General features: G+C 33.6%; 2 protein-coding genes and 1 long non-coding RNA gene across 3 annotated transcripts; 1 reads left to right on the top strand and 2 right to left on the bottom strand.

Moving 5' to 3' along the window:
- The first annotated feature begins 2,080 nt into the window (after window positions 1–2,080).
- LOC142615258 (uncharacterized) lies at window positions 2,081–5,251 on the top strand. Its single transcript, XR_012840708.1, has 3 exons — window positions 2,081–2,114; window positions 2,891–2,992; window positions 5,058–5,251. It is a non-coding gene; the product is annotated as an uncharacterized LOC142615258 (long non-coding RNA).
- Window positions 5,252–20,828: 15,577 nt separating this feature from the next.
- Window positions 20,829–52,756, bottom strand: LOC142617128 (uncharacterized). The gene is made up of 5 exons (XM_075789836.1): window positions 52,612–52,756; window positions 48,638–48,736; window positions 39,147–39,194; window positions 33,851–34,281; window positions 20,829–21,389 (listed from the first exon to the last, which is right to left on the bottom strand). Exons 1-5 carry the CDS (start codon window positions 52,670–52,672, stop codon window positions 20,829–20,831), a joined length of 1,200 nt encoding a protein of 399 aa, XP_075645951.1. The 5' UTR covers window positions 52,673–52,756.
- A 103-nt stretch (window positions 52,757–52,859) lies between these two features.
- On the bottom strand, window positions 52,860–65,018 carry LOC142616464 (uncharacterized). The gene is made up of 4 exons (XM_075789317.1): window positions 64,601–65,018; window positions 64,455–64,507; window positions 55,979–56,029; window positions 52,860–53,377 (listed from the first exon to the last, which is right to left on the bottom strand). The coding sequence occupies exons 1-4, from the start codon at window positions 64,921–64,923 to the stop codon at window positions 52,860–52,862; spliced, it is 945 nt and encodes a 314-aa protein (XP_075645432.1). The 5' UTR covers window positions 64,924–65,018.
- Between the last annotated feature and the right edge of the window lie 43,309 nt (window positions 65,019–108,327).

Raw genomic sequence — 108,327 nt, 5'->3', positions numbered from 1 at the left:
GTTAGATTACATTATCTTCATATATTTTTCTTGCTTACAAAATTTAAAGGCGATCAAAGATTAATAGGCATGTCATCAATCAATTGTCTAAATTTAAGTTTTTGTAGTTTAAAATAATGCATAAAAGATGAGTTTGTAGATCAAATGGCAAATTACACCCGATTGGTATGAAAATTAGCATGCATGTTAAGAACATATAGAACATGTAATCCAACGGTTGGATTTTTAAAATATGAATTCTATATTAAGTTATTGGGTGGTATAATATTTTTTAGAATTGCATTAGGTGTATCTTGAACCTAGCCCTATATTTCTTAATTCAATGTGAATTTTGACAAATCTACCGTTAGATTACATTATCTTCATATGTTTTTCTTGCTTACAAAATTTAAAGGCGATCAAAGATTAATAGGCATGTCATCAATCAATTGTCTAAATTCAAGTTTTTGTAGTTTAAAATAACGCATAAAAGATGAGTTTATAGATCAAATGGAAAATTACACCCGATTGGTATGAAAATTAGCACGCATGTTAAGAACATATAAAATATGTAATCCAACGGTTGGATTTTTAAAATATGAATTCTATATTAAGTTATTGGGTGGTATAACATTTTTTAGAATTGCATTAGGTGTATCTCGAACCTAGCCCTATATTTCTTAATTCAATGTGAATTTTGACAAATCTACCGTTAGATTACATTATCTTCATATGTTTTTCTTGCTTACAAAATTTAAAGGTGATCAAAGATTAATAGGCATGTCATCAATCAATTGTCTAAATTCAAGTTTTTGTAGTTTAAAATAACACATAAAAGATGAGTTTATAGATCAAATGGCAAATTACACCCGATTGGTATGAAAATTAGCATGCATGTTAAGAACATATAGAACATGTAATCCAACAGTTGAATTTTTAAAATATGAATTCTATATTAAGTTATTGGGTGGTATAACATTTTTTAGAATTGCATTAGGTGTATCTTGAACCTAGCCCTATATTTCTTAATTCAATGTGAATTTTGACAAGTCTACCGTTAGATTACATTATCTTCATATGTTTTTCATGCTTACAAAATTTAAATGTGATCAAATATTAATAGGCATGTCATCAATCAATTGTCTAAATTCAAGTTTTTGTTATTTCAAATAACGCATAAAAGATGAGTTCAAAGATCAGATGTTAAATTACACTTGATTGGCATGAAAATTGGCATGCATATTAAGAACATATAAAACATGTAATCCAACGGCTGGATTTTCAAAATATGAATTCAATAATAAGTTATTAGGTGGTGTCACATTTTTTAGAGTTACATCAGATGTAATTTGAACTCAGCCCTATATTTCTTAATTCGATGTGGAATTTGAAAAGTCTTCTGTTAGATTATATTATCTTCATATATTTTTCATGCTTACAAAATTTCAAGGTGATCAAAGATTAATGGGCATGTCATCAATCAATTATCTAAATTCAAGTTTTTGTAGTTTACAATAATGCATAAAAGATGTGTTTAAATTGATTAACTTAATTAATTAAAACTACTATTTTTTTTTTCTAATCATAATTATCATAAGAAGAATAAAAACACTAAATCCAGTGAATATCAAAGCTAAATCATAATTATCAAGTAGTGGTTATATATATATATATATATATATATATATAATAATGTTTTTGAGAAGTTGTACATAGTAAAATGTACACTTAACCAACAAAAAAAAAAAAAGTATTATAACGCACAGTGTTGCAACTTGCAAGTAAAACAAAAACTAAAGGCTTAAAATAATATTAAACTTGTGTGGCTCCTATTCATTCTATATTAAAAACTAAAAAACAAAGGTATGACTCTCATTGACTATTCATGTATACAAATAGCACTGCTGCACTTGCAGACTAGCAAAACAGTGAAGTGCCTACTAAAATTTTTGAAAAGACAGAAAAAAAGTGCGGTACTGAATTTTTTTGATTTCTTTTTGCACGGTGCCAAATTTTTGGCGCGTACTAAATTTTTTTTAGAACCCAAATTTTTTTCCATTATTTTTTATTTGTGTAAAACAAAACCCTATTACTTTCCCTCTTTCTCCTCTTCTCTCAGCCTCCCACAAAGACCGGTATGCTCTCTCTCTCTCTCTCTCTCTCTCTCTCTCTCTCATGAAAATTGATCAAGGGGATCTTGTGGTGTTAACTATAACTCAAGAGTTTGAATCGTTGTACAAGACGTTTGGTTACTTTGAATTCTCTATAGAGTTTGAATCGTTGAAATTTTATTGCCTATTGTGAAAAAAAGTTGTTTCTTTTGTTGAGTTTTGGGTGTAATAAATGTGAAGTTTTGATTTTGGTTGAGCTTCACCATATGGGTATTTGTGTTTTGTGTTTAATTGTTGAAAATTTGTTATCTTCTTATGTTTTTATGGGGTTTGGGCAACTGGGTTTGCTAAATTTGATTGCATGCTATGGCCTTAGAATTTTAGAAGTGGTCAGTAATTTGGTTCAGTTTTTTCCAAAAGGCTTTATGTGGTTTTTGTTTGAAGGGGTAAAGTTGTTGAATTGCTTTTTTTTTTTTTTTTTTCTGTAGGGGTTTAGCCTCTTGGATAACTTGAATATATAATCATGAAGTTATTTGATTAAGTTTCAACAAAATGGGTGTTCTTGGTATCAAAATTTAAAAATTTAATGTTAAAATAAGGAGTTTATCAGACAAGGCTTGTGACTGCATTCTTATGTATACCCTCTACAGCTAATTTAGTGAAACAAAACCCCTTATAAATCAGCCAAAGACCTGTAACATTACATTTGTGCAATGTTTTCACTTCTGTATAATAAGCACTGTAATTTCGTATTTTTATCTTATTTTTTTTTATACATACATTCTATGCGATTTATGTAGATTAAAATAGGAGATGTATGGGTTTCGGCAAGCACATCACTCCATCTAGTCAGAAAGGACTGGTCTTTAGTAATTCGAATGCATGTGTTTAAAATGTTGCAGGTTTGTGTGCATATACCATTACTCTTTGCTTACTGGAGAAGTTTATTTATGCTATTTATTATATTATCTGTTGATCCAACCCATGTGTTTTAGAGAGAACACCTTTTTTTTTAAACCAACATGGCTAATGGCGTATCTATAGGAATGCTATGGGTTATGTGTTGTGGGGAATGAGATTATGAAGAAAAGGTTGGGTTTGGGTTTGAATTCCAAGATCAGTCCCCTAACCTTGAAGCAGATTAAAAGGTATGGGAATGAGAACAGAACAAAACAACAATAAATTGTCTATGGCGGTTAGTGAGAATTTTGTTTTGGTGTTTTTTAATTGGTTGAGGGCATGTTTAGATGTCATGTTATGAAATTAAGAGGATCAATTGTGTTTTATCTAGAAATATATATATATATATATATATATATATATATATATATATATAGAGGGTTGAAAATTTATTTTGGAAGTGTTATAGATTTTAATCGGGTCTATGTTCCTTTATCTTCAAACACACTGCCAAAAAATGAAGTTAAAAATTTCATATAGTTTGATGTCAATCTGTTGGGATTTTGGAGTAGAAACTAAAAAAAAAAAAATTGTGATGCTCTCCTCCTTTTGGGTGTAGTTGCCAAGTATTGATTAAATCTTTAAAGATTTTTTTTTTAATTACCCAAATCCAAATCCAAAAGCCCTAATCATATCATTCAAATCCACCTTTGGTCTTGGTCCCAGTAGATTGTCTTTCATTTTGAGTGTTATATATTCTAAGGCAGGCGGGGAAGATAAATGAGCTCCAAGATACAAACTTAAGGTAGGGGAAGAAGATTGATGAGCTCATGGATGCAAACATAAGGTAGGAGGAGAAATTAGACTCGCAAAATGCTCAAATAGCTGGCATCAAAAAATTTTGTGGAGCAAGGGTTTCAATGACATTTGTTGTAGTGGGAGGAGCTCATCTACTAATTAGAGCACACCTTGGTTAGTGTTTTATTTTTTTGCCTAATAAGCAAGGTTTATTAACCTCTTATTGTCTTGGATATTTGTGGAATTTTGAGGCCTTACAGACATTTTTGGTTGCAAATGGTTTAGGTACTCATGGATATTCTCTTGATTTTCTTTATTTGGACTATTGACTTACCATATTTCTTTGTCTCTATCTCTATTTGATTCTAGTTGTTTGGGTCATATAGTAACTTCTTATATGTATGAGGGTACCATGGTACAATTGTGTTTTTTGTTTAATGGTGGTGGTGGGTTTTTTGTCTGTGATGGTGGTTGGATTTTTTGTTTAATGGTGGTGGCTGTATTTTTTGTTTGTTGTGTGGTTGGGTTTTTGCGTATGGTGGTGGTTGAGTTTTTTGTTTAATGTTGGTGGTGGCTAAGTTTTTTGATTATGGTGGTGGCTGAGTTTTTTGTTTATTGTGGTGGTTGGGTTTTTTGTTTAATGGTGATGGTGGGTTTTTGTTTATGGTGGTGGTTGAGTTTTTTGTTTATTGTGATGGCTGGGTTTTTTGTTTATGGTAGTGACTGGGTTTTTGTGTTAATGGTGGTGGCTGTAGTTTTTGTTTAATGGTGGTGGTGGGTTTTTGTTTATGGTGGTGGCTGTGGTTTTTGTTTAATGGTGGTGGTGGGTTTTTGTTTATGGTGGTGGCTGGTTTTGTGTAAGTGGTGGTGGTGGCTAGTTTTTTTTTGGATAGTGTTGGCTGGATTTTTTATTCGTTGTGGTAATTGGGTTTGTGTTTATGATGGTGGTTGGGTTTTTGTTTTGGATTTCACTTTATTTTTATTGTTTTAAATTGAGATTTTTCTGCATTCTTTATGATTTCTCTGTGGTTTGTAATGTGGGTTTGGTTTTTATTTGATGAGAATGTTGTAGGTCTTCTTTCTCTGATAGTTTGGCTTCATATGATGTTACATTATGATTATTTTGTTTAGGTTTTTATTGGGTATTTCGAAGACATTTTCTTCATTGTTTTACTAATAATAATCTTTATTTTTTGTAGTACATCTTATCAGGGATATAGGTTTGTAGTATAGTTTGTTATTGATGTATTTTCCTTTATACTTGTGCAGATATGGGATTGGTAGCTAAAAGATAGCTTTTGTGGGACAACTTGAATTCAAATAATTTTCTGTAAAGTTTGGAAGCTAAGACATCATTTGTATATAAATGGTTGTAATTACTTTGTGAACATTTTTATTGCAATTTTAGATTGTATGGATTTGGTTAGAAATGAACAGATTTATGTAATGACAAGTAAATGTAAAGAATATTAATAAAAAAATAAAATTGGTGATGATAATTTTTGTCGCCATATCTGACTATAGTAGAAATTAACTCGTCACCTAATCTATTGAAATTAAAAAAAAAAAAAAAATTTGGTGAAACAAAACTTCATCACGTAATCTATTGAAATTGGAAAAAAAAAATACATTTGGTGACGAAATATTCTGTCACTGAAAATAAGGTTTAGTGACGAAAATATTAGGTGACGAAAAACTTTCGTCACCTATCATTTTTTATTGGTGACGAAAAAATTTCGTCACCTATCATTTTTTTTATTGGTGATGAAATATTTTCGTCACCAATACATTTTGTGATGAAGCTTAGGTGACGAATGTTGTTTCGTCACCAAATGTATTCGGTGACGAAATAAGGACATATTGTGACGAAATGTTTTGTCACCGTAGTTCACTTTTGTTGTAGTGGGAACACGTCTACGACACCTTTGACGAGGCCCTCAAAAAAAAGGGGACGGTGGCGCTGTCCTCGATGTCACGTCACTCACCGTTGTTGAAGTGGAGATCGAGAGTCAAAAAGAGACAGAGAGGCATAGAGAAAGAGAAAGAGAGAGGAAAGCAGTGGAGAAAGGCACAACACAAGAGAGAGTGAGAGAGAGAAAAAGAAAAAGAATAATAATAAACTCTAGCAACTTACTACAGTAGGGTGTCAAATATGACACTCTGCTGTAGCAAAGATGTCAAAAATTTTAAGAATAACATGCTTGATGCGAATGATATTTTAAGGAGATGAGAGCTAAAATTATGATATAGCATTTTTCACATATTTGATGTGAATGCTTTTAAAATTTTAGAGAATGAAACTCAACCTGTAAATTTTTTTAAAAAAATAATAGCAACACTCTTCCCTTTTATTTATATTAGTAATGAAATATTTTAAATTTTTATAAAATCATCTTTACTAAAGTTTAACCATAGTTAATAAAAACATAACTGATAAATTTAGAATAAAAATGAAAAATTTGTCCAACTCCAAAAGACTTAAAAGTTGAAACGTCATTTCTCTCCATAATCCTGTGAAAAAAAAAAAAAAAAAAAGTCATACTTAATAATTTAAAATACTTTTTTTAACTTTAGAGACCTGCCCTTTAGCAAAGAGCATATTAATACACAACATTTTTAATATTAATTTAACAAAGTTCAATCAAATGGATGTCAAGGGGGAAAATAAAAAATATTTTTTCCTCAAGGTTGGAGTGAAATATGACATTCCACCGAACCTCAAGAAAAATAATGTAATTACACTTTTTTTTTTCTTTGAATAATTCGATAGTTATAAACTTAAAGGGTATGTAAATCTTGAATGCAAAGGTTTCTTTTTCTTTTTCTTTGCTATAAGCCACTTTCCATATCAATTGTACAGAAAAGTGCTCGTTTTTTCCCATATGCTAAGAACAAAACACATTCCATGCAATGTAGCCAAAAAAAAAAAATCTTAAATTGGATGTAAGATTTGGTATATCCCTAGAATTATTCCGTTCTACAAAAAGTCCAAACAAATACTATTCAAAAGTCAAAAGTTCCATTTTTAAAATTTTTATTATTATAAAAAAAATAACATAACAAAATTAAAAATTAAAAAAAAAAAAAAAGAGGGACAAAACTTCTGTCCATTCCCTGCTACCACTATTCTTTTCAAAATTGAAATTAGATTAGCATTAGCTTCTGCTGTGCTAAAAAAAAAAAAAAAACTTTTTGATTTTTAACACACCAAAAAATTATTTTATTTGTATACTACTTTATAATGCACCTTGCATCATATTTTTTATTTTAACATATTAACAATTAAATAATCTAAAATAACACTCACAATCTATTAAAAAAAAAAAAAAGTAATAAAGAGAGAGAAGAGAGGAGAGAGATATATGAAAGAGGAGAGAGAGTTAGTAGAGAAGAGAGAAATTATTTAAAAAGTTAACACATAGCTAAATACACTTATACTAGTAGAAGTGTACTGTGACATGCATGTGTTAAAATAATTGACATATAACACATATGATGTGGTTTGATTTTTGATATTTAGTGTACCAAATGCTAAAAATTTAGCATTTGGCACACTTGATACTCGTGCTCTTATGTCTTCACATTTCTTAAGGCCACAACACTTAAAAAGTCATTTTTCTTTCTTATACAATCACACACTTTAATGTAATTTCTTCTCTTTATTTATTTATATAGTTAATTTTTTTTTTAAAGAAAGAAATAAGTTATATCTTATAAGGTTTATATATATAGTGAAGAGTCGAGGGATTTGACCTCTAAATATTTCTTTTTGAAATACCAAGAGGTATCACTTGAGTCACAAGCAAGGTAGTTGATTTCGTAGGCCAATATTACTGATATTTTCCTTATCAACATGCAATATGGTACAGAAACAGCCCTAAATCGTACTATGTTGAGTGCTGATCAAAACTGGGGTGTTTCAGCCATATCAAGAAATATATCGTGTTTCTACCAAGAGGCAATGCGCATACATACATTTAAGGCCTACCAAGAGGCAATGTTCATACATGCACCGAGAGACAATATCAAGAATCATACACCAGGAGCCTACCAAGAGGCGATATCTAGAATCATACATCCGGGTCTACCAAGAGTGTCAACATTTCAAAGAGAGGATCCTTCCCAAAGCATTGAATCTAGAATTCAACGAATCAAGGAACCTAAAGAGCCCACAATGGGGCAATCCTTCCATTCTCTTGAGCATGGTTGGAGTCTCAATGATCCAACACAACCAACAAACACTTTCGCCTTTAGGTAGTCTTCGGACTCATTTCTCTCGTTGAAACATATACACCTTCGGGTAGTCTTTGGATGCATTTCTTTCGTTGAAACACCTTTCACCTTCGGGAGTCTTTGGACTCGTTTCTCTCGTTGAAACACATTCACCTTCAAGTATCCTTCAGATGCGTTTCTTTCGTTGAAACACCTTTCACCTTCGGGTAGTCTTTGGACTTGTTTCTATTGTTGAAACACCTTTCACATTTGAGTAGTCTTCGGACTCATTTTTTTCTTTGAAACACATTTAGCTCTAATTAGCCCCCAGAGGTTCTCTTTCAAAACTTCTCCATGCTTCCACGACGTAGGAATCCTTTATGGTACTCAATTCAGCCAACCAGCTTGGTACAACCTTCCACACTTCCACGATGTAGGAACTTCTCCACGCTTCCAAGGTGCAGGAATCCTCTTATGATACCCGATGCAGCCAACTAGCTCGATACAACCTTCCACACTCACGGCGTAGGAATCCTTTTATGATACTTAATGCAGCCAACCAGCTCGGTACAACCTTTCACAATTCCATGGTGTAGGAACTTTTTCGCGCTTCCACAGCGTAGGAATCTTTTATGGTACTCGATGAAACCAACCAACTTAGTACAACCCTTCGCGCTTCCACAGCGTAGGAACCCTTTCCAAACTTCCAAGGTGTAGGAACTGCTCCACGCTTCCATGGCATAAGAATCTTTAATGGTACTCGATGTAGCCAATTTATGGTACTCGATGCAACCAACCAACTCAGTACAACCTTCCACACTCACGGCGTAGGAATCCTTTTATGGTACTTGATGCAGCCAACCAACTTGATACAACCTTCCACACTTCCAAGGTGCAGGAAATTCTCCGCACTTCCACGGTGTAGGAATCTTTTATGGTACTCGATGCATCCAACCAGCTTAGTACAACCGTCCGCGCTTCCACGGCGTAGGAATCTCTTATAGTACTTAATGCAGCCAACCAGCTCAATACAACCCCTTTGCACTTCCACGGCATAGGAACCCTTTCCACAATTCCACGGTGTAGGAACTGCTCCACGCTTCCATGGCATAGGAATCTTTTATGGTACTCGATGCAACCAACCAACTCGATACGACCCTCCGCGCTTCCATGGCATAGAAACCTTTATGGTACTCGATGCAGCCAACTAGCTTGATACAACCCTCTATGCTTCCATGGCGTAAGAATCCTTTCCACACTTTCATGGTATAGGAACTACTCCACGCTTCCACGACATAAGAATCTTTTATGGTACTCAATGCAGCCAACCAGCTCGGTACAACCCTTTGCACTTCCATGGCATAGGAACCTTTTATGGTACTCGATGTAGCCAACTAGCTCGGTACAACCCTCCGTGCTTCCACAGCATAGGAACCCTTTCCACACTTTCATGGTGTAGGAATTGCTCCATGCTTCCATGGCGTAGGAATCTTTTATGGTACTCGATGTAGCCAACTAGCTCTGTACAACACTCCACGCTTTCATGGCGTAGGAACCTTTTAATTTTCACTCGATGCAGCCAACCAACTCGGTACAACGCTCTGTGCTTCCATGGCATAGGAACCCTTTCCACACTTTCATAGTGTAGGAACAGCTCCACACTTTCACAGCGTAGGAATCTTTTATGGTATTCGATGCAGCCAACTAGCTCAATACAATCCTCCGCACTTCCATGGCGTAGGATTCTTTTATGGTACTTGATGTGGCCAACTAGCTCGGTAAAACCCTTACAACCCTCTGTGCTTCCACAGCACAAGAACCCTTTCCACACTTCCACAGTGTAGGAACTGCTCCATGCTTCCACGGCGTAGGAATCTGTTAGGTTCTAAGTACTTAGGAACTAATGTATTAAAACTCTAATATGTATTGTTGGCAAACCATGATCAAAATAGGTGTCTAGTTGCGTTTTAGACTTGTTCAAAGTATGTGATTTATGTAAAGTTCGAATCGAGTTAACTGCAGAAGTTACTGTGCATTTCTACCTGACTCGATCGATTAAGAATTAGACTTGACTGATCGAAAGTCGTGCAGATTATTTTTCTACAGATTTTCCAACTCAGCCCTAAGCCCATATAACGTGTAGGGTTTTATGTTTTGTCCTAGGTATAAAAGGCAAACCCTAGCCACGTTTTTGAGGTTGCTCATATTGCTGTTTGTGTAAATCTCTTGTGAGATCTGAGAGGTGCTTGCCTTCACACAAGCTTAGGATTATCAAGAAGGAAATTTCTTCGAGAGCTTGATGATCATTTAGTTGTTGCCATAAAAGTTTAAAGATATACAAGTGGGGGTGCTTGTACTTGCTGGAGAATCCAAGAAAGAAGGAGTCCATGGTCTTGGAGCTTGCACGTGGTCGTGTCAATAAGTTCTACTAGTGCGTAGCAATAGGATGTTAGTGGTCTAAGTCGCTATTGTACAATTTCAATTCTTTCATAGTGGATTCAGGTTTACCTTGAGGATAGCTAGGTTAAATCCTCCTCAGGTTTTTTACCGGTTTGGTTTTCCTAGGTTATCATATCTTTGTATTTTTATATTCCGCACTTTACATTGATATGATTATATGATTGTGATAACCTAGATCTGGAATTTGGACTAAGTAATAACTTGGCTTATTAACTAGGTTAATCCAATTGTGGTTTAAGGGGTCTAAACAATCTTAACAAGTGGTATCAGAGCGGGTAGCTCTTTTGTTTTAGATCTTTTGATCTAACAGCTGATCCTTGATCCCTATTATCATGGATAATTTGAAGTGTCTTTCTGCTCATGTTTTTTATGATTTGAATAAAAAGGACAATATTGTTTCTTTTGATCTTTTTGATGTTTGTGAAACTCTTTGTATGGAATTATCTAAATCTTTGAAAATTGCTAAGAAATTCAAGCAAGAATTAAAATTGGCTAATCTTGAAAAAGAGGAATTGATTGTTAGATTAGATGAATTTAATAAAAAGAATGAATTTTTGAGAAATCAAATTTCCTCTCAAAATGAGAAGATGAAAAGCTTGGAACAAGATTTAGTTGAATCTAAGGCTAAAATTGAAAATTTGACTAGTACCAAACTTGCTGTTGATAACAGAAGTGTTTCTCTTAAGCCTAAAACTGAGAAAGTTTATATCCCTCCTTTTATGAGGAAAAATAAAGAAAAGGATTTTGTTAGGTTAGACAAAGGTAAAAATTCTGATGTAGACGCTGAAGTTTCTACACCTAAGTCTAAACCTACTGTTAGAGAGCATAATAAATCTGTTTTTGTCCCTACCTATCACCTTTGTGGTGTTGTTGGTCATATTAGACCAAATTGTTCTTTGTTGAGGAAAAAACCGAAATCTGAGATTAGATTTGTTGTTAGGAATACTGATGTTCCTAAATTTGTTCATGTTTATCACTTTTGTGGTGTCTCCGGTCACATTTGTCCTAATTGTTATAAATTGAAATTTAAATATTCTGTATTTCAATCTAGGATATGTGATGATATTTCTCCTGCCATAAGTCCATATAAATTGTTTCATATACTTTTGAAAAATTTAAGCTTGTTGGCTTGTGAAAGGAAATTGCAGGATTTTAGTCTTTCTTAGAAGATTGGTGTAATTCCTCAAATACACTCTGCTTCTCATGGATTTTCACCTACAAAGCCGAAGACTCGTGCTATATGGGTGAGAAAAGATTCTCTAAGGTGAGTGTTGTTTACTTGTCCTTGATTTAATTCTTTCAATTAATTGTGGACATGTTTTCTTTTAGTTTTTGGTTGTTTTATTTTCTTAAGTTGTTTTGATTATTCAAAAATCCAAAAACATTGAAAAATTTCAAAAAGACAAAAATATTTTATTTTGAGTCTTGTTTTATTTTTCTTGAGGATTACATGAGTTATAATATCTCTCTAATGATTTAATACATACTTGACATTGTGGAGAAACTTGAATAGTATGTGTTATATAAGTTTTAAGCTATTTCTGATTTTGTGTGAGTATGTACCAGTTTGTACATGTACTCATGGATTAATTAAGAAATTGAAATTTCTTGTTTGTGTACCCTCTATAGCTTAGTTAAGCACTGTCATGCATTGCATTTGCATTATTCATTTAGCATAATGTATGCTTTTAGTTTTGGTCATAAATTTTTTTAAACCAAAAAGATTTTTACTTCTTTTGTATTACACATCATGGATATGTAATTGAGGTTAGCCATATTATCTTTGCATAACATGTTTATGTACCTTGTTTAGCTTGGATGAGCTTACTTTCTTGCACTTTACTAGCTTGAGTTTTGTAGTGCATGTTGTGTGAGAAGATGTTTATATCTTTTGATCACATGTTCTTGATCTTGAAATCACATGCCTTTGATTGTCGGACTTGATCTTAATGAGAAATGCATAAATAATCATCTCACCACTGTTTACTAGCCAATCATGAACACCTTAGTGCATATTATAAGATTTTGTGCTCGAGAAAGTGTAGCACATGCACAAAAAGAACATAAGGTGTAGCCTCGATTTAAATGCTTAAAATTAGTGTGTACACTATTGAACTTAATGCTAAATCAAATAAATAAAATTGGTGTGTACATTATCCCGGCTATTTTTAATAAGTTTCTGAACAATTAAAATTTGTGTGTATATTATGAGGCAAATCAAGAAACTTACATGATTGCAAGCTTGTTTTCTAGGAGATGTGAGAGTTATATGATGTAACTCTTTAAGGGATAGTCTCTTTCAAATTTATGTGATGGATTTTGTAGAAATTGTGATTGATTACTATTTACATATCACCTCACACGTATCTCAAGTTTTTGCTAGTTGCACACACTACACAAGTTACTCTTTGCTAAACTTGGTATATGTTATTGTGTGTGATCTTGTTGTGGCCATCCAAGATTAATTTTTCTATGGTGTTGATACAAAATATGTTCATTGATTGTTTTTTTTAGACAAAAAGTGTGAAAATTTTGTTTTTGGAAAATCTGGGTTGAATACAGGTATTTTTGAAAAACTTTTGATCTCATACTCATTCATTTCATTCATAAAATACAATGCTTTGAGGAGTTTCTGCATAACATTGCTCTGTTTTTCAAAAATTTAAGTTTTCTAGATTTTCAGTCGATCGAAGCTGTTTTTCGACCGATCGAAATTGCGATAAAAATTTTGGTTTGAATCTGTCTGGCTCGATTGATATTCGATCAATGCTCGACCGATCGAAACTGAAAAATTTTCAATTTTTAAGTTTTTAACCAAATTGTTTTCATACATCATTTGTGTTTAGGATTCACATGCATTGCATTGATTTTTGTATCCATCTTGCAGTTTTGCAGTCATATCTCTTATTGTTTTCACACATAACATGCATACACTTTGCTAAATTGGGTACTTAACTTGATTTAAAAATTGATTGATTAATTTTTAAGTCCTTTGTACATTCTAGTATATGCTATTTTTTATGTGTGAACTGTAGAAAATATTTTTCTTAAGAAATATGATGGATAATCAATGGGCAAATATTTTCTCTACTCATGCAACTATTTATGGGTCACATAGTGTCAAGTTTGCATTTATTGAAAGAAAGAATATTTTTCTTCATGTGTATCCTCAACTTAATTTTTAAGTTTGGTTTGTGTTTTTTTCCCCACCTCCTAAATTTTCTCAAAAACTATTTTTCTCAAAACTTGTTTTGTTTTTCCTATTTTTATAGGGGGAGAAAAGTTTTTTTAAAACCTTTGTTGTTCATAGGTGGAGTTGTTGTTCTTCATAGGGGGAGTTGTCTCTATTTTCTATAGAGTTATCTTATTTTGTATTCCCTTAATTCTCTATTTCCTCTTGTTCTCTTTTGAGTTGTTACTCTTTGTTTGAGTTATCTTTGTCAATACGTGACAAAAAAGGGGAGATTTAAATAAAATGTGGGAATATGTATGGAAAATACAAGAATGTTCTGTTTAGGGGGAGTTGAAATTTTTTTTGGTGTATCTAACTTAGGGGGAGAGTTAGTTTGCATATTTGTTGTTTTACTGTTTTTTTGTCACACATACGTTTATGCGATTTGTTTAGTGTTTTAGGAAATATACAGGTTGATTCAATTAAGCTGCTGTCTACACTTGCAACTGATGGATAGTAGTTAGAATTAGATTTGTTTTGATGGGCATATTTTTGTAAAGGGCTTTTCTTTGTAAACTTTGAGCTTTTAGTTGTGTTTTGTCACGGATTGTCAAGGGGGGAGTTTGTTAGGTTCTAAGTACTTAGGAACTAATGTATTAGAACTCTAATATGTATTGTTGGCAAACCATGATCAAAACAGGTGTCTAGTTGTGTTTTAGACTTGCTCAAAGTATGTGATTTATGTAAAGTTGGAATTGAGTTAACTGTAGAAGTTACTATGCATTTCTGCCTGACTCGATCGATCGAGAATTAGACTTGACCAATCAAAAGTCGTGCAGATTATTTTTCTGCAGATTTTCCAACTCAGCCCTAAGCCAATATAACATGTAGGGTTTTATGTTTTGTCTTAGGTATAAAAGGCAAACCCTAGCCACGTTTTTGAGGTTACTCATATTGCTGTTTGTGTGAATCTCTTGTGAGATCTGAGAGGTGCTTGTCTTCACACAAGCTTAGGATTATCAAGAAGGAGATTTCTTCGAGAGCTTGATGATCGTTCAGTTGCTGTCATAAGAGCTTAAAGATATACAAACGGGGGTGCTTATACTTCCTGGAGAATCCAAGAAGGAGTCCGTGGTCTCGAAGCTTGCACGTGGTCGTGTCAGTAAATTCTACTGGTGGGTAGCAATAGGATGTTAGTGGTCTAAGTCGCTATTGTACAACTTCGATTCTTTCATAGTGGATTCAAGTTTACCTTAAGGATAGCTAGGTTAAATCCTCCCCAAGTTTTTTACCGGTTTGGTTTTCTTGGGTCATCATATCTTTGTGTTTTTATATTCCGCACTTTACATTGCTATGATTATATGATTGTGATAACCTAGATCTGGAATTTAGACTAAGTAATAACTTGGCTTATTAACTAGCTTAATCCAATTGTGGTTTAAGGGGTCTAAACAATATTAATAGAATCTATTACAGTACTCGATGCACCCCAACCTGCTTAGTACCACACTTCCACGAGGAAGGACTTACTTCACACTTCCCTAGTGTAAGAATCTTTTATGGCACTCAATGCACTCTAACCTGCTCAATAAAATCTTCCACACTTCCATGGGAAGAAGCTGCTCCACGCTTCCATGGCGTAGGAATCTTTTATGGTACTCGATGCACCTCAACCTACTCAGTACAATCTTCAACACTTCCATGGTGTAGGAACCCCTTTATCAAAATGTCATGATTTTCAAAACACCTCTCTCTCAGGATTCAATTAGACCAGATTCGTTTAATCCTATTTCTTTTTATCTCAAAATGTCATGATTTTCAAAACACCTCTCTCTCAGGATTCAATTAGACCAGATTCGTTTAATCCTATTTCTTTTTATCTCAAAATGTCAAGGTTTTCAAAACACCTCTCTCTCAGGATTCAATTCGACGGTGTTCGTTTAATCCTATCCATCTTTTAGAGATTCAATTTGACAACGTTCGTTTATTCTCACGTGGATTCAATTTGGCCATGACCGTTTAATCCTATCTATCTTTTGAGATTCAATTCGACTATGATCGTTTAATCTCACACGAGTTCAATTCGGCCATGACCATTTAATCCTACCTTTCCCAAAAACTACTCTCCTTTAAAATTGCGTTGTTCCCACATTTTCAAACCTTTCCCAAAATTTCCTTGTTATCATGCATAGTTTCTCATGTTTACCTAGCATTTCTCCTAGTTTTTCATTGTTTTTCTGTGTGTTTTCATAGCATCGAGCATTTGCATGTTCATCTATGTTGCCTAAAAAAAACTAAAAAAAAAAAAACAACAAAAAACCACAAAAATGCCATATCATCTATGACTATGTCCATGAGGTGTTGCAGGTTATGCCAAAGTCAAAGGAAAGGCAAAGAGGAAGCCAATGGGCAAGCTCAAAGCTAACCTGCCATTTGGAAATCCATCTGTATATGCCCAAAGATCCCAAGGCAGGTAAAAGAGGTAACCGAGCATAAATCCATCTGTTGATTCTTTCAAAGCTTGCCTTATTTTTTATGAGAATTGGAATGAGATGTCGGCAAAATACATCATCATTATTCTTTATCCAATACCTCTTATTGCAGTCGAGGTATTAGATATAGAAGGGGCAGCTATAGATACCGTATTTTGTCTGACCTTAATTTGGTTGGGAACCCAAGTTTTAAATCAAGGATCTTAGGGGCTTGTTTTGACATGACATTAAACATACTAGAATTCTCTTCATTTTCATATCCAAAGACAAAAAAAAAAAAAATCAAGCTTGAGTTGATCGAATTGTTGTGAAAGTGAGAAATTTGCCAGTTGCAGGTTTGCCATTAAAATGTGCTTTATTTCTTAAATTGACAATTGTTTCCCCTTTGAGATGCTTTAAAGATCATATTTGACATATTACTAGAGTTTGCAGGATTGCTCTGGTGAGCTGCATTCGGTATAGAAATTAATCTTGGAACATGCTTAGAATTACCATTTGATGTAGGATTTTAGCTGTGTTTAACATGAAATGCTTGTCACTAGTTTTAATTGGGGTTTGACGGTTTCACATTTATATTATTTTGGTCCCATGATGTTTATCTCTTGATAAATTTATCTAACTATCCTAACATTTTATTGAGTGTGTTTAAGGTCCGTTGATTATTGAAGAGTGTCAAAGAATGAATGGTGGATTGATGAGAAATGGCTTGGTTCTAGAGTATTCCCCAAGTAGCCAATTTTGGACATATCTGCTGCCAACTCATGCTTGGCTAGCACGCAATTACAGCTCATACCTTTAGCTACACTCCCACGCATCACTCAATGCTCTATACCCACACACATTCCTCATTACAGAGGAGGACCACAAAAAGGCAGAGCTCACTGATTGCAAAAATCCCTTGGAAACCCACGGGTAGAGAGAGAAAATCTCTCTAGCCCTCCCTCATTCTCTCCTTTTTCCTCCAAAAATCTCAAAGAAAGACTAAAACAAGAGAGAAAAGGGAAGTAGCAAACACAGGACTTCCATGGCATCTACAGAGAACCCATTCACACAACCATGAGATTTCTCTTTCTGTAATCCTTTACTCAATTATTTGTTTTGTTTTGATTTGAATCTTAACCCGTCTCTGTGTTTTCTCTTCAGCTAAACATCAACAAAGATAAGCATATTCAAGGTTATCACAGACACAAAATTAAGCTAGAATCAACAACAAAAAGAACAGCAACCAACAGGCCAAGCAATGAGAAAAGAAGATGCAAGCCCACAAAGGGCAATGTTCAGTAGATTAGAGGCCTAGCCTCCCCGAGTGGTTATGTCCTTCTATCTCCCTCTCTAAGCCTATTCTTTAGAGCATGTATTAGGGTTCCCCCTTTCCTTGTACCCTTTAATTTTCCTGCTCTTTGCTTGGGCCGCGTTCCTTGGGTATGGCAATGTTTGTTTTACATTTCCTATACCTTGCTAAGCCATACCCTTAGAACATTGGCAATGTTATTTACTTTCCTATTCTGTGTGATAGCATTATGCATGATGTATGAATATCTATATCAGCTTATGGGTGATTATGCACTTTGTATGATGGACTCTCGTGGCTATGTGAGTGACCCTCTCTAGTCATGAGAGCTCTTGACCTTGTAGTATGGGTATGTGCTCAAGGTGATTGTCGTAGGTGCATATTCATGCTATATTGTGTGCACGATCATCGCGGTGTGATTGTCTTGATCCATGTCACTAAGTGGCGTTGGTTTTCTCGTGTATGCGGCACGAATCACTGTGTTTGATGCTTTAAAGGGCTTCGGCTCGTCACAGTACAAGCATGTCGATACACGCCATATACATAGATGCAAAACCTTGCCGGTGCTCCATAGTGCACCAAACATGAAACTCTGCTGGATTTTTGCTGTGAAAATAGGGCATCCCTATTGTTGTACTCTCACATTGAAAGCTTGGTGAGAATAGCATTTTGCGTGCTATAACACATCTGAGGTGAAGTACTGCCGGATTTCCACCATGAAAATAAGGCGAAATGCTGCCGGATTTTCACCGTGGAAATTTGGCAACGATTTCAAACACACTTAGAAAGCATCGATCGGGACCACACCCATTTTGAAACCAAACCTCAAAGCCCAATACATTTAAAGCCCTGAAAGCTAATGCCAACAACTTGTTTTCAATTGCCAATGTCTAAAAATTATGATTTTACCAAAACAAAGGACTATCCATTAACAAGCGTTGTGGGGTGCCTAACACCTTTCCCACACGTAATTAGGCTTCCGAACTCAAGAATCAAGACTTTTTGTACATCCATATTAGATTAGGAAAAATGTCATTTTTCTTAACTTGGGGTTGGTAATAAAATCAAATAAAGTCAGGTGACTAATCACATCTTACAAAAACCCAATGATAGGTGGGGACTTCACTTACCCTTGGTAATTTCCTTAAAATTGACTCATATTCCAGTCACACACCCGAGGTATGACACACCTCCACACATAGCGTGTGAGCGTCACTGCGATGGGTGGTCTAGCAGCTGCAAGGTGTCGACATGTATTTTACTTTTACTATCCACATCCACATGTTTTCTCATTTTTAAGTGCAAGTCACATTTGGATATTCTTCTCAAAAATAAAAACAGTCACATTAAGATGTTTGAATTCCAATTAATTTAGCTCATACACATAGACTCAATATTAATTTAGCAACATACATATAGACCTTGAGAAAAAGTGGATTTCAGTATTAGTCAGTTCCATGACACTGGTTCTAATCACACATGTCAGTAGGGTGCATTTTATTTCATGTAAAAGTTTTTACAAATTGCCTTAAAGCTACTTTAAAGAAGTGCATTTTAGAGATTTTTGCTCGAGCAAAAGTGAATCTTGCTCAAGCGATAAAGTTACTTCACTCAATAAGTAAGTGAATCTTGGTCAAGCGAAATAATAAAGGAACTTGAGACTTCACTTATCCTTTGTTCAAGGTTCGTTTGAAAGAGATTGCGGAAACTGTTATCTAACAATGTTTTCTATTTCCGTTTGGGCTAGAAGTTTCACAAGTCTTTTACCTTACTCTGTGTACCTAACCTATAGATAGATGGAAGCCACACATTGAGCTTCAAGAGAAAACCACGTATGACATAACTTCTCTCCTTGTGCTTAACAGAGAAAACCCTTCTTGTAAAATAAAATCCTTTATGGTGTGGCTCACTACAACAAAATCTTTCAAGAGATGCTTTGGAGTGGTAGAGTTTTGGTTTGTGCAAATGAATAGTTCATGGAGAAGATTCACTTAGCTAGATTTTAGATGTTCTAGGGTTACTATGGTAAAAAGGCAAGCGGAGAATTTACAGACTTTGCAATGGAGAGTCTAGCCATACAAAGGTTTTGTAAGTAGATTATTTTAACTACTTTTCCTATAATGAATTTTCTACAAGATTTTGTCCTCAAAGTGGTTCTTCCATTGAAAAATTTCTTTGGTTTTCCATTTTGTTATAAAATCTTGTGCCTTATATTGCTATCATATTTACTACTTTTATGGCCTGTTTGGGAGTTTAGAGAGGGAGGAGAGTAGAGGGGAGTAGAGGGGAGGGGAGTAGTGGGGAGGAGAGTAGATGAGAATGATTACCCTCCACCTTGTTTAAATGTTTTTATAATTAGTAAGGGGGAAGGGAGTAATTAGCCCTTTCCCTTGTTTTTAACATTGTAATTTTATAAATATAATAAGGGTAAATTAGGTAATTTACTTTATCAATAATTTTATGTGCTTTACTCTTCATCCAAATCTCTCAAATTTGGAGGAATTAAAAATGAAGGGGTTGGAGGCAGTTGAAACCCCTTCAAACCCCTCCAAATCCCTCCCCCTCCTTCCTTAAAAAACTTCCAAACAAGGTAATTGAATTACTCCCCTTCCCTCTACTCTACTCCCCCTCCTTTTTTAAACATCCAAACAGGCCATTAGATTTGGTATTGATATATGTGGTTAATTGTTTATCTGTGTGGTTTAATTTATATTGTGTAAGATTTATCACTAATTTCAATAATTTCATTGAACAAATCACATAGGGTCTAAGTTTTTTCACAAATGAACCAAAGCAAACAAATAAGTGAATTTTAGTCACTAAATTAGTAAATGAACAACCAAGAGCTTTGTATCTCAATTGATTAGCACTTTCAGGGTTCAAATTTTTCCTCCCCATTATAAATATCAAATTATCAAAAAATGACCTATAAACAAAAGAGAATTGAGAATTGTAGCATATCAAACTGGACCATATGCAACATATGATATCAAAAACTCCCTTTATATTAATAAATAAAATAGTTATTAAATGACGAACATTAAACTTGTAACCTCTTTGTTTAATTTCCAAGCTAGGTAAAGTCCTAATATTGAGGTTTGAGGGGATAATCTACTAAAATATAAGGTATTATTCTACCCATCCCCAAAGTAACTAAAAGAATAAATATTGAAGAATAGCAACGTCATAGCTGTATGATTTACATGAAAGAGTTGTAATCTATCTACGACGAAAGAATCATAAAGTGTGCAATTGGAGCTAAACATTCAGCAGTTACAATCCAAGAAAAAAAAAATTAGGTTTGCCTGGTGTAAGACAATTATTAACAGAACAGTTGTACATCATATAGCATATTCAATGAATATGTTAAAACCAACGCTCCATTTTCCTATTGAAGATGTGAGGTCGGTAGGTTAAATGGTCATGTCAACAAGAAGGGGAAATTGCATCAATACAAAAAGGGTGACAGGAACACTAGCCAAGCAAATGACAGGAATGAAAATCCATGATTGTTCACGTAGCATAAGAAAAAGAGCAGCAGAAAAGGTTGTCATCATGGCTGCAATAGAGAAGAAAAGGGTAGAAAGGCCTATTATCATTTTTGTAGGCAAGGACTTAAGAAAATCTTCTTCTGCATAACGAGATGTGAGGATTCCCAAAAACATCAAGACTGAAGTTGAGGAAGAAAAGAGTGAGAGAGCATCGGATACTATAAAGACCATAAGTAATTTTTCATTTAAGAAAATTGGGAAGCCTTTATTTTGGTCGTTACCACCTGGAACAGTAAATGCTGCAGCAAACATTATGGTTACAATGAGAGCACCCACCACGGTACAAGAAGATGCTGTGTCCTTCATCCATTTCTCTCCATTGCTCATCATGTCTGCATGGTTCTTTGTAAACAATTGTCGGGGAGTCAAACCCTCTTTGTTTAAAAATCCATGAGACTTGGAAGGGACAATGCTCTCTACCTCCTACATTTGTTAAACAAAGTCTTAAAAGCCAAAATAGCCCAACATTAAAAAAGACAAAAATTTTACCTCATGGTATCGGAAATGTAAATATTAACATTAATATTTAATAGTTCCATAAGTATCATTAACTATAATTCATATCATATATATCTTTATTTTATATTTACTATAAAACCGAATCCTTTGATTTTTGTTGACCTCATAATATGTTGCATGTCAGCTTTGTAACTCTCATAACTTTCCATATCAATATCAATATTTTAATTAATTTTTTAAGGTTTATTTTCAGTAGTCGATTACTCAATACATTTGCTCTGTTTCTTTCTTTGTGTTTGAAAATTGAACACCCTATGGTCTAACACCCCTTCTTTCTCTTCTCATTGTCAAAGCCATTGCCCTATTCTCACTCTCTCTTTCTTCTCTTCTTTTGTCGGTGATGACAAAGATGATGATTCATCCCTTAAAAAAATTACTGTAGAGTTCAACTTATTATTGTAAAACTCAAATTTGAACTTTTAATTTAGCTTAAAAGTAAGGATAAAAATGTAAATTTCACCCTTCAAATTTAACAAAAATTCATTTTATGTCTCTAACTTTATCTTCATTCAATTGAATCTTTTAAATTTCAAATTTATTCGATTAAAATCTTTCCTCCAATTCCAATAAAAATTTCCTTTAAGTTTGCAATTAACTAATGAAAAAAATATTTTTTGATAAAAAATTTCTCACATAAAAAATCTATAAAATATTTTTATTTATTTTATAGATTTTTTTCATGTGTGAAAAATATTTTTTTAATGGAAATTTTTTAACGAAATGGGATGGAAGGCTTGAATTAAATAAATTTGAAACTTAAAAGACTTAATTAAATGAAAGTAAACTTAGAGCAATGAAATAAATTTCATTCAAACTTAGAGAGCACAATTTGCATTTTAGCCCAAATTAATCCGTACATTTAAAATTTGGGGTCTAAATCATTATCTAGGCTAGATTAGGTAAATCTCACTAAGGATTAGCAACAAACTCTTACTCAATCTTTTTGGTTTTTGTTGTTTTAGTATCTAGTTGGTACAACTATTTTTTTTAATTACTTGGTACTACTATTTAAAAGCAGGGCTACAACGGCACAAGTTGAGCTTTGTCGAGTACTGAATGTTCAAGCTTAGCTTGAAAACTAAAAGCTCAAATAGTGTAAAATACTAGAGTTTGTTTAGACCCCCAATTTTAAACTTATGGTTAAATTGCTTTTACTCTAACTTATCTAAGTGCGAAACAAGAGTAAATGATATGGAATAGCCAAAACTACTCTCTAAGCCATAACCACAAGCAAGCAATGATAAATATAAAGTTTAAAAAGTAAGAGAAGAGATATGCAAATACAAGATAATACAGAGACGTATTGTTGAAGAGAAAACCGATGAACTTGGTAAAAAACCTCTCTGTGACTCTCCAAGTCAAAATCGATCCACTAGTAAATAAGTTGGAGTACAAGGATACCCAAAAGACCCTCTAAGCCTAATCTACCCAAAATACTTAAGCTCTCCAAGCTCTAGATACCAACAGACTTCTCGGAGTCTTGTCTTTACTAGTTATCCGGATCTCGCAATACCACATGATTGCATCCGCCAAGCCTTACCAGCTTCTTTTGGCAAATCTCCAATGCTTCCTAAGTTCCAAAACACTATCTACACTCTGAATATGTGTGGGTTGTGTTTGGGTACAAATATTCTCTCAATGTATAACAATGGGAGAGAGAAAAGAGAAGAGACTACAAGGATTTCTCTATTGAGGATGTGTAGCTCTCTCTAACAAGGTAGGTGTATTGTAAAAACCACTCTAGGGTTTTCTATTGAATAGCCTCCTTACAATTTTGTGGGTAATAAGGGTATATATAGTATGAGTGAAGGGTATAAGAGTCACACTAAAAACCTCAATTGTCAGTGCATTTTGCGGGTCATCTTGCGACTTGGCCAACTCACTAGATGAGTTCTGAAACACATTGACTGTTCAGCTTCTAGTATGTGCTCCTCATGTGACTTTCGTGGGTTGCACCACTCGTGAGCTAAGTCGTGAGATCAACTTCTTGAGCAATCTTCACCAACTTAATACTAAACCCATTACAAATAAATCCCACAAAATAGAAGGAAATAAATTAATGCAATTACAACACTTTTTGTCATGGAATAAAGCTAACATAAATTTTATGTGAAAAACCATAACTTAACAAAAACAAATACAAAATGTTCAAGATTAGCTTAGGGATTAGCAACAGACTCTTCCTATTTTTTTTATAAGAAAATTTCTCACTTTTTTTTTTGGTTTTTGTTTTAGTTTCTAGTTGACACTGCTATTTTTTAATTTTTTAATTAGCTGGTACTACTATTTGAAAGTAGGGTTGTAAACACGCAAACTAGGCTTTGTCAAGTAATGAATGTTTAAGTTTAACAAATTCAGCTTGACAACAAATATGAAATATTGAAACTTGGCTTGAACTTGAACCAAGCCTACAAACAATGTTTGAGCTTAAGTACTTGTAGGGACATTGGGCCTAATAATTTATAAAGGATGGCCCAAAAAATCTCTTAGGCTAAAAACCCAATCCGAGGACATCAAATGAGCTAGGGGTACATAAATGTACCTCGTAAAGAAAAAGCTAGGTGAAGATGTGATAACGTGTGGACAAATTATGTCCGAGGAAAGCTTTGTCCTCGGATAGTAAAGCCGAGGTCATAGGAAGAGAGGTTTAATATCCCCAAGGTATGTTATAGAAATTCCTATGGCTACGGGAAGACACGGTACACGTGGAGGACAATAGAAAGAGAGGTGGGATATCTAAGGTAAAACTGCTACCACCGCCCATACATTAAAGACTCTGCAATTGATATACTGACTACATTAATGGAGAAATGAGACCTGAGTATGAGGTTTGGAACTTGGTCCCTGATCCTAAAGGACTTCAGGGAAATTTGATGGGACAAGTATCTAAAACCAGCGTTATAACCATAAGGTGGAAGATGAGAATGGAAGAAAGAGGGAGTATAAATAAGAAAAAAGACCTTCGGAAGAAGGGGGGGCTTTTCTTTGAGAAAGAGAAAGAATAGTATAAACCATTGTAATCGACCTTAAGAAGCAATATTATAAACTATCCTTGGATTGTATCCGAGGAGAAGCTTTCATTCATATTATTACAGATAACTCCTTATTTGTGCCATTGGGCCCAAAGCCTTTTCTTTCTCTGTTGTTTAAACCACCTTTGAAATCTAAATATCAAGCCCACTCTCTACAAATTTATTGTAAAAAGGCATTTCAAGCCATTTCCCTTTTAATTGTGGATCGGGAGTTCGAATTGTGTCCTTACAGTAGTCAAAAAATCCAAAAGCTTAAGTTTAGCTTGTCTTGAATTGATTCATTAATCAAACTGAGCTCGAGCTCAATACTAAGCTCAAACTCAAGCTTTTGAGATCAAGATCCAATACAAGTATATTATCAGGCCCATATTAACTATTAAGCATATCCTCAAGCTCTTTTGACTTGGATGATGGTCTCAACTCACAATCAATTAAAGACTTAGTAAGATATGAGTTAATTAATAATCTCATAAGTAAATATATATACATTTTGGATAAATTTTGGGGGGCTTATTTTTACTTGGAGGCCTTAGACAATTGTCTAAATTGCCTATAGCTTTAGCGGGTTTTATTTTCATGAGATGATAATTGCAGGGGGAGGGGGGTGGGGTGGGTTGTTCACTTGAGAGTTGAGACGAACAAATGTTTTACACTCATATGCAGTCTCAATTAACTCTCAAGTGGCTATCCCCCCCCCCCCTCCCCTCCCCCCAAAGTTATTGTATCATGATGGAGTTATCCTTAAAATTTTCAAAATCACCAAATATGCCCTTAAAAACTTCAAAATTACTGAATTCCTCTAAATTTTCCAAAATTATTAGAATACCCTTTCAAAACCTTCAAAATACCCCAAAAACCTTTAAGATAACCAAAATACCATTAAAGCCACTAAAATAATGGGGGGGGGGGAAATACAGTTTGAAATTCTCTAAAATAAGACCTACTAAACCTATAAAATGACAAAAATACCCCCTAAGATATTTAAAATAACCAAAAATAAATAAATGAAAACATCCACAATAACCAAAGTAACCTACAAAATTACCAAAATAATCTTGAAGCCTCCAAATGACCAAAAAATACCTTCAAAAACCTCTAAAATCACTTAAATGCCCCTACAACCACCCCAAAAACAAATTTCAAGTGTCCTTTCATAGGTTTTAAGTGTTTGTAATTTTGTATGTGAATGTGTAAGTTTATTTGATAATTTTTACTAATTGTTTTAGCATTTCTTTGTTGTTGCAATCTTGTTTTGATTTTTGTTATTAGTGTAATTCCCAATAATTTTATTTTGATCGTGTTTTTTTAAAGTTGATTTTAGTTTTCTTTTATTTTGATCGTGTTTTTTTTTTTAAAGTTTATTTTAGTTTTTTGTGTTAATATATTTAAAGTGGTCAATTAAAATTTGTTATCTAATATTTACATAAAAGTATAGAAATTTTTTGTAATTTTCGGTATGCGTGAAAGTACTAAAACCAAATACCAAAAAATATTAAAAAGGGCCACAGTAACATTTTTTAGTTTTTTTTTTTAAAGAAAAAAACACATTCAAGGCATGGACAAATTCAGGATTTCAAGCTAAATGGCTGGAGTCGAAGTATAAGCAAAAAAAAAATTTACTCCAAATCGGCATCTATATAGTATTAATGAATTATAAATACACAAAATCATTTTTTCTTAATACATTAAAATTCATCATCTACCAATAAAGACAACAAAAAAACACAAAATAATTTTATCTTTTAATACTAGGCTAACTAGGATTTTAAAAAAAAAAAAAAAAAAAAAATTAGAGCATCCATAGTAGTGATGCTAAAAAATTAGCTTTTAGTGCTTAAAAATACTACTTTATCTATTTTACCACCTCATTTTACAATACACCTAATATCATATGTTCTATTTTTTTCCCACTTCATTTAAAATAATATAAACAACTCATTAAAATAATAAAATAAGAGAGTGTTAGGTTCTAAAGATTTAGATTAAATGTTTAGAATCATGGTTGTAATGTGTTGGCAAACCGAGAGCAACACTAGTCTAGTCTAAGTGTTTAGAGTGTGCTTAAATAAGTGTATTTCAAGATTGCATAGTCCAGCTAATTGCAGAAAAGAGAATTCAAGTTCTGTCATTCTAGACCGATCAAGAAATAGACCAGGCCAATTGAAAATCACAGATGGGGTTTTCTACAGAAGGTTATTTAATTCCAATCACAACAAAAACGTTTAGGGTTTCACTTAAACTTCGACACATATAAAAAGAAACCCTAGCTATGTTTTGGAAACTTTTAAAAGACTTATGTGTTATTCTTTGTGAGATTTGAGAGGTTCTGTACCTTCTAACTACACAAGATTCTACCGGAGCTTAAACTACAATCAAGGATTGGTAGAACTAGTTGTTGCATTAAAGATCAACTACTGATGGTGATTTGAAACCTTTGAGTGGAGTCTCAAAGTCACAAGCAAGGGTGTGCTTGTGTTGCTGTTAATCCAAGAAGAGAAGGTGTCTGTGGATTCGGAGCTTGCACATGGTCGTGTCAGTAAGTTACTACATAAGGTAGCATTAGACTTAGGGTTAAATCTTTTGTAAAAACTTCAATTCTTTTATAGTGGATTTGGTTTACCTTAAGGATAGCTAGGTTAAATCCTCCCCAGGTTTTTACCTTGAAACGGGTTAGTTTCATTGGTTTTCTTAGGTAATCATATCGTGGTGTTATTTATTTTTCCACAAACTTTCATGATATGATTTATTTGTTTTAACCTAGATTTGAAAATTAATCTAAGTAATCACTTGGTTAATAAATTAGGTTAAACAATCTGTTTAAGGGGTCTAAACAAACTCTCAATTGGTATCAGAGCAGGTTAGCTCTTGTTTTTAGGTATCTTTACCTAGAGTTGATCATTGAACCCCACTGTCATGGAACACGATCACTCTCTTGTGATCCCCTCACACTCTGATAGAAATAACTATGCTTACTGGAAAGTTAGGATGAAAGCCTTCTTGAAATCAATTGATGAGAGAGTATAGTTGTCTGTTGAGAACAGTTAGGAAAGACCAACTACTGCCATTAGTAAATGGTTTACTGCCCAAAAGGGAGCAGCAAGCTTTAATAGTAAAGCTATGAATGCAATATTCAATGCTGTTTCCACAGAAGAATTTAAGAGAATCTCAAATGTGGAGATTGCTCACACTGCATGGAACATCTTGCAAACTGTAGATGAAGGCACTAAGACAATAAAGATTAATAAACTCCACCAATTGACATCTAGGTTTGAAAGTATTAGAATGTTTGAAGATGAGTCTTTTGATGAATTCTATGCAAAATTGAATGATATTGTTAATTCTGCTTTTAATTTGGGCGAAGTCTATGATCAACTTAAAATTGTTAGGAAAATTCTTAGATCTTTAACTGAAATCTTTAGACTCAAAGTGACTGCCATCATTGAAAGTAAAGATGTTGACTCTATCCCTGTAGATGAACTAGTAGGATCTCTTCAATCATATGAATCTGATTTACCTAAGACTAATAAATCCAAATCTATGGCCTTAAAATTTGTTGATGATGTTGATGATTGTGGATTTGATGATGAACTATCATCTACTGAGATTGCTTATCTTACCAAGAACTTTAGAAACTTTCTGAGAAACAATAATAGGAGGGCAAGAAATAGAAACACTACTGATTCTAGGAATGTTAAGAAGAATGACACTGCTAGGAACAATAATACTGAAAAATCTAAAGAAAGAGTTGGTCAATCTTCAAATAATTCTTTGGAACAACAGTGTTATGATTGTCAGGGTTATGGTCACATGAAATCTGAATGTCCAATCTTCTTGAGGTCAAAAGGTAATGCTATGGCTGTTACTTTGAGTGATGATGAAATTTCTAATCATGATTCTAAAAGTGATCAAGAAGGAAACTTCATGGCTTTCACTGCTATTGCTGTAGTAAGTGAAATTGAGAGTATTGATAAGAACCTTTCTGATGGAAAACTCTCAGAAAATACAGATTTGCTGGAAGCTTATAACAAGCTTTGCAAGATAGCAGCTAAAGATGCTATGAGTGTGGAATTAGGTTTGAAAAAGATAAACACTCTTGAACTGGAAAAGAAAAATTTGTTGCTGAAGTTGTTTGATGCTAATGAACTCCTGAATTCTGTTAAGATTGAGAACATGTCTTTACTTGAAAAAGTTAAGAGTTTAGAATTAGAATTATCAGTTGCTAGAGAACAAATAGATAGAACTTCTACCTCTAAACTAGATAAGATGTTACATGTTCAAAAGTCTGTTTCTGATAAGACTGGTCTAGGGTTTGTTGAGAATGGATCTTCTACTGTTGTGAATCCTCCTAAGTTTGTTCCTGCTACATCATCTTCTTCTGTTCGTCAAACTTCTACTGATGTTAAGGTTCATAAGGTAGTAGCTCATGTTTCTAGAAGAACTAGAATAGATCTTAGTAAGTGTAAGCCCAAAAAATCTAATCAATATGGAAACAAGAAAAACCACAAACCACAGTGGTTTTGTCACTTTTGTGGTAAAGCTAGGCATACAAGACCTAATTGCTTGAAGCTGCAAGCTTTAAAGCAATCTCCCAAACAAAGAGTGCATGTGTCAAAAGCACAATATCCTGTTGCACTTATTTATGAGTTGGTGAAGGTTCTTAACCTTTATACCAATGATGGAGCTAACATAAGGAATAATTCCAACTCCAAGGTTGCATCTAAAAGGGTTTGGATGCAAAAGACTCAATCTCAGCAAGTTAGTCTGACATGGTTCTTGTGTTAATTCTATCTATCTCTTATGGCCAAAAACTATTTTTCTATAGGATTACATTTGCATTACATTCATGCATTGCATTCTAGGTTTGTTTTTGTTTTAAGATTTAAAAAAAAAAATTTGAAAATTGAAAAATAACAAGAAAAAGGTTTTTGTATTATGCATCTTCAAGATGTGTAATTGAGGTTGGCTAATGAAATTTACATTTCATGACTGTGTACCTTGTTTAGCTTTGATGAGCTTATTTTTTTTCTACACTTTGCTAATTTGTGCTATGTAGTGCTTATATTGTGTAAGTTGTTTATGGTTTTTAAACACATGATCTCGATTTTGAGCTCACATTCTTTTGATTGTAAGGACTAAAAAAATCATAGGAGAAAGGCATAAATAACCATCTCACCACTTTACTCGCCAATCATGAATACCTGTGTGCAAATCATAAAAGTCGTGCTTGGTAAGGTGTAGCACTTGTACAACAAAATTCTTAAGGTGTTATTGTACGTTAGTTAAAAGAAGCAAAAAGAAAAATAATGAATAATATGCTTCAAAAGAAAAAGAAAAATTAAAATCAATAAAAAAAAAATGCATGTTTGCAAGCGTGTTTTCTAGGAGAAGTGGAAGTTATATGATGTAACTCTTTAGATGATAGTTACTTTCAAACTTATGTGATGAATAATGTAGAAAGTGTATTTATTTTCTGTTTACATACCACCTTGTGAGTATCTCATGCACTTGCTAGTTGAACACACCACAAGCAAAACTTTGTTAAATTTGGTTCATATGATTGTGTTGTGATGTTTTTGTGGCCTACCAAAGTTAAATTTCTTGAAGTGTTTAATGCATCTTTGGGGTGTGAGAAAAGAAAAGAGTGAGGAGTTTGATAAAGTTGAATTACCTTTTGAAAAATTTGATTTTGAAAATCATTTAAAGTCATGAACATACATGTCATACATAAAATAAAATTTTTTTAAAAAAAATATAGTTTTCAAATGTTTTTGCCAAAAAAGTTTTTCCAAATTTTTTTAAAATTTTTGCTCTTTGAAACTCGACCGATCGAGCTTATTCTTCGATCGATCGAAATGTGAAGGAGAAAAACTGGATTTTCTTTTAAAAGTCTCGGGTTTTCCCGATTCCTACCCGATTCCTCTAAACCGATCGAGCCTATTTTATGTTGTTTTCGATTCCTGTCTGATTCCTCTCAACTGATCGGATTTCGAATTTTTAAAACATATAAGAATCAGATCTGACTTTTTCAAAACATCTTTTTGTCTATCTCTTCGATTCCTCTCTCGATCTCTCATCTAAAATTTTTTTTTGTCATTTTTGTGGTCAAAGCTTCCAAGATTTTCTTCATCTATATTAGGTAAGACCTTTATACCCTTTCTTTTTCATCATATTACATGTTTTCATGCATTTTTCATTGATTTTTTCGCAAAATAGAAAATCTGGGATTTTTTAATGAAAATTTAGTTTTTGTTCAAATCTAAACCATTGGTTTTTCTTCATGCATCATTTAAACATGATTCACATGCTTTAATTTCAAAAAATTTAAATTTTATTGGAAATTTCAAAATTAGGGTTCTAAGTTCTTGAGAATTTGGGGATTTTGTGAAATTGGACAAAATTGTTTGAAATTGGCTAATGTTTTTGATAAATTGAGTAATTATAACCTATTTTATACATGTTGTGTTGTTCAATTGATCAATATAAGGATTTTTGAGAATTAAGTTTTTCAAAATTGGGAATTTTTCTATAATTCTTAAATTTACCTTGTCAGTTTTGCAAATTTCGATGATTTTGGATTGTGTAAGAACATTAGATCATGCATAATGCAAGATTAAATGTCATGCATCATATAATTTTTAAATTTGCATGTTATCTTGTCTCTAATCCTTCTTATGCAGTCTGCCCTTGGTTTTTACACTTAGACATGGCTCCTAAACCTAGTGGGAAATTTAAAACTAGAGCCAAAAGGACCCTTGGTTCTTCCTCTTCATCTAATTCTACTGTAGGTGTTAGGTTTTTGACAAAACAATATGAGGAAACCTATGAGACCTTGAAAAAATATAGGTCAATTTGGGGTGAAAGGGAGATAGTTCTGAGTGAGTTAGATCCTTCCATTCGTAGGACTCTTGTGGCTAGGAACTGGGTTTCTCAATGTGAGTTGTCTAATACTCCTCCTGTTGCCTTGATTAGAGAGTCTTACTCTAATCTTTCTGTTTATTCTGAGGACACCGGTGGTCATTATTTAACTACTTGGATCCATGGTCAAGAGTTTACTATAAGTAAAGAAGTTGTTTCTGATGCTTTAGGAGTACCCATAGTTTGTAAACCAGTTTATCCTTACACTGAGTTTCCTACTGTAGATGATATGGTGTCTCTTCTTTGTGGTTGTCCTGTTTCTTGGGGATCAAAACCAAGAATCAACTCTTGTGAGTTTACTGAGCTTAACTCTTTATACTTACGGATCACTTGTCATAACATCTATCCTATCTCTCATGTTCATACAATACCCATAGAGCGTTGTGCTTTTCTTTATGCTCGTATCACTGATGGTTTTATGTGTTTTCCCTCTATGTTTATTAAGACTATTGTTGATGTCTATCGTAGTAAAAGTGAAGGTCAAAAGCTTTTCTTCCCTTTGTTTATTTTTAGGATTTTGAGATATTTAGAGATGTCTGAGTTCCCTTCCCTAGAGTTAGTACATATTATGGCCCCATAGGAACTACCTATCTTAGACAAAGATAGGCATAGATGAAGAGTGCTGAGCCAAGCACTGGAATGTTTAAGAGACCAAGAGGAGATGCTTCTACTATCTCTAGTGCCATGCCTGCTCCTGAGGAGATTTATGTGGAACCTATTGCAGCTGTGGATCCTGCTGGTCATCCTGAGGATGTTGATCCTTCAAGAGCTCCTCCTTTGTCACTTCGAGCTATGATGCAGTCTATCATGACGACTCAGGCTGCTCAGGGAGAGTTGCTTGATGAGCTCTTGATGAGGTTGCATCCTTGAGAGCTGACTTCTCAGATTATAGGAGTTCTCTTCCACCACCTCCACCCTTTGAGGACTAACATTGCCTTTGGCAATACAAAACAAAAAGGGGGAGTAGATTTATGTATATAATGGGAGTTCACTATGTATTTTGACTAGGAGTACTTTGTTTTTATTGTATTTTGCTTTATTTAGTTTTGATGTATTTATGTTTTTAGTTATTTTCTTTGTTTCACTTAAACATTGATGTGATGAGATTATGATGGTTGATTATTTGAAGGTTATTCATTTTGATGTGTTCACTATCTACTTGTGTGTTTTGGTGTTTTCAAAGTTTAAATTCTGTTTAGAATATTTAACTGTATTTTCCACGCATGCGTTTATGAGTTGTTTTCAGTGTTTCAGGAATTTACAGGTTAAATCTTTCAACAACTGCTGATTATACTAGCAACTAATAGTTAGTAGTTGTGTAAGATATGTATTTGGACAATAACTTGTATTTGAGCTAGTTTTTATTTAGGCATTGCATTGGTATATTTGTTTTGTCATGGATTGACAAAGAGGAAGATTGTTAGGTTCTAAAGATTTAGATTAAATGTTTAGAATCATAGTTGTAATGTGTTGGCAAACCGAGTGCAAAACTAGTCTAGTCTAAGTGTTTAGAGTGTGCTTAAATAAGTGTGTTTCAAGACTGCATAGTCTAGCTGATTGCAGAAAAGAGAATTCAATTTTTGTCATTCTCGACCGATCGAGAAATAGACCCGATTGATCAAAAATTGCAGATAGGGTTTTCTGTAGAAGGTTATTTTAGTCCAATCTCAACAAAAATGTTTAGGGTTTCACTTAAACTTCTACACATATAAAAAAGAAAACCCTAGCTACGTTTTGGAGACTTTTGAAAGACTTGTGTGTTATTCTTTGTGAGATTTGAGAGATTCTGTACCTTCTAACTACATAAGATTTTACTAGAGCTTAAACTACAATCAAGGATTAGTAGAACTAGTTGTTGCATTAAAGATCAACTACTAATGGTGATTTAAAATCTTTGAGTGGAGTTTCAAAGTCACAAACAATGGTATGCTTGTATTGTTGTTAATGCAAGAAGAGAAGGAGTCCGTGGATTCGAAACTTGCACGTGGACGTGTCAGTAAGTTACTACATTAGGTAGCATTAGATTTAGGGTTAAATTTTTTGCAAAAACTCCAATTCTCTTATAGTGAATTTGGTTTACTTTAAGGATAGTTAGGTCAAATCCTCCCCAGGTTTTTACCTTGAAACTTGTTAGTTTCATTGGTTTTCCTAAGTAATCATATTGTGGTGTTATTTACTTTTCCACAACTTTGCATGATATGATTTATTTGTTTTAACCTAGATCTGAAAATTAATCTAAGTAATCACTTGGTTAATAAATTAGGTTAAACAATCTGTTTAAGGGGTCTAACACAAACTCTTAGAGAGAAAATTTAAGTTTTTTAATTGAAGGAAGAGAAATAATCTTAAAACAACTATCGTCTTTGTTAAAAAAATAAGAATAAAAAAAACCAAGAAATTTAAAGTGAGAGAGATAACCTTAAACCACTGTAGTTCTCTTTGCATCTTCAAAGCTGCGCCTGGGATCTGATTAAGTGATGTAGAAGCTGCTGACATCCCTGCCATATGTAATAAGTTATTTTTGTTGGCGAAATCTGGAAAACCTGCCAAACCGTTTTCAATATTAAGACCATGAATAAGGCTAAAGATGTTGGCTCGACGATATTCGACAGCAACCGAAAAAATGTTTCTTGATCTTGCATCATGGCTCCACACAAGTTGTGGATTCACTTTCACCATTTCAAAAACAATCTCAAAAATCCCTTCCTTTGTTGCACGGAGGATGGCATCTTCAACGCGACCAGCCCTTATTTGTTGAATATTTGAAATTGATAACTGGTCCCTCATGCGTCTCAGGAGTTCATTAGATAGGAAGTGGGCCAACTTCATTTCATATAGATGCTTGATACCTTGGTTAATAATCAAAACATTGTCAACTTAAATTATAAAACAAAAATATCACAATTTCTATTGCTCGTAACTATCTAAGCTACCTTAGAGATTAGAGTAGTCCATTTAAGTCTCATTTACTTGTCCCCTTAATTTATTTAGCAAAGAGAAAAGAATTTCTGATCCCATGGACTTAGTTTGATAGTGTTAAGAAGTGAGTAAGCATGTGTGCTTATAATAAGTAACCAAATTACCTAATAAGTTCGGAGTATTATTTTTGAAGTGAGCTTTAAGACTAACATTTGTAAACTCTATCCACTTGTATTCTTCATTTTCATTTGGTGAGAATAAGCAAGTGAAAACATTAAAACTTTAAAAATTGGAGGGAATGTAATAAAGAACCAATTGGAGTCAATGTGATGTTAATATTTTCAAATGGACATGGGAGGAAATGTAAATTTAAAAGAACCAATTGGAGAGAATGTAACTTGAAATTTTCGAATATAAAATTAGATTCAGGTAGAAATATGAAAGTTGAAACTCTAACTTTTGAGTTTTGATTATGAAGGGATGTAACTTTGAAAAAAAAAAAAAAATAGTTATTTTAGGAGCTGTGTGTTCCCATTTTGAACCTTTTTTTTTTTAAACAAAAAATAACCAAACTAAAAACAATAAATAACCAAACTAAAAACAATAAAAATTAGTTATACTGTTCTTAGTTGGTATCATTTTTTTCTCAAAAAAAAAAGGGTGGATTTCAATCCAATTGTCAAACACGCAGAAGAAATCATGTGAAGTCAAACAATTAGAAATTAGTTATATTAAAACCAAATATGAGAGAAAATCTAATTAAATTCTAAATTGGATCTCAATTGAAGTCTAATTTTGAGTCATGTGTCAAACAATTTTCTTAATTTGGTGCATGTATTTTTCACTCATTGCAAAAAAGGGGAGTTTGTTAGTTTTATATTAAAGGTGACACCACTTTTAATACAAATTATTTCTTTTTAAAATATAATAATTCTATAGCAAATTGAAATTTTAGTTTTAAAATTTTCATTTATTTCAAGAAAATTAGAAAACTCCTTTAAAAAAACAATTCTTTTTTAAATATAAGAATTTGATAGGAATTATAATTGAGTAAGATAATTTCAAGATAGATTTTTCCTATAAATATAATTAAAAAACTTAAATTGTAATTATAGTTAACATAAGCGATAATTTATATGAGGACGAAATTAACTTTAAGAATATAATTTGAAAAGAAAATTTGTTAGCCTCTAAAAGTGAACTCTTATTTTTTTTCCAAGGTCCCCACCAAGAATAAATTTTTTTATTAAATTATAATATAACGATCAAAAACATAGTTTATGATATTGACTCTAAAACATAATATAAAGACCAAAGTCATAAAGTAAACATATAAAAAAAAATCTACAACAAAGGTCAAACTATTCTAGTCCAAAAACCAAAAAAAAAAATCAAACAAACAAAATAAAATGTAGATTTTCAAATAAATAAATAATGTAAATTGCAAACTACATTCCTAAAGTTTAAAGGTGTTTGAATTTTATACCATGAAATTTCAAATTTTGGATTTTACCCCCCTGAAGTTCTGTTCTATTTGCATCAATAGCCCTTCATTTATATTTTCCATTAAGTGTCACATAAGCTTGCTACACATGTTTAGTTCATCTAATAAAATGATGCTTGTAGGGGACTTGGGCCAGGTGATCGATACTGACCCACCTGTAAGCCAAAAATAACCTGGGGGGATTTGGGCCGGCCCGAGTCTTGTCGGGATGGGCTCGGCCCAATAATAAGTGTATAAGGATCTGGAGAGCGATACTCGGTGAACTCGTTAAGTGTTCGGTCGCATCTCGGCCCAATACTAATTGTCCAGACAATATGAGATTAATGAGGAAGTAGAGAAGTTTAGATAGTCAACGAATACTAGGAGTGCTTTTAGGAAGTCCTTGTCAAATACTATTTGGCGTCTGGAACAAATTTCAAGAGAATTTTCAGAAGACGTGATAATCCCTTGGGATTCTGGGTGAAAGTGTGATTACATGAAACTTGGTGAAACGCTAATGATTTGAACCCTACTCAAAAGAGAGTATATAAGGAAAGGAATAGGTGGAAAGAAAGGGGGGACTAAGAGAAAACACCATAAGGGAGGACAAAAGAACTAAGGGAAAGATACGGGAGAGAAGAAGAGGCAAGCTCTACGACAGAGAAAGTATTTGGGCTAGCAACCACCATAGTGCTCTTAGTTGGGCTATTTAGGCTTTGATTGAGGCTAACCCATAGGACTATGAGGAATCCCACCAACAAATAGATTTGGGGCTCGAATTCACGCTCTTATCTACGTTAGTAGGGTTGGGCACCACAATACTGTTAGGATGTGTGCCTTTAAATCCTATTTTATGATGCTATGTATTTTATTATGTATGACTTAATGTTGTATTTAATAAAAAAATTTTGTTATTATCTAAAAATAATGGTAACATGAATATTAGAACATTATCATATAGTCCATGAGATGCATTGTATGTGATTTATGTGATTTAGTCACAGAAGATGTAAATCACAAATTCCTTGTAAACTTAAAATGTAGTTCGTAGTCGGTGATAAAAATTGAGCATTTCATCTGCGAAGATTATAACATATCAACTAATATGATTTTTCTTGATCATGGAAATGGAGATTTCTAGTTGATATGTTTTAAGAGTTAAAACATATTGAACTGGACCGGTGTGAGATTTATTATTCTCTTAACGACTGTCAAATGAATAATAAACTCACGACTTATATTTGCATGAACTCTTAATCCTGAGAGAATAATGGACTTGACCATGAAGTGTAGGTTGCTTTAATATATCAGGAGTGAGATTTAGAGTTACGGTCAAAACCTCAGTATGTTGGGCAACCATATTTAATGTTGATGGAACATATATTTTCAAAATGAAATTCATAATCTCTTAAAGGAGATACAAAATATTCCCTTGAGATAAGTTTAATGGGTTTGTTATTCAGAATGTTAGGCCTAACTATTTTAGTAAATAGTTACTAGAGTATATATTTATGAAATTGAATTTCATAAATATATGATGAATAATTTAAAGGATTAAACCGGGTACTCAAGGATAAGATGTAGTAATTTACAAAGTGGCAGTTTACATTCATGACTTTGTGTTACTACGAATATTTTACGAAGGGGTTGCATGTACAATAAAGTCTCGGGATATAATTTATTGATAAGGCCTAGAGTGCAACTATATTTATATAGTGGTATTAAATATAATTTATGGTAACTTTGGACTTATCAAGAGTTGACAGAAAAGCCCAAGGCCCATTGGAGCTAGTGTCTTATTGGTCCCTTTTGGTCCCACTCCAAGCCACACACTTAAGCCTAATTGGAAAGGCCCAAAAGGCCAGCCCAATTAGAATAATCGGTTAGACACAAAGAAAGAAACATACAGAATTTTCTGTAAAGATTTTTGTAAGAACAATATTGTGTAGTGGTGCAAGTAGCGTTAGACACTCCTTGACATTCTCCCTATGAAACTGATTGAGAGATCACACATCTTGGGCATTAGTGGAATTAGAGTGAAAATTGAAAGTGTTCCCAAGCGCTTCTGATATTCGGTTTTGAAATTCACCGCTTCAAGGTACACTCTCTTGTTCTCAAATTCTGAAACTTTTATAGTACATGTTAACTTTTATAAATGAAGTAGATCCGTTATTTTTCCGCTGCGCATATCCATATTTCCATCAAATGCCACATTAATTTTATTGTTCCATGTCATTTTTAATTTTTTTTAGGCTACAAAAATGATGTGTCATCATTTTATTGTATATATTGAACACACGTGGCAATTTTATGTGACACTTAATGAAAAATATAGATGAAGAAGCTATTAATGCAAACAGAATAGAACTTTAGGTGGTAAAATTCAAATTTTAAAATTTTAGGGTGTAAAATTCAACACTCCCAAACTTTAGGGGTGTAGTTTGTAGTTTAACCTAAATAGAATGAAATAGTAATACTAATAAACTGCAACTATATAACTAGAGTTAGAGCTACATAATATCAAACTTGAGATGTTGGTGGTACAATGGATGAGTAATTTTATACTAGGTGTCCCTATATTTTAAATGGGCCTTAATTTGTGCTTAATGTCATTCCATCTCATTAGAAAAATTTTGAATGTGTAATACTTGCAACAATTTAAAACTATTTTAAGTCCATCTAAAACTACTTCTAGCTCATTCTATTTAGATCCCATTTGACATTACTCCCAATATATTTAAAACCTATATTTTCTTTCAAAAACTTATTATTAGTTCAAATATAAAATTGAATGACAAAGTATACTATGTTCTAAAAATTTGTTGTTCATATTTTATTTGAAAAATGCACGCATGAAATAAATTTACTACATCACAATAACATAAGTTAAGATGTAACATAATTTTTTTCCTCTAATATAAAATAAACAAGCACTAAAATTTTTACTTTTTACCAAATGATAATTTAAAATGATTTTTTTAAGAGTTAGCAAAATATAATATTGACGATATTTATTTATGGAAGAATTATACTATACATCTAATTGCATATTTTAAAATTTATTCTTGTATAAGCATAAGGTTACAAGCTAGTTAAATTAATGTGCAAAACTTAGACATAATTTTTTAGGTTTAGTACAATAGAATTTCCAATTAAATTTAAACACATAGTTATATTAACTAATAAAACACAAATAGTGTTATTATTTTAAAATATATATAATTCAAAACAATTATATGTTTAAATTTAATTATATAATCAATTTTATTGTACCTAAGGAATTATAATAAATTGATTTGTAAAGTACAATACCCAAAAGAGTTCGGAGATTTGAAACTAGTTGGCTCAATGAAGATAGCCCTGCAATGTAAAACCTTGCTCAATTGTGTATTTGAAAATTATTACTCTATATCAGAACAGATGATTATATGTGTATATATATATGTAAAAACCTAAATTTTAACCCTAAATTCAAATTAAATACTAAAATTTAAATTTCATTATTTTCCATCCTATAATTTCACGTTGTTGTGAAATGCTTTCATCACTGTTTTCTATGATGAAAGCCTCGAAAGGAAACATGGAGTAGTAATCCTAATTGAAAAAAAAAAAAAAATCACAAAATTTGATTGTCAATGTTAGTCATCACATTGGTCTCTCTCTAAAATAGTGTTAAGAGATGGTGCAAGCATGAATACAAGCAGATGATACAAGCACAGATGCAGAAGCATGAAGACAAGCCACTGAAGCTATTATCTGCTTAAGCGACAAGTAGTTTTATTTGTATAGGCTATACAATATGTAGATAAGCTTAAAATTATAATGTGGAAGTTAGTTAGTTGGCAACGTCTACAAACTCTTAGCTGTTAGTTCCTAATTTCCCAGTTCTCTAATTATGTATTTAAAGAACAAATTTCTATGATTGTATCCTTCTAACATATCACAGTTTACAAAATTTTCTCTCTCTATTTTACTTTCTCCCAAACATTATGATTCTCAATATGGTATCAGAGCATTTTTCACGTTTCTGCACTCTTTTGTGAAAATTTTCTTTCTTTTCTTTGTTCATTGCTTTTTATCTTTTCCTTGTAAAAGCTTGAATTCTTGTTCTTGAGAGATTTTGATGGCAACAAGTGAGAATTCTCAGCCTCCTCCAAATGGATCTTCTTCTTCATCTCCGATTGCTTATCAACCTTCTAGTCCATATTTTCTTCACGGTGGAGAAAATCCTTGACTCATTTTGGTCTCACAATTGCTTTCAACAGAGAATTATCCAACATATATAGTTCAATGACCAAGGCACTCTCAGCCAAGAACAATTTGGGTTTTGTTGATGGATCCATTCCAGAACCATCGAATCCTGATTCTCCTCTTTTCCAAGCTTAAAAGTGTCATGACATGGTGATTTAGCTCATGAAGTTTGTAAAGATCTAAAATGTGCGATATATTCAGAGAAATGGTCAAAGACTTCTTGAATTGAAGAAAACCTTAGCTTGTCACACTCAAGGTTCACTAACTGTTGGAGAGCTGAAGTTTTTGTGAGAAGAATTAGTCAATTACTGAATCCTCCCTGCTTGTCCTTGTGGAGCTATGCTGAAGGTACACGATATCTTTCAAGAAGAATATGTTCTTCAATTTCTCATGGGCATGCATTAGAAGGCAGATTCTTTTAATTGTATGAAATTTATTGAGAAAATGATTTCATTGATCTGAGTAAAACCAGATAATTACAAGTGTTTATATACTACACTAAGCAACTAAGTAAAGCCAAAACTAACTTAACTGATCTAACAAACTTCCTAACTAATTAACAGAGGTGTACAGTTAAGTCAATCACGTGTAGCTCACATGTTCACTAACTAATACTATACTACATGTAGTTTTTATGCTTAAACTACTTGACATTGAGCTCTGCAGCTATCTGGACTTCTGGACTCGTGTAATTCACTAGGCTGCACTAGTTTCTTTGATTTCTGATACTCCCCCTCAGGATGGACATCATGAGAAAGAATGTTGGAGATGCCCATCTTGGTAAGAAGACCAGAAAATTGATTCCAATTCAAAGCTTTTGTCAACAAATCAGCTAATTGATATTGAGTTCTAATATCCATTAACTTTATAACTCCTGCTTGCACCTTAGCCCTCACAATGTGACAATCTATCTTAATATGCTTTGTACGCTCATGAAATACTGGATTAGTGCCTATATGGATTGCTGCTTGAGAATCACTGAACAATAAGGCAGCTTGATTGTGTTTAACATTCAGATCCTTAAGTAAATACAAAATCCATGTCACTTCACACACTGCAACAACCATTGCTCTGTACTCTGCTTCTGCCGTGGACCTTGAAACTGTATTTTGCTTCTTAGACTTCCAAGAAATCAGAGAGTCACCAAGAAATACACAGTAACCTGTGATGGAACTCCTAGAATCAATGCATGCAGCCCAATCTGCATTTGCAAAGGCTTTGATGTGTAAGGAGGATTGAGTTGAAAACAACAAGCCTTGTCCTGAAGTGGCTTGAAGATATTGAATTACCCTATAGGCTGCCTTGAGGTGAGGCTCTCTAGGCTTAGACGTAAACTGGCTCAATCTATGCACTGAGTAGGTGATATCTGGCCTATAAATAGTAAGAAATAGCAACCTCCCTATCAATCTTTTGTACATACCAACATCAGCCAATAATCTGCCTTCATTTTTGCTTAATTTCAGATTGACCTCCATGAGAGTTTTAACAGGCTTACATCCAAGCATTCCCACATCATTGATCACTTCAAGGGCATACTTTCTCTGGCATAATGAAATGCCTTTCTCAGACCTAGCCATTTCCAAACCCAAGAAGTATTTCAGACTACCTAGGTCTTTCAATTTGAAATGCTTATCTAAGACAACCTTCAAGTATGCTACAGATTGAGGATCATTGCTGGCAATGAGTATATAATCAACATATACCAAGAGTGCCATGAAAGAAACTCTTGAGTGCTTGGTGAACAAAGAGTAGTCTACCTTAGACTGCAAAAAACCAAGTTGCAGTAGAGTGGTTGAAAACTTGGAATACCATTGCCTTGAGGCTTGTTTAAGACCATACAAGGACTTATTCAATTTGCACACAAGCTCCCCCTTGCTAGGCAGGCCTGGAGGAAGACACATATACACTTCTTCATGCAAATCACCATGAAGAAATGCATTATTTTCATCCAATTGGTGAAGCGTCTAGCCTTGCACAGCAGCCAAAGGCAAGAAAAGGTTAATAGTAACCATCTTGGCAATAGAAGAGAAGGTCTCAGTATAATCCAAACCCTCCTGTTGAGTATAACCTTTGGCAACCAACCTTGCTTTGTATCTCTCTACACTACCATCAGACTTGTATTTGAAATTGAAGACCCACTTACACCCAACAGCCCTTTTATTGGGAGGCAAAGGAATAAGAGACCATGTGTTATTGAGTTCTAAAGCCTGAAGTTCAGCTGCCATGGCAGCATCCCAATTAGGATCACCAACTACTTAATGGTAAAGCTGTGGTTCTTGAATGGTGGAAATACTATCGCATAAATGAGAGTAAGAAGGAGAGCGTTTGTGACTAGAAATATAATTGGCAATAGGGCATTTTGTGGAAACAGCATTGCACTTATAGGCTTGAAGATAAGCAGGTGGTTTAGAGACTCTAGTAGACCTCCTAGGGAGAGGATCACAAAGAATAGGACTAGCTAGAAGGGAATGAGGAGCATGGACAGGTTTTATAGACATAGAAGAAGGAGAAAGATCAGGAATGGGAGTAGTAATGTCATTAGGAACAAAAATAGACAAATCCTCAAGAAGATCAATAAAATGTTCTTCAAGAATAGTAGAGCAATAGAGCTTAGGGGTCTAGGGTAGGAGCAGAATGATGAATAGAATCAGTGATAGGCAGAGATGGAGCATTAGGAAAACAATCATGATAAAAGGGATCAGTTTAAGATAAAGCAATAGAAGCAGGAAGAGACTTAAAGGGAAACACAAATTCATGAAAAAGAACATCTTTAGAAATGAAACAAGACTTGGTTTGTAAATTCAAGAGTTTATTGCCCTTAACCCCAAAAGGATACCCCAAGAAAACACGCTTAAGATCCCTAGGGTCAAACTTGCCTCTATTGTGAGAGAGAGTAGAAGCAAAACATAGACAACCAAACACCTTGAGATGTAAATAATCTGGAAGTTGATTGTAAAGAAGCTCAAAAGGAGATTTGTTATTCAAAAGAGGGTAAAGGAGTCTATTTATAAGATGTACAACAGTGAGGATACAATCACCCAAATAAGCAATAGGAACATTTGATTGAAGTCTTAAAGCTCTAGCAACACAAAGTATATGTTGATATTTCCTCTCCACAACAGAATTTTGTTGTGAAGTGGCAACACAACTATGTTGATGAATGATGCCATGAAACTTAAAGAAGTCAATCATTTGAAACTCAAGTCCATTGTCTTTCCTAAAGACTTTAATAGACTTACCAAATTGAGTTTTAATCATGGTATAAAAGGATTGTAAGAGAGATCTAGTTTCAGACTTAGATTTCATAAGATAAACCCAAGTTGATCTAGTACAATCATCAACAATGGTAAGGAAATACTTGTGACCTGCAACAGTAGGTACCACATAAGGACCCCAAATGTCACAATGTATCAAATCGAAAGGAAATTCAGATACATGATTATGAAAAGGAAAAGGAAGCCTTTTATGCTTAGCTAAAGGGCAAATTTCACAAATTTCATTAGAGATAGAAGTGAGATCAGGAAGTACATTCTTCAAAACAAAAATCTTAGCATCAGAGGGATGCCCAAGTCTGGAATGCCAGACAGAAGCTAGAAGTTTTACATTATTGACTACATGAGATTTATTTGTACTAAAAATGGAATGGAAAATAGAATTAAAAACAAATTGGAAGGATGGAGTAGCCTAGGACTGAGTTGGAATGGCATGAGTATCAGAAGGGCTATGTTGAAGGAGATACAACCCATCATGAACTTCACACACACCAATCGTCCTCTAGCAATTAAGGTCCTGAATGAAACAAAAAGTAGATAAGAAAATGAGACAGCAATGCATTTTCTTGGTGAGTTGGCTGACTGATAAAAGGTTGAAAGAGAAAGATGGAACACAAAGTACATTGGTTAAGATCAGATTTTCAGAATGACATATAGAACCAATATGAGTTACTAAAGCAGTCTCACCATTAGGAAGTTCAACCAGACAATTAACAATAGTAAAATCAGTTAATAGATGAAAAGAATACACTATATGATCTGTTGCTCTAGTGTCAATGACCCATGTATTACCACTAAAAGCTGTTTTGTGTACAATTTGGGCAAAAAAGACAAAATGCCTCAAATCAGGACAAGTAGAACTTAACATACCTGCCATGGTGAGAGCATCTGTGGTACTGGAAGAAGAAGGAACAACTGGATTAGACTTAATCATATTGTTGGCCATGTGTGCTTCCTTTTTGCCCATATTAAACTGAGTCTCCTTGCCACCAGAGTTGAGATGAACAACTTGCATTTAAGTCCCTAACATGGTCAAAAACTGCTGACATTGCTCTTAAGTGAAAGGGAAAGTAGCAAATGTAGGACCATTGTCTGCACAAGCCTTTTGAACATTGACTTGATTTACCATAAAGTTCTTGCCTTTAGGTTTGAAGCCTAGAGGAAAACCATGTAGCTTGAAGCATTTTTCCATGACATGTCCCAGCTTCCCATAGTGAGTGCAGATAGGTCTGTCTCTGCCTTTGGAATTCTTTCCTCCATAAACACCAAAATTACCAAAGAATCCAGGAAAATTGGAATTGACATTAGAACCCTTCACTGCTGGAGTAGTAGACTCTATATGAACAGAATTGCCAAGCCCTACACTCCTTTGCCTCTCTTCTTGAATGAACAAGGAGTAGACTTTGTTAATGGTTGGCAATGGTTCCATTGACAAGATTTGTCCTTTGATCTGAGAGTATGACTCGTTGAGCCCCATCAGAAATTGCATGACTGATTCTTGAAGACGAAGATCTTCAAGCTTCTGAGGCAAATTACAGGTACACTTTCCACAAGAACAAGTAGGAGTAGGCCTAAAATTCTTAAGTTGATCCCAAAATAGCTTCAACTGAGTAAAATAGTTGGTAATTGAAGACTAACCCTGACACATTGAAGCTATATCTTTCTGAAGTTGGACAACCCTAGGTCCATTCCCTTGAGAATGTGTATCTCTAAGATCATTCCAGCTTTCCAGAGCAGTGTCTTTGTAGGTGATACTCACTTGAATCTGAGGTGACACAGCCTTCATCAACCAAGAACCTACCATGTTGTCACAACGAATCCAAGCATCAACTGCTGCTAGAGTCTTTATCAATGGTGAAGAGAGAGTAATACTACCATTGACAAAGCCAAACTTATTCTTGAAAACCAATGCTTTCCTCATTGAACAAATCCAAGCATGGTAATTCTCACCAATCAATGGTTCAGACACAAGCATGGCTCCAGGACTTTTAGCATGATGAAGAAATAGAGGATTTGAGATATCCTCTACGAGTGCAGGATCTTGCACAGAGGAAGAAGATGAAGTATTAGTTGCTTCAGCCATTGACAAAGCTTCAAAGCTCTCAAGAACAAACCCTAGAAATTTTGGGAGAAAATAGAGCAGGAAGGTTCTGATACCATATGAAATTTACTGAGAAAATGATTTCATTGATCTAAGTAAAACCAGATAATTACAAGTGTTTATATACTACACTAAGCAACTAAGTAAAGCCAAAACTAACTTAACTGATCTAACAAGCTTCCTAAATAACTAACAGAGGTGTACAGTTAAGTCAATCACGTGTAGCTCACATGTTCACTAACTAATACTATACTACATGTAGTTTTTATGCTTAAACTACTTGTTGTTGAGCTCTGCATCAGCTCTGCAGCTATTTGGACTTCTGGACTCGTATAATTCACTTTGCTGCACTACTTTCTTTGATTTCTGATAAATTGAGTCTATACCTACAATTAACAAAGTTTTCTTTCTAGTTCAACGAGAGAAAAAGCAAAAATTTGTAGTTTTAAGCATACTTTTGTAGTTGAATCTGCTGTGCTAGCTACTTGAACTGAAAGCTCTTATGGTAATGGATTTAATTCCAAGAATAAGGATTGTGCAATTTTTTCTTATTGTGATTTAAAAGGTCACATTGTTCACAAGTGCTACAGGGTTCATGGATTTCCTTTGGATATAGAAATAAAGGAAGGGGAGGAGGTCAAATGCATCAAGTTGTTGCAGCTACTATGGTTCTAAACAAAAAATTGCATTTGAAACTCCTCAGTTCATTCTTTCACAAGAACAATAACAATGTTAAGAGCTAATGAAACATGTGGCTATGTTGAGTTCTCGATTGCTGAAATGGGAACTGCAAGCAAAGACATTGAAGCATCACCAACATTGGTTCAAAACTCAAAACCACAAGTTGCTAATGTGATAAAACAATCTTAGCCTTCAGGTTCATATTTACAGCCTTCAAACTTTGCAGCTTTTGATCATATGGCAGGAAATTTGTTTGATCATCTCTTGAAAATTTAGTATTTTTATCCAATTTCATTGCCCCTTCTTTAATTTCTTCCCGAGATTGGATTTTAGATATAGGGGCTATAGACCACATGATTCAATCTATTTCCTAGTTTACTACTATCACTTCTGTAGTAAATCTTACTTTTAATCTTCCAAATGGTGACAAGGCAATTGTTACACATGTAGGAATGGTATAGTTAACATCTACTCGTTCCTTGCATAATGTATTTTGTGTGCCTACTTTCTCTTTTAATCTAATTTTTGTGAGTCAGTTAACAAGAAATCTTTCTTGTTGCTTAATCTTCTTGGATACCCTTTGCTTTATCCAGGGCATACTTCCATTGCAGACAATTGGATTGGGTAGAGCAAAGGAGAATCTATATCTCTAGGACACTACTCTTACTACATACCCTTCATTCACATTTCCATCCATTATTTCAAAATTTTCTTGTATGAAAAATCTTTTAGCAGTTTTACCTACAAGTTTTAATTCCTTTTCTTCTGTAAAAACATAAAAGCCAAGATTTACATCTATGGGATGCCAGATTGGGGCATCCCTCTATATCTAGGCAATTGCTATCATCTCATTGTATTCCTCAAATTGTTGTTAATAAAAATGAGAAATTTACTTGTACATATGTCCTTTGGCAAAGCAAAAACGGTTACCTTTTCCTGATGCTAACCATATTTTCCATGGTTAACACTCAGTTTAATACTAAAATCAAATGCTTTAGATCAAATAACGCTCCTGATCTTAAGTTACTAAAATTTTTCAAATCTAAGGGTATGTACCATTAGTTTTCATGTATAGCAACATCTCAACAAAACTCAGTGGTTGAAAGGAAACATCAACATATTTTACATGTGGTTAGAGCATTAAAATTTCAATCTCAAATACCTATCCATTTTTTGGGGTGAGTGTGTGTTAACTGCTGCATATCTAATTAACAGATTGCCTTGTCCCTAATTGCATAATAAAAGCCCTTATGAGCACTTGTTTCATCATCCTCCTTCCTATGAATATGATCACCTTAGAACTTTTGGGTCCTTGTGTTTTGTTTTTACACTCTCACAACACAGGTCTAAGATTGATCCTAGAGCCCAACCTTGTCTATTTATTAGACATCCTGCTAGCATTAAAGGTTACAAGGTTTTAGATCTAGCTACTAGGTCTATCTTTGTTTTTCATGTTCAGTTTCATGAGGATGTTTTTCCTTTTAGAGACTCTTCATCCATACTTGATACTTATGTCTCTTCATTTCCCGATCCTACCTTAGAACCTTTTCCAATTGATTTTGCAAAATTTTTACAATTTCAACCTGATCCTATAGACTTAGATCCTGTCTTACCTAGTCATTAGTCTCTTGATACTCCTATACCTAAGAAATCTACCAGACCTTATAAACCTACATCATATCTTCAAGATTATCATTGTCATTTGGCTTCAAGATTGCCTTTGTCTCTTCCTACTCATGCTTATCCCATTTGTAAGTCCTTGTCCTACTCCAAACTGACCCATCCTCAAAAAGCATTCAGTATTTCTTTACTTACCAATGTTGAACCCACATACTATCACCAAGCTCCTCAGTTTCCTGAATGGCAAGAAGCTATGCAAGCTGAATTATCTGCCTTGGCTACTAATGATACTTGGATAGTCACTTCTTTGACTCCTGGCAAGCAAGCAATTAGTTGTAAATGGGTTTACAAAATTAAACTCAAGGCTGATGAAAGTATAGAAAAAGATATAGGGCTAGGCTGGTTGCTAAAGGGTGTACATAGCAAGAGGGGCTTGATTACTTTGAGACATTCTCCCTTGTGGCCAAATTTGTCACTGTTAGGACACTCTTCGTAGTGGCTGCAATTCGGGATTGGCACATCAGTCAGCTTGATGTAAATAATGCATTCCTTCATGGTGATCTTCATGAATAGATCTATATGCATTTGCCTTTGGGTTATGTCACTGCTATTCCCAGCAAGGGGAGGTTAAAGTTTGCATATTAAACAAGTCATTCTATGGATTGAAGCAAGATAGCAGACAATGGTTTGCTAAGCTGACCAATTCTATTCTTGAACAAGGTTTTGAATAGTCTAAATCAGATTACTCATTGTTTACAGGAGTAACAGAAGGCATACCTGCATGACCAATTCAATTTTTTGGAGAAAAAATTAGAGATACAAGATGAACGCTCTTACAACCCAATTCTTGAGAAAAAGAACTTTGGATAGTGACATACCTGATCCAATAATTTCTTTATCATTGCTTAGGTTTCCCGCTGGTTTTTGAATGTTCAAACGAATTTCATTGATGGGACCAGCCGATTGAATATGGATACCTTTAAGGGGAAAAAACACACACACAAAATTATCAAACTTCACTACATCCTAAGATAAATTGATATTTTGAAACATAAATATTATTACAATTTGGCTTTATCCTAGGAGTGGTGTTTATTACATGCAAATTGTTGTGAAGTCACAATTTCAATTGCTTTTTGAGGTACGTGTAAACTATGTAATATAGTTTATATAGAACAAATTTAACCCTTAGTTCACTGCAAATACTAGCTTGTCTCATTATTGTCGAGATAATGGTCTAATTCTTCACCCGTTCCCCCCTTTTTTCCTTCCTTCCCTCCTTCCCATTTACATTCAGCATAGCCATGCATATATGGGCAAATATAGAGGACCTATTTTTTTTTTCTTAACATTTTTGTAAATAATCTAACTTTTAGCTTTTTTTTTTAAATAAAAAATTTTTATTGTCCGTTTTAAAATAACTTATCTAGTTTTTCAATAAAAGTACTGTATATAAAAACTAAAAATTAAATAAGATAAGTTCATTGATTTTTTGTTGAAAAGTATTGTAAAAAAAATAAAAGTAGAGTGGGACACTAGGACCCACAGTAAGTAAAAAAGGACTTAGTATTTTGAGGAAAAATCATAAAATGGGACCCACAAATAGTTAATTTAAACTGACTTTTTGACCAAAACTTTGCAACAGAATACATGTAATATGGAACGCTAAATGCAAAACGAATGAGCTTGGGTTTTTGTGGAACTCACTTGCGACCCACAAACAGTAAATAAGTTTAAGCTAAAAGCTAGTAAAAAGTGGGTGCCAAACTCAACCTTAGCCTTTTGTGACATATTTAACATAAAAGTTATTAAAAAAAAAATTATATCTTTTGATAAATACTATGCAAATGAGGTACTAAAAATAACCAAATTCCGAACAATCATATTAATATAACTTTCTAAGTGATTTTTTTTAAAATTTTTATATTTTGAGAATCAACTTTTTAAGTAATCCACCCCCCCCCCCCCCCCCAAAAAAAACTTTTAAAGTAACATGATCAGGTGGTTAAGATATAAACAAGTTAATTAATAATAAGTCTCATTTATATTCTGTAGGTACTAACTCACATTTTCTATCGCTTTCTTTTTCATGTATAAAAATAATAAATTATTATAATGTTATATATTGGTAGAAATCATCTTTCTTTCTTCTTTTTTATTTTTTTCTACATTGATTTAAGTTGGTAATTACACATTATACTTGTGAAATATGATTTTGGTTTAATGTAAGTGTTACTAGTCATAAAATACTTGGGCATTATGCTTGTGCTATGCAACTTGACTTAAGTATTATCTATATTAGGACGTGCTTTCTTAACCAACCATACTATAAATATTAAAATTATTAAGATAGTTTTTTTTATAAAATTAAATTAAATTACAAGAACTATCAAGAATTTTAAATAAGCTTTACTATTTATTTTAAATTATAAACCCTATAAGTAGAGTTTAATTGATAAAAGCTAAACTTACACAATTATTATTTAAATAATTTGGATAAATTATATTTTAAACCCTATAATTCTATTATATATTTAACGTTTTAACTTAAAATATTTTCTTTTGTTTTCATATAAGTTTGGATTAGCCCGTACTTTGCATAAGCATACAAATACTATAATATTGAAAATGACATCATTTCAGTTGTATTCCTTTAACTGCAACGACTTTCTAAGAATTCTAACAAATTTAATTTGTTAGTATTTTTAGTGTTTCCAAGACATCTAAAGTTCAAATTTCCTCTCTCCATTGTAATTATTGAATTATTAATAAATAAAAAAATTCACATTACACATTAATTTAAATAAATTAATATCATTCCCAAAACATTAAATTAAGATTTCCTATTTCTAAATAGATCCATGCCATTATCGATTATTAAAATAGTCTCTTATAGAAATAATTTCTTACAAAAGCACTCTTAATTTTTCTAATTATAGGATGTTTTAGGGGTTGTATTTTAGCAAAAAAGCTATATAGCACTCATAGAACCAAAAATCATGCTTTATCGAAGTTGCTAAATCTGAATATTTTTAACAATTCAATATAGTAAACTGCTAAAAATAAAACCCAAATTTTATGAGTAAGGTTTTTATGCAACCTCAATTGCAAGAATTTTTATACAACCCAATACACAACAATTAAAAAAAGTCATTCACATGTATTATTTTAGTAAATCATATGACTCATTATAAATGTCATGGACTATAAATCATGTAGATGGTTTTTTTTAACTGCCATATAGTGGATTGCATAAAAATCTCTCATTTTTTTTATTAACACTATCTCTCTTCCTTCAATAAAATAAAAAAGCTCACATTTTTTCTCTTCTCTGTCTCACGCCGCTTCTCTCTCTCTCTCTCTCTCTCTCTGAGACAAACGATGAAGATTAAGAGGTGGGTTTGTGGTGTTGTGGGCTCATGGATCGGATAAGTATTGCAATGGCAGGTTAGCAGTGTGATGGGTTCGTGGGTTGGAGTGAGTTTTCTCTTCTCTCAATGGCTATCTGGTTTTCTCTCTTGATCAAATCCAAGCTCTATTGATATGGTGCTTTTTGGTTTTGGTTGATCTAGTGGATTTCGTTTGTGGCAATGATGGTGGCAAAGCTGCTGCCTGGTGGGATGGCGAGTTGGTGGGTTTTGTGGCTGTTGAGTTGTGTTTGTGTGTTTTTTTCAATAAAATAAAAAAAAAAAAAAAGAGTTGTGGTTATTTGAAAGATTTGCATTGGGTTTTTTTTTTTTTTTGGATGGTGAGTTTGTATCTAAGGAGTTGTGGCGGTTGCCATGATTGTGGTGGGTGGTTGTGGATTGCTATGAATTTTTGTGGGTGTGTGATTATTATTTTAACAAGTGCTTATATTATTTTAATAGGTGATGTGATAAGAGATGAGATGTAGGTTTTATTGTTTAAGTGTGGTATTAAAATAGAAAAATTAAGTGTTTAGAGCGCTAAAAGCTAAAAATTTTACCTCTATATATTAATATATGTGAATGCTCTAAAGCCTCTAAGCACAAGAAAATTATAAAAACTCTGTAATCAAAGTTGTAAGATGTTTAAAAAAAAAATTTCTTATTAAAATTCTATTATAAAAAATTTCTATATATCTTAAAAAAAATCATTATTTATTTTAAATTATTTTGATCATTTATAATTTGTCATAATTTTTTATATTAATAATAAAATTGGGCATTGTGCTTGTGCTATGCAACTTGACTTAAGTATTATCTGTTGTAGGATGTGCTTTCTCAATGTACCGCATTATAAATATTAAAATTATTAAGATAGTTTGTTATAAATTAAAGTCTACTTAAATTTTAAGAAATTTAAAATACGATTCCAATAAAAATTATAAGGTCCTCATGGTGGATAAAGTGACGTAGTTCACCATTCTACTAAAAGATTCCCACCTGTTTAAAATTGCTGAAGTGAAAAAATTTTTAAATAGAAACTGATTACTGACTTAGCAATTTTAAACAAGTGGAAGTCTTTCAGTAGAATGGTGCACAAGTGACGTGGTCCATGAGGACTGTATAATTACTCAAGAAAAAGATAGTCAGAAATATTCCAAGTTTCAAAAACCCCTTTCCCCTAAATAAACAAAAAACCGTTGTTGCGTGATCTTAACTCAAGAATCCTTAACAAAATTAAATCCATTTGCCAAATGGGCCTCTTGTAATGCCTACAGCCTTACACCATCCCTTCTCTTTTCTTTTGGGCTATAGATTGGATCTATATACGGAGGAGAAGGGCTTGGCCCGCAAGGCCCCCTTTTTCATTGTTTTTTTTTTTTTTTTTTTCACTTAATTCATCCATTTATATAATTGAAAAGCAAGAGTAAAAGGGTGGTACTAACCGGAGTAGATCCATCGTTTCCAAAATACGAGCTGATTCCCACCTAGGAAATAATCAGGCATACAAGCCAGTGCGTACAAAGGACAGTAACCAATTCTGTCTTGAGCAATAGCCAAACGTGGACAAAGCTTGACTAAATCCAAAGCAATATCTATAGTGTTGTACCATATGGACAAAGAAATTAATCAATCATATATAGCGAAAATTTCAAATAGAAAATAACACTCAATGGATAGTTAAGACGAAGAGTTAATTCTTACCCAAAGCTTTGTTATATATAGCCTCAGAAACAATTGCAGCCCCCATGGTGCCATTTTCTGGCATTAGAATTTCCATTGGAGTGAGCAAATAGAGATAACGAGCCAAATCTAATTGCCCATTGTAAAGGGCCAGAATAAGTGGAATATTTCCCTCGTCGTTTCCCATGCTGATCAAGTTCTTGTTCTTTCCAAGCATGCAGTCTACCATTCGGTAGCTTCCACGAAAAGATGCTTGAGCTAGAGCTGTGAAACCTTCAAAATCTTTTATTTCCAAATTTTCTTCAGACATTATGTTCACCAACTCCTCCACTATATGCTCATATCCAGCTTCAGCAGCAACATGAAGAGCCGTCTTGTTCGTATCTGTGATTTTTGCACTTTTTGCATGCGGATGGGTATTAAGAAACTCCTTTACAGCATTCCAATCACCACTTTGCAAAGCTTTGTTTAACTCCGTGTAGATCTCAACGTCATCATTAATGTTTCCCTTCTTGTCATTTTCTCCTGCTAAACTTTCTTTTATTTTTATTTTTTTTTTCCAGAGAATGAAATGAAATGAAACCATTCTGACATCTACATGCCAATTATCATTTGATATTTTCTGTTGATTCTGAATTTCAATATTAATTAAATACCTAGAGGACATTGGATTTAGTACAGACAAGAGCCATACCATGTCAAAACAAGTGCAATATGAGCCTAAAACATCCCTATAAGAAAGTATGGTGAAACTTGGGGGGAAGACAAATCTATAGGTGATTAAACATGATTCTTATTAACAAAATAATTTTGAAGATGAATTAGGGACTATTTGGATTTTGTGTTTCCATCACTCATAACTCAAAATATGTGGGTCCCACGGCTGAGAAGCTTGTTTGGTTTTTGTTTCTAGTTTTTGTTTCCATCACTCATAACTCATAACTCAATTCTCTGATTTTTGAGTGATGAGTTATGGAAACTGAAAACATCTTTTATGTTTCCATCACTCATAACTCAAAATATGTGGGTCCCACGGCTGAGAAGCTTGTTTGGTTTTTGTTTCTAGTTTTTGTTTCCATCACTCATAACTCATAACTCAATTCTCTGATTTTTGAGTGATGAGTTATGGAAACTGAAAACACATTTTAGGTGTTTTCAGTTTCCAAAACTCTGTTTTCAATAGTATTTTCGTAATTAAACATACACCAAGGGACCCACCAGCCGCAACTTTTGACTAACTCTCCTTTTTTTTTCTTTTTTTCTTTTTTTCTTCTCCACTTTTCTTTCTTCTTTCTTTGTTCTTCCGTTCGGTCTTTCTTTCTTTCTTTTTTTCTTCCTTTTCGCCATTCTCATCTCAGTTCGTTCTTTCTTTCTTTTTCTTTTTCTTTTTTTTTTTTCCTTCCCTTTCGCCTTTCTCATCTCAATTCTTTTTTTTTCCCTTCCTTTTCGCCTTTCTCATCTCAAACCCATAAAAATAAAAATAAAAATCAAGAAACAAGGTTGAAGGGGTGGGTTGCTTGAATCGGTCTGAGTTTGGTGTTGAAGGACGGTTTGAATTTCGGTCTTGAATCAGTGGGTTGCTTGCCGGTTTGGGTGTGGGTTTTTTCTGGGTTTTTTTTTTTTTTTTTTTTTCCATTCCTTTTCACTGGGTTTCTGGGCTTGGGTTCTCTTTTTTTTCTTTTTTTCTTCTTTGCTTTCCTTTTCACTGGGTTACCATTCCTTTTTTTTTCTTCTCAAGTTCGTCGAGGTTGTCACAGCTGTTGATGTTGATGTTGATGTTGCTATTATGGTTGTGGTGGGTTATAGCGGCGGCTATGGCGGTGACCCCCCATTGCCAGGATCGGAGGAGAATCTTATTTATTCCACTTCAAGTGCCATGATTTCTTGGGTTCTCCATTGCTATGAATTGTAGGTGGGTTCTTCATCACCACGATCAGGTTGTGGAATTTCTTTGTATTTTTGAGTTTCAGCTTTGTGAATTGTAGTTGGGTTTGTATTCTGTAATTATTAAGTTGTTGTGGATAAGTGAATATGGGAAATATGTGGTAACATGAATGAAGAGAAAAGCAGAGAAAAACAGTGGAAAACGAAGAGAAAAGCTAAGAAAAACAAAGGGGAGAGGCAGGAGAAAAAAAAAAAAAAAAGTCATTTGACATTGGTTCAGTGTGTATGTCCCAGTGTTTTTAGTTTTTTTTTTTTGTTGAAAACATAACTGAGTGATAGTGCCAAGCGGGGTGTGGTAAAGAAAATTATGGCATTTTAAGTGATAAGTGATGAGTGACGAAAATTGAGTGAGGAGTGATGAGTGATGACAAAAAAAAAAAAAAAAAATCCAAATAGGCCCTTAGTGTTTAGGAATTAAATCTACATAAATGTGAAAGGTTTAATAAATGCAATGCTACCAATGGATTAAGTATTAGACAAAGAGAGCTAGAAGCCATGTCAAAGCCAAATTATTTTTTTGGGATCCAATATATATAATCTTCAAGATGATAAATATTAATAAATATGTAGGGTCTGTTTGGAATCCACTTATTTTACTGAAACTGAAAACTTTTTGCTAAAAGTACTGTAGATAAATGGTAAAAGTTAGCTAAAATAGTACAATGGGACTCATGAATAGTATCAAAAAGTGCAGTGAGATCCATGAATAGTAGTAAAAATAAGCTGAATAGTAAAATAAGTTGGCAAAAATAATTTTTGCCAAACGGATGTGTAATAAATCAATTGTTTAAATTTAAATTTTTGTAGTTTAAAATAATACATAAAAAGATGACTTTAAAAATCGAATAGTAAATAACATCCGATTGATATGAAAATTAGCGTGCATATTAAAAACATATAGAACATGTAGTCCAAAGGTGGGATTTTCAAAATATGAATTCAATAACAAGTTATTGGGTGATGTAACATTGTTTAGAGTTACACCATATATAACTTAAACCCAACCCTATCTAAAGAACCACTACAACTTCCATTACCTAAATAGCAAACCACCAATTAAGGTTTTAACAGAAAACTTTTAAGAAAAGACTACGATATTCTCTTGAAGGATTGTAGTTGGCAAGGGACTACATAAACAGTGTGATAGGCAAGGTGTTGATGACATTTAAATTTTGCTGGACTTACAATTTGTGGTGGAAAAATAAGATGGTGAGGGAATTGTCTTCCATTGAACATCTGACCAAATATACGAAGATGTATCATTGTTAAGAAATCAAGGAATAGCTTTTAGAGAAGCTATTATAAAAGAAACTAAGCCACTGTATCTTGTTCATAACAATGTGTGTGGACCGAAACCATCATTGCTTTGTACAAACAACTATTTTCTTTTCTTCATTGATGATTTTAGTCAAAAGATGATTTTTTTTTTCTTTCTAAAATAGAATTAAGAGGATTTTGAAATTATTTAAAAAGTTTAAACTATTGTTGATAGGTATAGTAGTTATGAAATTAAGACCTTGCGATTTGATAGAAGAGCAAAGAGTGAGAAGTTATGATCTAATTATTAAAGGCTACAAGCTCTACAATCCAACCATTGAAAAAACTATAGTCAAAAGAGATTTTAAAATTCAATGGCAAAAGTGCATGGTGTAAGGATCATTATTTTTATGTGTTGGAAAACCAGTTCCTATTTGGAGTCTAAATTTTTAGTCTCGAAAAGTGTATTGAAGAATCCTGTTGAAGACACAAGAAAATTGATTAAATTTTTTTTTTTTTTAAATTGCTTAAGAAGTTTTTGAATTTGGTATCTTGACTGCACCTCAATAGTAGGTCAACCAATCAAGAATTACAAGATAATATCAATACTTGGCTCAACACCTCTCGAACGATCAAGATACAAGAAAACGAAACATAATTTTTTGTTTCAACCTATAATGACTTGGCCCGTCTTGGGGATCCATGCAATAGGGTTCCCAAAGGTATAAAAGCCATATTTTACAGTCATTATCATAGAGAGAGAACACATGCATACTGAGAAGTTGCTGCAACTTTGTACACCTAAGGTTTGGTACTGAGTTGCTACCATTCATATTGGAGCATGTTGCTGCGAAGAACTTTGCAAAAATTAATTGCATCAATCAAGGATTTCTGTAAGGTTCAAGCCGGATTGGTAGATTCGTGCACATGGAAGAAGCTTGGTAAAAAGAGTACTCCAACTAGGTTGGAGTTGGGCTTGAATAAGTCAATAGGTTCTACTATAAGTAGTTACTTCAAGATTGGGCAATATTCCTTATACTTGTAAACTCAATCTTTGTTACTAGATTCTTTAGGGAGCATTGATCTAAATTTTACCTGTATGTGTTTTTTCTGTGAAGGTTTTCTTCATCATAACCATATCACCTATGTCAAATTTGTTTCCACTATAATAATTTACTCTAGACTAGCAATGTGGTTGTGCCTTTAATTGGACATTGCATGTAACTTGGCCAATTATTCAATTTGGGTAATTGGTTAATTTAACCGGGGTCAATTTGAACCCAACACATGGAATAGGGGCACCTAAAAAGACAGAGAATATCTTATTTTTTTAATTATACTTTATTACTTTAAACTATAATCTCATTTATACTTACTATCCTGAACTTTCAAAACGCATTGTTACCACCCTAAACTATAACTTGTGTTTCACTTTGCACCTTGCCATCAATTGGGTCTGTAAAGTTATGATTTACAACTATGTTTTATGTTGACTTTATTCCATGACAAAAAGGTGTTGTATTTGCTTTAATTTTTTCCTTGTATTTTGTGGGATTTTATTGTATTGGGTTTAGTATTAAGTTGGTGAAGATTCAAGCTTAATTGAAGATCAGTGGTTTTCGCGACTGTCTCGTTAGTAGCTAACCCGCGAAAGAGCCACGTGAGAAGCACATGCTAGAAGCTGAAGCGTCGTGCCAGCTTGGAGAATTTCACTAGTGTCTCGCAAGTAAAGCCTTCCCGCGAGACACCCGCGAAACTCTCTGGCTAGAGGATTTTTAAATGTGACTTTCTTACCCTTCACCCATACTATACATACCCTCATTATCCACAAAAGTATGAAGAGGCCATTCAGAGAGAAAAACCCTAGATAGGTTTTCAACAACACACACACCCATCTTTTAGAGAGAGAGCTACTAATTCTTAGTGAAAAATCATCCTAGCCTCTTCTCCTTCCCTCTCCCATTGTCATACCTTGAGAGAAGATTTGTACCCAAACACAACCCACACCTTTTCAGAATGTAGAGAGTTTTTTTGAGATTGGGAAGCTTTGGAGATTTGCCAAAAAAAGCCGGTAAGGCTTGGTGGATGCAATCGAGCGTATTACGGGATCCAGAAAGCTATAAAAGACATGATTCCGTGAAGTCCGTTGGTAGCAGGAGCTTGAAGGGCTCAAGTACATTGGGTAGAGTAGGCTTGGAAGGTCTTTTGTTATTCATGTACTCCAACTTTATTCTCTAGTGGATCGATTACCGCTTGGAGGGCGGCGGAGAGGTTTTTTGCCGAGTTCTTCGGTTTTCTCTTCGATAACACATCGGCGTGTTATCTTGTGTTTGCATCCTTCTTCCCTTACTCTTATGCTTTACCTTTATTGTTTGTTGTTTATGTTTATGCACTAGAGTAGTATCAGTTGTTTGCGCTTCACTTACTTTTGTTTCCGCATTTAGATAAGTTAGAGTAAAAGCAATTTAGCCATAATCTTTTAATTTAGGGGTCTAAACAAGCTCTTGTGTTTTTAACACAATTCTGAGCTTTCAATTGGTATCAGAGCGGGTACAGTTGTATTGGTTTCATTACCTAAGTGTGATCCTTGACCCCTTCATGTGTTTTGTCATGGATAGTGTTTGGTATGCTTTTATGGATCTTGTTGATTGTAACATGCCATGTGTTTGTGAAAATGCCTCTATGAGTGTTAATCCTCAAAATTATGATGCCATGCTACATGAATCTTTGGTTGTTGTTGATATTCCAAACATCAAACTTTTGAAGAAAGAAGCTAAGAAGTTTTATAAGAATTTGAGAAAGTTTCATTGTGAAAAGGATGATTTGATCGCTAAGCTCAATGAATCCAATAAATTGGTTGAAAAGTATAAGAAACTTGCTGAACATTCTCTTGAAAAGCTAAAAGAGTTTGAATGTTTGAATATGGACTTGGATGCTAAACTGGTTTTGTCTAACAAACTAGTTGATGAGCTAAAATGTGAAAATGAATCTCTTAAGATGCATGCCAAGTGTTTGATTGCTAAACGGAGTGTTCAAAATGATGAAAACATTTGTTGCAATCATGTTGTGGTACCCGATTTTGTACTTATTGTGAGTTCTACCTTTAAGGACAAATCGGTGTACATTCCTCCACATAAAAGAAACCAAAAAGTGGAGAGAAAGGCTTTTAAGCCTAAGCCTTCAGTTAGGTCTCATTCTAGGGAGTTAAGTGGATCTAAGTTTTTCCTTACTTGCCACCATTGCGGTGTGATCGGTCACATAAGACCTTAATGTTCCATGTTGAAGAAATGACAAAACCATGTTGCTAGATCCCTCCCTAAAAAGCCTAGTGGGCCTAAACCCATTGTTTGTCACCATTGTGGTGCCTTTGGTCATCTTAGACCTCTTTGCTCTAAGTTTCGAGCTTTTAAAAGAATAAAAAGAAAAGAGAAATTTAAGCTTCTTGGAAGTTGTGCTTTGCAAGTTAAACCGGTTTTGGGGGAAAATGGTAAGTTGTTAAAGAAAGATTTTAATGTTCTTACCTCCTTGTCTATGTGCATCTCCAGTTATCATTCTTCCAACCTTTGTCTCACTTCTCATGAGACACTCATTCTAAACAATCGTTCCGTTTAGATGAGGAATGGTTCCTATGGTTGAGCTTTTGCTCTTTTGGTCTTTGATCTAATTCTTTTAATCTTTGTAGGACCCTTCATGCATTAGATACTTCATTGTCATGCATTTGTGCATCATGCATCTCTTTATATGCATTGTTTTTGTTATTTTTGCATTTGATCTTACTTTATTACTTTTGTTTTGTGTGAGTAAAAATCCAAAACCACATAAAAAGTAAAAAATTGAAAAAGTTTGATCGTATATGTTTGAGCACATGTCACATGTGAGTTTGGCCTAGTACATTCGTACTAATGGCGTAGTGCATTTGTGAGTTTAGCTTGTTTTGTATACACATTTATCTTTGTGGGACAAATCTTAAAATCTATGTGTGATTATTGTAAATCGATCTTTAAGCTTGTCATGAATGATTAGTCAATTGTCTTGTTGGTCTTAATACATGCATAGACTTGTGCCTATATCTTTTCCCACGTTTTTATGTTTTTGCTTAAAGAGCTCATCAAATGTCAACTCTCAAAAAGAGATATAGAGCTGCAAAAGCCGTTGTACATACTAGTATTTGACTAGGAAAAAGGGAAAGTGGCTTGAATTGAAATGTATGGTGCCTTAAAAAGCCAAAGGCTTATTCGCTTACAAAGTTAAAATATCAAAAGTTCAGGCATCGATCTCAAAATGAGATGTACTTTGTTCAAAAATTGATCACATGTTATGTTTTGTAAAGAAGCCAAATGAAAAGCTTCAAAGTTATATAATCATTTTCTTGTAGGAGATCATATATGTTCATTTCTATAATTGAGATAGCCCACTTGACTTAGTACTAGGTGTGTATGACTTGATTGAATTGATCATTGAAATTTCACTCTAAATTAAGAACTATTTCACACTTGATACTCACACACAACACACAAGACTTTGTTCAATGAATGTCTATTTAATTTGTGTGATTGTACATGTTCAAATGTGATATGATGTGTGTGTGCTTAACCTTATGTGGATCAAACCAAAAAGATTTTTGTTCTTTTTGTTTGCTTTTGGAAGTGATTTGTATCACTCATGTTTTTCAAAGTTTTTCAAGTTGTTTTTGTGTGAAAAACATGTTTTCAGGGTGTTTTCGTAGTGTAAGCTCAGTCACGAGTTAAAGAGTCCAATTCTCAAAATTTTCAACTTTGGACAGAGAGTTTCGCGATTGTTTCGCAACTGTTTCGCTAGTAAAGCTTACCAGCGAGACACCAACGAAATTTTGCTAGTATCTCGCTAGTATGTAACTAGCGAAAATTCCCAGATCAGCTTTTTAAAAGGCATTTCATGGGTCATTTGTCTTAATCGTCTCCCATCCTCTCCCAAACCCTTGTTTTAATGCTTCTACATCAAAACCCAACTAAATTCAAGTTTTTTTCATTCCATTAACATCTCTAAGGTAATCTTTAACTCTTTTCATTGATTTTGATCCTTAGATTATGTTTTTGGGGGTTTTATGTACATAGTTGGGATTTTCTCAAATGGGAGTTGGAAAACTTAATTTTTGTCAATATTTTTTATTGGGCTTTGTTTCAAATGATGATTTTCTTTGGATGTTAGCCCCTTGTGGCAAAAATAACATATATTTAGGCAAGATTTTCATATGTACTTGCATTGTTTAACATACATGTGTAGTGTGTGCACTCTAAGTGTTTGATAAAATGTCCAAATGACATTTTCTCATTGTTTTAGACTCCGATGAGTACTAAACTTTGGGAATCACCATAATTATTCATGTTTATCATGCTTTGATCATTGGTGGTGTGTTTTATACACTTTGCCTCGTGAGTGCTTATTCATGCATCTCACATGCATACTAGATGCACACTAGATGCACCTTTGCTGCACACACTCTAACACTTGACATGTTTTGTATTCACTCACACAAGTTAAGTTTTTTTAGACCTTTTCGCACATATAACATGTTCTTGTGACTATGTCATGCATGGTCTATATCTTGTTCCACATCCTTAGCATGTCATGTTTACTTTATGCTTTGTAGCATTGTGTCTTTATGATGTTTTATCTTTTGTTTGAGCTTCATTTTCTCATTCATCTTGCACCCCTCATGCATCATACCCTTGTTCATATCTTCTTTTCTTTCCCTCATTCCTCTTGTTTCTTTTGTCTATTCGTGACAAAAAAGGGGAGATTGTATACCGGAGAGTATACAGGTGTGTTTTGTCATTTCTATATGACTCATGTGCACATTCTTAGGAGGAGAAATTCTACCTCGTGCACATTTGTAGGGGGAGAAAGCTATAGGAGAGATGCATATACCAAGGGGGAGAAGACAACTTTTTGAGAAAACCTTGTTTTGTCTTTGCTTTACTTTATGTTTATTTTCTCATTGCTTTATGGTGCTTTGAGTTACATCTAGCATCTATACTTTGTTGCTCTCATTGCATCGTGTTTATGTGTTGGAACACACTTGTGCCCTTGTTGGATCTTATATCCTTAATGCAAATACTTTTGTGTTTTGCATTGGTCGTGTGTTCTTGTGCCTTTGTTGGATCTTGAATCCTTAATACAAATATTTTGGTGTTTTGCATTGGTTGTGTGTTGGACATGCATATATCCTTGTCTTTGTGCTTTAATGATTGCATGTTCGGATGATCATTTGCTTTGCTATATGATCATTGTAGTCATTTTCATATGACTTTTTTGGTGTATGATCAAGTTGCTCATATGTTTCACATCATGTTTACTTGATCACATTTTACTTGTTACATTATGCTTGTCCTTTTATTACTTGCTTTACCTTAAGGGTCTAATGTGTTTTGTGCAAGTTTTTCAGGTTACAGGAATATATGTTTCAAGTGCTTCACAACTTCTAGATTTAGGTGAGTGAGTTTTGTCATTGTTCCTAAACCTACGTTTACGTCTAGAGTCTGTTATAGAGTGTTTTTGTCACGGAATAGCTAAAGGGGGAGATTGTAATGTTATGATTTACAACTATGTTTTATGTTAGCTTTATTCCATGACAAAAGGGTATTGTATTTACTTTAATTTGTTCCTTGTATTTTGTGGAATTTTATTGTATTGGGTTTAGTATTAAGTTGGTGAAGATTCAAGCTTAATTAAAGATCAGTGGTTTTTGTGACTGTCTCGTTAGTAGCTAACCTGCGAAAGAGCCACGTGAGAAGCACATGCTGGAAGCTAAAGCATCATGCTAGCTTAGAGGATTTCGCTAGTGTCTTGCGAGTAAGGCCTTCCCGCGAGACACCCGCGAAACTCTCTGCTTGGAGGCTTTTTAAGTGTGACTTTCTTACTCTTCACCCATACTATATATACCCTCATTACCCACAAAAGTATGAAGAGTCCATTCAGAGAGAACAACCCTAGATAAGTTTTCAACAACATACACCCATCTTTTAGAGAGAGAGCTACAAATCCTTGGTGAGAAATCATCCAAGCCTCTTCTCCTTCCCTCTCCCATTGTCATACCTTGAGAGAAAATTTGTACCCAAACACAACCCACACATTTTCAGAATGTAGAGAGTGTTTTGGAGATTGGGAAGCTTTGGGGATTTGCCAAAAGAAGCCGGTGAGGCTTGACAAATACAATCGGGCGTATTGCTGTATCTGGAAAGTTAGAGAAGGCATGACTCCATGAAGTCCGTTGGTAGCAGGAGCTTGGAGAGCTCAAATACATTGAGTAGACTAGGCTTGGAGAGTCTTTTGTTATTCGTGCACTCCAATTTTATTCTCTAGTAGATCGATTATCGCTTGGAGGGCGGCAGAGAGGTTTTTCGCCGAGTTCTTCAGTTTCCTCTTCGATAACACATTGACGTGTTATCTTGTATTTACATCCTTCTTCCCTTACTCTTGTGCTTTACCTTTAATGTTTGTTGTTTATGTTTATGCACTAGCGTAGTATCGATTATTTGCACTTCACTTACTCTTGTTTCCGCACTTAGATAAGTTAGAGTAAAAGCAATCTAGCCGTAATCTTTTAATTTGGGGTCTAAATAAGCTCTTGTGTTTTTAACACAATTCCGAGCTTCAGGGTTGTTAACTTGAATGAAAAAAGCATATCACATGTAACTCACATGACCTTTGCAAAGTGAAAAACAAGTTGTTGCCCCCCTTGTTTTTTTTCTTTACTCAAAGAAGAAGAACATGTTAATTAAGTTTGGAAGAACTTTCCTATTCTAGCTCCTTCATCACCAACATCTTTATTCATAAAAGTATTGTCATTATCATCACTAGCTAGAAAGAAGTTCTAGTGAAAGACCATGGTAAATGGGAAGTCTACAGAATCTCAATGATTCAATAGAGAATATCAATGACCTAATAACGTTCTATTTTTTTTCCCTGTTTGAGGATTGAAAACCCATAGAATATAAAGAAATGTTATCAACAAAAAGAACAAAAAATAGAGAGGAATGATAAATGGGGGTCAACAAATGTATGATAAATACGTTTTTTTAAATGCTTATCTGACAAAAGAAGTTTTTGTTGCCACCTGCTATACTCTCAAAGGGAATTAAGACAAAGTTTTAAGGTCGAGGAGGCACAATCTAGCTTTAGAACAACATAATTGATAGATGCTTTCAGAACATCAGATTCGCTAAATACCCACTTGAACATACTTTTTTATTGTAAGTCACATGAATTGAGATATCTTGATGAAAGCATTTGTAATAACTTATAATTACAAATGCTTTCATCAAGCTGATTTTTTCTTCTTTTTTTTGCAAGTTTGTCGTAGTCTTGGTAGCCTATTTTACACAAACATATACGCGTACAGAAAAAGAAAGATAGAGACAGGTACCTGACTTACTTGAGTCAAGAAGCTCGTCTTTTCTCAGGGGAACTGGAGCAATACTGTCTAAAGTAAAGAGACCCTTTTTTTAAAATCATGAGAGAGAGAGAGAGTTGACTTTTAAGGGTGTTGAATATTTGAATGATCTAAATTACCTGCTACTTGGGTCAGGACTTTTAGGTTTGTACTTTTCTGCCAAGGTATCCCAAGCAATTCTGGCTGAGCTAATCTCCCTAATATCAGAAAATCTGTTTGGCTGGCATGACATCTGGATCACATGTAAGGCCATGGCATTAGTCTTGCTCCAAGCCTTAAAAGCAGCTTCAATTTCCGGTGCAGGAGGGTCGCTCCTTGATTCGACAATCTCCCAAAGATCTTGGGCCATCAAATGCGTCTTCAACTGAACACTCCAATCCAAATAATTGTTTTCGTTAAGAGCTTCAAGAACAGCGGCACTCAAGGCAGGCTTTGTCTCCATGTTTGATATCTCAATATAACCAAATTGTGACCGAAAGACAATAAAATGAAGATTTGGTTATATCATATATGCTACGAGTTCTTGACCGGGTTTCTTGTATATGCTACTCACTGATTATTAACTGATTGAAATTGTTACAAACTTTTTTAAAGTTTAGATCTACCCTTTAAATTCTTTTTCTTCATACTCTGTTAAAGAATATAACATAGCAACAAAGACAATATTGGTGTGTCATATCCATTTGAAAGTAATTCCAAACTTTTATTTGACCAATAAAAAAAAATTCCAAACTATTATTTATATATTTTTACTTTAAGGAAAAGGAACTATTAGCTTAGTTGTACCCCAGTTAAAGAATTTAAGAACCTAACAAAGAAACTACGTGACCACTTGTGATACCCGGTTCCAGAAAAAAATAAAATAAAATAAAAAGGATATTTATTTTTAGGGGTAACTTAGTAATTCTGATATTGGAATTAGCAATATTTGTACCCTAGTTGCATTATGTGAACCCTAGCCACCCTAAGGATTTTGCTTAGCCAACCTGTATATGTCCAGTTAAGCAAAATTTTACCACTAAAAGCACATCACTTTTATTCCATGATTCTTATTAAAGGCAACGCAACTAGATGCTTGTTGGCCATTATGAGCATTACTGACTTGTCACGTAAGGTTTCTTATTGATAGATAAAAGATAAAGTCAATACCAATTATTTGAAGATTTCTAAGGATTTAGTCTTTTCACGTGTAAAGCATCTTTGCTTTGTTCCGTGGTGTTGGATGGCATTGAGATTTGAGGTCCAAGGATCTAAGTAACAAACTTCTTTGAAGTAAATTCTTTACTTGGTTTGCTAAAGGGTTTACATTGGATTAGTCTTGGGAAACTGCAAGGATTTTGAATTGGCATTGGATTGAAGTAACACTACAACAAAATGTAACTACAGTGACGAATTTTAGTGAGGAAAATTTTTTCGTCGCAAAAAAGTACCATATAGCGACGAAATATAAATTTCGTCGCTATTTATAAAAAAATGGGTGACCTTTAGCGACGAAATATTTATTTCGTCGCTATAGGGATGCTGAATTAGTGGCGCGGACCAAGTGGGCTGGCGCGAAACCAAAATGGATCTACAGCGACGACTTCGTTCGTCGCTAAAAGTTCTAGTCTTTTGCGACGAAACAGTTTCGTCGCTAAAGGTGCTGAAAATTATGCTTTTAGTGACGAAACATCTTTCGTCGCTGAAGGTGACAATTAGCGACGAAACAAAATTCGTCACTAAAGGCTATGAATAGCGACGAAACATAGATTTCATCGCTATAGAGGTTGCTGAATTAGGGGCGCCAATTGAAAGGGCAGGCGCGAAATCATGGAGCTTTAGCAACGAATATATTTCGTCGCTAAAAGTTATAGTTTTTGCGACGAAAACATTTCGTCGCTAAAGATGCTACTGTCATGCTTTTAGTGACGAAACCATTTTCATCGCTAAAGATGCTACTGTCATGCTTTTAGTGACGAAACCATTTTCGTCGCTAAAGGAGACAATTAGCGACGAAAAGAGATCGTCGCTGAAAAAAAACACATGATTTAGTGATGAAATCTGCGAGGAAATTAAAATCGTCGCTAAAGCTAATATATAGTGACGAAATGGAATTCGTCGCTATAGCTATCATATATATACTTCCTTAACTCTTTTTTTTTTCCTCACTCATTCAGCAACTCCTTCACTCATTCAGCAACTCCTTTCACTGATACCCACTCCCTCACACATTACCCACTCCCTCACACACCCAAATCGGACCTTCAGCGACGCTTCGGCACCGGCGACCTTCGGCGACGCTCCTGCACCGCATCCTGCACCGGTGACCTTCAGTGACGGTTCGCATCGCGCCGCGACGCTTCAGGCGACGCTTCGCCGCGACGCTTCAGGCGACGCTTCGCCGCGACGCTTCAGGCGCGACGCTTCGCATCGCGCCGCGACGCTTCAGGCGCAACCCTTCGCATCGCGCCGCGACGCTTCAGGCGCGACGCTTCAGCCACGACACTTCGCATCGCGCCGCGTCGCTTCAGCCGCGACACTTCGCATCGCGCCGCGACGCTTCAGCGTCTCACCGGTGACGCTCCGCAACTCATCGGCGACGCTCCGCAACTCTTCGGCGACGCTCCGGCGACCCAGCGGCGACGCTCCGGCGATCCTTCGGCTTCCGTCTCCATAGGTAATATCCTTTTCTTTTTTAGATTTTTGTCATTTATTTTTTCTTTTCTTTTCTGGGTTTCTTTTTTATTTTCTTTTCTAGTTTTTTTTTTTTTAGTTGCAGGTACTTACTGTTAAGTCTGGCCTTTTATTCTACTTGAAGTTTAGATTGAGCTTACCTTGAAATAATTTAATAGATCTTTACATTCTATGCAGGAAAATCAATAAATTGTGTTGTTTATTACAGTTTTAAATTGTGTTGTTTATTACAGTTTTAAATTGTGTATATGGGGCTGCCTGGGGTTAATTTCATAATAATCCTGCATATAAAGCAAAGCATAATTAGAATCTTAAAGAAGACCACCTCTACATAGGGTTGTTTATACTGGTTGGACAAAGAAACTGACACCTCTAGTTCAAGATAACTTGGGGTCAGCTTTGATCGTTTATTCATGTGCTAAAATTGAAACTTTAAAGTTTTATAGATAGCCTTGTTATTTGAAACTTTTATGTATTAAATTACTACTTGGTCTGCATGCTTTGGTGCCTCTTGTATGATTATCACTTAGCTTTTCACTTTAACAAAGGCACTTGCTAATTATTATTGTTCTCAACAGTGACCAACCTCCTATGTGTCATTGAAAATTACTTTTGGTTTTAATAAATCATTACATTTTCCAAAAATTGTTAAAAGATAGTTCTATATGTGGTTCTATGTAATGCTGGAAACTAAATTCATCTTTGGAGCTTATATTTATGTTTTGTACTGACCTACTTCATGTAATTTTGGTCACTTGACAACAACTGCATGTAATAAACTAATGTCTACTGATCTATGTTTCAGTGAGAATTTCTTCTTTTTTCTTCGCTATAGAGGAGAACATATACAAATTTGCCGGAAGGGTTTTTAACTGGAAGCAAGATCCTCCGTGTTCTCGAGGCTCACGGTGCATTTTTTTTCCTTCTATTTTTGGTGTAATATTTGAGTTGTCTTGAGAAAATTTCATTTGGTTTAGGTGAGAAATTTGATTGAGAAATGATAGATAGGCAGTTGTCATTGTGAATAAGAGGAGAAATTATATGGGTTCGAGAAAAAAAATTGTTTGCTATTATGCTTGTGTTAGAATTGTGATAAAATTTTGTTTGGTTTAGAAGAGAAAATGTAGTGTGACACCATTGTTGAAATGAGAATATTTTTCATGACTTGTTGAAATTTGTAACTTAGTTTTAAGTAGTTTAGCTTATTTAATTACTTTTTGCACCTATGGTTTCAATCAACTGAGCTACTTCTCATTCTTTTCCTTCAATCTTACTATTTAACTCTAAAAGTTGGATAAAAGTTGGATGACAATTTTGTTCAAACTTTGGTGGAAATATGTTTTATTTTGACCTTTCATGGTACCATGAAGATTTTGCATAAATGCGAAGAGATTTGTTAAGTTTGGGTTCTAATCATTGTAAAAGACGTGCTATGCATCATGAGTTCAATTTATTGTTTTCACCAAAGAGAAGTTATCATTAGGGACTCAATTTTGTTATGTCTTCTAGTTATAACGTTATTTATTTATTTATTTATTTTATTTCTCCTTTGCAGGCTAAATATACATTGTTTGCAATAATTTTGGATTTTTTCCAAAAGTTGTAAGCTTAGCTTGAGCAAAGTAAGTAAATTTTAGTTAAAAACTTATAAAACTCTATACTTATGATGTTGGAAATTGAATTTGTGGTGGGTTGTTGTGTTGGAGCAAGCGGGTGGCTTGCATGGTGTTATAAGGTAGTTTAAATACATATTGGGAGTGTTTTTTCAATTCTTGCAAATGTGAATGAGCATTGTTAATTAGATGTGATGAAAGAGAAATCTATTAGATTTCAATACTTGTAAACTCTATAATTGTGATGTTGGAAATTGGATTTGTGGTGGGTTGTTGTGTTGGAGCAAGCGGGTGGCTTGCATGGTGTGATAAGGTAGTTTAAATACATATTGGGAGTGTTTTTTCAATTCTTGCAAATGTGAATGGAATTTGTTGATTAGATGTGATGAATAATACTTTAATTGATTTCAATACTTGTGAACACTCTATACTTGTGATATTTGTGATTGGTTTTGTGGTGGGTTGTTGTGTTGGAGCAAGCGGTGGCTTGCATGGTGTTATAAGGTGGTTTGAACTAATATTGGGAGTGTTTTTTCAATTTTTGCAAATGAAAATGAGTATTGTTAATTAGATGTGATGAATATTACTTTATTAGATTTCCATACTTGTAAACTCTATCCTTGTGATGTTGAAAATTGGATTTGTGGTGGGTTGTTGTGTTGGAGCAAGCGGGTGGCTTGCATGGTGTGATAAGGTAGTTTAAATACATATTGGGAGTGTTTTTTCAATTCTTGCAAATGTGAATGGAATTTGTTGATTAGATGTGATGAATAATACTTTAATTGATTTCAATACTTGTGAACACTCTATACTTGTGATATTTGTGATTGGTTTTGTGGTGGGTTGTTGTGTTGGAGCAAGCGGGTGGCTTGCATGGTGTTATAAGGTGGTTTGAACTAATATTGGGAGTGTTTTTTCAATTTTTGCAAATGAAAATGAGTATTGTTAATTAGATGTGATGAATATTACTTTATTAGATTTCAATACTTTATTAGATTTCAATACTTCTTAACTTTTTGAGGAGTAAGGGTTATGATGATGCTCTTACCTATGGGGGTGGTTCATCTTCAAGTTAAAACACTTATTGGTTAATACTTTATATTACATTTGAAAATCTATATTTGCTTTCTACAACTTATAAATTAGGAGTTATGATTTTAATTCATTAGTGTGGCTACTCTTAATGCATTGTTAGAAATGTTTCTTATAACATAGTTTATGTTTTTACTTTATGATTTTAATGTAGTATTGTTTTTATATTTGTGCAGATTTCTTATTGGTGGCTTTTAGAAGATTTACTTTTGGCATTACTTGAAGACATATGAGGACATCTTTCATTAGTTCTAATTATATTATGCTACACTTTTTGTATTATTATAAAACATCTTGAGTTATTGTATGGATTGCAAACTTTTATTGTATGGAAGTTGTTTGAATTGGATGCTTCTTTTATTTTTTACTTGTGGAATGTATAGATCTTTTTTTATAAATGTGTTTTTTAAATTTGAGGTTTTAATAATGTAATGACGGGTTACGAGTTAATATCAAAGCTAGGAAAAAAATAAAAACAGAAAATAAGTTTTAGCGACGAATTTTTCGTCACAATTATTGCAACAAAAAATTGTTTTAGTGACGAAATATTTCGTCGCTAATTGTAGCAAAATTTTGTAAGAAATGGTTTTAGTGACGAAAATTTTCGTCACTATATGTCCTTGAATTTTCTTAAAAATAGTTTTAGTGACGAATTTTTTCGTCGCTATATGTACCCGAAAATAGTTTTAGTGACGAAATTATTCGTCACTAAATATGATTTAATAAACTGAAGTGTTTTTAGTGACGAAATCTTTTCGTCACTAAATAGTGTTTTTAGCGAGGAAAACATTTAGCGACGAAATATTTTCGTCGCTAAAAGTTTTTTCTTTTTAAAACAAATCAGACTTTTAGTGACGAAAATTTTCGTCGCTAGGACTTTCAGCGACGGGGTTTCAGCGACGAAATGAGTTTCGTCACTAAAAGTCCGATTTCGTCGCTAAAGGTTCTTAGTGACGAAAAACTGGATTTTTAGTGACGAATTTTTTCCTCACTAAAAATACATTTTGTTGTAGTGTAAGTAAGCTTTCTCCTAATTGGTTTGATTTTGCTTATACTACTTTATTTTAGCTACTAATTATTGTCTTACAATTTTATTTTGATTGATTAAAGTAAAGAATAAAGAATTTTCATAAATATATTTGATTACTGAATATATATTGTTATATATATATATATATATATATATGTATGTATGTATTTGAATGAGATATATTCTTGTTTGAACTATGATTTGATATATATGATTTTGAACAATCTGACTATGTTTTGACTTTGATACCCAGCCAATAGGGGTAATTCATTGGTACTCTAATACCCAGCCAATGGGGGTTATTCATAGGTATTGAAACTAGTTCTATCTAGGGCATCACAAGCCTATCGTGTTTCTAGACCCAGCTAATGGGGGATATATATTAGCACGGAACTAATTTCATCTAAATCTTATGCCCAGTCACGGGTATATAGCGTAACTATAGTCATAAAGATTGTTAAGAATATGAATTATGTTTGAGTATTTGAATTGTTTTGAGTCCTTGAAATTGCTTATGTGTTTTTGGAACATATTGTAAATTACAGCTTTTGATATATGGAAAACTAATTATTTTCTAATCCATCTATGATATATTTGTAAGATTAAAATATTCAATCTATGTACAACTTATTATTTTACAAATCTTTTGCTTGATAGAACTTATTAGGATTTTGATTACTTATTGAGTTGTCAACTCACCTCCCTTTTTCCCCTCTAGTTTCAGATTGTGAAGAATAGCAAGTTTTGGGAGATTTGCTGTTATGTTGTGAGCATAATAGAAGCTTAGTGATTTTGGGGTTAGATGGTTTTGTAATAGTCTTATATTTATTGGCCAATTGGCATTATGTACATGAGGTTTGGATTTTGTCCCTTACAATTATTAGAGATTTATTTATAAAGAAATTGTTGAGGTATTTTGGATTTATTTGATGTAATTTTGAGGATAAATTTTAGTTGCTAAGAAGGCCTTGCACACTTGTAGAGTGATTACGTTGTGCGGTTATTATCACTTGGCTATCTTTATAGTTGGATTCGGGGCATGACACCACTACTGTAGTTTGATTTGCAATTTTTCATAATATCAATGAAAGAAACACTCCAATCAGAATATGACTTGGTTAATTAAGAACAGTTGCACTCAAGGCAGGTCTTGTTTCCATGTTTAATCTGTCACTATAACCAAATTGCGTCAGAAAGAAAATAAAAAATGAAGATTTGGTTATATCATATATGCTACGAATTCCTTGATGGGCTTCCTTATATATGTTACCCACCGACAATGAAGTAATTGAAATAGTTTTGAATTTTTCTAAAATTTAATGACTGAAGAACTATTAGATGTACCCTTTCAATTCTTTTCTCCATACTCAGTTAAAGTTAACAATCTAGCAACAAAGAAAATACCATCATACCCATTTGAGAGATGTTCTAAACTTTTCCACACAGTTAACAATCTAGCAACAATGAAAATACCATCATACCCATTTGAGAGATGTTCTGAACTTTTCCACACAGAGCATTCATATCAAAAGAACTAAAAATTTTAACTTTTAACCTTTCAAAATATACTTTTAAAATACTCAACTTCAATTACTTTATTTTAGTAATAATACATTAAAATAATATAAATAATACAATAAAATAAAATGTCATCACAGTAACGTGGATGTGTTAATGGAGCTTTCTCAAGCATACGATTCCAAGGGAGCTTTCTCAACTTTCATCACGTACATCATAGGATCAACCTCATCTTGCAACAACCCCACAGCAGAAAGCACCTTGTTATGCATTAATATCGCACAGCCAAGCTCCAGCTGATCCTTATCCACAAAAGACAAAATCCCCACATAGTATTCCAGTCCCACTGACGATGAAACAATCACGTGATTCTCATCTATGAGTTCGTCCAGATTTCCAACACTCATGGGTGAGCCTCTAAGATCATCAATTTTAGATTTGTCTTCCTCAGCTTTTTCCTCTTCGGGTTTGAGTCTTTCTTGGTTGCTCACAAACTCTTCCTCCATTAACAGATAGTCTTTGACACGCACGAGCCTTAGGAGTCAAAGACGGCACTTTGTGTGTGGAGTAACGCTTGGGAGTCGAGAAGCGGCATCTTTTTTTTTTTTTTTTTTTGGCTTAATGTCGAGAAGCGGCATCTGGGCCTTTTCTATTTGCGATGTTTGCGACCCACTCGAGCTGGTGGTGCCGCCGGCTCGAATTTCTTCTCCTTCTTGTTGGATCCATCAGATTTTCGATCACCCGGTAAGCCTTGCCAGTTAAGCCCGCCCGAAGTTCCTTGGCCCATTAGGATGATTTGATTGTCTCAGAGACAGAGAAGCTAGATAGCGTTGTTGTTGTACGTCGATCTCGTTCCCCTTGATTCTTTTTTTTTTTTTGGTAATTGATGTTTTTCAGGAAAATTAAATTAAGAAATTAAAAATAAAATCATCCAAAAAACGGTGTTGTTTTGATTTAGTAAATGGCAACACTTAACAAAAGGGTAATGAAGTATTGAATTGACAAAATTTAAAATTTAAAAGAACTGAAATGACAAATAAATAAATTATTTTATTTATTCAGCAAAAACAAATATTTTTATTTTATTAGATTTAAAATTTATTTTTATTTTGGTTTTAGATTTTTTACTTACATGGAATAATTAAATTGACTGACATGATTTCATTAGGCAAATTGCACATGTAACACGCTTAAGTGGTCCTTAATGGACACATCAACATTGTACATAGAAGAGTTTTTTTTTTAACAAACTTTATCTAACAATTGGGGAAGTAAACTAAAATTTAAAAATGAGGGGAAAAATTAAAATTATCCCACACTTTAAGGATGCAATTTGCAATTTAGTCATACCATTATTTACCCATAGGGTTTTGAAAATAGTATTACCTCAACTGCATGTATATTGGTATATACAAATGTTGGTTGTAACATGTGTAAGTAATCTTATATTGAAAAGTAAAAAGATGAAGAGAATTTTTAAATGAAAATTGAATTTTGTAGTGGCTCACTTAAGCAAAGCCTTTGTATGTGCAATTAATCGACATTCTTTAAATGTTGATTGGAGACATAAAGTTTATTTTTGATGCTCTATTTGTTTTGCTCAAGCAAGGATTGAGCGGAGACAAGCCCACTCTAGCAAAGTTGAGTGGACCCTAATAGGCGTCCACTAGAAACAAGCATAATAAACACCCCATTTTGCAACCCTTCATTCCTTTTGTTTCATCATGTTTCAACCAAGGGCAAAATGGTAACTTTACACATTTGAAAATTCCAAAAAATGACCTTAAGAACGTTTACTTTTTTTTTTAGCAGTTTATTTATGAAAAATCATGTTGTACAATGGAGAAGAGAAAAGAGGAGCATTTCGTTAAACTAAACAATGACCTCTTCTTCCTCTTTTGCATCTCTAGCCAAAGTGAAGGGAGCACGTTTAATGTGAAAAGTAATAAAAAATAATAAATAAATAAACAAAACTATCCCTAATGAGAATGATGTCTTCGAGTATCCAGTCAGCCTCAAGGAGCAAATTCTATCAGAATTCAGAAGTTCCACAAGTTCTGCAAAACTATCCACTCTGCTCTGTGTATAATTTTATGAGGGGCAGAAGTGCCATGGCATCTAAGGTTTATTGGGGTTCTTATTTTTGTGAGGTTTCCCTTTAATTCTCATTGTCCTCCTTTTTTTTCTTTCTTCTTTTTCGTGGGATACTTTTTTTTTTTTTTTTTTTATTAGTAAAAAAAGAAAAAGACCTAGCCTAAGGAAAAAAAAGTCTTGTCAGTATTTTTAATACTAATGCTTCACGGTTGTCTATCAACTCATGCATGATATTTTAATCTAACAATTCCATTGTTAGCAATAAGTTAAAGCTTTGACAGATATGCGTTATGCACTTTATAAAATCAGTGACTTTGGATCACATTTTAATCTTACAATTCCATTCCAGTATGTTTCACTTTCACATGCAGGTACCTTATTGGTTGACATATGACTTCCCACCTGAAGTCAGGGAAAAGCTTAAACATTAGTGGGGATCAGACTAGAAGGGTCAAGCACTGAAGTGGTGAGCATATGATATAGCCATACATTGTTAGATGTGGTATATATGGTGAAGGGCTGCAACTGAGTCTAGATTAGGTCAGATTTAGTTTAGGGAATTAACCAAGTTGAGGATTAGTCTATCAAACCCAGGACAACTGAAATATCAATTTGTAACCGTTTTTTAAGGTGTAATTACTATTCATTCAATTTTTTGTGGAATTGCATTTATATAAGGGCCATACCTGCTTTTGTAATTTTTTGATATGTGACAAAAAATTTAAAATTTCTCCATTCAGAACTGTTCAAATGATAAAAGTAATATAGAATTTTATGCTTGAGAAAGAACTTTCAGACGTGATTATTAGGATTCTACTTTTGAAGTTTCTAATGCTTTTCATATGCTATTTAGTTTGTTATTTTACATTTTGTAACTGCAAATTTCCAAAACTCTGTCATATTATATATTTGTTTAATCATTTTTTTTTCAGAATTCATTATAAACTTGTTAATTGATTTTGCAGTGGTAGCTGTTCTTTTGGTTTCTTGAACTCAGTGCTAGGTTAGTATTAGAATTTTAGAATTGCACAATTATTGGAAATTCGGGGCTGTTACATGTACTGTGATAATCTCTTGAGACTATATCTCCAATTTTCATTGCTTGATTTAAGCAACCACTTCAAGGCATTTGTCACTGGAGATACATAACTGTTTTCTGGATGGAAGTGAGCCTGTCTGTAGATAGTTATAGTAATTTTGGAGATCTGAAACCAAAACTTCTCATTCTGTCTTCCATTGAATATGTGATGGGAGAAAGCATCATCGATTTAGGTATTAAGATTTTAGTGATTTGTGATTGTGGTTGTTGAACTAGTAGAACTTATAGTAATTAAAAGTTATAGTAGTTTTTACTAAATGTATTTCCTTCTATTCATGATATAATTCTTTTATATGAGATTATTATTGGTATTTTGTACATTTTAATTTAATAGGGTGGTGTCGATGAGGGTGAAGATCCTAGAAGTGCAGCCATCAGGGAATTAAGATAACAGATAGGATTTTTTTTTTTTTTTTTTGAGAAACAAGAGACAGGAGTTAGTTCAGCAGAAGTTACTGCAGAGGTATGAAATTTGGACTTTTCTTCCTTAAATTACCATTTTTTTGGGATGCTTATAGACTTTGCTTGAGGAAAGTGTGGACTACAGTAGAATTGCTTAATAAAGCTGTTGATGCTTTCCTTTGGAGATCTGAATTGAATGTCTTTTATTCTTAGATTTTAAGAAATTGATCAGCTTTGATGGAGGATAATTAAAATAAGGAAGGCATAACTATTCCTGAACGGATCTTCATTGTCTGGAAAGTATCTGGTTTGTTAACCTTCTTTAATTTTTCTTTTTTTAAAACTCCACTGTATGGTATTATAACTACTTTGCATGACTGATCTCCTTCGATTCAGAACCTTCAATACCTTACCACACCCCCCCCCCCCACCCCAACACACACACCACAAAAGGGGAAAACTGAAATCTTCTCCTCTTGCATACTCAACCAAGCATGTGAAAGGACATGGTTGCCTTTGGCTGAAAAACAGAGAACTTAATTGTTTTTTTTTTTATTAAAACTTAAAAAGGAAAGTGGGATATATTTCTGTTTAGCATCTTTACTACTTGACTTGGCAAGGTATACTCAATTATCTATCCCATAGGTGTTTGTGCACCCTAGCTAACTTGAACAGCAAAAGAGGACTCATGTAGCCAATTCCAATTAGTAGGGCTTAAGGCTTAGTTGTGTATTTCTGTGTCTGTGGAGTGTGAGATTGATCCAACATCTTTGAAAGAGCAATATAAAGATCAAAATTATTCTTCAAAAATATGGTCTAAGGGCCTAAGGAGCACACTTCTCTAGGCTTCATTAGATATTGCTGAGTCGTTTTTTGGGTGTTTCTTTACATTAGAAAGTTGCTGGTTTAGTATAAATTAGTGTTATTTTTATTTTATTTTTTTTGAAGTCTTAGGTGTTTTGTAATTTTCAGGTTTCAGGGTATGGGTAGAACTTTTTGTTGGTTGAGTCTTATGATGGGTTTTCATATGTTGTTAGGCTTTATCTGTGGGTTCTAAAAATCATTTGGAATTAGTTAATAGTCAAGCCCGGAGCCTGATAGGGTTATGTTTAGCTGGCTAGCTACATATATTGATGTTACAGTATTTATTCAATGCACAGAACAAGTTGTGTTAGAATATTGTAGTAAGTATGCTCTTAAGTTTATGTGATGCAACCCTTCTTCCTAGAAGCTTTGATTCCTAGAAGCTTTTCTCTTTGTTTTCTGCAAATTGAAAGTTGAAACGTTGCATCCAGACCTTGATTCCTCACTCTTAGAACCCTGAACTTTATAGATTATAATTAAAAGCCTAGCACCACCCACCTTTTATTAGCCTCCAAGCCCATAAAACCAGATCTTGTAGAGTTCTGATTTACTGTTTGCAGCCCCACATCGGATCTGATCTCATTAAATTACCTGTTTGAGCTTCAGAGCATACCCATCATGTTACAAATCTTTGTTTCCAGCCTTTTCCACTTTAAAACCCTAATCCTAGGTCTTCCTAAACACTACAACAAATGCTTTCCAGAAACTCATGCATTAGATTTAGTATCACCACCTCTGTCCCACGTCAATCTTACCAAGCTGTGTATAATGACTGGTTTGGTGACTTAGGTCAAGAATTCTGAAAAGTGGCTAAAATGTCACATTTTTGTTTGTATTTGGAGTCAGAATACACCTAAAAGCGCATAGAAAGAAAAAAGGAAAGTAAATATAGGAGAGATGAGTTGAACATGAACTAGGGTTATTGGCCATCACACATCCATCAAGTAGCTAGTTTTCCCATGTTTTCTTCATTCATTTCTTTAAGATTATGTAGATCCATAACTTTTACAGATGATGGCCAACCAAACTTGGCGTCATTGTTTTGTCAAAGTCAGCATACTTGCCGCTGACCACAGAATTGATAAATCTTACCCTACCTTGAGCTTGACACATGAGTTACACAAAACCAAAGTCAGAAGCTAAAAATATTGCAGATATATCGTTATACTTAAATAGAGGTTTTACCTTATTTTAGAACCAAGATTTATTACAATAGTTTGTATTTACCCGAGAAGTGCCATTAACTTCCAGACTTGAAATCAGAATTGACTTGATGATCTACCATTCTGCAGTTTTCGCTTTTCTTAATTCGCAGAGAGAGAGAGAGAGAGAGAGAGAGAGAGAGAGACTGTAATACTTGGTTTTTGAAGGTATGCCAATCTTTAATATCCACTCTGCTCTATGTGTGTTTTTTATGGGGGGCAGAAGTGCCATGGCATCTAGGTTTATTGGGGTTCTTATTTTTGTGAGGGGGCAGAAGTGCCATGTCCTCCTTTTCTTTTTCTTTTTTGTACGTGGGCTAAAAACAGCAATGTAGCCTAAGTTAAAAAAAAAAAAAGTCTGTCAGTAATTTTAGGACTCATGCTCCACGGTTGTCTATCAACTCATGCTTGTTATTTTAATCAATTCCATTGTTAGCAATAAGTTAAAGCTTGAGTTGGGTTTCAACCTTATTGGTTGACATATGACTTCCTACCTGAAGTCAGGGAAAAGCTTAAGCATCAGTGGGGATCAGAGTGGAAGGGTCAAGCACAGAAGTGGTGAGCATATGATACAGCCATACATAGTTAGATGTGGTATATATGGTGAAAGGCTGCAACTGAGTCTAGACTAGGTCAATTTCAGTTTAGGGAATTAACCAAGCTGAGGATTAGTTTATCAAACCCAAGACAACTGAAATATCAACTTGTAACCATTGGATGTATTCAACCTAACATAACCTAATCTAGGGTACAAAATTACAGATTTTTTTGGTTGGGGGCACGTAGAATATAGTAATTTGGATGCGCAAGTAATTTCAGAATTAAATTTGTCTCCATAGATGTACATGCTTGTGAGTGTAAATTTGTATTTAACTTCTGTGAAAGCAATAGGGATGAATCTAAGGAAGTCTCATCTAAACAGGAGAAAGCTAAGAGGAAAGTCACTGCAGAAGCTACTGCTACTACTGTTGTAAAATAGTGAAAAGCTCAAATTACCAAGATTAATTGTGAAAATATTTTAGGCTTGAGAAAAATCTCCAAACAAATAATTGGAACAAAGAAAATAAATCCAAAAGAAAATAGACACAAAACACCAAGATTTATGTGGTTCGGCAATAGCCTACATCTACTGCTACTACTATTCCAAACCAGTCAATATACATTGAGCACGTGAGGTCCAAAACATTAATTCCAAGTTGAACTTGGATATCTAAGCCGGGTTGGGAATTCAATGGGCAATTATCCCAAGCGACGTGGTGCACAATAATAATCCAAGCCATCAAATATAACAACTAATGCAGAAACAGAGGATAAGAAGAAGAAACAAGTTACAGAGCTACAGGCCGTTTAGTATTTTGTTGTAAAACTACTTGTAGTTTAGGAGTTAGTTTATAGATAGTGGATTACAGCTGTCAGTTCATTTTCTGGAGGGAAAGTTAGTTAATTAGTTTTTGTTAGTTCTGTTTATTATCTTTCAGTACAGGTATATATACCTTTGTACACAAACAATAATTAATTGAGTCATTCAGTTTTCTCAATTCAGATTTTATAACTTCGTCAAACTTGCAAGCCCTTTCAGGTTTCTTCTTAAATTCACTGGGAAGGATGAAGAAATCAATCTGTTGGGTGATGGGACTGAGAAAGCTTAGTTTGGCGAGTGGTCTTGGATATCTCCAGAACAAATAGTTGAACTTGTGGGTAGACGGTATCTTTTTACTTTTCTTTACTGGTTCAAAAACGGCTGGAATTGGTATTTTGGTATTGTTGGTTTACATACATGGTCTTTTTTCCATTCTGTGCAGGCAGTGGATTTTAATAAGCCTGTTTACAAGGAAGTTATGACAGTTTTTGCTCCATATCTTCAGTAAACTTAAGTTATAGTATTCACTATTTGGTTGCTTCCAAATGGGCAGTCATTCACTTAACCAAATGAGATGATTCAAAATAGGAAAATGATTCAATGAGCCATGGTTGACTGAGTTATACATACCGGATATCACCTTGCAAGACCAAGTCCTTGTAATGACAACATGTTGCTATGTTAATAAAAAATATATAAATTAATAAATTCACTAGGTCTGTTTGTGGCAATATCATCCCGTTTGCCGGGATTTATCATCATTCTAGACAGGTTATTAGTTATAACATATTTCTTCTTAAACTAAAATTTAACAGATTACATATTCTGTTATTTAACAGCTTAGGGCCTTAGGCTATTGAGATAAGTGTTAACTTTTAAAAATTCAACTTTCAATGCAAATTATCAGGAATCCCATTCAGATGATTTTACCAGTGGGTTTCATCTGTGATTTTATGGTTAGCTGCAAAGGTAATAATTTACCTTTGAAATATTGTTTGAGTCAGTGGCAGCGCCACGTACATTTCAGGGTGTTCCCAGGAACACCCGGAACTAAATTTTTTTTTTAATATATAATAATTTAAAAAAATTATTTATTTATCCTTAAAAAAAAATTAGGAACACCCTCAATCAAAGGTAGGAACACCCTAAAAAAAAATTATTTGTTTAGCAAAAAAAAAAAGCCAAAAAAAAATTTACCTAAAATCTGAAAAAAAAAGAAAAAAAAAAAAAGAAAAAAAAAAAGAAAAGTGTAACAGAGCAAGTGGCAGGCCCACGGATTCTTGAAAAAAAACAACGGACGACAAGCCCAACAGATGGTATCAAACCTAGTAACCCACGGATTCTCCAAAAAAAATAAAAATAAAAGAACCTAACCTAATATACTGAAATCAGATCAGGCCAAACACTTCACACTTCACAGATGCAACAACCAACGGAACGGACGACGGAGTAGGAGATCGCCAGATCGGGCCGGCTCAAACTCGATCTCCCATTCAAACAGAAGCTACATCTCGATGTGCTGCCCCGCTTGCCCGATCAATCTTCCTCAATTCCTCACCTCGCCTCGCCACTGTGCCCGACAACGCCGCCCCTTAGGTATTTCATCTCTGTGACTCTGTCTCAGTCTCTCTGCTCTTTATCTGAAAAGTGAAGAGGGAAGAATGAAAGTGAAAAAATGAGACTCTCTCTCTCTCTCACTCTCTTTTAAGACTTTGAACTGAGAACTGTGATTGTCATTTGTTTGCTTTTGCCTTTTGGTTAGTATACTTTATAAATTTTTATTTATATTTGCACTGTTTTTGGAGTTATCTGTTGGTGTTGATGTTGGTGTGGTGAGATAAATTAATTGTCTGTGTTGGTGTTGGTTTCTTTTGGTGAAATACAATTAATTGGTTTTATCTGATTGACTCTAGTCTTGTGATTGGGGCCATGGGGCATTGGGGCCTGTTGAATTGGGGTGAATGGGGTGTGGCTGTTTGCTAGTGCAATAGTGCAACTAATAATTAATAAACAATCATTTAATTAACTAATAATTAATTGGAGGAAGTAACTAATACACAATAATTAATAATTTAATTTATTAATAAATTATAAAAGACAAACAAATTAAATTATGTTACTCTAGGCTAAATAACAATTAATAATTTTATAATTAATGAAACAACAATATTACAAATTATAGTTTATAAAAGACAAAAAAGTGATGAAACAACTAAACAACAATAATTAATAATTTTATTAATATTTCTTTCCCTCTTCCCATACAAGCTGTCCACCTGCAACAAGTTGGTTCCATCATTTTTATTTATTTATTTATGCTTACGGTGCATTTTCCTTTTCAAAATTGAGTGTCTATTGGCTCCGCACTTGTTTAGAACTAGTGCATATATGTTTATAAATAGGACTTTGATCATTCATTTTAGTCAACTTTTTCATTCTCATTTTCTTGCATAGGAGTTCTCCAAAGAGAGGAAACTTTTTTGTACATGGATTGCTATGATTCTTCTGTGTATAGTAGATTATTGTATTTTGGTCGCTTGAAACCTGAATCTCCTCCTTAAACCCCCAGCTTAAAGGCTTGGAGAGGTACAATCTTCCTGTCCGTTGGATGGTTTCTTGATTTTTTTGGTTGGTTCACAATAGTAGTGTCGATGGTAGGTCTAATCATTAAAAAAAAAAATGTTAAAAAGTAGTGAAAAATTACCTTTAACATTTTTTTTTATGAACTTCTATATAAAACTATATCCTCTCTTTTTTATAATTTGATAGTTACAATTTGGATGCTATGGCTAGTTAAGTTACAAAGCTTCTGATTTTAAGTCTTGGCTAAATTGCAAACTACACCCCTAAAGTTTGAGTGTGTTAAGACTTTACACCCTGAAATTTCAGAATTTAAATTTTACCCCTGTATGTGATTAGTTTCTTAGGAAACCAAATTGAACCTATCAAGGTGATGGGTAGAGCAAACAATGCCGACAAATAGCCCATCGCTAACATCGATCAATGGCTTTTGGGCCAGTTGGTGGGCTCATTGTGGGGTGTGAGGAGACTGCCTTAGAATAGAATAATGGCACTAACTATTATGTAATGTTTAAGTAATGAGATTTATGATGGGATTGGAATTGGCAAAGTTTCAAGGCAAGTAAGAAGCCACATTATCCTTTCTACCTTTCAAGGATAGATCAAATTTTCCATTTAATCATTATTTTAGCAACTATTTCGATAGTTGGCATATTTTCGAAACATTTTAGCAAATTAGTATCTCGAGCCTTTGAGACTCAAGTTCAGTGAAGAAACTCGAGCCTTTGAGACTCGAGTTCCAAGCTGATGTAGATAAATAATCCACATGTAGAGACTTGAGTTCCATAGAGCATGTAGAGTGAAAGAGACCCACGACAAGAACAAACCTAGCACACACAAACCTAGATCTTTCTTCAACAAAACTCAAGTATCACGTAGATTTTTTCATCCACAACTTTGAACTCAAGGATTAGAGACTCAAGTTCCTTCACTGAACTCGAGTTTCAGAGCCTTAAGATGCTAGTTTGCAAACTTGACAACAAATTAAATAGTTGTTAAAATAATGCTAAATGCCAAATTTCCTCTAAAAGGATATCTCCTTAAATCTTCTCAAAAAATAAAAATAAAAGCTTCTTAGTGTACGGTTTGAGGTGGTAAGTGGCTCCCTTATTCATTTTTGGGATGACATGTGGTGCAGCGAAGTTCCTCTCCAAACGTCTTTGCACATGTTGTATAGGATTGCTCAAAGGAAGGATGCAATTTTAGCTGATGTTTTGGGTGGACAGAATGGGTTTATTCATTGGGATATTCATTTTACTCATTCTATCCAGGATTGGAAGTTGGAGAGTTTACAATCTTTCTTTGCTTTATTGTATTCCACTAATATTGATCGGAATGGGGTTGATAAAATGGTGTGGAAGCTTGCAAAGAATGGATCTTTCGAAGTTAAAATCTTATTATAGAGCCCTAACTACCGGAGGAAGTCATGCCTTCCCTTGGAAAAGTATTCGGAGGGGAAAGTTCCTTCTAAAGTGGCTCTTTTTACTTGGCCAGGCTAGGGGAAAGATTCTCACTTTGGTTAATTTGAGGAGGAATATTTACATTGTCAACAGATGTTGCATGTGCAAGAATAGTTGGGAATCAGTGAGTCACTTGTTCCTTTGCTGCTCTTATGCATATAATTTGTGGACATTTGTGTTTATCCTCTTTGAGGTTTCTTGAGCGGAGAAGGTATTAGGTGAGACAGGTGTCTCACTGACATGATGTGGGACCCACACGCGTGGATCTACTAGCTTGTTGGAATAGAGGGGTGGGTGGCAGGTGTTGGGCAGCAGTTATTTGGGAGCAATTCCCCAATGCATCATTTGGACAATTTTGTGAGAAAAAAAATCTTAGAACTTTCAATGGGGAGGAACTTTCCATCATTGAACTGAAACGGTTTTTCTTGCTTACTCTGTCTGATTGGATGAGGGCAATGAGCGGTCACATCCCCTTTTTTTGGAAATTTTTAGATTTGTGTTTTTTACTTAATGTCTTGTTTCCTTTGGTACATGTCCTGTGTACCATAGGAATAGTTTGTGTGCTTCTCTCCTATTAATAAAGTTCTCTTACCTATCCCCCCCCCAAAAAAAAAAAAACTTCTCAATGTTTATATCTTTATAACTCTAGGCTGTCAACATTTCAACCAGCCATAGATAGAGTACTGATGTTCCCTAAATCATTTCATATAAGTTAGTAAAAATGGTAAGTCTTTTTGCAATTTTTTAATTATAAATAGGTCTTTTTGTAATTCTATATTCAATTAATTTAGCAGGCTGATGCGAAAGGAAATAATAAGTCTTTTTGGATTGATTTTGGTTTTAGATTTGTGATTAATCGGGCTCTCTTGTGGTTGAGATTCATTCAATAGATAATAGGGTACTACCAATACATCAAAATAGTATACACATTGCACTCAAAGAAGCAACTGATTTGCGGAGTACCACTTTGTTTCATGGTAGGTTGTCTCAGCAAACATGGTTGGTTCTCTACTCTGCACTCGAGAAGCCATGCGTGTGATGAAGAACCAGGATAAGGGGGGCCACAATTTTTAGTACTATGGGGATTTAGTTTATTCTCTAGTGAGCAGAGGTATGTCATGTGGTTTTTGCTAATCATTATTCAATGATTCATGGAAGTTTGTACTATTCCAAGTTGTTGGTGACTCAGAACGATTTTCATTATTTTATATCCTTCAACTTGTAGCTATGGGTCCACAAAGTGTGGCCTAAGGCAGCTTCAAGCATCACTCTTGAAAGAGTGCAAGCGGTCCAAAGTTGGGGTGCACACAGCATCTCCTGTCATGGTCCTTACTAATCTTCTGCTTGGGTATGGAATATATATCCCTGCATTTTGCAATGCACGTATAGCTTCATTTTGATTCATCTCCTGACAACATTTTAAGGGCCTGAAGTCCCTAAACTATTGAATGAAACTGCGAGAACTTGTTTCTTTTGGTTTATATTGTATTTATTCATATTACATTGGTTGACTTCTTATGATATGATTGCCCTGCTCAAATGTTTGTCATAAAATACTTTAGTTGAAAGATAGTGGGTTTAAACTTTTCCCTTTATTTATGATTTCTTTTTGTTAATTCTTTTCCGAATCCATATATTAGAACTTATATTAATCGTAAAATTTTCTATAATGTTACAGAAGTGTTAGCTCAAACAATTTCAATGGAACATTACTAGCTTGGAATGATGACCTCCTTACAACTGCTGTAAGTTATATATATATATATATATATATATATATATATATATATATATATATATATATATATTTGTCAAACTTGAAGTAACCTCTTCTTATTAGCTGTGCAGTATCATTATTTACCTATATTGTTTCAAGAACATTAAAACTCTGATAAAAGTTATAAAAAAAAAAAAAACCAAGGGTCTGGTATACTTGTATGAAATACTGTTTATTTAGAATAGATTATATTTTCTCTGAACAATTTAGGCATGCTCTGGCACCAGACTTCTTGACTATTTCTTTTTAGTAAATGCAATTAAGATACAGCCCTATACAATTGTCATGGGTTTGGAAACCAAATTTTACCGGATTCATAGCTTAAATGTTCAAATCTGTTTAATTTTTAGATTACATCTCCTCTATCCTAACAGTTGTAAAACCAACGCATTGTAGGAGATGATCTATGAATCTCTCTCATACAACATGTGGATTCTACAAACATTATACTCATATTGTGTTTCTCATTTTAATCCCAACTGGTAGCATTATATTTATGTTTCTCTATAAATCCCAACTGATGCACAGAACCATCCTTGCATTATGATAAAGATCTTGCTATCACATATTGCCAAGGAGAGGCTTGGATGTTGGAGCATAATCTGGGACACCGGTTTCCAGCACAAATGCTAATGAAAATAGTAGTACTAAGGATTATGAAGGTGTGCAGTTTGTTATTGTTAACTTTTATTTCTACTAGTTAACTCACATTATGATCTGCATCATGATTGTTGTTGTTTACTTTGCATGGGTGTAATCTAGTTAATATGTATACTTTGCGTTTTATGGCCAGCCAAAGATTATTCCATCTACAAAAAAAGGCCTCCCTTTGAATGTCACACCTTCCCTACTAGAGAATGAGTTCAAGAAGTTTGGACCTATTAAGAATGGTGGTAATTCAAGTTAGAAGCCAAAAGCTATGTCATATGTTAATCAAGTTTATGTTGTTCATTGTTAGCTATTTCTTGTGAAGGAAAAAATCTGGTTTTGTATCTCATACAAAACACATAGTGGAAGCAACAAACAAGGATCTATTTCATTTATGATTGATAACGTGCACTATGTAAATTTTAGAATTTAAGAACAAGATAGCGTACCTTGGTGTGAAAAAAATTCAAAACAAAGATTAGAAGCACTTGGGAACACTTTTAATCTTCACTCCAATTCCACTTTACGCCCAAGATGTTTGGTTTCTTAATCAAATTTCAAGGAAGAATGAAAGTGTGTCTCACACTCTCTCACACACCGTTTCTTATTTCACTAATAATAAAATTTCTGTATGTTTTTCCCTTTATAACTAACTGATTATCTAATTGGGCTGGCCTATTAGGCATTTTCAATTGGGCTTTAGTGTGTGGCTTGGAGTGGGACCAAAAGGGACCAATAAGACACTAGCTCCAATGGGCCTTGGGCTTTTCCATCAACTCTTGACAAGTTCAAAGTTACCATTAATTATATTTAATACTACTATATAAATATAATTGCACTCTAGGCCTTATTAATAAATTATATCCCAAGACTTTATTATACATATAACCCCTTCATAAAATATTCGTAGTAACACAAAGTTATAAATGTAGACTGCCACTTTGTAAATGACTACATCTTATCTTTGAGTATCCAGTTTAATCCTTTAAAATTATTCATTATATATTTATAAAATTCAATTTCATAAATATATATTTTAGTAATTTCTTACTAAAGTGGTTAGGCCTAACTCTCTGAATAACTGAACCCATTAAATTTATATCAAGGGAATATTTTATATCTCCATCAAGAGAATACGAATTCCATCTTGAGAATATATGTTCCATCAACACTAAATGTGGCTACCCAACATACTGAGGTTTTGACCGTCACTTTAGATCTCACTCCTGATATATCAAAGCAACCTACACCTCATGATCAGGTTCATTATTCTCTTAGGATTAAGAGTTCATGTAAATAGAAGTTGTGAGATTTATTATTAATTTGACAATCGTTAGGAGAATAATAAATCTCACAGCAGTCCTGTTCAATATGTCTTAACTCTTAAAACGTATCAACATATCAACTAGAAGTCTCCACTTCCATAATCAAGACAAATCATCTTAGTTGATATGTTATAATCTTCGCAGATGAAATGTCCAATTTCATCACCGACTATGAACTATAAATTCTGAGTTTACAAAGAACTTGTGATTTACATCTTCTGTGACTTTTCACATAAATCACATACAATGCATCTCATGGACTATATGATAATGTCTCATATTCATGTTACAATTATTTTAGATCATAATAAAATAGCTTTATCAATCACAATATTAAGTCATACATCATGTCATACATAATGTCATACATGATATCATACATAGCATCATACAACAGGATTTAAGGGCACTAATCCTAACAATCTTCCACTTGCCCTAAAGACTATTGTGCACTAATCTAACTCTCATTGCTTCCAAATGTGACTCGAAAGTCCTTTGAGGCAAGGTTTTGGTAAAAGGATCTGTGAGATTATTTGCACTTTCAATCTTTGCTATCACAACATCTCCACAAGCACTAATGTCTCGAATGATGTGGTACTTCCTCTCAATGTGCTTTCCTTTCTTATGATTCCTTGGATCTTTGGATTGTGCAACCGCTCCACTATTGTCGCAAAACAATGTGATGGGAACTTGCTCCATTCTCATAACACCAAGATCAGAAAGGAATTTCTTGAGTCAAACAGCCTCCTTTGCTGCTTCACAAGCAGCAATGTACTCGGCTTCCATGGTAGAGTCCGCAATACAAGATTGCTTAACACTCCTCCAAGTTATGGCTCTACCTCCCAAGGTGAAAACACATCCTGAAGTAGATTTTCTAAAATCTAGATCCGATTAAAAATCTGAATCTGTATAGCCAATGAGAATTAAATCATCACACCAATAAACAAGCATATAGTCTCTCGTTCTCCTAAGATACTTGAGAATATGCTTTACAACTTGCCAATGTTTTGGTCCTGAATTTGATTGATATCGGTTGACTATGCCAACTGAATAACAAATATCTGATCTAGTACAAAGCATGGCATACATAAGACTTCCACTATAGAAGCAAAAGGAACTTGTCTCATCATATTTTCTTCCTCTTGAGTCTTAGGCCTTTGGTCATCAAACAGAGAAACTCCGTGTCTAAAAGGAAGAAATCCTTTCTTGGAATTTTGCATGTTAAACCGTTCTAAAATCTTATCTATATATCCAGCTTGTGATAAGTCTAACATCTTATTCTTGCGATCTCGCCAAAACTTGATCCCTAGAATAAAGTTAGCCTCACCCAAGTCCTTCATATCAAATTGGCTTGACAACCAAACTTTAACTGATGACATTATCCCTACATCATTCCCAATTAGTAGAATATCATCAACATAAAGCACTAGGAACATTACTACTTTGTCTCGATGTCTTTTGTACACACATGGTTCATCAAGATTTTGTTCAAAACCAAATGACTTGATTGCTTGATCAAATCTGATGTTCTATGACCTAGATGCTTATTTAAGTCCATAAATGGACCTATTCAACTTGCATACCATATGCTCTTGGTTCTTTGCTATGAAACCTTCTAGTTGCAACATGTATATTTCTTCTTCAAGATTGCCATTAAGAAATGCAGTTTTGACATCCATTTGCCAAATTTCATAATCATAATGAGCAGCAATAGATAAGAGAATTTGATAGACTTAAGCATGGTTACTGGCGAAAAAGTTTCATCATAATCAATACATTCCTTTTGTGTATACCCTTTCGCCACTAGTCTTACATTAAAGGTTTCAACCTTTCCATCTATCCCTCTCTTCCTCTTGTAAGCTCATTTGCAACCAACAGGTTTAATGTCGTTAGGCGCCTTTACAAGATCTCATACATGGTTGGAATCCATAGAATCCAATTCAAATTTCATAGCTTGGACCCAATGATGTGCATTTATATCATTCATTACTTCATCATAAGTGTAAGGATCCGATTCAGCCTCTTCTGAGATAGCCTCATAAGTTTCTTCCAAACCTATGAATCTTATAGGAGGCCGAAAATTCTCCCACTACGACGAGGCACCTATGTACTAGATATCTCATGAGTAGTATCTTGTGGTGTATCTAATACAGTCACATCATTCCTAGTTTCATCTATTGGTTGTTCAACTATAGGTTCATTCATTTTAGCCAAGACAACTCTACTTCTCGGAGTAAAATTATTCATATAGTCATTTTTCAAGAATTTGGCATTTGTGCTAACAAACACTTTATTATCCTTATGATCATAGAATAAACCTCCAACTGTTCCTTTTGGATAACCTACAAAAGATATCACTTCTGTTTTAGACCGTAACTTGTCAGAGTTTCCTTCCAACATATGTGCTGGACAACCCCAGAACGGCCTTGCTCACCAAACATCTCCTTCAAACTATGCATTATGTTCGAAGCAAGTTCTACATCCTGCATTTGATGCTGTAGAACATTTGAGATAGATGCTAGGATATAGCACTTGGCCATCTCTTTAAATTTTTGCCAACGATCATATCGTTGTTTTTCCTCAAGAAGAGCATCTAATGAAGGAAATGTAGGACATGGTTGAGTAAGCACATATTTGTGCTCTTCAACAGTAAGAACAATGTCCAAATTTCTTTTCTAGTCAACATAGTTAGATCCAGTCAGTATGTTTTGGTTAAGAATAGAAATAAGTGGGCTAAATGATGCCATGATAAAATCTAAAAATAATAAACATGAATATAATAAATAAACTGGACATTATCAATTTAGCATATAAGCATATAATATGGAACCTTAATAAAACCATAAAATAATATATACAATGACAACCCAACCTCATATTCAATATCCCTCATCATAGAGTGAATATAAAATACTATGATTGATTGAGAACTATTCTCATTATTAGTGCTATTATGATAACTCTTATCAAACACTAATAATATGCCGTTTTACATTTAGCCTCTAAGTAATAATAATAAAAACTCAGCATAGAGGCTACTATAATACTTAGTCTAGTGTATACAATTGTCTAGAATCATGTGTAACCACATTTCATCCCTTTAACAGGCTTATTTTGTAGTACCATGATAAAACACCCTCCGCATGGAATGAAAAGCTCGAAACTAAGACAAGGTGTTTATCAAACCACTATAAACCAGAAAATTCAATCTTGTAGGACCATGAAATAAATACTCTCCGCATGGAATGCTAAGCTCGAGGCAAAGACAAAGTATATATTTCACACTATTATGAACCAACAATGAAAGCCGTAAGATGCAACCCTTGTATTTCTCTCCCATTAGATATTTTAAATTAAAGGTTTTTAAGATGAAGAACCATAATAATGCTAGACTCTTTGAAAAACATAATCCTAATCTCATTAGGAATAAATTTCATTAAACTAGCATTGATATATATAAATATATATATATATAACGTAATATAAACTCATATATTATAAAACTATATTATATTATAATATATATAATATAATATAAACAATATATGATTATTATATTATATATTTAACTGTCAAAATGTTAGAATCCTTAACATATAAAATACGGATTCACTTTTCAAGGGATATGACAAGTACTCAGTGTATATGAAAATGCAAGCCATGCAAGCATTGAAGTCAAACCGTGCATTTATAATCCAAAAGGTGCAAAAAGAATCCAAGCGCATTTAGGCCATGGACAGTTACACAGATTCCACTTGCAACAACTTGGTCAAGACATGGCATTCTTGCATTAATATCCAATCCGTTAACTTCCATCAATATAACAATCAATACATCAAGGCAATTTGTCAATGCATTAACACTCAACCGTATTCTTCCATTAATGGATCTCTTGGTTGATATACACTAATAGTGCATTTCTATCATGACAGTTATTTCAATAGTCACACGAATATATTTATATACAAGTAATGCAATTCTCTTCATTATATCCATATGATGCAGAAAATTGAAAGACAAAGATAACGGATTTCTTAAATTCTAAAATTCAATCACACGCTATACAATTACGATATGAAAACCTGGCTCTGATACCAATTGAAGGAAAAAATCTGGTTTTGTATCTCATACAAAACACATAGCGGAAGCAACAAATAAGGATCTATTTCATTCATGATTGATAACATGTACTATGTAAATTTCAGAATTTAAGAACAAGATAGCGTACCTTGATGTGAAGAAATTCAAAACAAAGATTAGAAGCACTTGGGAACACTTTTAATCTTCACTCCAATTCCACTTTACGCCCAAGATGTGTGGTCTCTTAATCAGATTTCAAGGGAGAATGAAAGTGTGTCTCACTATTTCTCACACACCGTTTCTTACTTCACTAATAACAAAAATTCTGTATGTTTCTCCATTTATAACTAACTGATTATCTAATTGGGCTGGCCTATTGGGCCTTTCCAATTGGGTTTTAGTGTGTGGCTTGGAGTGGGACCGAGAGGAACTAATAAGACACTAGCTCCAATGGGCCTTGGGCTTTTCCGTCAACTCTTGACAAGTCTAAAGTTACCATTAATTATATTTAATACCACTATATAAATATAATTGCACTCTAGGCCTTATTAATAAATTATATCCCAAAACTTTATTATACATATAACCCTTCATAAAAATATTCGTAGTAACACAAAGTTACAAATGTAGACTGCCATTTTGTAAATTACTACATCTTATCCTTGAATATCCGGTTTAATCCTTTAAAGTTATTCATTATATATTTATGAAATTCAATTTCATAAATATATACTTTAGCAATTTCTTACTAAAGTGGTTAGGCCTAACTCTCTGAATAACTGAACCCATTAAACTTATCTTAAGGGAATATTTTATATCTCCATCAAGAGAATATGAATTCCAGCTTGAGAATATATGTTCCATCAACACTAAATGTGGCTGCCCAACATACTGAGGTTTTGACCGTCACTTTAGATCTCACTCCTGATATATTAAAGCAACCTACACCTCATGATCAGGTCTATTATTCTCTCAGAATTAAAAGTTCATGTAAATAGAAGTCCTGAGATTTATTATTCATTTGACAGTCGTTAGGAGAATAATAAATCTCACAGCGGTCCCGTTCAATATATCTTAACTCTTAAAACATATCAACATATCAACTAGAAGTCTCCACTTTCATGATCAAGACAAATCATCTTAGTTGATACATTATAGTCTTCGCAGATGAAATGTCCAATTTCATCACCGACTACGAACTATAAATTCTGAGTTTACAAAGAACTTGTGATTTACATCTTCTGTGACTTTTCACATAAATCACATACAATGCATCTCATGGACTATATGATAATATCCCATATTCATGTTACCATTATTTTAGATAATAATAAAATAGTTTTATCAATCACAATATTAAGTCATACATAATGTCATACATAGCATCATACAATAGGATTTAAGGACACTAATCCTAACACCCTGAGCATATAATTATTCTCCATCTGTCAATACAACAAGGATTTTGTTTTGGCTTTGTGGAATTTGAGGTGGCAAGTGCTGTGCAAAGTGCAATCAAGGTATACATCTGTGTTATTTTGGGCTGATCTGTTTTCTATTTCTTTGTTATTCTTGATATGATTGAGCAGATGAATGGGCCATAACTTCTTTCATTGGTTGAATTTAGGACTTCTTAGATCCTGTTGGTGTAAATATGAGTTTATACTTATTTACATACTAAATCTAAGGCTGTTTAATAATTTATGGGCCTTTGTTATGACTGGGATATGCTGTTTATGTTTTTGATTTTTTGGTTTAATTGAGAAAGTTCTCTGCAAGGTACAATTCTGTTGTGCTGTTGTTCATCGATTTTGCCTTTGTGATATGTTCTTCCTTTTTCCTTTACCTTTTACCTCTCCTGTTATGGTTTACATGATGGAGTAGATAGATGCACTATAACTTGTTTCATTAGTTGTTGTTGTTTACTTTGTATGAGTGTATTAATCTAGTTAATATGTATACTTTGTGTTTTATGGCCAGCCAAAGGTTATTCCATCTACAAAAAAGGCCTCCCTTTGAATGTCACACCGTCCTTACTAGAGAATGAGTTCAAGAAGTTTAATACATTGTTTGAATTTTCTGCCTCTTGATGTCAATTTTATTACAAATCATGCTTTAGAATTTTCTGCGTCTTTGTTCAAGCTTGCCAAACAGTGTAAGATAAGTTTTGGTGGTATTCCACTTGAATGGAACACATAGTAGTCCTAATATCAGTTTTGTTTTCTGTTGTGGTATTAGGCAAGATAGTGGTGTCCTTGGCCATTTCATTAATTTCGAAAATGTATATCAGATACTGCTTAATTTCTCCATCATTTTCAAATTTATGTTTTCCTTTAATTTCAGTGCAGATGTCAAGTGTATTGCTCGTGGCAGCATTTCCCAATTTTCCTATAGTATGTGTCAATTCTCTATGCTCCTGCTCCCTTATTGAATTAGGAAAAAAAAATTCTAGGATTTATTGAATCAAAATCTAACATAAGAAAACTCTTGGTTTCTTTACATTTCTCTGATTTTCCTTTCGCACATTTCTCAAAAATCTGAAAGTTTTATGGTGCAAGTCAAGTTGATTAAGTTCAAAATAGAGTGGGTAAGTGTGTGTATTTGTGTGTTAGACACCTGTGGTTAAGATAATAACTCACGAATTGAACTATGCTACTTAATTTGCTTTTTAAGAAACATGTTACATTTTGAAAATCACATGTCAATATGGACTTCATTGTATGACAATTTTTTAATCAAACACCTAAACCATTTAACAAGTGCATGATTAATTGGTTTGTCTATTTCCTTGCAGTTCTTAATGCAAGGGAAAGTTGGTGGCTATGCATTAGTATTTGAGAAGTACCAGGAGAAGGCAGAATTTTTTATGTGAGACCCTTTAAACATTAGTACATCAGGTTGTACTCATTTCTCTTCTTCTTCTTCTTCTTCGTTTTTTTTTTCTCCTTTATCTAGTTAAAATACTAAGTTCCTTTATGTTAATGTGAAAATGTCTACATAAACTTCAAGAATGAACAATTTAGTAACTTGGAAAGCTAATTGAATTTTGTTTTGGTATAATATAGATTTTTTTAATATGTGGTTCTTTAAAGTCTATGTGCATGGCTGTGGGTTTTTATTTATTTATATTTTTAAAAAGAGAAAACCTTATTTTGAGGGTTGGGAGACCCTCAAAAAAATGTTATTGTTCTTTGGTTTCCAAACCTCGATAAAGATAAAATATTTGTTTTGAGGGTCATGTAGGCTATTGAAATTTTGGTTTCAAGGGTCACAATAGAAACTTTTGTTTCGAGGGAATTTGTTTCAAAGGTCATCAAGGGTCCGTTAAACCCTCAAAATAATATTTTTTGAGGGCTTTTAATACATTTTTCAAGGGTTTTGACCCTCAAAAAAAAATTTAACTTTGCTGTAGTGATAATTTTGAGTACCCACACAACCATGTTATTTTTAAGTTGAAGTATCAAGATGTTCAACGAGTACTCTTTGTTTAGGGATACTCATTCTTCAGTTCTAGAAGAAAGCCTCCGAAAATTGGGAGTTGAAAAACTTAGCAAAAGGATGTTCAGAAGATGCAATGGGAGGTTTTGGAGGCCAAAATCGAGAATTGGATTCATTTCATGCGTATTGCTGTAATTACTTGTCTGGAATTTGAAGAAATTTGGCAGTTTTCATGTTTTGAATATATGGTTATGCATGAACAGGTCAAACTGCTTTATGCTGGAGAGCGGATAGTTTGTGATCAAATATTTGAAGGCTTTGATTCTCTCGGGGATCAGTGTTTGGGTGAGGTCACTGCAAGCAGTGTTTCAATGCTACTTAGTTTTGGGGATGCGATTGCCAAGAGCAAGAGATCACCAGAGAAGTTATTTGTACTTTTGGACATGTATGAGATAATGCGAGAGCTTCACTCAGAGGTATAGTTGATATTACTAATCCATAGAAACCTGCACCAAGATTGCTGCTTATGACTCATTGGGACCAGGGTAGATGACAAGGCTACTGGGAAAATTCATAGTTATTTCATTTTATTTTGGATGGAGCTGAAAATTTTGTTCTGAGATTTTTGTTTGAAAAGTCTAGGATCCTTGGAGCTAGTGGTATCCATTCTATCTTATATTATACTTCATAGAATCCCTCTCATTTTGATTGTAATCCATTCATAGTTTTCAAAGAATCCCTCTTTAAAGAAATTCCTTGTACATATCCTGTGTACCTTATATATCCTTATATATCTAACTTTTCAAAGATTATATTTTAGGACATTATAAAATGGGATAGAGAACCAATTAAGAAAAGGATGTAGGGAGTGATATTTTGATAAATTTTCAACTCTTTGAATAAAGAGCTTTGCAACCCTCTCCCCCAATCTGTTGTTCAATGTGAGGTGGATAAATTTTGCTTAAAATGTATGTATCTACTAGGTTCTTTAGATTGATGCTTTTCTTTGATTATATAAATTATTCCCAAAAAATTCAAAATGTGTTTCTTTTAATTGAAGAGAGAAATTGACAATTTCTGAGGGGCAGGAGAAGAAGATAAATTTTGCAAATAGCCTTTAATTCTTTGGTGCTCCCTAATAATCTTTTAAATATATCAATTTAAACATTCTTTAATTTTGAAATCATCCTACAAGATTCCCTTCTGTTTCGGTCCTATATAGAATGGTATGGTTTCTATATTGCCCTAATTCTGGGTATGTGATTATATTTGATGAAATAATTTGCACTATATATCATTTTATCATGTCATTCTTACATAATATCTACCTTTTATTTCAGTTTTAAAGGATTTCAAGGTTTAACAGGTTCTTATGCTTAATTAGCAGTTGCCCTTTGTATGGAGTCATATTTCAATAGTGCTACAAGCCTACAAATCAGTTTATTAACTTAGGTAACTGAATTTATTTGCAGATTGAAATGATTTTCAAAGGTAAGGCTTGCAGTGAAATAAGAGATTCCGCATTTGGTTTGAGAAAACAGCTCGCTCAGACAGCTCAAGAGACCTTTGGAAATTTTGAAGAAGCTGTTGAAAAGGATGCAACTAAAACTGCTGTCTTGGATGGAACTATCCATCCTTTGACAAGCTACATTATTCCTATAATCCCATTTTTTGTGGCAGGGTAAAATTTTGTTTCATACATTCTACTTTGTTCTAGTTGTTGATGATTCAGCTGTTAAAGTCATAGTGACTTCACATGTATCCACCTATAAAATAAAATAAAAAATGTATCTTTATATTAGTATCTTTCATTGTTTAAATCTTTATTTTCTATACTTATCCTTTTATATTTGTTCTTTTACTTTTAATTTTTTAGTTGTGTCAGACTTTGCTTTCATGTTCTAATTTGTTGGGAGGTGCTGCCGCCTTAAAATAAAGACGAGAGCTTCTCTCTTATTGACATAACAATTCAATAGAAAGCCTTGTGAAGAATATTTACAGAAGATCCCTGAAAGGAGACTTGAAGGGCAATTTTGGTAGTTCTTGAGAAGTATGTGGAAAGGAAAACTCTTGGATTACAAGCAACTATTCTTTGGGTTTTTTTTTTTGGTGGGTATTTACAGGCGACCATTTTTATACTGGAAGAATTAATAGTATCAAGCATTCAGGTAAAAAAGTGTTCTAAAGTATGATCAGGGGCTGTTTGGTGGCTAGTGGGTAGAGAAAATGCTGTTTGGTGGCTATGGGGTCCACGGATGAAAGAGTGACATATAAATGATATTGGTTGCTGTATGGCTAATGTTTTGTGGTCCACTTTAATAATGTTTTGTCATTATATGATAGTTGTTTGAGCATGCTGCATGGCTGTTTGAAAAAAAAGATGGTTTGCTTACGTCTTTCTTTGTTGTGTAGCAAAATATAGTATATCATTTGGTGAACTATAAACGTGGTGTTTTTGATCTAATACAAGGAATAGGACATGGTAGTATATCAGTTGGTGAACTATAAACGCAGTATATCATTTGCTTACATATAATGTTTTTTTTTTATAATGAAAAGTAGGATATTATTGTTTTTGATCTGATATAAGGAATAGGACATGGCAGTCTATATGCTATTAAATTCTAAAAATAAGATTTTGAACCATGAAATTGGCATAATGGACAGATTTTGAAATGGAAAAACAAAATCTTATTTTTGTGAGTGCTACTTGAATGGTGTCCTTGGCTTTGTTTCATTTAAAATGAATATATTTAAAATATATTCATTTCAATGTATTCAAGTCGTCTACTGTTTCTTGTTCATATATTTAATTATATGTTAAAATATAATTAAAAAAATTAATTTACATTTTAAAAACTATCAAAAACATATTGTGAAGTGTCCAAATTTTATAATAAATAGAACATGTGTCTGTAACTTCTTTGACTAGGACTCTGAATAATATGATAACTATTTTTTTTTTTTTTAGATGGATTTGAATGATGAGGGACTTAAGACCATAATTTTTTCGGAATATATGCGGAAACTAGCCTTGGTTCATGGTTCATGCCGTTATTTGTGCTACATTATTCATCGAAGGCAACGTTTGAAAAGACATGTTCCCTACATTCCTACACAATCAGCCCTAGAAAGACAATTAGTTCGTGGTGAAATAATGCATCGACTTAGATCTAGTGAAAAATGCTATGATGTAATACGCATTGGTCCACAAGCTTTTCAAGGTTTGTGTGACATTTTGCGAAGAGACGGTGATCTTCAAGACACACAACGTGTCACAGTTGAAGAGCAAGTTGCCAAGTTTCTTCACACTCTATCACATAATGTGAAGATTCGTACAATGTCCTTTTTTTGTCGTTCTGGTGAGACCATTAGTCGCCATTTTCATAATGTGTTAAGATCAATAATTATGTTAGAGGACCAGTTCCTTCGACAACCTGATGGAACCCAAGTGCGAGTTGAAATATTATAGAGGAGTAGGTTCTATCCATATTTTAAGGTAAATATATCATGTATATATTATATATTTGATAGTAGTTTAGTATAAGTATATTTTAAGGTAAATGTCTTTGAGAGATATTTTTAATTTCAGGATTGTATTGGGGCACTTGATGAAACACATATTCGTGTCAAAGTGTCTAATGAGAATGCACCAAGATATCGAGGTAGGAAGGGTTACCCAACACAAAATGTCTTGGCAGCATGCTCATTTGATTTGAAATTCACATACGTATTACCGGGTTGGGAAGGAACTGCTTCAGATTCGAGAATAATAAAGAGTGCTTTAACTAGAAACGATCATTTGAAAATCCCACAAGGTAAATTGAATTCAAATGTGTATTAGGATGTATTCTTTATAATTAAAAAATTTATAGTATATAATTAACAATTGTTATTGTTTAATAGGTAAATATTATCTTGTTGATGCGGGATACATGAATAGAAGTCGTCTGATTGCACCTTATAGGGGAGTGCGTTATCATTTAAAAGAGTACTCTATTCGTCTCCTTGAAAATGCTAAAGAATTGTTTAATTTGAGACATGCGTCATTGCACAATGCTATTGAAAGAGCATTTGGTGTACTTATAAAGAGATTTCATATTATAGCAAGTACAACAGAGCCTAGTTATTGTGTTGACACACAAAATGAAATCATTTTAGCATGCTGCATACTTCATAATTATTTAATGGGTGTCGATCCTAATGAAAGTCTTATTGCTGAAGTTGATGAAGAGATTTTACATTCTCATCATGAACATGCGGCCCCTACTCCAAGAGAAGATGACGAGGATGCTAGGCAATGAGATATTATAAGAGATTCTATAGCATTAGCCATGTGGCAAAACTATGTCCAAATGTGATAGCTTTTGTGTTTATTATTGTCATGTTATTTAAGACTATGTTATGTTTCAATTACTTAGACCTAGATGTTATGCAAATTTCTCTTTTCATTTTGATATTACTCTCTATATTTTGATAATTAATATTAATATTTACACAATATTTTATATGTATTTTTTGTCCTATTAATAATAGCATGGGTAAGATATCAAAGAAGAATGGTAGAGATCCAAGTAAAGAAGTACAATGGAGTAGTGTTATGGATGATGCTTTAGTGGATGCTTTTTTACATCAGGTGATCATAGGTGGTAGAGTCAATGGAACTTTTACCTCTAAGGCATATGATGGCATAGTGAAAGAGTTGGTTGAAAAATTTAACATGGAGATTACTAAGGATAAGGTGAAAAATCGACAAAAGATACTGAAGAAGAATTTCCATGAATGCTATGACATATTTAAAGATGGATTGAGTGGTTTTGGATGGAATGATTTTTTAAATATATGGACAGCTGAACCAGAAGTTTGGGAGCCACTCATAGCGGTAAATTACCATTTTTTGTGAGTTTACTTTTGTATTACATAATTATATCTGTTGTTTAACCATTTTTCTTGGTTTGTAACAATCTAAACATGCAACCAAGAAGTGGATGACAACACCTATGTCCAACTACTCTAAGATGGCACAACTTTGGGCTAAAGATAGAGCAACAAGTGATCATGCTGAAACTGCAAAAGAGAAACGTGCTAGGTATGCTGCATCGACCACTATTGATGAGATTGATAATTTGATTTCTCAAAATGAAGTTTCTTTGGAGAACTTTGAAGTGGAAGATGATCAGCCAGAAATTAATGTTGCACGTTCTCAAGTGTCATCACAAGATGCAATGTCTTCTTAAAGCAAGAAAAGACAACTAGCAGAAGATGATGAACTCGGGAATGTAATTTCCTAGTCATTTGAAAATGACTCAAAGGAAATTGATAGGGTGACTGAGGTTATGGCAAAGTGCTTTTCAAAGTTATATGGAGCAGAAGTTTACGCAGCTTTGGGCGTATTGGACTTAGATCCAATATCAAAGACTGAGGCCTACATATTTTTGATGGAAAATCCAACATATAAGGAGATGTTCTTTAGTTACCTAGATCATGAGCGCAAATGTGTCCTATTGACACTGATGTCTAGGCCTAAAAATTAAAAAAAGTGTAGGATTTTTTGGCCAATCTTAGTTTTGGAATGGATTATGTTATTTTGTTTTGTTTTGGTAAGACTCATTACATGAGTTTTTAAAAAAAAAAAATATTTGTTTGCATTTTTAGACAATATTTATTTGTTGAGAATAAATATGTGATGCGGGAATAGTTTTACAACATAGAAATATACATAACTTGTTTTTTAGTTACAATAAAATTTTCTTTTTCCTTAAAGTATAATTATTTTAGTTTTATATCAGGAAATTGATATGTTAATAGGATGTTGCTCAGTATAAGTTTTCAATGATTATTTTTTATGTTCTTTAAAATGAGGGGTATAATAGTAATGTTATTATAAAATAATTCAATTCCATTCATTCTAATGTCACTTCCAAATAATGTTACTTACATTCCATCTCATTCCATTCCTTTACTTTATAACATCCAAACAAGATTTTTAAATTCTATTCCATTTCTTTCCCTACTAAATCCATTATATTCCATTCCATTCCTTTAATGATCATTCCATTCCATTCCATTCAATTCCTTTATAAACTCCCAAAGGGTTTTAAATTGGTAGGAGAAAAGGGCTTGATTTAGGATTGGAAGAGAGATGAAAAATTGGGTTTGTCGCAGGGCTGTGAAAAACATTAAAATTGGTAGGAAAAAGCAGAGGGAAAGAAAAAGGCTGAGACTAGAAGCTATTCAGACTTGCGATCAGTAACACTAAAGGGAGAGAGAAAGAGAAGACATTAGGATTCTAATTAAAAAATTATTTAACTTTGAGAAACTAAAAAAATGCTAAATAAAGTGTCCGTTTGGGAACAACTTATCTAAATTTTTGCTAAAAACTTTTTGCTAAAAATGTGTTAAAGTATGATTGTACCTTGAACAAAATTTGAAAGTATTAGAAAATGTGAAAAAAAAAAAAAAAGTGAGATTTTAAAAATCTGTACATAAGTAGATGCCAAACACACTTGAAAGCTTGTTTACTGAGCTTACATACTATTAGACTAAAGACTCATGGCCTAGAACTATAGCCCACAAAGAATTCACATATGTCAAATTGGCACATATTTTTATGAGATTTCATCTTGCCATAATCCTATATGTTAGGTTATTATTATTATTATTATTTTACCTGTGGAGAGTTGAGCAGTTTATTTTTTTTGTCTGATTTAACTACTAATGTCGATCAAATGATTGACTTATGATTATTTACCAAATTTTTACAGCTATCAATCAAACTTGAAGCAGCTTACATAGTTAATTTGAGTTCTTACTCTGAAGTTTGACATCTTATGCTGTCCTAAATGGTTGAAAATCAGAACACCCTCGATATGTAACCTGTCCTGACTATGCTTAATGCATTAGAATACTTATTTCCCTTTAAAATATTGATCTGGAAAGGAACTTGGTTTCGTATTGCTAAATGCAGGTGCCTTTTTCCTTTGCATATTCTTGAGTGCCTCACTATCCAACGCCTAACCTCATCCAGGGGTGGGAGTTCAGTAGGTGGTGATGGAGGAAATAGTAGTGGGGTTTCTAGAGCTTTGGTGAAAGACAGGTTGATAACGAGTAAAATCTTTGTAGGAGTTTTTCAAGTAATTTTTGTCACAAATGTTCTGACCTGGTGGGATTTCTCAGGTTCAAGACGTTCAATATGCAATTGAGGAACTTCATCAAAAGCAATCTTAGTGGACAGTTCTTGACACTGAGTTGAGAGACTCTTAAGGCTTGCAGTTGCGGAAGTGTTGTTGCCTGCCTACAGATCTTTTGTAAAACGTTTTGGGTGCGTTTTCTCATACTTGAAGTAATACACACACATGCACTTGCACACACACACAAGCATGTGTTTGTGTATGTGTGTGTAAAAGATGTTTCTTTCAGGATGTGCTCATTACAATTTTAACCTATATTAAGCCTAAATTTAAAATTTGGGGTTTAAATCATTACCTAAGTTGGATTAGGTAATTCTCACTAATTAAGGATCAACAACAGACTCCTACTCAAAAAAATTTAATATAAGAAAATTTCTCCTTTTTTTTGTTTTTATTTTTTTTTTTAGTGTCTAGTTGGAACATTTTTTTTTTAATTAGTTGGTACTAGTATTTAAAAGTAAGGCTATAAAGGCGCAAGCTGAGTTTTGTGAAGTGTTGAATGTTCAAGCTCAACTTGGCAACAAATATAAAATATTCAAAGGCTTTGGGATTAGCAACAGACTCTTACTAATTTTATTTATAAGAAAATTTCTCTTTATGTTTTATTGTTTGTTTTTTTGTTTTTTTGGTTTTGTTTTAGTATCTAGTTGGTACTACTATTTGAAAGTATGGTTATAAACATGCAAGCTGCGCTTTATGTAGTATTGAATGTTGAAGCTCAGCTTGACAAAAAAATATGAACTGTTGAAACTTGGCTTGAGCTTGAACCAAGCCTACAAACAATGTTTGAGCTTGAGCTCATCAGAAAATCCAAAACCTTAAGCTAGGCTTGGTTTGACTTGATTCATTAATCAAACCGAGCTTATGCTCAAACTTAAGCTTTTATGATCATGATCCAATACAAGTATATTATCAGACCCATATTAAGCATATTATTAAGCCCTTTTTGACTTGGACGATGGTCTCAACTTCCAATTAATTAAAAACTTAATAAAATATGAGTTAATCAATAATCTCATAAGTAAAGAGATATAAATTTGGGGGGCTTTTTCTACTTGTGAGCCTTAGACAATTGCCTAAAATTTTCAAAATCACCAAATACCCTTTTAAGTTTCAAAATAATCAAAATACCCCTAAAACCTCTAAATGATCTTAATATACCCTTAAAATCTCCAAAATGATAAAATTCCTCTAAATTTTCCAAAATTATTTGTTTACCCTCTCAAAACCTTCAAAATTTCCCTAAAACCTTCAAGATAACCAAAATACTCTTAAAACCACTAACATGATGAGGAACAAAAAGTACCCATTGAAATCATCCTCAGGAATAAGGCCTAGAGTAAGACCTATAAAATGATAAACATACCTCTTAGATCTTCAAAATAACCAAATAATAATAATAATAATAATAATAATAATAATAACATCCAAAATAATGAAAGCAATATAAAATGATCATGCTATTCCTCAAAACTTAAAGAATTGCCCCCAATTTTTTTTTTTTTTTTATTAGAGGTGAATTTTGAAAAATTTTACCATTGGATTACATATTTTTCTTATATCCAACTTGCTTAAAATCTTTTTAGACAATTAAACAATAACTATGTCATCAATAAATTGTTTTAATTGCAAGTTTTTGTAATTTAAAATTATAAATAAAATATAGGTTTATAGGTCATATAATAAATAATATCTGATTGACACAAAATTTGACATGTGTATTGAGAGCATAAAGAACATGCAAACTAACGATTAGATTTTCAAATATATAATAATGTTTATTTTATTGAATAAGGTTGTAACTTTAAACTGCAACACATTTTGTAGCTAAATTTTGTTATTTTAAAAGTAGCTAAAAAACAACTTTCAAGTTTCCTTACATAGGTTTGAAGTGTATGTGAGTGTATAAGTTTATTTGATAGTTTTTATTAATTGTTCTAGCATTTATTTGTTGTTGTACTCTTATTTTGATTGTGTTTTTTTACTTTGATTTTAGTTTTCTGTATTAATATTTTAGAGTAATGAATTAAAACTTATTCTAAAATATTTACATAAAAATATAGAAATTTTTTGTATATTTCAGTACCAGCTAGCGAAAGTACTACAACCAAACAACAAAAAATATTCAAAAGGACCACAGTAACATTTTGTAGCCTACTGTTACTGCTTGATTAAGGACTCTAATAGTTATTTAAGTGAACATATGGCCAATATTTAAAAGACCGAGAAATTGAAAGTGAGAGAGATAACCTTAAACCATTGTAGTTCTCTTTGCATCTGCAGAGCTGCACCTGGGATGTGATTAAGCGAAGTAGAAGGTGCTAACATCCCGGCCATATGTAATAAGTTATTGTCGTAGAAGGAATCTCTAGCACTTGTCAAAGCGCTTTTAATATCAAGACCATAGATAAGGCTAAAGATTTCGGCATGACGATGTTGGACTGCAACCGAAAAAATGCTCATGGATTTATTATAATGGCTATACACAAGTTGTGGATCCGCTTTCACTATATCAAAAACAAACTCAAAAATCCCTTTCTTGATTGCACGGAGGATGGCGACATAAACCCCACCAGTCGTTCTTTGTTGATCATTTGAAATCAATATCTGGTCCTTCATACGACTGAGGAGTTCACTGGATAGGGAATGGGCCAACTTCATTTCATATAGATGCTCGATACCTTGGTTAATAATCAAAACATTGACAATTTAACTAGATTAACATATAATTATTAAACAAGAAAAAAAAAAAAAAAAAAAAAAAAAAAAAAAAAAAAAAAAATTACAATCTCTTTTTCTTGTAAAGTTGTGATTATCTAAGCTACCTTAGAGATTAGCATACTCCATTTAAGGTGGGCTTGATATTAATATCTGAGAGTCCCATTTACTTGTCTCCTTTTAATTGGTAAAAAAGAAAACAATTAAGGATCCCATGGACTTAGTTTAATAGTGTAAAGAAGTGAGTAAGCATGTGTGCTTATAACAAAAAACAAAATTACCTAATAAGTTAGAACCAGATTGGTAAGAGTATTTAAATATAGTTTTTTGTTTTGCAATCCATAAAATGGTGTGTCCCACATTTGAATTTATTATTTGACTAATATTTTTCTAAATGCAGTTTTCAAAAAACTGTATCAAATTTTTCTGGTTTAAAACAGGATTTTGAAGGATGGCTAAAGGGGGTGTTTTCAAGATACCAAAAAAAAAAAAAAAAAAGATATTCCTACCCTTCAAATTTAAAACTTATCATTATAAATAAATAAATAAAAAGATGAGCTCTATCATAAATAAATCCTACACATTACTTTTTCTAATTTTTTTTAAATTTCAAAAATAGAAATGATATTCCAAACAATTATTTTTTGTTTTTAGTATTTTGAAAATTATTATAAAAAGTTGGAGCCAAACATGTAAAATATAAAAGTTATTATCTAAAAACTTGTTTTAAGTTCAATTTTTTGAAAATTGTTTTTATACTGTGTTGAAAACAAAAACAAGAATCTTCCTATGAATCAGACCCTTAAAATTATTAATTTTTAGGTGAGCTTTAACAAAATTACCTATAAATTCTGTCCACTTGTATTCTTTATTGTCATTAAGTGCGAAAAAGCAAGTGAAAATATAAAAAATTGAAAAATTGGAGGGGAATGTAATAAAGAACCAATTGATATTTCTAAAATGGGAGGAAATGTAAATTTAAAAGAACCAATCAGAGGGAATGTAATGTTAAATTTTCAAATGTAAAATTAGATTCAGATAGAAATATGAAAATTGAAACAGTAAATTTTAAGTTTCGATTATGTCTAGAATGTAACTTTAAAAAAAAATTAAAAATAGTTATTTAAGAAAATATGTTTGTTCCCAATTTCCCATCATAAACCAATTTTATAATAAAAAAATAACCAAGCCAAAAATAAAAATAAAAATTAGTTATATTATTCTTAGTTTTTCTTTTTGGAATAAAGTTATACTATTTTTTTTATGGTTGGATTGTAATTTTATTAAGAAGAAGATAAATTCAAGTTACATAGTTATCACTATTTAAAACTTCTTTGGCATAACTTGCCAAAATGTGTGCTAACCTATTACCTTGTCGCTTCACATGAGAACTTTGATTGACCTAAAACCTTGAAGCCTTTGAGATGCTCCAGTTAAGATATTTGATATAGCCTCCGGTGGAGAGCCCAACCCCATAAGAGCATCAGAGACAATTTTTGAATCTCCTTCAAAAATCACATCCCTTATACCCACATCCCAAGCAAAAGTAACTCCCTCCTCCATTGCCTTGGCCTTTATCTCTAATGGTCCCAGTGGCTGGTGGACTATTTTGCTTAGTGCAACCATAACCCTCCCAGCATGGTCATTAATCACCACCCCAACACCAACCTATTGACTCTGAGCGAAAACAGCATCGTCCACATTAACCTTATAATTCAGAGCTAGAGGCAATGTCCATGGATCATCCGAGTTGTCCATTACCTGTGAAATAGTATGGTTTGTTGTTTGAAATTCATTTAGTGAAAATTAAGCTAACTAGACCACCTCTTCTGCAGATTGTCGACAGTGACAGTGTCTTACAACATTTCTATTAACCACATGCGCTAAGCTATCATGAGAAGCATCTCCAAAATGTCATTGCCAACATGCTGGACAAAGATCAAATACCACACTAAATCCATGAACTCCAAATATCGTACCCCTTGTGTATCAAAACTAATTCTTGAAAGTAGCCACACTGCACGAGCATTCTTGCATTCCCAGAGAATATGTCCACTAGATTTTATACCCAATCCACAAACCACAAGCTTCACATACACTGCATAAGTTTGCTTTTGTGGGAAGTATATTTCGGCACGCTTTCCAGGCAGAAGAATTCACTTTATTCGGCATGTTAAAGCTCCAAAATTTTCTCCAGAATTTTCTGTGTATATCACCATTTGAAGGTTCACCCACCTCGCTATTCATGGCTTCATCCTAAGCAATTTTATACGCACTGCAAACCGTGAATTTCCCTTTTGGAGTGTATGCCCACACTAGCTGGTCCCATGGCAAACAAGAACTTAAAAATACGCTTAGAATGGATTGAACATTGGGTGGGTGAAAAACTTTCCTCACCAAATCTGTTTGCCATTCACACTTCAAGGGATCAATGAGGTCACTAACTCTAGAAAGTTCAAAGGTATTATTTGGCGGAGAGATCACTTTGAAAGTGGATGGTTTAGGTAACAATTTATCAATCCAAATGCCAACCGATGCTCCATTTCCCACCTGCCATCTACAGCCTTGTTTGACAATTTTTTGCGCTGCCATTATGCTCCTCCAAGCAAAAGAAGGTTGAGATCCCAGTGCAGCCCCAAGGAAGTCACTGTCAGGGAAATAGCGAGCTTTTAAAACTCTATGGACCAGTGATGACGTATTTGTTTGAAGTTACCACCCTTGTCTGGCTAAAAGTGCAAGATTAAAAGCTTTAAGATCTCAAAAGCCTAAGCCACCCACCTCCTTCAGTGTACAAACTTTATCCCAACTAAGTTATGCCATCTTAGTTTTTCCATCCAAATGCCCCCACCAAAAATTTTGAACCATGCTCGTCATCTCATCACATAGAGTATTCGAAATTTTAAAAACAATCATAGTGTACATAGGTATTGCTTAGGCCACTGCCTTGATAAAAATCTCCTTCCCCACATGCAATAAAATCTTCTCTTTCCACCCGACAGTTTATTATCCAACCTCTCTTTTAGTTGTCGAAAGGTGTTGCACTTTGATTTTCCCACTAGAGAAGGAAGACCTAGATAAGTCGCATGCTAACATATTACTTCTGCGCCAAAACAATCTTTGATGTAGTCTTGAATGTCCTGTGGTGTATTGCTATTGAAAAATAAGGAAGTCTTTTCCCGATTTAACTATTGGCTAGAAGCTTGTTTGTAGGTTTCTAAAACTCTCTGTAAGTTGGGGCATTCTTCCTTTGTGGCTCAACAAAAAAATAAGGCTATCATTAGCAAAGAAAATGTGTGATATTTTAAGACCCCATTGACATGCAACTAATCCTTTCAATAAACTATCATCCACTATTTTCTTAAGAAGAGCTGATAAACCCTCTGCACATATCAGAAATAAATACGGAGAGAGGGTCCTCTTGGTGCAAACCCCATGAAGGGATAATGTGGCCCTGGGGCCAAAACCTTAGAAGTTATCCTAGAGACAACATTACTGAGACTGATGGGTCTATATTAGGTGATTTTTGTTCGGTTTTTTATGTTTGGGATGAGCACTACATGAGTTTAATTAAATTTTGGGGGAATAATACCATGGTTCAAAAAATCAAGGACAGTATGAGTAACACAATTACCAACTAAAGACCAATAGTGTTGATAAAAAAGAGGGGGCATACCATCAGGGCT

This window comes from Castanea sativa, chromosome 11 (genome assembly GCF_040712315.1).
Source record: "Castanea sativa cultivar Marrone di Chiusa Pesio chromosome 11, ASM4071231v1".
NCBI classification, from domain to species: Eukaryota; Viridiplantae; Streptophyta; class Magnoliopsida; order Fagales; family Fagaceae; genus Castanea; species Castanea sativa.
This window is presented reverse-complemented; position numbering and strand designations above follow the sequence as displayed.

Excerpts from the sequence above, each read along its gene's own strand:
- LOC142617128 (XM_075789836.1), bottom strand. The coding sequence starts at position 52,672 with ATGCCTGATTATTTCCTAGGTGGGAATCAGCTCGTATTTTGGAAACGA. Across the intron at positions 34,282-39,146 it reads AAATCTCCGAACTCTTTTGG|GTATCAAGCATCTATATGAA; the intron begins GTATTGTACTTT and ends TTATTAACCAAG. Across the intron at positions 21,390-33,850 it reads GAGAACTACAGTGGTTTAAG|GAGGTAGAGAGCATTGTCCC; the intron begins GTTATCTCTCTC and ends TAACAAATGTAG.
- LOC142616464 (XM_075789317.1), bottom strand. The coding sequence starts at position 64,923 with ATGGAGACAAAGCCTGCCTTGAGTGCCGCTGTTCTTGAAGCTCTTAAC. Across the intron at positions 64,508-64,600 it reads AGTCCTGACCCAAGTAGCAG|TATTGCTCCAGTTCCCCTGA; the intron begins GTAATTTAGATC and ends TACTTTAGACAG. Across the intron at positions 53,378-55,978 it reads TTATTTTTCCACCACAAATT|CAGGAGAAAATGACAAGAAG; the intron begins GTAAGTCCAGCA and ends AAGAAAGTTTAG.